Source organism: Emydura macquarii, unplaced genomic scaffold (genome assembly GCF_026122565.2).
Source record: "Emydura macquarii macquarii isolate MOO-44397 ecotype Brisbane River unplaced genomic scaffold, CSIRO-AGI_Emac_v2 contig_820, whole genome shotgun sequence".
Lineage (NCBI taxonomy): Eukaryota > Metazoa > Chordata > Testudines > Chelidae > Emydura > Emydura macquarii.
The window spans coordinates 520,460-660,747 of record NW_027130957.1 but is presented as its reverse complement, the minus strand read 5'-3'; the positions used below and the strand labels follow the sequence as shown (position 1 = coordinate 660,747).

The 140,288-nt window shown below is 58.4% G+C and overlaps 2 protein-coding genes across 2 annotated transcripts; both read right to left on the bottom strand.

The window, feature by feature from the left end:
- Positions 1-1,695: 1,695 nt before the first annotated feature.
- Positions 1,696-16,968, bottom strand: LOC137149761 (probable methyltransferase-like protein 24). The gene is made up of 5 exons (XM_067543360.1): positions 16,708-16,968; positions 8,107-8,205; positions 7,259-7,401; positions 5,038-5,269; positions 1,696-3,945 (listed from the first exon to the last, which is right to left on the bottom strand). The coding sequence occupies exons 1-5, from the start codon at positions 16,966-16,968 to the stop codon at positions 3,628-3,630; spliced, it is 1,053 nt and encodes a 350-aa protein (XP_067399461.1). The 3' UTR covers positions 1,696-3,627.
- An 11,106-nt stretch (positions 16,969-28,074) lies between these two features.
- AHDC1 (AT-hook DNA binding motif containing 1) lies at positions 28,075-135,637 on the bottom strand. The gene is made up of 6 exons (XM_067543282.1): positions 135,498-135,637; positions 48,921-49,089; positions 44,549-44,586; positions 37,551-42,635; positions 34,820-35,518; positions 28,075-28,799 (listed from the first exon to the last, which is right to left on the bottom strand). Exons 1-4 carry the CDS (start codon positions 135,631-135,633, stop codon positions 37,594-37,596), a joined length of 5,385 nt encoding a protein of 1,794 aa, XP_067399383.1. The 5' UTR covers positions 135,634-135,637; the 3' UTR covers positions 28,075-28,799; positions 34,820-35,518; positions 37,551-37,593.
- Positions 135,638-140,288: the final 4,651 nt, after the last annotated feature.

Below are 140,288 nucleotides of genomic sequence, written 5' to 3'. Positions count from 1 at the left end.
AGGCGTGAACCCACATGGCCGAGCTCAGAGCTGAGATACCTAGCAACTGTGGTTTGGTTCTGCAAATAATTATATCACGGGTGTCTTACATGCAGGCTCAAACTTGCATCAGCGTATTTATTAAGGCTCCTGGCAAGGGGCGGAGGGCAGGAGAGCCAAGTCACAGCCCTAACCTGGAACAAAACAGAAGGGATATGGATACAGTGTCAAATAACCCCAGGCAACAAGTAGGTTGGCCTTGTCCCTGAAGAATGATCACTGTGTGTATTTGGGGTGCATATGAAACACCGCAAACAACGAGGCTAAGGGTGCATGGATTGGGGGGGGTGTCATTGAGTATTCCTGCCAGCCTCACTTGTGTGGCGTGTGGGGGAGGGCTCTGCTTCTCTTTCTTGGCTAAGTTGCAAGGCATGTGGATAAGAAGCTTGCTAGTTCCCCTGTGAGCACTTTCAGACATTTCACACTGTTCAGTCTTTAAAATGGGCTAAGCCCAATGGCTGATTCTTACTGGGTACTCAGGGATATTTGTAAAGAGACAGGATCTGCTTGTGATTAAAGCACGGGCCTGGGAACCAAGACCTGGACTTTATTCCAGCATGGAGGCCCAGATCCCCACAGGTATTTAAACTCCTGACTTCCACTGAATGGAAGTTAAGAGCCTACATATCTTTGAGGATCTGGGCCCTTCAGTGAGTGGCACTATATAAATACCTCCGCTTGGTAGATTCCTAGCTCAGGCCATGAGCTCGCCATGTAACATCACCCTGGCTGTTTCTGTCTCCAGAGGATGGGTGCAATTGTACATATCTGTTTCACAGGGCGCTGCTCAGCATTTGTTATGTGCTTTGAGATCCTTGACGGAAGGTGCTAGAGAAGGGTAGAGTGTTATTGTTCCGTTATTGAATAAGCAGAAGGGGAGAGAGGTTCTGGCAACATCCCACTGCCAAACGAAAAGGAGCAGCAGGCACTCAATGTCATTCTACGCTGTGAGAGAGAGAGAGAGGGAGAGAGTGTAAAGTACCCAGGCATTTCAGATGAAATCCACGAAGACCCCTGAGTCTTAAGACCTGACCTGGACACCAGATTGTACGGAGGAGCAGGTGATTGACATAGTTAAGGTGTCAGCAAGTTTTCTCTTTAATGCTTAAGCGCTTAGCCTCGGAGTTGAGGCGCAGGAGCTGCCCTTTGTGTTTTCACTTCTCTTCCTCTCCCCTCCCCCTACAGCTTGCTGTGTTTTTTCTCCCCACAGGGACCCGAGCCCTGTGCTGGTGGAGGGCAGTTACTGGAACATGCTGGTGCAGCTGACATTTACTAATCAGCTCTAACCTTAGATCCACACACACTCTGTCTCGCTTGCTGTCTTGTCTCCATGGAGACACTGCAACCTTTGCTCACTAGTTAATGGTGTCTCGGAAAATGAAACTCCAATGCCACCCTTCCTCCCAACTCCCTCTCCTGCACCCCACAGGGAATGAGAACTTGCCCTGAGGAGGAAAACCCGTCTCTTTTCTCTAGGACAATTTGCTTCTGAAGCTGGGGAGAAAGGTGTCCCCGTTTGCGTTACTAACAAAGAGGCAAGCAGAACTTGGCCTTGTGTGTGTGATCTGGGGGCTATTGGGGCAAGTTATGATGGAGCCTCATGACAGTGGTATGGGGGGAGAGATCATCTTATTCTCTAAAGATCCACAAAGAAAACATACTCCAGGGATTTTTTATTACAGCAGTGATCAGAGTCTCTGTCCATAGAGTACAATGGATTCTGCATTGCTGGGCAGGGCAAATATTGTGCAAAAATGGCTCTCTGGTGAATTTCGTTCCCTCCTCCTTACTGCAGCTGACAGGCACAATCATCCCGCCCCTAGGGTCAGCCGGGTTTGATTATTTAACAGCTGATTTCGGGGTCAATGCCGACTAAATCAGCCGAGCATCCCGAGAGGTTATTGAAACCGAGATGCCTGGGTTTCCTGAAGTTATATTCACAGGTACCCAAAAAAATCCTCATGGATTTAATAACTACATGAGTGACCTGAGGAGTCTGCTACTGCAGCAGAAAAGCCAGAGCACAAAGCAGGAACTCTGCTGTACACGACTTCCTGGGAAAAATGCAGTGAATTCCAACCGCAGGGGGGGCTAGGAGCCTGCTCCCTTCCCAGAAGGGCCCTGCTCTCATCTATTCTGTTCTGAAGTTAACACGGGAAAGATGCCCATTACCTGCTCCCAGATAATGACTATGATTAGACAGATCTCTCCTGCCAGCCGAGATCTAAAGGGTTTTGTGCATCCCAGCAGTGTTTACAGTGGCAAAAACAAGAGCAAGAAAGTGTAAATAAAAGACTAAAGAAAACAGTGTCCACCAGGAAAGGATGCGGGCAGAACCAGCTCTAAATGACATTTCAGAGCACCATGCTATGCAAGCAGTCAGAGCCTAGAAGGGGGCAAAGCAAAATAACTGGATGCAAACTGACCCAAATCTTCACCTAAAATTTGAACCTGAGCTTTACTTCGGCAGTTCCAAAAATGTGAATTGCCTTTCCCCCGCCCCCTTGTCTTTAAAAGTCATTTACAAATCTTCACTTCCTGGTTCTGGACAGAAATAGACACGCTAAACTAGAATGAGGAAGTCGGTCCTGATGGTATTCCCAACCCAAAAGGGAGGAGCTGCTGTCTCAAGAGAGAGCCGGCTCTCGTGGGATCTCCAGCCCAGCTTTGTAGACAGCGTTTGGGTGCATCAGTTTGCACAGGGCCACTTGAGCCTTTGTGAAATCCTCTGCGTCATTCAGGACAGACGATGGCTGGAAGTCTGAAAGGAGCCAACAAGAGTTAGTTTGGGTGCCGAGGTTCAATTGAATTTGAGTGTGCATTGGGCACTGACCTACTTTAGCCTCCTTTGAAAACCCCAGCTGATCTTAATAGCATCAGGCGGACAGGCTGTGCGTCCCAGCAACAGTTGCAGATTCCCCGCATCTCGCTTACATTTAGCAAATGCTCTTGTGACTTCCTTGATGATGCGCCCAGATTAGAATGGCTCTCCCAGCAACAGAGCACTGGCAGTTCATCTCCCTTCCTTCCTATGTCTGCTGTGGCCATTTCTGGGGCTTCTGGAAGCTGGGGACCAACACAAACAGCGGCCGGAAGCACTGCTGCGCCTTCTCCCCCGAGGCACCAGCTCGGCTTCTTATTGTCTGCGCTGTCAGGACAGGACTCGGTACCACAGCACCGTCATTGCTTCATGGGAGAGGAAAGGAGAAGGACACTCAGGCTCTTGCATGTGCTCAAGGCCAGAGCAGCAGTTAGATGGTCTTGTGGTGCGAGGGCTTTGCTCAGATTGGACCTAGATCCTCAGCATCTTTGAGTCTCTGAAACTGGTTTTTAGTCCCATTTGAAGTGTCCAGCCGAATGGCCTTTGCTGTCAAGAGTCACAGGCCTTGGGATGTCTGTTAACTCTTCATGGGTTCATCTCCCTTTGGCTGCATTGTCCATCCCTGGAACGCAGCGGGAATACAAGTGCCACCTGGGGCACGCTATGACCAGGCGGGACCTAATAAGCACACCTGCTCCAAGCTCGCTCAGGAGCCAGGTTTGAAAACCCTCCCAAGCGCCCATTCACTCAACCCTGCGTGCTCCCTGTCAGTACATCCAGTAGGTGTTGACCCAGCTCAGGGTGTAGGAGCTGCTGGCGTTGAAGAGTTCTTTGTGCAGGAAGAGCTGCGGCTTCTTCAGGTCCTTAAAGCTATAGAACAGTCGAAACCCCCTGGCTTCTAACGCCTTCAGCAGGCTGTACCAGTACCGCACCACAGCTGCTTCACTCCCACCGACCCCGAAGCCGGGCCAGTGGAGGTGGATGGCAAGGATCAGCTGGTGCACGGTGGCCACGGTACCATCCACGAGGATGCTCTCCAAAATCTTCCACTCGGCGCTGGCCAAGTCCGCCTCCAACACGTCGATCTACTCCAAAGAGAAAGAACAAGCCGGCTTAGCTCCTCTCGTTAGCGCTGCCCAGGGACTGGTGCCATAAAACATTTGGACAACAGGATACGCCCGAGAGCGGTGAAAAAATGAGCCCTTCTGCTCTTAGCTGAACTCCACCAACTACCTTGTTTAAGGCTGTTTCTGAGAGCCAAGGATCTAGCAGGCCAAAAAAAAAGGGGGAGCTGTCCGCTGACATTTGGAGCTAGAGGCTTGATCCAAAGCCTTTTGAAGTCAACGGAAAAGCTCCCATTGGCTTCAGCTCAGACCCAGAGTGCAGTTATCCTCCAGCTGGGGATTGGCCGAGGCATGGATTAGACCAGAGAGGCTCAGCTTCCTTCAGCCTTAAAGGCAAGATTTACTAGTGAGCACCTCCCCTTGCAGCCGCCCAGCTGGACCCTTCACGTTCCCAATGGCAACTAGAGAACGCAGGAAGGCAAATGGGTAGCAAGAGAACACGATGGAAGTAAACTGGTTACATCCACCTGGTAACTGGTTACATCCATCTGTGCAGTGGATTTCCACTTCCTGGGACCAGGCCGTGGCATTTATTAGGAACAAAGGCCCAGATGCACTAGGTTTTTGGGCTCCTAACTTCCATTGAAATCCATGAAAATTAAAACCCTAAATACCTCTGTGGATCTGGGCCAAACGTTCCCCTGTTGGCTGGCAGCCCGACTGCGCTACAATGGAGTTTTCGAAGGAGCCAGGTTCCCAAACCCCATTAACATTCAGTGGGAGGTGGGCACCTGATTCTTCGGCACCTTTGAAAAATCCAGCTCTAAGCTCTCCAGGTCACCTTGCACATCAGTTCTGTCCTCTTGCATCTTAGCTGCCCTTCCAGTTCTGGTGTCTTCCACAGATTGGCTTGTGGTTGGATTTACACCAAGGAAGACAGGGAGTAGCCGCTTGAGATGCAGAGAGGGGACTGAATTTTATTCATCGAGCGCTTTTTGAGACCCACTGGATTAGACAATCCAATAGGGCTTCTCTGTCTATGACATCTAATGGGTGACTGGTGAGAGGGGTGTGGGGGGGAGCGGAGGGGATTATGTTATCAGATACCATTACCTTTTTGTGGCCAAAGTCCTCCATGATCTGATTTAGCCTCTTGGAAGCACTCCTCTGTCTCTGTAGGGAAGCGGTTGGGCGTCGCTCGTGCCAGTCCAGCCACAGCTGATGATGCTGCACCTGTCCTTTATCCCAGAGACCCGTTTGTTTGTGGGGGGTCAGGCCAAAGCTATGCACCTGGCATCTCATTTCACTCATCTGCTGGCTGAACTCAAAGCCCCTTTTGACCACACTACCAATGAAGAAAGGGAGAGAATCACTTTCAGGCTCTGCAAAGTTAGGCTGCCCTGCAGAATACTCGGTTGCAAGGCAAAGCATGATGGGTAATGTTATGCAAATTGATGCAAAGACACTCTGGCTGACTTTGGTCCAGTCCTGCAGCTGAGGTTCCAAGCAGGCGTGTTTTCTTTACCCTCCGTTTTGCTCTTCAGATGCAACCTGTCACTGCCCAGCCCACTGCAAACGGGTCTGCTAAAGGGACGGCAAAGCGGACATATCTGAAGAAGTAAAGGGATTAGCTGGAGAAACCAGATCTTATGGACTTTCTGCAGCTTCTGCCCTGGTCTGCACGTATCTGTGTGAAATCTTTCACAGCAGACACCCAGCAACCGTACCAGTTTAGCACACTAAGTTCTTAGCTGCACCAGTCAGTGCCCACTGCCCATCATCCCAGCACCCCCTCTGTCCAGTTATGCACCTCTCACCTGCCATGGAGTTTTGGCTACTCGGAGCCCCAGGTTTACAGCTCAATTATCAGGAAAGGTTGGCGAGCAAGAGAAAGGAAAAGCAGGTTACATCCGAGCACCCAGGCCCAACACAGAGGCTTATCGTTAAGGGAAGGAAGGGAAACCCAGGGTACCGATCATGACAGCATAACACACTGGCACTGTTCTGTGTATTGCTACTGGTGCAGAACCTCTGTTCTAGAGACGTCAGGCTCAGAGACCAACTCAAAAGGGATCCCAGCAGGGCTGGAATCTCCAAGTCAGCAGCAGTCACTGCTCAGAGCTTCCCAGGTGCAAATGGATTAAGAGCCGCTTCTTCCCCATCTGCAGCTGCAACCAGTCAGAGCTGAACAAGTAGGAGAATGAAGCCTGGTTAAAGGCAAGGAATTTCATGCAGGTCTTCAGGGCACAGTGTTGGCTACAGTAACCATGGCTGGTCATGACTCATGCTGCCAGAATGTACCCGAGAGCGGGTGGTTTTCATTGCATCAGAAGAACCAGCCTGACTCATGTGTGCGTAACAGACCGGTAGATAGGGAAGTGGATGGCTCCCCAGACTGGTGATGGGACCTGGTGATATTAACCTCTTGGTGGCCCGTCCCAGGTCACTAGCAACTGAAAAGTCACTGTCTGCAGGCTGGATGGTGGGTCCGTGTGAAAGGGGAGGCTGACCCTTTCTGGTGTGTATCATGGGAGTTGCACCTTCCTCTGATGTATCTGGTTCCGGCCACTGCTGGGTTACGTGCACCATCGCTCTGAGCTGGTCTGGCAAATCCTAGTGGGCAAGTTTCCAGCACACACAAAATCCACACCACAATCAGCCCGTCTGTTGGCTATCTGAACCAGGCCGGGTCTGACCAAGCCAACGAGACCGAATTACTCTCCCATCCTCAGAGAGGAGTCCAACCAGAGCAGGGGTGAGCCCACTGGTGGGTAACATGCAGAGGGAGAACTTGCCCGGCTGCCATTTAGGCTGTCCCTGCCCTGTGACGCCAGGGACCTTTGCTGTGTGGGGCTCATAAAACTGTTGCTTTCAACCAACATCTGGGTCTAGAAAATACACCCTGAAACTGAAGGTTTGCCCAGGAGGCCTCCGTCCCGAGGGACCCAGGACAGTGACGTAGGGTGTATACCTGCCGGAAGGCCAGTGGGGTCGCAGAGCAGAGCTGGTTGAAAAAAGCAGCCCCCAAAAGCCGAGAATCCTTTCTCAACATTTTTTACTGTTTGGTTGGGGTTTTTTTTTCAAAACTCGGATGAAATTTTTCAAAAATTGAAAAATGGTGGTTGGAAAAACAAAGACACGCTGAGTTTCGTTGGGCTGAAACTTGAATTTTCAGTGAATATTTTCATTGGAAAATTGTAATCCAAAAATTGTGGCCAGCCCAACTGTCAAGGATGCATCAGTCTCAACCCCCTTATCCATCCTTCCTCCATCACCCTCCCATCCTCTGTCCCTCCACAGCTGGGCTGCCCGGCAACAGGCGCACGGTGCTCACCTGAAGGTATAAACCAGGCACGTCTCCTGCTGCAGCTTCAGCGACACACTGGGCATGTGATCCAGGCACACGCGCCATGCCCCGCCCGTGCTGTCTGTGAAAGCCTGGAGCCCAGCCTGGCTCAGCGCTCTGGAGCAGGGCAGCTGAAAGAGAGCAAAATCAGCCCGTTAGCTGGGGAGTGCGTTGGGTTCATGGCCAGGGGTTTGGGAGGTGCTTAGCCCTTGGAAGCTCTGTTTTCTCCCATCGTCCCCATCACAACGCAGCAGCCACCCGCTCTCCCCCACCGGACCAGCTGCTTTGCTTCTGTGCCAGCTCAGGATTCTCCAGCCCAGGTCCACAAACGTTCCTTGCCCAGATGATTCCTCCTAATCCCTAATGGCCCCACAGGAATGTCTCCTTTTTTCCCTGCCCTGGGCCTCCTGCTATACTAGCAAGCTGACCCCTCCCTGCCATCACCACCCTCAGGGGATGGGACTCCACAAGGCTGCCTCGTCCCAGCCCCAGGCTCTGGGGAGGTCTATGTAGCAATAGACGCTGGGGGTTTTATTTCCCCCCTTTCCCCCACCCCGCAGATCCTGCCCTTCTGCCAACCACCGGGCCACTCCTCTCTGATAGGGGAGAGCGCTAAGCAAGCCAGGGGGGCTGGCGTGCTGATGGGCCACGTGGGATGGTTAGAGGAGAGCTGAGCAGTCCGGGGAGAGGCAGAAGAACCCCAAGTGCAGGTCACTGCCTCTCTAGAATCCATCCAGGCTCCTTCCCAGGCGGAGCGCTGATGCCCATCTGCAGGCTGTATTGCGTAACCAGGGGCTAGTGTGGGGAGGGGGAGCCGTGCCGACGGCCCGACCTACCTGCGGGGTGCTGATGTACATAAGGAACCGCTTGGCTTCGCTTCGGAGGGACCTGCTGCCATCGGCCCAGGGCTGCAGGGCCACGTCCTGCTGGGTTTTCTAAGGTCACCGAGACAAAAGGCAGAGTGAGTCAAGAGCTGGGAGCACTGGGGCATGCTGGGAAATGAACCAGCCTCGGCTCCTGAGTGTCTAAACGGATTCTGGCGAGTCGGAGGAACCTGCCAAGGGACTGAAGGATTTAATAGCCCAGAAACACAGGCCCAGCACGACACGGCCCCTGCGCCCGAGTGCTGCAGCCAGGAGCCGTCCGCTGTTGCACCGCTACGCTCCGGGCGGTGCTGTGATGAGCTGCACAACACTAGGATGGGAAACGTCTAAGGACAGCCCGGCCGCTGCAGGGAGAACGTGGAAGTGACTCACTGCCAACCCCAACGGCCCCACGCCGTGCGAAGGGGGCGCCACGCTGCAGGGGGCTGGTGAATCAGTAGGGGGCGCTCTCTCCTCTGATGCTGACAGCCCAGTGGGCCAGCACAGCGCTTTTGACGGAGGCCCTGACCGCTCCTCCCCACGCTGAGCATTTAAGGCACATGTCACAAAAGCAGGGACGTTCAGCCTGGCTGGATTCGAACGCGGGTCACTGCGCTCGGCCTGCCTAAAATTCTCCCCGCAGGTGCAGCTGGTGGGAGTATTTTAATCGTCCTAAAATACCCTTGCATAGCACTGCTGGAGCAGGGGGGCTGCTGTGTTCCACCCCAGACCTGGCTGCACTTTGCCAGAGGATGAAGGCATCTCTTTATAAGCAGGGCTGGATCCTACCATCTCCTGCACTGGTGCCCAAAGGGGCACTTAGGGGCCCAGCCCTGCTCCCATTAACTTCAGTGGCTCAGGATTGGGACTGCAGGCACTATTTTCCACTTGATGCCAGGAGCAAGCCAGGCTCACAGGAGAGCACCACGAAGTGAGCCCCGCTGACGTGGCAGCTCCCCCATCACCTCCCAAGGGGGGTGCAGTGTGCAACTCGGTGCCCAGATCCCCACCCCCACTCGAGGGGCTAGCACCTATGCTGCAATGAGCAGGAGGGAAAGAAAAATCAAGGCCACAGCACGTGACCCAGAGAGAGACGGGGTGTGGGGTTAACAGCAACACGGCCACCATGACTGACTGATCCCCGCTAGAGAAGAGAGGGCAGGGGAGTGTAATGGAAATGGAGGTGGAAGGAGGCGTTGCTGCGGCTGAGAGGTTATCCACAGAGCAGAGCGTCCCACCGCACGGGCGAGCTACTGTCGGATCTCCCTTCCCAGGGCTGCTGTGGCAAAATGATGGGGCTTTGGGGCTGACCAGCTAACTCAGGAGACGGCATTTCTAGTGCCTCTCAGTCTTTAAAAACACTACTTAATGATGTCTCACAACGTGCTCCCCCACTGTCCCCCCTCCCCCAGCAGCTGTGAGGTCTCATTATTCGAGTGGAGAAACTGAGGCACAGAGCGGGGAAGTAACTTGTCCAAGGCCACCTCGCAAGTCAGTGGCAGCTCCCAGCATAGACCCCAGTCATCCCAGCCCTCGAGCCTGTGTTTGAACTCCTAAGGAACGCTGTCTCCTGAACGAGATGCTCCCCGGAGAGTTCCCAGAACCGTGGTCCAGGAGAAGGAAACAGAATCTCTCTTACTTCCAGCGCGGGTGGAGAAGGGGCAACGCAGTGGAGACAAAGGCCCCTTTGCGCAGGGCAAGAGGCTTTCCAGAGTGCAGAGGAAAAAATCAGTGACAGCAGGAGAATGGCTCTGCCTCTGCCTTATCAATGTGATCAGCACGTTGCCTGTAAACAGCCCAGAGCCTGCTGCTGCAGCGCCAGGAATGCTCCGGACGGGCAGGTCATTAATTATGGCCAGAGCCAGCCCTAGGCACAAGCAAACTAATGGCCACCTAGGGCCCCGCGTCCAGCTCACAGCTTGCCCCAGCCAACCACCGAACGACCACCGAGGCGAGCTCCGTCCAGCTCACAGGTTGACTCAGCCTCCCTCCCCAGCGGGCCCCGCGCTGGCAGCAGGACCAGAGCACGTGTTGGAGGGGGGTCGGGGGCGAAGGGATGGAGCCGAGGTTGGGGGCCTGATGAAACAAAAAGCTGAGCCAACAGCCTCCCATCACACAGGGGCCGGCGCCCTCCCCACACACAGAGCGCATGCCTGGGTTTTCGTTGCCTGCTCCCAGGACAACAGACCCAGCCAGGAGCCTTTAAATCCAGGGTCCCTCTTGCACTAACTCCCACTGCAGAATTACAGGCCAGGGATTTGCTGGCCCCAGGCTCTCTCCCCTCCCAAAGCTGCCAGAGGCTTGGCTTCAACACCCACAAGTTCCCAAATGTTTAGGGGTGGCACCAATCTGCAGACCCTGCCCTCATCCGGCTCGGGGGCATGGAGAGGGCGTGGGGGGGGGGGGGACCAAGGGAGGTGGTGAATGGGGGAAGGGAGTGAGTCGAGAGGCATGGGAGTTTGCTGGGTTGGTGGTGAGGGCAGGGTGTGGGGGGATGGTAGGACGTTGTTGGGGACTGGTGGGGGGGGTGGAGAGATGGGGGCACAGGTGAGGGTGGCGGGGAGGTGGAGACGATGTGGGCTGCTCAGGCTTATGGGGCGGGAAAACGAGGTACTGGCAGGGGTGACAGGTGGGAGGTCGGGGTTCGGAGGATGGAGGTGATGAGGGTAGATGGTGGAGGGGGGCGGGGAGACGTGAGGGCTACTGCAGGCGGTGGTGGAGGAGAGATGGGGGCGGCTGAGAGGGGTCGGTGGAGGAGAGGTGAAGCGCACCGCTAGGGGCTGATGGCGGTAGGTCAGGGGTGGGAGGTGGAGGCACCGCTGGGGGCTGATGGCGGAGCTGGGGGGGGGTAGGAAGAAGTGGGGGCACCGCGGGGGGCTGACAGCAGCAGCTGCGATCTGGCCTGGAACCGCAGGTGCTCCAGGACCCAGCTGAAGCCTGCCGAGCCCCTTGCGCCCAACGCGGCTCACAAGCCGGGCAGGATGGAACATAGGTCCCCTATGGGGCTGTGATTCATGGGGCTAATATCTCCTCTTGATTGTCCTGGAGACAAAGGGGCTGGGCCCAGCCAACATCAGCCGCGCTTGGGATCAAAGAGCAGCAGACAGGGGGGCGAGCGCTCGGCAGGCGAGGAGGGCACCAACACGCCGGCAGGAACCTCTCCTCCCAGCCAGGAGCAAGGTGCTGGGGGCTGGACAGCGAGCGCTGCCTGCTGGAGCTGTCCCAGGCTGCCAAATGAGCGGGGAGGCGGGTGGGGGGGGGGGGACGCTAATCTCTGCTCTGATTAGGCTGAATTCCCAGCAATGGAGGTTTCTTCTTTTTTCTCCCCCCTCCGTGATAACAAATAATAATATAATCCCCTTAATCCCTCGCCCTAGGAGCCTGCATTCCACGCAGAGACAGGAAGCGCACAGCTTCTGCCACCGCTGATAACTCAGACAATCTGGGCCCATGGAAATTGAATGAATGCCTTGGGTTGCATTATACCCCCCAGCTAAAGAGCTCCGCCCTCCCCTCTCCAAGGATTCACTGAGGCCCCTCTCCCCACTCACCCGCGGCCCCTCCATCACCCACGCGTTCTTCAGGTTGGTCCCGGCCCCCTTCTGCCTCTGGCGAGGCCCTGCCAACGCTGCTTGGAATCAGAGCCAGGATGATATTTACCAGCACTCCAAATGGGCCCTGACTGCCCATTTACATGTCATTTTCGCCTACCCGCTCCCAGATGTCTCTGGCTTCTGCTGGCGAGACAGGCTACGTGGCACTAAGGCAGCAACGCGTGTGACTGAGGGACTAGAGGCTGGCGCGGCTGTACCTCCACGGGAAGCGGCAGCAACCCTCGGAGTCAGCCGTGCGGGGGTCCACCATTCAGCAGCACAAGCGGCCCCCTCGTGGCGTTGGCCAAGGCCTCTCCACCCCACACAACCTGTCGCGGAGCTGGGGAAAGAACCCGTGAGCCTTGATTCCAGAGCCCCCCTTTATGTCCCATCTGCCCCTTCCACCCCAAAACCAAAAAGAGCTGACAGCCAGTCCCCTGATCTCCTCACTAGATCACGCTGCCTTCCTAAGCCAGCCAGGCCTAGACCTCAGGAATTCTGACTCCCACCAGCCCCCTACTCTAATCTCTCAGCCGCGCTCCCTCCCAAAGCCAGGAATGGAACCCAGGTGTCCTGACTTCTTCCATCCCTCCCTCCCTATCAGTTCTGCTGTCTGGATTTTGTTTTAGAAGACAGATGTTGTACAGCACTGAGCACACACTCAGCACATAAACTCCACCCCGCCCCCATAAAGCGGTCTTCTCTTTTATTCTCTAGCTTTCCTTTTCCCTTGCTTTGCTGATCTCAGCTCCTCCAGTCTCCAAAACCGCTTTCAAAATTACTGGAGAGTGGAGACCTTTGAAAGCTGCCCCCAGCTGTGTCGGCTTTTAGTTTCCCTCCCCCACATGCTAAAAACATGACAGCGAGGGCCACATTTCCAAAGCCCCACACAAAGGATGAGCGGTGCCAAATGCAGCCTCAGAGTAACTGCAACCCGCCTCCCTCCCCTTGGCACACATGCCCATTTGCTCTTGCAAACCAGATGCCCAGCGTGCACAGGCAGGCAAAGGGCGCACATGCATTTTGCACAACACTCCTGTTACGCAGGGCTTTGTAAATTCGGCCCTGATTATTTCAAAAGGCAGCAGGCTGTGATTGCTTAATATACAGTCAAAGCCAGAGTGGGAAGGGGCTTAAATGGCTCAGGGAAACGGGAACATTTGCCTCAAAATGTAACAGGATTTTTGCTAGTTCAGTTCCAGCCAAAGGCATTAGTGGGTGAAAAATCAGTGTCCTCTTTGGCTGTATGCGAAATGAGTTTGCTAGGTCTTAGTCCAGTTTCTACCAGGGAAGCCTGTACCCCATCACACACACACAAGCCCCAATCACAGAGCTGGGAGGCCTGGCTGGCCGTCTCCAGCCCTCAGGCCAAGGGTTAAATGGGCCCTAGAAAAGCGTGCTCTCACGTGGGCAGTGTGAATAGGGAACTAGTGCTGCTGGGCAGGGAGAATGGGACAGGGGGATCTACAAGACTTCAGCAGGGATCTCTGCTCCCCTTGGGAAAAGTAGGGGAGGTCAGGCATTGCAGCTGCAGGCGGGTTCTCACTTTTGCTGGGGGAAGAGCGCTTTGCACAGCAGTAGGTTTGGAAGACCCTGATGTTGGTCCTATTTAATTTACTGAGGTGCATGCACCATTTGTGCACTGCCACTGCTTTACAGCCCCTGTCCCGGCCTCGCCTGCCAGTTCCTGAAGTCAGAAGGCTAAGGAGAGGTCACTTGCATTGCACCATCTCTCCAGAACCATCGCCCTCCCAGGCACTGGGACACTTCCTCCCCTCTGAAAACCTCACTTCAAAGCCATTCCGGCTGGAAGATTTAAAAACAAACAAAAGGAAATGCTTCCGCTAGCAGCACATACTCAGCCCACAGGAAGCGCTGCCACAGGGGGTGACACAGTCAAAGACTTCAGCTGGGGGTGCACAAGGGGAAGGATAGCTTCATGGCCAGTAACAGGGGCCAGATAGTGTCCTGACTACAAGTAGAGGTGTGGGTGTCAGGCAATTCAGAATCCATTCCCAACTCTGCTACTGATGTGCTGGATGAAGCATTTCCCTACTCCGTGCCTCAGTTTCCCCATCTATAAAACAGGAATAGGAATTCTCTGGGCTATGGTGGGAATTATTGGCAAAGGGCATTTTGAGCCGCAGCTAGAAAGCTCTGGAGAATGGCCAGATCCTGAAGTCCATGGCTAACTTTCTCTGCTGTCCACTCAGGCAACACGCCCACTGAAATCAATGGAAAGTCGCCTGCACAAGGGAAATCTTGAAACCTTTCAAGCCCCCTCTGCTATTGAACCAAGGTGTAAAATTTGGCTGATCACAGACCTGGTCTGGCGCAATAGATTCCTCTTCTCTGCAGCTTGTGATTAACATGCAAAGTGTTTGAAGTTACCGGGTATAAAGGATGCTAGGTAAGATTCCCCAAGCCATTCATTTTAATGAGAATCGAGTGGCCAAATCTCTGAGGCAGCTTTGAAAAAATCTCAGCCAGCATCTACTGGGATCACCCATGTGGTTGTGCGTAGTGTAATGAACAGGATACGGTGTTTGTGCACCACTGTCCCCTACCGGCTGAAATCAGAAACACTCAACAGTGTCATAGCCTCTGTACTGGTAACAATTAATAGAGATTCTCCTTTAGTATCACTCCTTTAGGAGCAGGAGGAGTTGAGTTCGAGCCCCACTGCTGCTGCAAAGTGCTGAGTTGTCCTCACAGAGACAGCTGCGAAGTCCTAGGGGACTGTGGATTTGGGTCTATGTCACTGGCTCCCCTGTACCTACGCTGTGCAAAGTCTCAGAAAAGCCTGTGTCCAAACATGTTGTAGCACCTAGGCACAGCAATGTGTCTTGAGACACAACAGCCTCCACTCCACATTCCTTCCCTGATGCTGAAGTCAGACCTGTAATGTAGTTTTGTGTTTAATCTCCCTCTTTGCGTTTAACAGTAATCTTCAATAAAAGCCTTCAGCCGGCATCACATCTAGCGCAGGGGCTGGGGGGCGAGGCAGTCGCTTCAGCAGCGGAAACCTATCCATCCCCGTTCTGCTGCTGCTGATCCAGTACCAGTCTGAACCCGTGGGTAGGTAGCCTGGAGCGCTCAGCCTGCACTGGTACAGACATGGCTGGTGGTTTTAGATGTCTGGATGACGCAGACAGGAACAGGCAGATGGAGAGACTGCAAAGCCAAACAAAAAACCTCCCCCAACTTTCCAATTGAAGCCACATCCCTGTTCGTCTCGCTGCTCCCACCGGGGTCCCCCCGCCACCAATGGCCGAGTGTGGGTGTATAACTGCCATGACTAGTCCTTTTAACAGGGGACCCTGTATGTAACAGGACTGGCTGCACAGGGGCTCCAGGGGACCGTGACAGATCAAGGGTGTGCGTGTATGTGCACACATGTGCGTGTGTGCTGCCTCATTCTCTGGAGCAGAGGATTGTGATAGCATGTGTCTCTCCGGTGCGTAACAGCACCGGGGCTCTCCAGAAGAGCTCTCTGACTGGATGTGGGTGGCAGAGCTGCACTGGGTGACTGTGACATTGCATGTGTGTGCATATCTGTGGACTAGTGGATGGACGGGGGGTGTGCGCCAGTACGGCTGTGTCGCTTCAACGCTGCCCTGCCTGCAGCCATCCCATGAATTTCCACCCTAATTAACCTGCTGAAACGCTTTCAGAGGCCTTCTTCCCTTATGGGCAATCGCTGGGCTTCTTTAACTTTCCTCAGCCTTCCACGCTGTAAATGGATCAGGCTGCTCACTCGAGGGTGGAGGGGACAGGATTCCTGGGAAAGCAGGGTGGGGGGAGGCAAATTCCTTCTTTGCTCCCAAGGGAATAGAAAAGTTTGAAGCATGGAAAACCTGCAGCCCCCCTTACCCCTCCCCCCCAACGCTCCCAGCACCCGGCCGGAATCCCTGCAGCTAACCTGACAAGCCTCCTTCTAAAGAAGCTCCCTGTCTTGCAATAGGAGGCAAAGCTCCTGGCCTCAGCAGAAAGAGGCGTTGCATCAAACCAGGCCGCTTCACAGACACCCCTCCAGAAGGCAACTGAAACAGCACCAAACACGTCTCTCTACCCCGGAGGTTTGCTCCCGCTTGCTTGCAATGCCAGCGAAAATTTCAGCACACGGGCAAGGCTCCACCCTGGGCCCCCGCCAACAAACCTCACCGCACCGCCCAGCACTTCTGCTGGGGAAAAGGCCCATGGAAGTCCATGGCGTGGGCAAACGCAACTGAGCATGAGGAGGGGGCTGCAGAGTCGGGCCCCCACATTCATGCAATTCAAACCCACCTCTGGAGTAAAGGAAAAAACATATTACAGAGGGGCAGGGACCCCCAGCAATCCCTTTCCCCCTTCCTGCCTTCAGTGCACAGAGGCAGGGAGATGCTGGTAAATCACCGGAGCAGGGAATCCAGCTCATTCGCCAGCAGCACAGCCCGCCAGCCAGAGGGCAGCAGTGCCCAGCCCTGGACTAACCTCCACCCCGGGGCTGGCCATTCATCGCCCGCCGACTGCTTTTGGCTGGGGGCCGGGGCACTTCCAAACATTAAAAGCAGCCACTTCCCGGGGCACCTGCCCTGCCGGTTCGGCCTGAATCTGGTTCCTCAGCAGCAGCAGCAGCAGCAAGGGAGAGAAGAGAAGGAGATTTAGTGGGGAAAGTGCGACACCCCCCAAAGGAAAATGCAAAAAAAACCCCAGCCATTCGCCCTCTGCCCTGCTCCCTCCTGGGGCTCCCGGTGGAACAATGGAGAGGGTGCGGGGGGGGGAAGAACCAGGGACAGAAGCAGAAAGGCTCCTCCGGATCCAGGGAGGAAGAGGGGAAGAGAAAGCGAAGCGAGAGAGCCGGGGAGGGAGAGGGGCAGAGGCGGAGGGGAGGGAGGGAGGCAGCTCTCAGCGCAGGGGATGGTCATTCTAGGTTGAAGGACCCGTGGAGGGGGCCCCGGTGCTGGGGGCGGAGAGGGGCCGCGGGGCTCCAGTTCCTTACGGGCGGACCGAGGTTCTCGTTCTCGTCCTGGTAGCGCTGCAGGGAGCCCGGGCTGCGCCCGCCTGGCGCCCCGGCCGTGGCTCCCCTGCCCCCCCGGCCGGGCGGCTCCGGCTCCTGGTGGCGTGGGGCGGCCCCCCGGATGGTGATGACGGTGAAGGGCCCCGGCTCGTCCCCCGCCCGGCCGCAGCGCAGCAGGATCCGCCCCAGGCTCAGCACCCCGCAGCCCAGCAGCAGCAGCCGCAGAGCCGAGCCGCCTCCCATCGCTCCCGCCGGCTCCTCCACCTGCAGCCCCGGGACCGGCCCGGCCCGGCCCTGCCCCGGAGGAGGGGCCGCACAGCCCCGGTCCCCCGCCTGCATTCCTGGGCGCGGGCTGCCAGGCCCCGCCGCGACCCTCGCTCCCTCCCCCCCTGCCCTGGGCCGCTCCGAGCCCGGGGGCCGCGGGAGGGCGGCGAGCTGCGGGACCAGGCGCTCAGCGGGGCCGCGTGACCCGGCCCGGACGGGCTCTGCCCCTGCCCACAGCCAGCCCCACCTGCCCATGTCGTGCCGGTGCCCGCTGCCCGAACCCGGCCGTGTCCACACTGCACCCGTGCCAGGGGCCCACCCCCAGCCTGCCCTCTTATCTGGGCCGTGCCATGCACCCCCACCCCTCGCCCATGCACAGCCTTACCCAGCTCCCCGCTCTCCCATCTCGGTGCTAGACTGTGCCCAGGCCAAGCCATGACGGTCCCTGCTCCTGCCATCATTTCCTAGCCCCTACCACGTATTGCCCATATCATGCCTCACCCATGATGTCCCCCTCCCCGTCTGTCCAGCCCTTACGCTGCTCCGTAGCCAGTCAATGCTGCCAAGGTGACATCTGCAGAGGACCTTGGCTCAGGGGGCTCCCGCCCCAGCAGGGACACCTGGAAGTGTTGGTTGCTTTTTTTACTGCTGCCCCCATGCCCTGTGGCGTCTAGGCTGCTGGGTGCCCCATGCCCTGGCACACACACTACTAGATCTGTGTCTGGACTCACACCCCCCTGTGGATGAGCCCCTCCCACGGACGGCGGGGCAGAGCAGCGTTGTGGAGGTTGCATTGCACACTAAACTTGAGGCCGTGCAGCAACAGGGTGGCAGTCATATGGATTTGCCAGAGACACTAGATTTCCCAGAACCAGCTCTGTGTTCCCAGCCTATGCCCTGGACAATGCATGGTCCTGCCTAGCCCCTGGCTATGCCTCCTATATCTATCTATCTATCTATCTATATATATGCCCAGCCTACACTATGCCACACATATCCTGAATAGCCCAGCCCATACTATACGATTCTCACCCGCTACAGCTCACACTGTGCCCATGTTATTGACTCTAGATAGATTTCTGATGGGTCCATCACTGTGGCAGCTGACAGCACCTGCCCCAGGCCTTCCCAAATCCTGTCCATGCTAGAGAGACTACTGCCATTTATAACACTGAGCCTACAGAGAGCAGAGCTAACCTGCTTGGTCCTGGAGAGAAACTGCAGGGTCATTTGTCCTACATGGCCCCTTGGCTCACGGAGAGGCAGTGTGGTCTAGCAAACAGACCACTGCACTGGGTGTCAAGAGATCTGGTGTCACAACTGGGACAAGGACAGTCTCACCTCATGGTCAGTGCAGGAGTCAGGCCAGATCAGCTACCAGGAGGTCAGAGTCCAAGCCAGGCCAGAGTGCAAACTGAGAATCAAGTGTCAGGAAGCAAGCCAGGATCAGATTACCAGGAGATCAGAAGTAGGAGACAAATTCAAGAGCAGAACCACATTTTGATAAACAGCATCAGGAGGTTGGGATGCCTGGAAATCAAGCCAGGGGCACAGGAAACACACAGTCCCACTCCAGAGCAACATGAATCCCACCTCCACAGACAGCAGCAGCTGCTGCAGGTGCTGGGTTTAAATAGGAGTTATGGACCAATCAGGGCCCTCATTGTTCCACCAATGAGCTCCCAGGGCTGGGAGGCTCTGTCTGAGTTCAGCTCCTGTTCTGACACCAGTGAGCAGATCCCATGATAGCAGGCTGGTGCCTGGTAGTGTTGTGGTCTCCTGTAGAGCAGAGATCTAGTCCCTGACTTCTAATGTTAGCTCTGCTGTGTGACTTTAGGCAAGTCACTTGCCCTTTCTCTGTCTTGTCTATTTATGGAGTGTAAACTTTTTGGGGCCAGGAGTGACTCTTGCCATACCTTTGTACAGCACCTAGCACAATGGGGCTCAATCTTGATTTGGGCCTCTAAGCACCACGCTAATACAAATATCAGTGATAACAGTTTGGGTCCCAGCTACCTGAGATACCACATTTCCCCACATGTGCTACCATAACAGCTGAAGCTCATTTTGCTGTCAGAATGTAGGTTTGTATGGCAAGGGGCAGACATTTTTCAAAGAAATCAGCATGGCGCCAGCTTGAATCTGGACTCACTCCTGATGCCCCCATAGCAGAGATAATATATTCTATTTTCAAACTATGTAAATGATGTTTGATAGGCACATACTGTTACAATTAATTAATTAATTAGCCAAATGTGACTATTTCAGCACCAAAAATCTAAAGTCCTTTTCAAGTAGCCTCTGCTGGCAAAACTTTGTAATCAGCTACACACTTCTAGAAGCTGTGCTGATAGGAAAGGCTGGATTACACTGATAAAAAACATAATCAAACCAATCAGCAAAGCTTTTTGTCAGTCACATGACTGGCACATGCTGTTTTGTAGATTTAACTGAGTCCTAAAAATCAAGCTGTGTTTCAAGAAAATCAGATTGATAGCTTGAAAATGTTGACCGTTTAAAGTGAGAAAAATTCTGCTGTGCATCTGTGAAGTTGGCCCTTTTAAATGCTCATAACTTTGAAGACGCTTGCTATTGTAGTTTTAAACTTGACTTACGTCTCAGATCTCAATAAGATCTACACAACAAGTGGATATTGAAGTTCTTAGCATTGGTCTCTCATGGTACCTGAGTGCAAAATTATTCACTGGCCCTTAGAAAGCATGTTTTCTCCACCACACACTAGTAATGAAAATAAATAAATAAATCTCAATTAATTTGTCTGAAATTTGCCAAAAATGAAAAAGAATAACCTTTGGGTGGAGACCAAGCCTAGGACATTTCAATACAAAAGGATGCTTTCCCTGAGAAAATTAGGATGACTAAAAAGAGAGATTTGAGTGGAAATTAGACCTTAACCTTAAATCCTGTAGAATGATATAACGAGGGCAGAAAGGGTAACCTTAAACATGGGACACCTGCACTCTCAGGTAGACAGTAAATCAAGGTGGAATCTGTGGTCTTTTTAAACAAGTTCACAATTAGATATTATTAGACACCAGAGCCAAAGTCACTGCAGCTCTGCCCCTTGTGCAGTCAATTATACCGGTGCAAGGTGAGTGTGAAAATGCCACCAGTTCAGAATGCTGTAGCATTTTGCACCCTTCTGTGCACTAGTGTGCAAGGTGCAGGGCAATGATGAATTGGGGCCTACAAGCTATGCAGCCTGATTCAAGTGTATAAATAGGGAGCAGTGGAGTGGAGTGGCCCGAGCATAGGACTGGGCGCCAGGAACGCCTGAGTTTTAATCCTGACACTGACTCACTGTGCAGCTTTGGGCAAGTTCTTTCCCTGCCCCCCCCCATGCCTCAGTTTCTGCATCAAACAGCTGTGGGGGTTATAACACTCAGCCACCGCCCAGGGGCGTGGGAGAGGGAGTGAATTGGTTTGCATTCCCATTTAGCCTGGTGCTAAGTATAAACAGTGAGCGGCCCAGCCTGTCTCTCTCCCGCTTGTCGTTTCTGACTCCCCAGGGCCCCGCCCGATGGCTGTGCCTCGTCCCCAACACCTCGAGGCCCGATGCTGTGAGGTGCTGAGTGCCCTCCACGCCCACCGTCACCCGCCAGGGCGAAAAAACTCCCTTTCAGGAGGTGTCTGGCGTCACGGCAGAGGCCGGGAGGTGCACGGCTAGCGATGGCGTCGGGGCTCCGTACGCCTCACTCCTGCCAAGCACTGCACCAACGTGTGTGTGGGGGGAGGGGGGGCAGATGCTGCCTCCTCCCTCTACGTCCTTTCTCCCATTTGTCTCTCCCTTCTGCAAGCGGCTCTGGAGTGGGGGAGGCCAGGGCGAGGTGGGGGCCCTGCTCCGGCTCCATGCGAAGGCAAAGGAAAAGCCTTGGCGCCATGTAAACACCAGCTGTGTCAAGAGTGAGCGGCTCCTTCTAGGTCAACAGACAGCTGAGTTGTTGCCAGGCAACGGCCCTGCTCTTCTTCCTCGCCAGCCTCTCTCTCGGTGGCGCACGGCTCCTCGCAGTGCCACGCGCAGGCCCGGGGCCGCTCGCCACCGCGCTGCAGGGGAGCCCGATTCCGGCGGCCGGCCTCGGGGCGCGCTCTCCGCGGAGGAGGCGGCCGGGGGCCGTGTCGGCGGCTTGTCGTAAACGTCCCCTACGTGGCCAGCCGAGCTGCGCCCCCCCTGCCAGGTGATCTCGGCGAACGGCTGGGCCGGGGGGAGTGCCCGGCGATGGGATTTCGAGGGAGCTCTGGCGCGTTTTTCCGAGACACGGTGCTGCCGCGCCGGCCTCTGGCTCGGAGGCCTCCATCCTTCCTCAGCCGAGCCCTGTGGAGACCCACTTTCAGCTCCCTTACCACGCATGCTGCGGCTGCCTAGTGCAGGATTAATACGCCGCCCTCCTCCAAACAGGGAGGGTACATGGGCATTGGTGCTACCGGGGTGGCGGGGGGAGCTTTAAACCCCTCCCACCCAAACACTTGGACATAGCTGACACCCCCAAAACTTGGCTGAAGCCATCGGACCCCTCTGGGGTGGGCTGCAGCCCACACGCATGCAGGAGCACCGTCTTTTCAGCCAGCACCTCTGAGCTCCTTGGGGGCTCCCCACTCCATCCAGGAGCCAGAGCCAAATGGCTCTTTTGGGGTGAAATTCATCCCTCTGCACACGGGCAAGCGAGACCCAGGCCGCGTGGAGCAGGACTTACACCGTAGCTAGGCTTCGCATCACTCCCTCAGCGTGGGGGTGAATTCGAAGGCCTGACGCAGCCTCCCTCAGCTCATTACAAAAACTCAGCGGTCCCTTCCCTTGTTGACGCCTTCTCCTTTCTTTCCCCTGCCTGCTCTGTGACAGTAAATTACAGCAGCGCTGCAACTCCATTCGGAGGATCCTGCTTGCATGGAAGATCCCTAACCGAAAAAACAAGGGAAAAAAAAAAGACCTCTTGCAATAAGTAAATCCGCTCCCAGGCCTTCATTCTGTACAAGCCAACGGTGGGGGTGGCTGCTCTGGAGACACCCTCCCCTGTGAGCACCTGCAAACCCTCCTTCCTTGTTAAGTGGGCCTTCAGGGGCTGTGAAACGCACACGGCCTGGTCGGAAGGTGCACCTGGCAGCGCTTGTCGCTGTGTAGCGGCCTCCCGTGGCTGGTGCCTCAGCGGCAACGCACATCCAGAGAGCTGCCCCCAGGACCAGCAGGGAAGGAGTTAGAGGCCCTCGAGCCCTGCCTGGAAGGGGCGCTCCCTTCTCTCCTCTGTGCCTGTCGGAACGGGTTTCCGCTGGCCGCAGTGCTGGCTGGAAGCCTGTACCCCCTGCTGAACCTTTCCGAACCACTGCACATCGACCGCCGGGTAGGAGCAAGGGAGGGCTCAGCCTCTCCAAGTGGCCTGGCTCTGGCCCCACTGGCCCATTAGCCTGCACCCTTTGCTCGGCCTGCCGGGGAGCAATTTGCTGATGGAGGGGGAGGGAGGACACAAATGTGATGGGCTCAGAATGCCCTGCCCCACTCAATCCTTGGGGCTGAATCCTTCCATGCTTCTGAAAAGCCGCACAGCACTTCCCCCTGGGCCCGGCCCCTCCACTCACCCTCCTTCCTTCGGGGCGGGATGAGACAGGGCTGCAAACGCCGCCCCTCCCATCAGGCCAATATAGCTCAGGGACTGACCATGGCCCTATCGGAGCCACTCAGCATCTGCCTTGGCCCTGTGAAAAGAGGAGGGGCTGGCCCTTTAACTCAGGCGCCGTCGGGGCAGGCTCCGAAGTGGCAGATTGGCAGGTGGCTCAGGGCAGGCGATGCGGGGGTGGGCGGTCGGTTTCTGGTTTGTTTCCAGGCTCTTGTGTGATTTGGCCATGAGGGTACAGGAGGGAAGGCAGGGCCTTGGGAGCCCCTTTTGCCTTCAGCTCCATGAAGAGACATGGGGGAGGGTGTCCTTTTCCTTGGGGGGAGAGAGGAAGAGCTGGCAGAAGTGGGGGGCAGAGGCAGAGGGGGAGCTGGGGAAGCCGAGGAGGCTGGTTTAACAAAGGGGGATTCTGCAGAAACACTCTCCAAAAAAGGAGAAACGGGGTTTGCATTGGAGAGTCTCAAAGCCACATATCTCCCCCCCCCCCCCCCGTCTCTCCTGTCTCTGTGTGGATGTCTCTCAAGCCTCTCATATTCACCATGGCAGATCTCAAACACCCCCCCTCCGCCCCCACATGCCCCCAGTCCATCAGTATGGATCATGTGTTCTTCTCCATGGCAACCTACTTCCTCCTTCGCCCCCCTCACTCCCCCCCGCAACAATGCAAAAAGCACTTAGCTGCAGTAGCCATGACCCTGTGGATAGCGCTAACCTCTTCCCACCCACAGGTAGCTGGCGCGCTTTGCCAAGCAATCCAGCCCGCAGGCCCCGAGGCTGGGTCCCTCCCTCCCGGCCCGTCGGTGGGACGCTGCAGGGTTTATCTTCCCATTCCTGGAACTCGCACGCCAGGCTCCCTTTATGGCACTGGCGGTTTTCCCATCCGTCTCCCTCTTAACCTGTCTGCAGCCCAGTCAATGCACCCTCCTCCCTCCCGCTGCTGGCAGGGAGACAAGCGAAGCGAACCAATCTCTCCGTCGCTATGATATGGGGGTGTGGGGAGCCCCCTTCGCCCTGCTCGCTGCCTGGCAGGCTAGGGCCTGGTGGATCCCTCCCCGACACCAAAGGACAGCAAAGGGCGCGGCGCCATGGCCGAGGGAAAGAGCTCCAGCTCCGCGTTCAGGCGCCCGCAGCCTTGAGCGAGAGGCGGGCTGGGAGGGGAGCGTGTGGTGTGCTGTTCGATCATGTTCAAGGAGCCACAGTCACATTGAGCAAGGGCAGCCTGTGCCTACTGCCTCACCCGCCACCCGCCGCTGCTCCGGGGAGGGGGGATTACTCAAATCCAGCCCCCCCGGAGCTCAATCAATAGGGGTTTTGCCATTAACAGGGGAGCTCTCAGCAGGACACACCTGGTCCTCTTCCTTTCAGGCTTCCCCTCCCAGCCACAAAAGCCTCCTTTCATAACCCTTTCTCCCCCAGCCCTTGCCTCCCACCCAGTGTATGTTCCCCTGAAAACTCCCTACATACTCTCCCTTTCCCCGCGCCCACTGGCCTGCCCCCGCCTTCCCTCATCACCTCGCTGGGGCCAGCCCTTATCTAGCCCCAAATCTGCTGCCTTACCTCTATTCCTGCACCTGATTAACATCAGCCGTGCTGCGTCAGGGAGCACGCAGCTCTTCTCAGATGCTGTGCTGAGGAGCACATTCCGGGGGCCAGAGATGCCACAGATCAGTGTGATTGGTGCTACTGGAACGAAGCCACCCCTGCTGTTTTTTGGGTAGCAGACAATTAGGACGTACAATAATAACACCACCACTTGTAACCTCCAAGCCACCTTCCAGCAGATGATCTCAAAGCACCTTGCAGTGGCTAAAGAATCCAGTGTTACACTGGGCAGAGCGGGCAAAGGGGGGATTTACTAGTCCCCAGGCTCACCGTTCCGGTTCTTCTCCATTAGCCATATCCATTTCGGTAGCATTTAACTTTTCATTCTTCCTTACATCCCTCCATTTCCAGCCCTTACGGCAGTGGAGAAAGGTTCCCAAATGGGACCCCAGGGAGGGCTGTGTGTCTGCAGCTCCAAGAGGTTTGGTTTTCCCCACTGACTCAGAAACAGAATGATAACTTGCTGTCAACGCCATTGCCTATTTCGCCGCTGATCCAACAGTTTAGTCAGTCTGAATAACACAGACGTCAGCTACAGGGAAGAGCCATTAAGCCTTGTAATGCCCTCCTTGGCCCGGCACTATATTCTCCCATCTAACTTTAAGTCCCAGGTCCTGCGGCTTCCCCCTCTTCCCCTGGGAGATTGTTCTACTGCCTCCCAGGCACCTCCCTCACTGCAAGACCCTGGTTTTTCCAGTTGACGCTTTCCTTCGCTCAATTCCACCGTTACTCCTCAATACGGTGTCGACTTAAAGCGAGGCTTCCGGAAGGAAAGTCAGCCAGGGAGAGAGGCGCAGCGTAGTCCGTAGCCTGTCTGCTACTCCTGCGGACCGTGCACCTTGCTATGATGGGTCAGGCCAGCGGCCACTCTGCTCTCATCTCCCGGCCCCAGCAGTGACCACTAAGGGCTGCTTTGGAGGAGAGTTGTCCCCTTATAGCGCCCCAGGCTGGATGTGCGAGTCTCTGCCGGGAGACACGTGCTCACTCATCACCTCCTTCCCTGTCCTGCAGCTGTCACCTCTCTCTGACAGCCCCGTCCACTGCTATTTGTCTCCCCTTCGCCCTCCTGCAAACTGCTTCTTCCCCTTCCGCACCAGGGTCAGGGCTTTAGCAGCGCTACTCCTGCCTTGCATCCACGCAAAGGCAGGGATCTGGGCCCATCTAGGCACCTGGTTGCTAGTACCGAAATGAACAAGGTACCTGTAGCCCTTTGCTGCATCAGGCCCCTCACCAGCTACGCTGGCCCGACGGAGCAGAGCTACTGGGGCTGAAAGCCAGATTGCCTGCCTTCCAGGCCCACTAGCCACGGCCATCCAGGCGGTAAGGAACAGCAGCTCAGTCTGGGCAACTCTTGCCGCTCTTCTCCACACATCTTGCATGGCCAACCTCAAGCATTCAGAAATCAGGCCCGCTCTCCCCCGCCCATCCAATCCTGCGGTTGAGTTAAAAATCATGTTTTTTTAAAAAAAACCAAATCAGACGCGGGGTTCCTGAGCTTTGCCTCCTGTCTCAGAGCATCACACCTGCAAGCTTTTCTCTGCATCGCCACGACTAGAAACTTACTTTCCCACCCAACGGAAGCCGAGATTCTCGTGTCACTCCACGACCCCAGGAGCTGGGACTTTAAGACAAAACGCCACATATCAGGAGAGCTGGCAACACAGCCCATCTGTAAACACGCTCGCTGGCAGCTGCCTCCTAACACTCATTGCTGGCCTTCCCCGCTGCAGTGCTGGGACAGTCCCGGCTGAGCCCTGACTCTCCCCATTTCTGCTTAGCCGTGGCGTGGCAGGTCCCCACCTTCCCACGGCTTTGGCTGCAGGAATCCAGCAGCCCCCGGCCGCCCCCATCGTATCCTGACATCTTTCCCTGCCTGTGCTGAGCCAGCACCAACCAACCCCCTGTTGGAACAGGGAGGATTTGAAAGTACAACACAACGGGGGCGAGGAGGGTGGGGAGGAAAGAGACAAAGCAGAAGCCATTGAGCGGATAAAGAGCAGGCCCCTTCCCCTGCCGGTGCCTTTGCAAAGCCAGGCCTGGTAACAAGCGAGGAATTCACCCCCACCACACGGCCCAGGCAACATTTAAGTCCCACAGCACGTTAAGTCCTGCTTCAGGCCTTTGGTGCGGCCACCTCTCCTACCCCACGCTCACAGCGGGGTCCGCGTCCCCTCCAGCGATTCAGCTGTCATACACGGGCAGCTTTCGCCTGGCAGAGCACAGCCCCGGAGCTCTTTGCTGAGCGCTCTGTTCACTGCCTGTTGGATTGTTTCAGAGCGCGAGGAGATTTCAGACTGGTTCCCCCCCCCAGCCCAACAGTGCACGCTTCGTGCCTCCCCGGCTCATCTAAGATTTGCTGAGCACAGGGTGGTAAAAATGCCCGTGTCCCGCCTGTACCAGGGTGGTTGCACCAGTGGCTGGAAAAAGGCTAAGACAGCTCCTAGCACACACACAGTGGCGCCCTGCAGGTTTGTCTACACTGCAGCTGGAAGGGAGCTTCCCAGCCCGGCTTGCCAGACGCACGCTAGCGGCGCTCCAGCCAGTGCGCTAAAAATCAGAGTGTGGATGTTGCGGCACTGGTGGAGGCTCGAGCTGGACACCGGAGCTCGGAGTCACCCCCCGCCCCCTCCCCCTGCACTCCATACAGCTATTAGCACAAGTCTGTCTATCCGGGCTGGGCGTGTAGACGTTACCCTGAGGCGGGCAGTGCAAAGCCCCAACCCTGACGGTGCCGCGTGCAAAACCTGGCACTGTGAATCACATTCACTTGGCTGCTGCCTGTCACTCAGGATGCTGGTTATTTCCAGCAGGCGGCTTTAAACTCCCATTAGCTCCGGATCTAGCCTCCTCAGCAACACCCCTCCCCCGCCAACACCCAAACCACCAGCTAATGCATAATCACAGTATCTCGCGCCATAGCAGCCAAGCCATTGCAGAGTTCCAGAACCCCCTTGCACACTGGGGGGGGGGGCGGGGGGGGGGACAGACTCCCTTAACCCCCCCAATCATCCTCTCCAACCCTTAACGGAAGCAAAAAAAAAGAAGCCTCGTCGCTCAATATATAGGTTTCTTTTAATATAAAAAAAGTGCCTATTAAAAATGCCTTCCTAAATACACCAAAAAAGACCAGTTGAGAGGGCAAGCGAAAGGGACTTTTGGGGTGGACGGGGGCAATGGAGTCAAGGTGGCCTTTTCAAAGAAATCATAAAGCAGGAGGAGCTCATGGTCTTTAATGAACGGATGCTCAGAGCAGGCGCGCCGCCTGAAAGTGACCAGGTTTCTGGTACATTCCATACAAGCACTGCGCGGTTTAGATCAGTAACGGACAACACAGGAGGGCGTTTTTTGTGGGTTTTTTTGTGTTTTTTTGTTGTTTTTGTTTTTTGCACAATCCACAAAGCTGTACATAGTTCCAAACCCTGGGAAAGGAAGGGGAGGCGGGATAAAGAGGGGGCAAAAATAAAAAGGTCACCCACCCACCCATACACACACGCACGCACACAAACACACACACACACACACACACACACACACCCTGAGCTCATCACAGGCGCAGCTGGGTAAGCGTGAAGGAAGGAATACTGGTGTAGCTAACAAGTGGCAAACAAGAACTCAAGACAACTCCTTCACCCAGCCCCGCAACCCCCCCCCCACCCCTGACGGTCCCCCACCAAGCAACCCTCCCTCCCCCACAAAGAGGGTGTGTGTCTTTTTAAAATCTTTTTTCTTCCTTTTTTTTTTTTGCTTTTTATACAAATTTGGATCTTTGGGTGTGTACTGCCAAAAAAAAAATCATCATCAATAATAATAAAAATAAAAATAAAGTCATAGTCATTGTCATTAAAAAAGGCAACTGAAACCCAAGGAACCCATGCTGAATTTGCACATCACAAAACCACAGCAGATGTACAGAATGCAATATACAAGACACAATTTATAATAAAACATTATATACAATAAATAGGTTATTGTTACTTTTTTTTGTCGATCGATCTGTAAATAAATTTTCTCAGTGCATACTGGTGGGTTTTTGCTTCTTTCTCCTGCATATTTGCCTCTCAACATATTTTTAATTATTTATTTTAATTTTTTTCTCCATGTGTGTGGGGTTTTTTGTTTTTGATTTTTTGTTGGGTTGGTTTTTTTTTTAAATTTTTCTTTTCTTCAAAAGTATATACAATTGCTGGTTTTGTGCAGGAAAAAAAAAAAAAGAAATCCCTCTGCTTCCAAACAGAGGTGAGACCGGGGTGGAGTGGGGGGCATCTCTGCTTCCAAAGAGAGAAGGATCGAGGAAGAAAGTTGAGGGGGAGGGGGGATTGGAGGAGAAGAGAGGCAGCTAACGCAGGGGTGGAGATCAGGAGGTTGAAAGGCGGGGCGATGTTTTTCACTCTTCTCTGGGATTGCGGTGCACGTGAATCCTTTGGGAGTAGGGAACGCTCTCTATCTCCCCACGCCCCTACCACAAAAAAAAAAAAAATTAAAAAAAAATCATCTGCCCAGAGCAGCTGGTGGATGACAGACTGTCCTGTAGTGAAATCATGGCTGGGAGGGGCAGGGCGGGGTCCTCGCATTTGTTTATATAAGCTGAAAAAGATAAACAAGAAAGGAAATTAATGTCACACACCCGCCTCCTCCCGTTCGCTCGTATGAAGCAGCCATTGGTGGTGGTGACACTCTGCATTCTCACCCCGGGGCCAGGGAGGGCTACGGCTCTGATCTGACGCCCACTGCAGTCAGTGGGGGGCTTGCCACTGGGGCAGGGCCTGGGTTTTTGTTCAAGCGCCGGGGAGGGGGGGAGGGAGGGGTGTTCATAAGTGGCAAAAGGTATTTAGGTGCCTAAGGACGCAGACCGGCGCCAGACTAACAGACGCTCAGATACTACGGCAAGAACCAGTACAGAATAACAGAAAGCGCCTAGGGGCCCAACTCCTCTGCATCTTTAGCTGTCTAAAGACCTTTGAAAATCTGGCCCCTGGCTGGGGTTCCGAGGCGCTACCTATTAGCATCTGTATTATGGTAATGCCCAGCGACCTCACTGCGCTAGGAGCTGTACGTACACTGAGGCCAGGTCCAGTTAACAGCACTCAGGCGTGTGAAAAATCCACCCTGCCCCGAGCGACATAGTTAAGCCGATCTAACCCCCCGAGCAGCACTAGAATTCTTCTGCCGGTCCAGCTACCGCCTCTCGGGGAGAAGGGTTACCCACGCAGATGGGAGAACCCCTCCTGCCACTGTAATGAGCGTCTACACTGAAGTGGCGCAGCATCGCAGCAGCAGCTGTAGCACATCAAATGCAGACGAGCCCAGAGTAAGAGACAGTCCCTGCTCCAAACCATTCATAGGCTAAATAAATCAGGCAAAGGGTGAGAGAACATACAGGTGCTAGGTGCTGGCCAGATGTTCTCTCTCTTTTACAGGGGGGGGAACTGGACACATGTGCAAGGTCCCCTAGGAAACCTGTGGCGGAGCCGGGAAGTGAAATCAGCCGCACCCTAGCCCAATGCCTGACCCGCAAGGCCCTCCTGCCTCTCTGCTGACATCACCGGGCATTGTGGCTGGACCTGGGATGGTACTGTACTCATCACCATTGCATGTATTCGCTCTGAGACTGGTTCAGCTCTCGTTTACTCTGGCGGAAGTCAGTGGAGTCACATGGGCGTCAAACCGGTGTCAGCGAGAGGGGATCAGGCCCAGTATAGCATAAATAGAGGCGTGGGAGCAGCCCAAAGCCTGAGCTAAACCCAGATTTTGATGCTGAGGTTCTGCTCGATGAGAGGCCCAGCTACCACGACACCATTTTGTCGTCGGCTGAGTGGCAGAACCATTGAACTTCGGGGTTCACGCTGCTCATGAAAAGTCTCTGTTTCCTGCTCAGAGGTGCATGCAACACTAACTTTGAGAATAATTGCACCATTACCAGCTGCAATCACACTAAGGTAAGATACAAATTCCCAGGACTCCCCGGCCTCCGCGTTCAGAGCATCAGCTGATCAGCTGGGGGTCAGGAAGGAGTTTTACCCATGGTACAGGATGGCAAAAGAGCACAAAGGGTAGATACTGCCTGCTACTGTCACAATCTATCTGCTAACAGCCACTGGCAGAGCGGGGCCTGACCAGGTCGGCCAAGGGTCTGGTTTTGGTTTGACATCCGTGAAAAGATCAAGGTTTGCCCAATTTCACAGCTCCAGATGGAACCCGGCTTGTTTCACACTGGGGGGGAGGAGGGGGGGAGCGCTGGGCAGGGTTGGGAAGTTCAGAGGCATTTTAACATCTCCATCAGCAAAACCTGTTGAAGCCCAAAGGGACCCAGGCCTGGCCCAAAGCAATGGGGAGAAGTGGAAGGTTTTCCCCGCACAGCCAGGTCATCTTCTCGGGAGCTGAGCTCCCAGCGGGGAGCCGGGCTGATCTGCAGCACCTGGTTGTGAACTGGGGCACCTATTCCGGGTGCCCTTGGGGCACACACAGGCACTTCCAGCGGGGGTGGGAGGGAATGGGTTCTGCAGCTTGGCCGCCCGGGGTGCCCAGTGTGGGAACCAGACCGGAAAGCCAGGCCAGCACTAAATCCAGTGTGCCAAACGGACACAGGAAATGCTGCAAGGGCCAGATTCCACTTCAGGTTCCGCTGGTGTAAATGCAGAGTGACGCCCCTGACGACAGCTGAATTGCTCCGGGTGGCTCCCGCGCCTTCAGAGCACCTCACAGCTTTGCTGAGCTGGACAAAGCCCAGCAAACTTCCGTTGAGCCTGGCGGGCCCAGCTGTGGAAGGCAGGAGAGAGCAGTGAGGAGGATCAAGAGGCATGAGGGCGTGGAGGGGTGCAAGGGCCTAACACTTCCGGTCAGCCTCTGGAGAAACGGAGCCACAGGCCGCCGAGGACGAACAGGAAGAGCTCAGGCCTGAGCCGAGATCAGTTGTCATAGCTACTGTGGGCAGCGGCTAAAATCACCGAGCTGCTGTGGAGGGATCCTAGGATGGCGTATACCAATGCGTGCTAGTCTTCGGGGCCTCACCTGCACCCAAAAGGTTCCTCCAGCCCCCAAGAGATGCAGTTGGTGCCTCGCCCGCCAGTCTCTAGCAGCCAGCCCCCGAGGGTTGGCCAGGCTGGCTGTCCTGGGGAGGTTTCCTCCTCTCCTCAGCCCGGTCTAAGGCGAGGGGCCACGTTCTGCTCCGCCAAAGCGACTCCGCTGAAACCAGCGGCGCTGCCCCGGGTCGACGCGCCACAGCAACCGCTGGATGGCAAAAGCCCAGGCAGCCTAGCCCGGGGCCAAAGCCTCTCTCACCGTGGCAGGCTCCACGGGGCCAGATCCTCTGCCGGCGGAAATCAGCGCCACCCCACCGGCTTCAGAGGAGCTCACCGCCGCCAAGGGAGCTGTGCTGGTCGGCGCCCATGGAGGGCGGGCGGGAATCTGAGCAGCTGAAAGACGCGCCATTAACTTTTCTGCAAAGCATCTTTCAGGGAGTCTCCAGTGTGCGGCTGGTCTGAGGGTCACTCTGCCGCCGGGCTGAGGCAGCCAGGCCTGGGCGCCACCCTCCTGAACATGCAGCCAGCTCCCGGCCCTGCAAAAACCCCCTCCACACTGCTCCTTCAGCCCTACCCCGCCCCAAGGGTCAGTCTCCCCTTCCATTTATTTTCCCTCTCCTGCAGAGGGCTGGTTTGGAACCAGGAGGCCGCGCCTGCTGTGGGGATGGGGCCTGGTGCTGGCACAGCAGGAGAGGAAGTGCCCACCACCGTGGAACACGAGATGGTGACAGTAACCCACGCCCACAGGCCCCACAGCCAGGCCCCCGAGCTCCAAACTCTCCAGCCTGCTGGTGAGTGGCACTGGACTGACCGTCCCAGAGACCGAGGGCTCCTACTTATCTACAGAGTGGGCACAGCCAGGGCAATGGCAATGCTGCTGCAGCCCTGCCCTGGAGAGGCGTGGGGGGGTCTTTCAGAGGCGCTCAGCACCTTGCAGGATCAGCCCATGGGCACGAGAGGCTGGAGGTTCGGTTGTGCTCAGCTGCAGATTTTCATACCAGCTGGGGAGGCAGCATGGGCGAGAAGATAAGGCACTGGGTTGGGAGTCAGGAGAACTTGGATTCTATTCTCTGCTCTGTCTTGGGTACATCACTTCTCCTCTCTTCCCCTTCCCTTCCCCCTTTGTCTACCCTGTCTATTTAGAATGTGAGTGCTTTGGGGCTGGGCCTGTCTCTCACTGGGGGAACGCACAGCGCCTAGCACAACGGAGGCCTTGATCTCAGCTGGGGCCTCCAGCAGTGACTATAACAACATTCGCTCAGTGCCCGGGAGGGGTATTCTCGGTGGGTGCTGGACGTTTCTGGAAATCTACCCATTGAATGAGGTGCCCACAGAGAAACTGAGCTGATCGGCACACCTGGCCCATCGCTGAGAAGGAGTTAAAACAAAAATGGAAAACGTCATCCCCCCTTCCGGTTAACGGCCTCACCTGAGCACCGAACGCGCCTCTGACACAGCAGCTCGGCTACGCTAATTCCACATCGATTGGTGGCTAACGGACAGCCCCTTCCCGACCTCAACACGCTAGGAGAAATAAGCCTGGCACGCAATTAGCAGCAAACCACCTAGGCGCTGACGGCTCAAACTGCCTCCGGACTAGGCCAGAGAACCCACAAGGCAGGGTTAGGACTCAGTGCCCAGGGAAATTCCTCCTGCGAGGTTCGGGTGGTCCCACACTCCATGGCAATGGGCAGGGAGGAGAGAACTAGCCACTATGACTACAAGAGATCTTTCTCGAGTGGTAACAGGGGTAATTTAGACCCCCTCATTTTCTATGAGTAGTCGGGATTCTGTTTTCCAATGTGCATGACTTTGTATTTATCGACACTGACACGCTGAAGTCAATGCGCAGATTCCCACTGACCGCAGTGGGCGCTGGACGGGGTGCAGACGCTGGTCACAAGAGGGTGAGTGGAGATGCAAGCCCGGATACCTGACTGGTCCTGGCAATAGGTGGTGGCCATTCAAACACGGGCTGAGCTGCAGAGCCCAGGAGGAATGGGGATGGCGCGTTACAGCCCGTCCTACTGACACCTGATTTAGGCACAAATCCAAAACCCAGCAGCCTCCTCCACTGACCAGCCCACGTGAGCTCAAGGTCTCCGGAGACAGGATCTGCCTACAGCAGCGGCCAGTGACTGATGCTTCAGGCAGGGCCATGGCCCTCCCAGCACCCAGACCCACAGTGCACCTGGTCAAGTATGGATGACAGGGGAGAATCCCTCCGATGGCCACCGAGTGATCAGTTTATGGCCCGGGTGAGATTCGCCTGCCCTCCCGTCAGCATGGACGGTCCCACTGCAGACACTGCCGTTCACCACATCATCCAGCCCCTTCCCCAATCCAGCCGGAACGGCCACCCTGCACTGCCTCTCCAGGAAGACACTTCCCCTGGCACAGACCGCCGGCCGCTCAAACTCCACCCTGGGGAAAGCATCATAGGGAGAGTGCTGTTAACCTTGCACTGCTACCCTGGGGCTGACAGAGCTGAAGGGGTCCCTGCTGGGGGACCACCAAGCTGTAACTCCCCCGTCCCCCCAATGCACTTTGGGAGGGTAAGATCTGGGGTGATGACTGCCCGCTGCACGGGGTAAAGTGGGAAGGAAAGGCCTCTTCCCCCTCTCCCGCTCGTGGAGGGTGGGGGAACCTCGCGTCCGTGCTTCTAACAGACCGGCCTCGCGCTGAGCAGGGACTGGGAACATTTCCCTCTCCCCACGGAGTCACATGCAAGCACAGACCCAGCCAGCGTGAGCCCCGCTGCGGGGGAAGGCTGCGGCAGCAGCCTCCCAGAACAGGGATGCTAAATGCAGATCTTGGCCCAGTCGGGCCATGCTGAAATCCGGGCGCCTGGAGGCATGCTCGGATCTTCCCATCTCACCAGCCCCACCGTGGTTAAGGGGGCCCTCGCCGGGCGGTGTTTGATGGGAGAGGAGAGCTAGGGGAAAGGATCCGGGCACACCCACCTCCTATCTCAGACGCCCAGGGCCAGGCCCTGCCCAGCTGCACGAGTGCAAACCAGCTCCACAAATCGAGCTCCACAATTTCCTGGGGAGCACGTAGGCTGCACAGTCCTTGCTGCGCCAGAGCCTCCCTTCCTCACCGCTCACAAGTTGCAACCAAACCCCCGGAGCCTGTCCACTTGGCTCGGCGTGCGGCAGATCGGGGCTGTGGTGCTAGGTTCAAGAGCGGACTACCTTTGCCGCATGGCTGGGTCTCTGGTGGGCCGCTGGCCTGTCCCCCAGCCCAGGAAGGACTAACAGCACGCCGGCGTCCAGGAAGGCCCTTCCTCCAGGGCACAGCTTTATCCTTCCGATACAAATCCCACAAAGTAACTCAACCAACCGGCTTCCCGATTCACGCAGGCTGCAGGGGCCTTCCCCTTCCTGCATCCACAGCTTAGCTCCCCCATCGATGGAGCCTTCCCAGCCCGCTCTGATAATGGCACAAAGCTGGCTGACCCCAGCCCCCTGGCCCTTAAAGTGTCAGTGTCAGTGCCTACCCCTAACACACACACAGCTCCTAGAAGCGGGTCTGGGGGCAGAAAAGACTAAGCGGGCAGAGGGGCGATCCTGCTCAGTTACTTACCAGACAATAGGCGTCTCCAAGATCCACTGGTGGAGTTTTAAAAATATATATAGGCCTATATGTACATATAGGGGTGTATATATATTTGGCTCTCCAAAAAAGAAAATCAAGCAACAAAAATACCCCCAAAAACAAACACACCGGGGAACAACAACAACAAAAAGAAACCCTCCAAAACAGCAAACGTGGCAGAAGAGGGGTCGTAGCCAAGTCCTCGGTCGGCATCTGTGAGTTTTTCATTCGAGTTCACAGATCTGATTTATTTTTGTAGAAAAACAAAACAAACAAACCAACAAAAAAACCCAGCCCCCCCCCCAGTCGCTGTCCCGATTTGTGTTCTGCTGCCTTCCGTCTGTCTGTCAGCTCACACACATGCAGGCGGGGGTGGGGAGGAGGTTGCTGCTGTCCGATTGTCTTTCTGCTAGAGGCTGTGGGGTGGGAGGTGGGGGGGACAAACGACAACAAGGCTTGGTCCAAAAATCACAGCCACGTTGTTCGTAGACGGAGCGAGTTTTTATTTTGAAAAAAAAAACCCAGGGGTTTTCTCTCTTCCTCTTCTCTGCTTTCTTTTTTTCCTTTTTTTTTTTTTTTGTTTTTTTGTTTTTTTGTTTTTTTTAGAAAAGCAAACAAACAGTTCTCGATCTCAGTTAAATACAGAACTTGAAAAGTGTTCCAGAAAAAGTGCTGGCTAAATTAGCTCTGAAAAAGAAAGAGACAGAATACTGGGGTGAGAAGAGGGCATTAAAAACACCGCCTATCCCCTTGGAGATCATTGACGATGGGCGTTTCGGTCCCACCTAGATGTCTCAGTGGAGATCAGACCCCATTGTGCTAGTGAGACACAGCCCCTGCTCCAAAGAGCATCCATAGTAACTCAAACAAAGGGCCTGTTTCCCGTTTACACTAAGGTCCCTTCACATGGCGCTGGAAGTGTAAAGAGGCCTTAAAGTCCATGGGAATGTAAAGTGCTCTTCCAGAGCAGCATAAAGAGGCCTTAGTATAAATGAGAACCAGGCTCACAGGATGGGAGAAATGAAATGCTATTAGCCCCATTTTACAGGTGGAGAAGGGAGGCCCAGAGCGACTGAGGCAATGAAACAAGGGGCCTGTTTTGCAAACGAGCTCAGAACTCTTTGGAAAATCGGGCTCCAAGCTACGCACTGAGCGCTGTGCATTTCGGGACATCCGGCGCCTAAATGGGAGCTGGGCTCCTTTGAAAATCTAGCCCATGGCCAGGCAGGTTGTCCGTGGCAGAGCCAGGCAAAGCCAGCTCTCCCAGGTCCCGCAAAGACAGACCCTCCCCTCTCTCTTCGGCTTTCCCCTGGCGTCAGTGGACTCAGTTACTCCTGATTTATATCTAAAGAGAGGAGGCCTACGTTAGAACAGAGTCTCCCTGTTCCAAACCATCTCGCTTCCCTGGCAGGGGAAAACCCAGCCCACACAGCTTCCTGACCTGGGGCCAACTCTTGCCTTCAGTTAGTTTATATCCATGAAGAGCAATTAATGCCAATGGGCCTTTTTCACCAAGCAGCAGCTGGGGACTGTCCATCAAGTCTATAGAACCTGGTTCCAGGCTATTTGCCAGGATGGATTACGCCTACTGGTCAATGGCCAATCGAATGACTGACTGTCCCCAGAAATACCCCTCGCCCCCTGTGCAATGCTCTGCCCTCCTGCCCCGGCAGCAGTCAGCTGGTGCCTGGAAGCGAGAGGCGGGATGATCTCAGCCTGCACAGCTATGCATTGTGAATAGGGCATGGAGCACGGCCTGGGTGCAAACAGATTTGCTGGGAAAGGGATCAAATAGCTCTGCGGTGCCATGGGAACTCTAAGCTTGGACCACTGGTTGGAGTGCTTAGGTAAAGCCTGTGTCAGGAGATGTAGCGAGCAGGTGCAGAGCGGGGCATGGCTCTCTTCTCTACCAGAGCCTGGACAGGATCATCAGAGCCTACTCGACTAAGCCTGGAGGGGCTGGACATTGAACGCACGTTGCAAACAAATCCACACGCCTCCTCGCAACCCAGGCAACGAGCAGGGCTGAACTAGAACCTAGGAGCCATCGGCTAAAATCGGCCAGCGAGGATGGCTGGCTCCGGACAGCACCTGGGCCCAAGTTTGGGGATCAGGATTTATCTCCACTGCAGCTGTAAGGGTGTCCTGATGCTTGTGCTTAGAGGGAGCCAGGATAGCCACTGGCTGGCAAATGCAGGGGGGCAGGATACCCAGATCCCAGTTACGGAAAGGTGGGACCAGCCAGTTATGTTCTGAAACCTACATGGTACCATCATGCTGGAGAGACAGTCCCTGCACGCTGCTCCTCCAGGGACGGGTCTCCTGCAGCTAGACGCACAGCGACACTAGCATCAGTGTGTCACCTCCCAGCTCGGGTAATGGGAGAGCAAGTGTGCGGGTGGGCGGGTGGCTGCGTGTGCACACGTGCGAGAGTCCCCGTGCACGTGCGTGCGCATAAATGAGAACAGGTGAGAAGCACAGGTTCCCCTCTGTGCATTCTAGCGGGACCCTGAGCCTGGCCCCTGAGCCTTTCTGGAGGGATCCACTCCCCGCCCGGGCTGAGCTCACACCCCCTTCCCATCCATTCATTGCCCCCCCTTTGTCCCGGGGGGCTTCCTGCTCCGTTCCTTTCACTGATCCTCGTCTCCTCCCGTTTTATCCTCCGCCATCAGTGCCCAGCTCAGTGGCTCCCCTCCCCCGGGCATGCCCCCGAACCTACCCTGTAACAAAACCTCGTTGTCCGGTTGGCACTTCAGATGACACTACAATGAGGTGACTGTAAAAGTGTCCTCGGCGTGTTGTTCTACCATTGGACCCAAAAACCCGCTCTTCTGGGCCGCGGCCATGACGGGGCGCCCTTGGGGCGGAAAGCTGGGATACCTGTAGTTGTCCTGCAGCTGTAGCATAGAGTCCCTCGGTACTGGGGAGATATTCAAGTCATTCATCAAGGGGCAAGCGTACGCCCCCCGGTGGTGAGGCCGGGCCATCTCGAGGGGCTCCTTCTCGCTCTTGGAGGTGTTGGCGTTGCTGGGGTTGGTCAGGTGGGGGTTGAGACAGGAGGCGTCAGCTCTCCCCATGAAGTCCGCCAGCATGCTGGCCCCGGCTTTGTTGTCGTAGGGGGGGCTCCTGGTGCTGGAGTTGGGCGAGTACCAGTAGCTGGGGTTTTTGCAGCTGGGGGAGTCGTAGTGGGGCTGAGGCATGGGGAGGTCTCGGCAGGCCATGTGGGTGGGGTGGGGTAGGCCGCTGCCCGGCATGCCGTGCTTGAGCGAGTCGCAGGCCGGCAGCTTGCGGATGTCGCTCGGCCGCAGGTCCTCCTTGAAGGCCAGGGTGGGGGAGCAATTGGGCGAGAAAGCTTTCTGCAAGCTGGCTTCGAACACAGTCTGCTGGGCCGGGGCAGCTAGCTGGTGCGGCAGGGCAGGGAAGTGTTTGCTCTCCAAGTCCGTCTGGCCCAGGCCGGGGGAGTCGCTCTGAAACCCTTGGACGAAGGTCCCGTCAGAAGGGGTGGAGGGGTTCATGGAGTAGGGCCCGGCGTAGTCACACGGCTCTCGCTCGCTGAGCCCGAAGCCCCGGGACTGGGAGGGGAGCGGGGACATGCTGCTATCGCCACTGTAATAGTCCAGCCCCAGGTCCGTGCTCTCTTGAAACAGCGCGTTGACCTGCTGGGCTTTGGTGGGGAACTTGGCCTTCCCTGTGCCCCTCTCCTTCTTGGAGGCGCAGGCCCCTCGGGAGCCCCGCGGTTGCCTGGGCCCCGTGCTCCTCTTGGAGGGATACACCGAGGACGAGGAGGAAGAGGAGGAGAAGTTCAGGTGGGTGGTGTCGAACATGTCCACCTTCTTCCGCCTTCCCCGCCCGGGCTTGGAGCTGCTGTGAAACAGGACGCTCTGGTTCCAGTTGTAACCCGGGGCCGAGGAGGACTCGTTCCAGTCCATCATGAGCTTCTCCAGGCTGGACAGGCTGGACTGGCCTTCACTGGACGAGGCCTCGCTGTTGGCCCTCCGGTACCCGGCTGGCTGGTTGAACTGGGTGCTGTCAGAGGAGGACTCTGAGAAGGTCTCCGAGACCGTCTGCTGCTTGGCCTTCTGGGGGGTGTAGTTGGAGATGTCCAGGATGACGTTGGGCTCGTTGATGTGGCACTCGAAGCCTGGGTTATAGAGCTGGCTGAAGGCCTCGGCGCTCCAGTCCAGCCCGCCGTAGCCTTGGCGGAAAGTCCACTGGGCCGCGCTGGGGAACTGTCGGCAGTTCTCGGGCGAGGGCTGGAAAGAAGCCGACCCCTTGGGGACCATGTAGCCGCCGGGGGACACGGTGCTGGCCCGGCTGTCGCACCTTAGAGGCGTGTGGGAGGAGCTGGAGAACTGGCCTGGCTCAGAGCTGTTGAAGAAGGAGGCCTTGCTGAGTGGCAAACTGGGCCCCACCGTCTGCGGGGCGTAGCCGGCACTGTGGCCGCTGCTGGGGGACGAAGGCAGGCTGTTCCCGCTGCCGTAGGCGAAGCTGCAGTCCTTGTTGCCGGGACAGTCTTGGGCAGTGGGGTACTGCTTCCCTGGCGGGAAGACGCTGGAGGGCGTCACGCTTTGCCCAGAGCTGAAGCTGCCGTACTGGGCGTAGCTGGCGGTGGCGGTGGGGTGGGCGGTGGGTGACCTGGAGACAGCCGAGGGCGGCACCAGTTTCTGGAAAGCGTCAGCCCCGCGGCACTCCGAGGCCGCCTGGGAGAGCCCGTAGCCGGCCGCCCTGCCGTGGGAGAACGACTGCCGGCTCGGCATGACCGTGTGGAAGGGCGCCTCGGTGGTGGCGGCCGGCGTGACTTTGGCACTCCTGCCTTGGTAGGAAGCCAGGCCCCGCTGGCTGGCCAGGGTGTTGGGTGGGGCCGTGTAGGTGGCCGAGGACTTCCGCGACTCGGACCGCGAGGCCGACAGGGCGAAGTCCAGCAGGTCCGAGGAGTCGTCCGAATCCAGCAGGGAGCGGAAGTAGCCGGTGAAGAGGTTGTGCCTCTCTTGGTTGACCTCGGTCTGGGAGGACGGGTTGCTTCCGGTGTAGAAGCCGGCCCGGCTGGAAGAGCTGGACTCCAGCGCCGAGGAGTGGAACGCCCTGGACTCTGCGCCTTGGTAGCTGCAGTTCCTGATGGCCTGGCTGGAGAGGTGGCCGTGGTGGGGCGCCCAGGGACTCTCCTTGTCCCCAGCCCACTCCGAGGCGCCGTCGCTGAAGCTCTGGCTGGGGTTCTGCTCTGGGAAGAGCACCCCGTTCTTGCGAGCTCGCCTCTTCCGCTTGGGCTTGCCCAGGGGGTCCGGTTCTGGCCGGCCCCTCTTGCGCGGGTGGACGGGGTTGGCGTGCATGGCCGCGGGGGCTTTCTTCTTCTTCCCGATACCCTCGAAGAAGTCGCTGAAGGAGCAGCGGGCTGAGCGGGCGGCATGGCCCCCTCCCCGGCCGCCGAAGCCGCCCGCCTTGCCCCCACGCCGGCGGAAGCCCTGCACCCTGTGCAGGAAGTGGGAGATGCTCTGGGTGTCGGGGGCCTGGTGGATGGACTCAGGCTCGCTGGGGGTCCAGCAGCGGGGTGGGGAGCAGCGCCCCGAGCATTGGTTCTGCCGGTTCAGGAAGGCCAGTTTGGCCAGCACATCCGAGTAGTCGGCCTTGCTGTCATTGGTGTCAGCGACGTAGGAGGGCTGGGGCGAGGCCAGCTTCTGCTTCCTCCTCCTCCTCTTCTTCACCTCCGGGGCGGGTTCCTTGGGCTTGCCCGGCCCCAGCATTAGGTTTTTGGGGGGCCTCCCCCTTTTGCGCTTCAGGATGATGGGCATCTCCCCCGGGGGGAAGACCACCACCACGTTGCGGCCGTTGTTCTTCATCTTCAGCAGCGGGGTAGGCTCTGTGGAGGCTTGGGCTGTCAGCTCCTTGCCCTCCAGGCTCAGGTTGCTGCTGAGGGAGGAGACCTTGTAGGTGGTTTTGTTCCGGCGGCCCAAGGAGACGGGGATCTTGGCCATCTTCACCACCATCCTGCGCACCCCACGGCACTTGCCCTTCTTGGCCTGCAGGGCGGCCTTCTGGGGGTCGTCAGCCTCTGGGGCAGGAGCCGCCAGCGGGACGGGCACGCTGCTGGGCTCCGCCGGCCCCGCTGCCACCTCTGCCGGCACGGCCAGGGGAAGGAGTCGGCTCTCGGTCGAGACCTCCGCCCTCCGTCCCCGCCCCGCCCGCCTCCGGCGACAGAGAATCTTTGGTTTGTCGGTTCTGCGCAGGGCGTATTTCCTGTGGTCGTCCCCGCCCCGCCCTGCGCCCCGTCCCGCGCAGGGGCCCCGCTTCACCACCTCCCCCAGCCGGCAGCTACTGAGGCGGGGGGGGAGCGGCTGGGATCCCAGGGGCTCAGCTGCCAGGAGCTGGGGCTGTGGCTCCAGCAACTTGGGCAGGGGCCCTAGAGACTGAGGATCCAGTAACTGGGCCTCGGGATCGAGCAGCTGGGCTTGGGAGTCTAAGAGCTGGGAGTCCAGTGATTCGGGCAGAGTGTCCAGGGCCTGGAGACCCAGCGGCTCCGACAGGGGCTCCAGGGACTGGAGCTCCAGAGACTCGGACAAAGGCTCTAGAGATTGGAGCCCCAGAGACTCGGACAAGGGCTCAAGGGACTGGAGCCCCAGCGACTCCGGCAGCGGCTCTAACGTCTGCAGCTCCAAGGGCTCCAGAGTCTGGGAATCGAGTAGCCGAGGCTGGGCCTCGAGAGCCTGAGAATCAAGTAACTGGGACTGGGAATCCAGCTCCTGGGCTGACAGCAACTGGGACTGGGAATCCAGCGACTGGGACGCCAGCAACTGGGCGGCGGGACAGGCCAAGGAGGCCAGTTCGCTCAGTATGTCGGCATCGGCCAGCTCGGAGTAATCCGTGGTGTCCGGCTCGGAGCAGCTGGCTTCGACAGCGGAGTTGCCGGGCGGCTGAGAAGCTGGGGCAGCGTTGCTCTGGCTTTCCAGCTGCTGGGGAATTTCCCTGCCCTCCTCCATCTCCTCCTCATAGGGGGCAGGGTGAGCCTGCCCGGGCGGCTCGGCTTTGGCGTTGCACTGCGCCCCCCTCTCCTCCGGGCTACGGATGAGGTTGGCCAGCGAGGCCGAGGAGAAGAAGCTGTACTGGAGATCTCGGTCCCCAGTGCTGGCCGGCGTCCGGCTCTCCTCGCCGGGGGCTGCGGGGCCGCTGAGACGCAGGCTGCCGCAGTCCAGGTGGACGCCGCTGTTCTTCAGGTCCTCGGAGAGCCGGCTGAGGTCCTTCATGATGTCGATCAGCTGCACCACCGGGTGGAGGTTGATCCTCCCATTGCCGCACTTGCTCTTCAGCAGCGAGACGATGCTGTCGATGTTGCAGCGGCCGGAGGCCAACGTGGCATTGGAGAAGGTCTTGGGGGCACGGTCGTGGGTGGCTGTCTCATCCAGGCCCCCCACCAGGATCCGGGGGTTGCTGGCACAGCCCAGAAGGTTGGCCGAGGAGAAGTCCTCTCCCTTGGTGGCACCAAGGGCGTGGAGGCTCTGGCACCTGTCGGCCGGGTCCCCATGGAGCAGCGAGCCGGACTGCTGCTCCCGGTCCAGCGCCGGGCACGAGCCCTCAGGGAAGCTCAGCACGCTGCAGGATAAGGCCTTCTCTGCTGGGCACGCTGCCGGCCTCTGCCCGGGATGCCCCGCCTGGTAGAACTTGGGCTCACGGACGTAGTCGGGTGAGCTGCGGATGGCGTTGGATGCCACCACTGGGCCCGGGGGCTTCACGCGCATCCTGAACTCCTCCTCCCCCGAGTGCCTCTTGGCGGAGCAGTTGCTGACATGGGTGTCGGGGAAGCTGATGCATGGACCTGAAACGGGCACAGAAGCAACAGTCAGGCTCTCACTGCAGGGCAGCCCTGGGCCAGCCCGCCTGGCACCCTGCGGGCTCCCAAGGAAGGGGTGAATGCCCCATGAAGCACGGTACAACGATGCCTCCTGCGGCAGTGGGGGGAGATCAGAACATACCCTGGCAGAGGGGACCTGAGCCCTCGTCACTTGGGTCCCATCTGCTGCAGAGACCACAGCTCCCTTGCTGAGCCACTGCAGCCTCTACCCGCCATGGCTGCCCAACCCACCCATCCCGCTGTGAGCAGCACAGCCCCTTCCTTGCTCACAGAAACGTAGGGCTGGAAGGGAAGGGACCCAGGACCCCTAGACTGTCCCTGCTGGTGTTTGTCCAAGCTGTTCTTAAAGCCCTCCCGTGACGGGGACTCCCCCAGCTCCCCAGGGAGCCTGCGTAACTACGCAGAGACTTGGAAAGATTTCCCTCATTGCTAAGCTAGATCTGCCTGGTGGCAAACTAAGCCGATTCCTTCTGGCCCCTCCTCGGCGGACGTGGAGAACAATCGATCCCTCCTAGAATCATAGAGGAGGGTTGGCAGGGAGCTCAGGAGGTATCTAGTCCAACCCCCTGCTCAAAGCAGGACCAACCCCAACTAAACCATCCCAGCCAGGGCTTTGTCAAGCCGCACCTTAAAGACCTCTAAGGATGGAGACTGCACCACCTCCCTAGGTAACCCATCCCAGTGCTTCACCACCCTCCTAAGGAAAAAGCTTTTCCTAATATCCAACCACAACCTCCCCCACTGCAACTTGAGACCGTTGCTCCTTGTTCTGTCATCTGCCATCACTGAGAACAGCCTAGCTCCATCCTCCCTGGAACCCCCTTCAGGTAGTTAAAGGCTGCTATCAAATCCCCCCTCATTCTTCTCTTCTGCAGACTAAACAAGCCTAGTTCCCTCAGCCTCTCCTCATAAGTCTTGTGCTCCAGCCCCCCAGTCATTTTTGCTGCCCTCCGCTGGACTCTTTCCAATTTGTCCACATCCTTTCTCTAGTGGGGGCCCAAAACTGGAGACAATACTCCAAATGCAGCCTCACCAATGCCGAATAGAGGGGAATAATCACTTCCCTCCATCTGCCGGCAATGCTCCTGCTAATGCAGCCCAATATGCCGTTAGCCTTCTTGGCAACCAGGGCACACTGCTGACTCATCTCCAGCTTCTTGTCCACTGTAACCCCCGAGTCCTTCTCCTCTTTATAACAACCGATAACCTCTCTGCAGACTGACGTCAGGTCCCCCTCTACCTTCTCTTCTCTAGACTATACAGGCCCAGTTCTTCCCACCTTCCCTCCTACGTTGTGCTTCCTGAGCCCTTGGTTTCTGGCTCCCATGTACCAACATCCCATCCATCGCCAGCCTCCCTGGACAGGGGCATGGTGCCCTTCCCCCTTCTCCTCCTGCCCTGGCTGTTCCCCTTGGAGGGCAGTGTCAATAAGCTGCTCTGGCAGGGAGTCCTGGCTTCACCCCTGAGCCCCAGAGCTTGGGCGCTTCTTCCCCCACACCTGCCCTATTTGGTGCCCTACATGCAAAGGGCAAATCTTCCCCGGCCCATCACAACGCAATGCTGTGACACCTCCAACCCTCCCCGGCCCAGAAGTCACAGCCGCAGCCTGCTAGCGAAATCCCTTCTCCCCAGTAGAGGCCTGCCAGGGCCGGGCCCTTACCCCTCTCTCTCCCTGGGTTCCCCTAACCCACTGAACTCCCTGGCCCGGCCCTGTACGGCCCACTCTGCCAGCTGCACCATGGGGGCAGGGCAACGGGAGCTGCTCATAATCATTTGCCAGGGTCGAGGTCTGTGATACCCAAACTGACCCCTCCCAGTTCCCCATGTGAGGCCCGGGCCAGGGTGAAGGGCCCCCGGACAGCGGGAATGACACTTACCCTCCGCCTTGCTGCTCCGGCTGTTACACTTGAGCTCTCTGCAAAGGGAAGAGAAGAGGCGTTGAGCCCGGAGAGCGGGGCCTTCCCTTCACCGCCCTTGAATTTAGATTCTGCTCAGAGAGACCCCAGCCCTGCGCCTGCACCTCCCACCCCCCGATTCCCCTCCCTCACCCTGGCACGGGGTTGCCTCTGATCGGCTAACGCTGCTGGCACCGGCTGTAGACGCCTTCTGCGCCCATCACCATGGTATCGGGGCCACAGTAAGGGTTCCACGGCAGGGGCCGTGCCCATGGAAACCAGCGGCAGTGGCATGCGCTTATGCCACGGCTGGATTTGGCCCAGAGCTCCAGCACCAAGGCGAGGACTGAAGGCATCTTGCTAACCCTTTCAGTCTACGCAAAAGCATTTGCTCTCAGGCTGGCCCCCAACGGGGCCGCGCCCTTCTGCTGCAATCTGGCAGGGTGAAGCCACCGCAGGAGCATGGGGTTCGGGGCGCCGTCTGCTCATTCAAAACACAGATAACGCACCTGACCTGTCCCAGGCCTCGCACGCCTGAGGATCTGCCCAGCCCTCGCACGCCTAAGCTACAGGTTGGGGGCGGGTTTGCACATCTGCATCTTAGCTGGGGATCTGCCCCGGGGTTTGCACACTTGCACCTTGAGCTGGGGATTCGCCTCGGCCTTTGCCGCCTGTCCCATGGGCTGGGATCTGCCCGGGACGTTGTGCATCTGCTCCACAGGCCAGGGGCCTCCTGCACACGTGCCAGCCTGCTCCATTGGCCCCCCGGCCCTTTCGCACGAGGTGGGGAGCGCAAAGCAGCCCACCGAGGAGCCCCGGTCCCCTTCGGCGAAAGGGCTTTGCAGACGCGCCACCGCTAGGTGTCCCCTGTGAGCTACAGATCCTCCTCCAAGTGTTTATGCATATTAACCGGTTAAGCCTGTGCTCTCCTGGATTCCTTCCCCACCGCCCCCTCCCCTTCCCCCGTCAGCAGCGCTACTCCCACATACTGCTGAAAGTTTGCAACCTGCGCTCCTTGTGGCCTGACAGAAAGCCCCTTTGTATTCCCCTTTGTGCCGAGCCGGCCATCCCTTTCCTTCCACCCAGCCGCCTGGAGAAGAAAGCACCTGGCACTAAGGTTTGGAAATGGATCAGTTACAGCCTGGTCCCCTCCTCCCGCCTGGCTCTGCAAGGAAGGAAGGAAGAGGACGAGAGAAAGAAAAGTTCTTTGTTCCCAGATTTTTCCCGAGGATGGACGGGACCGGAGCAGAGACGCCCCAGGCCCCATCTCCCCCGTGCCCCACAGGCAGCAAAGGGGCGTCTTCAGCTCTTCACGGGACATGACTTCATTCATCCTTCCAGAGCAGAGAGGGCCGGGGTCTGGCTCCAGGCGGTCAGATGGGGGGGGGGACGCAATGGGGAGGGAGGCGCTCACCCCCCACTACCGAGAGCAGATCTCCACCCCCACACACCCATCCAGCATTCCCTGGGGACGGCTGGAACCTTGCTGGGGGGTGACCCTGTCCCCGGGGCAGCCCGAGCGCTGTAGCGTAGACCTTCCTGTGTTAACCCACCTCCCGGAAAGGTGGCAGCTAGGCCGAGGGAAGAATCCTTCCCCCCCCCACCAAACTACACCTCACAGGGCATGGGGGGGGGGGGGATTCGCAGCCCCGAGCAAGGCAGCCAGGTGGAGAGGTGGGTTAAGTGCCCCGTTGAGCCATTCCTCCATCTTTGCTGCCACGTGCCGCCCGGAACAATGGCACCCGGAGAAGGGTGAGGCTCCCCGGTTCGGCCCAGCAGGGTGTGAACCCCAGCGCTGCAGCCATGTAAATCCCGGCGCGATCAGACACACGGCAAACACGCATGACCCCCTCCCTCCCTCCCGGGGCTGCAGCAGGGAGGCTGGGATGGGACCCAGCCGGGACACAGGCTGCTCCCAGACTGGGCCCAGCTGTTCTGGGCTAGTTGCTTTAAACAGGTTAAATAATGATGAGCTGCTGGCTCTTCCCCCCGGACTCCCCCCCCCCAAAGGGCAGCCGTCTCCCCTCCACTCCCATCTGCACCAAACAAACCCATTGGCAAGACAGCAGGGGAGGGGGAGGGGTTGTTCCACCCCTCCCCCCCTTGCAGGAAAATGGCACCTTGCCACAGAGGTGTAGGGTAAATTGGGGGTGGGGGAGGGGAGAGGGGGGCTCCTAGGTTTGATGGGAAGGGTCCAGGGCAGAGGGGCGGGGGGCACACAGCATCTTTCCCTAGAGGCTGGATCTCTGCCGGGGGAAGGACCTCCAAGGGACAACTTCTGCTCCCTCCTTCCAGGCCTTGTCCCCCCATCGCACCCCTTCTTCTCGCTCCCCCCCATTCCCCCATTCCCTTGCCTTGCTGCCCCCTCCCCTGCTTTCCCACGTGGTTTTCAATGGCTCGTGCCCCCTGCCCTGCTCCGAAACCCTCCCACCCCGGCCTCTCTCGCTCCTTGGAGGGCGCCGCTCATGGAAAGTTGCTGCAGGAAGTGACCTCAGCTTTTTTGGCAGGCTCGGCTGGGCACCGCCGTGTGCTGCACCAGGCTATCCAGCACCCCCGGCTTCCCCTCCGCGGGCCGGGCCGGCCCCGTCTCCACCCTGCCTGCCCCGCAGCCGCCCTGCTCCAGCTCGGAGCTTTCAGCCCCACGTGTCCCTCCTGTTCAGCGTCTGCCCCACGGCTGGGCTCGGGATCCTGGATTCTGGCGCCTGCCTTTCACACACCGGCAGGGGCCCTGGCTCCCCTTCCTCTCCCGCCCCCCCCCCCCCTTGAGAACACCCGGTGCTTACGGCTGCCGTTTCCAGGCAACGCTTGGCCAGATGTGGAGTGAGAAGGGTCAGGATCCCATGGAAAAGCACCAGCGCCAGCAGGGATCAAACACAGAGCGCGGCTGTCATTATGTGCCGGGAGGGAAGAGAGGCAGTGCGGGCCAGTGGTTGCAGCAGGGGGGGGGGGGAAATGGATACACCAGGAGGAGACCTGAGTTCTGCCCCCAGCTCGCCGTGTGACCTGGAGCCTGGCGCGTCACTGCCCCGTGCCTCAATTTCCCTTCTGCAAAACGGGGCTAATGAGACTTAGCTGCCTTACTGGGACACAACCGCCATGGTGCCGGGGACAGAGAACAGCTCAGAGGACGCAGGGAGTCCCGGCCGTTGGGCCCGTCCTCTCCCCCGCCCGGGCCCAGAGAGGGGTGCTGACAGACACGGTGCACAGACACGGGACGCTCTTGTTCCCCTGGGGCAGGCTGCCTGGGCAAGTCACCACGGCGCGGGGCGGCCATTCACGGGCTGGCTATCTGTCATTCAGCACAGAAAGCCGCTGAGGTGCCCGCCTAGGGGGACCCCCCCAAAAAACAAACTGCCCAATGACTAGAGATGGGCCAAGCCCAGAGCCGACCCTCAGTCCAGCCCAAACCAGGGGTTCTGATAAATGGAGCTGGGTTCAAACCCAGGCTGAGGAAGGTTTGCAGGCCCAACCCCCCCCCCCATCATCCCCATCAGTTCTGCCCATCCTCGGTCCCGAGGGCTAGGCTAGGGCGAAGTGCCCTGGCGCTAACCTCCTCCTCCACGCACCGCCCGCCCCTAGCCAGCTGCAGCAGGGCACAGGCAGGTGCTCCAGGGGAGGCAGCGCTGGCAGGCCCAACCCGGATTCAGCTGCTGGGGCTGGGGGGAGAGCAGAGGGGAGAAACACAAAGGCCCCATTCAAGCCTGGCACATCTCGGGCACAACCCCTCTCCAGCACGCCTGCTCAGCCGAAGGGGCAGGGGAGAGACGGGCAGCCCTTCCCGACGTGGGGGAGCACAGCCCACCAGTGTTACCGGCTCCCCCAGAACCGTCCCTCCTAAGGGGGCAGAATCAGATCCGCCCGCCCCATGGCAGATGGGTTTGGCCCCCAGGGCGCGGGGAAAAAGAAAACACGGGGCTGCCCCCCATCCCCCACAGATAACATGGGGCTGCCCCCCATCCCCCACAGATAACACGGGACTGCCCCACATCCCCCACAGATAACACGGGGCTGCCCCCATCCCCCACCGATAACACAGGGCTGCCCCCCATCCCCCACAGATAACACGGGGCTGCTCCCCATCCCCCACAGATAACACGGGGCTGCCCCCTTCCCTATAGATAACACAGGACTGTCCCCACATTTCCTATAGATAACATGGGGCTGCTCCCCCATCCTCTATAAATAACATGGGGCTGCCCCCTTGCCCTGTAGATAACAAGGGGCCTCACCCCAAATCCCCTATAGATAACACAGGGCGGCCCCCCATGTCTCCTGCAGATAAGGGGGCTGCCCCCCATCCCTACAGAACACCCGCCAGATAACAGGGGGCTGCCCCGTGCCCTGGGGCCATTACCTTGGCCGCGCGTGCTTGCAATGCAGATTCACTTTGAAGTTCCTCTCCCCGCTGTCCGCCTCGCTGGTGGGCTGGCGCAGCCCCGAGCCCTGGGCGCGCTGGAACCACTCGGCTGGCGGGCTGGCCCCGTTTTCCAGGCCGAGAGGCTGGCAGGCGAGGGAGCTCCCATCTGTTAACGAGAAGCACACAGACCCAGGCGCATGAGCAGAGGGGCCGGGGGGGGAATGCCCAGTACCGCGCTGGGGGCAACGCAGACACAGGGGAACTTGGCAGTGATGGGGGTCTGTTCCCCCGACCGGTGAAGGGGCCCAGAAACGGCCCCCCGCTCCCCACAGGAGGCAGCCATGGCGTCGGGGGCGCACGGGGGCAGCAGCTCTCGCCCATCCCCCACGAGGATCGGGGAGCTGCCTTCGCCTGCCGGCAAAGGGGCTGATGGAAGTCGCAGCACAGAGCCCAGCATGGCACTTTGCTGAATCGTGTTCGACTCTGGCATCTTAAACACAGGCTCCCACAGGGTTATTCAGCTTGTGCGCGCGCGTGTGAGAGAGAGAGAGAGAGAGAGAGAGCGGGTACAGAGAGCAGCACAGGCATTCACGCCTACCCATCTGTCTGCAACTGTCTGTTTGTCTAAGCCACTCTCCCCCCCACCCCCCCCAACGTGCAGGAGCGAACTGACCGGTGGGGCGTCAGCTCCCTCCCTCCGTCCGTCCGTCCGTGCACGGAGGAAGAGGGGATGGCACCTCCTTCGCCCCCTCCCCTTTCAGCCCCCCACCCCCAGGTCACTGCTCGCGCGGCGTTCTGGAAACAGAGAGCTTTCGATCAGCCTTGATGGAAACACGGAGATGGCACAGTCCCGGGTGGCCCCAGCCTGGCCTGCCCCAGCGGCATCAGCTGCAGGTCACGTGCTGACATTTCAAGTGTTTTTTCATGGGGAAAAGGGCTTTGCAGGGTGATCCCCGCCCCCCCCCCATTCCAATTCAGCCACGTCTCCATCTTAGTCTTCCTCGGCTTCTCTGTCTCATGTCTGTCTGTCCATCTCCCTCAGGATCTACCAGCGCCCCAGAGGAAATCAGCCAGCCAGTTAGCTGAACCCCTTTCCTAGGGTTCCCTCTGCCTCTGGGTGTGCGTGTGTTTGCGCATCTGCCTCTCTGCTGGGTTGTGGTTTTCGCTCTCTCTTTGTGTGTTGGTGCATGTGTGTGTGCATGCCTCGGTCTCTCCTGGATTGTGTTGCTTGTTCTCTATGCGATTGTGAGTCTGTGTTATTGTGCGTCTACCAGCCTCTCCTGGATTGCGTGCGCCCGTCTGCCTTTGTATGTGTCTCTCTTCCTCTCTCTCCTTATGTGTGTGTGTGTCTCTCCTCGACTGTGTGTGTCCCTCTCTCTGTCTGTCTGCCAGTGCTTCTCCCGGGTGTGCCTGCCTGTACCCCACCCATAGCCTGTGCGACTGTCCCTCTCCCCAACACCCGCAGCGTGATCCAGACTGACGGTGCCTGTTGTCTGCATTAGCGGGACAACTTCTCAACAGGCAGGGGAGGAGAATTCAAACCTGTCAGTTACTCACCCCACATCCTTTCCCCTCCCCACCCTTTGGGCTCCTGGCTGGCACAGAAATGCAGAGAGCTGCTGCTGCGCGGCCTAGGTGGTGTAGGGTTACACCGAGGGGCAACGTGGAGCAGCAACATATGCACTAGAAAGACCGGTCTAGTCTCTCGTCATGCATCTGCTAATGTGCCCAGAGCTGGGAGCTGCCGGGAGCAGAGGCAGGCAGGAAGCGCACAGACGACTTACCAGCCCCCAGGGTCCCAATCCGCCCCTCCCCCCCCTGCTGCTTTCCCTTTTAATCCAAGTGAAATGTGGAGAGGCTGAAAAGCGGAACGGAGCCGGGAGCCGGGGCAGGGATGGGGCCAGAGCCTTGTCTCACTTCATCGAGTGGCCACTTTGGGGCAGTTACTCCAGTGTTAGGCCGGGCTAAAGGAGGACAGGACGTGGCCGGGGGCCACGCAAGCTCATGCCACGCACAGCCTGCGCACACCCAGACACACCCAGAAAGCAGCACACATGGGCAGCGCATGGCTTGGGAGACAGGCAGTCACCGACACACACACACACACACACACACACAGCTCCAGCCAGCTCCTGCACAGGCTCCTCTCTGGCTGTAACAAGACCACACTTGCTCTGGGTTATTAAAGCCTCTTAAGGACAAGGCCCAGCTCTCAGCAGCTGCTGAGCAGACAGAGGGGAGGCAGGAGGCAACTCCCCCCAACGCTGGCCCCCAAAAGGCAGAGGGGCTCAAGCACATGGCTCAGTGCCAGGGATGGGGGTGGGAGAGGGGGACCGGACCATCTGAGCGGCTCAGCTGATGCTGGCGCGGGATGGGCGAATGGTGGGATGCTCACCTGGCCAAGCCAGAGGCTGCGTCCTCCTCCCTCCACCCGTCCTGGGTCCTTTCCAAATGGGGGGGCGGAGGGGCATTAGAATTCAGCCCCCTCCCCTTGGCCGAGCGAGCCAGGATATCAGAGGTGCCCTCCGCAGGGGTCGGGGCTCCCCTATGCCAGCAGGGGAGTTACTCCAGATGGGCAGCGCTGGGACCAGGCCCTGGGCTAGAAGAGGGGAACCGGAGCAGTGCAACAAGAGCAACGCACCTATCTCAGTGCCGACCCCTAATGCAGAGCCACCGACCCGGAGAAGCTGCGCCACGCCACGCCCCACTTCCACTCCGGTCCAGCCCCGTGCACACAACTCAACAGACAGGTCCTGAGCACAGACAGCGTGTCCCTGGGGCGGCGCCGCGTATGTGTGCGGGGCATTGCTCATGCAGGCGAGCGGGGGACGTGCTCCCAGCGAGCCTGGTGTGAACGCAGAGTAACTCCTCTGCATTCCAGCGGGGTTGACTCCGGATTCCACCCGCGACATGGAGAGCAGGGCCTGCTGAGAACCGGAATACGGGGGGAGGGCTCCAGGCCCCCCAGAATAGACCCGTGACTCGCTCCCCTGGATGATATAAATGGGCACTGTGCTACATAGCCCCGCCACCTGATCGCCTGCTCCTCTCTCAGATGGCCCCGGGCGCTGCCCGCCTGGCTCGGATGCCCAGAGGGAGTTGGAGGGAGGGAGGCGTCTGTGCCTATGGGGCGCTGAGCTCCCACCCTGCGATGCAGCCTGGCAGAGCCCAACCCCCCTCGGCTGGGGCGTGCTGAGCGCTCCCAGACACAGCCCAGAGAGGGGTGGGAGGGATCTGGGGGGGGTTGGAGGGGAAGGGGGCCATTAGGCGGATGCTCTCTACACAATGTTCACTTTCACCTCCTCTGCGCCGCCCCAGGCAGCTGCCACATGTTCTGCGTTAGGAGTTCTGGACTTCACCATTCCCGGGTTGTTAGCCAGGGGGATTTTTTTTTTCCCTCGCTGGTTACAAAACATGAGTAGAGACCACACAAGAGAGAGAGCGAGAGAGATGTGTGTGTGTGTGTGTGGGGGGGTGCATGGAGAAGTGGGAGGGAGGCAGAGGAAGAGACATAGAAGGAGAGAGAGAAGAGCAATGCACAGGGTGTGTGTGTGTGTGTGTGTGATTGCAGTCACCTCTGTTTTCCACCTCCTGACCCCTGGAGCCTCGGAAAGATAACAGCCCTCCAAGAGCGCTGACTTGCCTTTCAGAAATCCAATATTCTCCCCGACTACCTGGGCTCCCCCCGCCCCCCGCGCACAGGATTAATCCTGCTGCTGAAAATCTTTAATTAGTTTAACAGTTTCAGGCTTGTCGGTGGCAGGAAGCAGAGACACAGACTCCCCCAGCCCTCCCCTCTCCTCGGGACCTCCTGGGAGGCTGTCCAGCCCCCTCTGCCCCACGTCAGAGGGATGAGGGGGAAGGCAGAGGGGGCTCCTCCTGAAGCTCTAATCCCCCCGGCTGGAGAAGATGACTCCAGGAAGGACACAGCCTTTTTCAAGGTGCTTAATTCAGTCTGGTGCTGAGCTGGGGGGAGTCAGCTGGGATCAGGCCCCCTCTTGACCCGCTCTGAGCCCAGCAGGCTGACAGGGCGACCTGAGCCAAGCACGGAGGGGGAGAGCCAGGACAGGGCTCGTCCAAGCCGAGTCCTGCCCAGCACTAGCTGATGCAGGGTCAGTGCCCGCACCCCCTGCCGTGGGTCAGCCCCACACATCGGCACAAGGACGGGGTAATGGAGAAGTTTCAGCAGGCAGGGCACCCACGGCTGTGGCAGCAGCTGGCCAGCACTGCCAAGGGGAGACCTTATTAGTCTGGGGGGGGCATGTCTGTCATCAACCCAGCTGAAAGCCCAACCCCACCCAGTGCCGTGGGGCAGCCTCCCATGAGGAAGCGACGCGCTCGGCGCAGCATCGGAGGAGCCGCTGTCGGAGAGGCGCTCGAGGTGGGAATGCCCCGCAGGACGCGGATGAGCGTGGGCAGTGAGGCCCAGGGCCGGTCCGGACACCACGGCAATGGGCAGACAAGCAGCAGTCAGCCAGCAGCCGCGCAGACCGGAGTGGGAGGGACATTTGGCGGGAGCCTGCCCGGGAACGCCTCCACTGAGCGGGACGGTGCGTGGAAACAACACCACACGCTGGCCCCCTTGGGCGCCACCTCTGGACCCGAGCCTGGCTTCCCAGCGGGCCAGGAGAATTTGTCCTTGGCTCCAGAATCCTTCTCATCCCCCTAACGACTCTGGTGCCCATCCGGGCATGGGGGCAACAGGGCAGGGGAAGCTGAAATGGCTCATGTGGAGTTCTCTCAACGCCCCCCCACCCGTCACTCACAGCCATACCTCAAACCAACCCCTTCCCTCCTGGCTCTTTCTGCGCCTTGGCCAGTTGTGGGCCTTCTGTACGCCCCCCATCAGTCACTGCTCAGCCCTCTCTTCCCCCCGCCCCCAACCCACTCCAGCTAACGAATGCCCTGGGAGCCAGGCCTTGGGCTTGCAGAGGTGAGCAGAAATCATGAGGGCTCTGCCTCCCTGGCCGGTTTCTATGGGCGTACACCTCCCCAGACTCAGCTCCTCCCCTGCACTCTGCAGGGGGCAGAGGGGAGGATCGAAGGGGGCCCTTCTGGATTTAAAAGCTCCATGAGTCTGAACTCCCGAAGGCCACACCTCTGCGGCCGTGTGCAGCCTTGCCCTCTGCCCCCCACATCCTCCTGCCCCTGACAACCCGTGGCAGGGCGGGCCACATCCAAGGCGGGATCCCTGCCCCGGGAGAGGCCAGCGTTTGCCAGCTCAGACAGCCAACGCACCCATCCCGGTGCAAATATCACCAATGCTCCCCTCACCCCCCCAGCTCACAATGGCAGGTCAGTCTCCTCACCCATGTTCTGCAGCTGGGGAAACCAGGGCAGAGAGGGGAAGGGCCGGGAGCCAAGGCAAACAGTGAGTCAAGCAGCACAAGATTCCCAGGCCTGTGGCCCTCGCTCCTGGACCACGCTGAGACCTCAGCTGCGGGGAGGGGGAGGAGGATCCACAGGGAAAGGCTCAGAGCAGTGGGGGGCGGAAGAGGCCTTCAACAGAGACCCCGTGGATGGGGGCGGAGGCGAGGCGGAGGCTGGAGACGGCACAGGGAGAGAGGAACAGGCGGGTGCGTGTGCGTAGGGTCCGGGCCGGGACAGAAGCGAAGCTCAGTGGTTATCAGGCAGGTGAGAGGGAGAGGGCACAGGTGGCCCCAGGGTTTCCTTAAGAAAGTCCCAACTTTAACCGATTCCTTCCGAACCCAACAGGCTGCTTTACATCAAAAGAGAACAGAAGAACCTATCGCTACGTGATCGGACAAGCTGCGGACCCCCGAGAGGACCTATGTCCCATCAGACCCGTTTGCCCACCAGGACTCCGCAGTGGGCCAGAAGGAAGGAGTACCAGAAGTCTCCCCCCGCCCCCGGTGCACCCCCACAATTGGGGGCTGCTATTTAGTTTAATTAGAGATACGAAGTAGAGATGAAAAATGCACCGACTGGGACTGGCCAGTCCGAGCCCTGCCCTGGCCTGCAGGGCTGCGAAGAGAAACAAATCCACATTCTCGGAGCAACGGGGAAACTGAAACGCCAAAAGAAACAAATCCAGTGTTCTTCTCTCAGCGCACTCCAAAGAAATCGGTGCGGCTTCAGTCCCAGTTACAACACACGTATGCCAGGGAAGAATCTGGCCCCATGGCCGTCTCTTTCACTGAATGTCATTCTCCCTCTCCTGTTGACACAGTGACTGTACTGTGAGCGTCTGCAGCACTCTGGGGAAGGGAGGAAGGTGTACGAGTGATCGGAAGGATAGCACTGTGGTTACCGCTGTGGACTCTGACTCAGCCGGGTGGATTCAATCCCTGGCCTTCCTGCAACCTTCCTTGGGAAAACCAATGAGTCTCTCTGGGTCTTGGCTGCCCATGGCTGTACGATGGGGATAATAACCCTGCCTCTTGGCTATTTCAGTTGGAAAGTCTCAGGGCTGAGCCCGTCTCGCCCGCTGTGTCTGTGTGCAGCGCCTGGCACAACAGGCCTCTGATCTCAGCAGAGCCCTGGGTAATAGCCTGGTATCAGCCACAAGAGTGACGCTATCCAAAGAGCAAGCTGCAGGACGTTGTAAATGCAGAGTCCTTCGAAGGCAGGGGCTTTGAGAAGGAGAATGGGGAGTTTAAGCTGCAAAACAGACGCCCTACCCAGGACCGCACCCCCCTTTGCACTTCTAGTGAGACAGCTGACACAGAGCGGCGGTGAAAGCAGTGGGACACCTGGCCAGGAGGGGATGGTGCAGCCACAGACTTCATATCAGCAAAACCTTGGCTGCGAATGCAGATGGAGTTCAGAGACCCGCCTGCGCTGGATGCTGGATTCAGGAATAAGCCTCTTCCGGGATTCGCTGGTTGCCCAGCCCCGCAGGGCGCTGCGGGAGGGTTTCCAGAGGAGACGAAACGGCTGCTCTAACCCCTGGCATCGCCTGTCCATGTTACTGCACATCAGACCTGCCTCTCCGAGGCCCCCGCTCCTCCGGCATGTCACTAGCCCCCGCCGGCCTGGGCACGCTCCTCCGGCATGTCACTAGCCCCTGCCGGCCTGGGCACGCTCCTCCGGCATGTCAGTAGCCCCCGCCGGCCTGGGCACGCTCCTCCGGCATGTCACTAGCCCCCGCCGGCCTGGGCATGCTCCTCCGGCATGTCACTAGCCCCCGCCGGCCTGGGCACGCTCCTCCGGCATGTCACTAGCCCCCGCCGGCCTGGGCACGCTCCTCCGGCATGTCACTAACCCCCGCCGGCCTGGGCCCGCTCCCAAGCACTGCACTGGTGCAGAGCTGCTACAGACTCACACCCCCCAGCCTTTTCTCAAGGACCATCCCCAGCGTGTGGGTATTCGGGGCTCGGGCTACCTTGGTGTAGCAACGGCAACTCCTGGCTTCCTGCCCCGCACCCATAGACATCCGCAGGCAGGGGTCAGATCAGGAGGCAGAGACTACTGAGGAGAAATTTGTCCACTCAGCTTTGTCAGTGCCCCAGAAGCCCCCCTGCTAACCCACTCCCAGCCCCACCCCCGTCTCTGCCAACTCCCTTCAGGCCTGACCCAAATCAACCCCCTCCTGTTCCACTTCTGCCTTCCTCGATCCCTGCCGCCCCCTCAGAACAGAACTGCAGCCCCACAGCCCTCCTGTTCTCCTCTGCTCTTGAGCAGGGACAGCTGTTCAGACTGAACAGTGGTGGCGGCATGGCCAACAGCAGCATTAAAAAATCATGAATAAGCCTCCCCCCGCCCCACACACCCTACAGCACTAGATTGCCTTAAAAAAATCACGTGTGGCGGCAGACGGCGGTCTTTTCGTATTTATTTTGGATGTTTCCAAGCGAGACGCTATCTCCCCCCCCCCAAAGAAAACTGATGCTCACATAAATCCTGTGACTCCAGGAGCTGGGGCTTTAAAACCACAGGGAACGATTGCGAGACTCACGCGCAAACCATGAGAGTCGGCAACATGACAACCGATTGGCCGGGTGAAGATTTAGGACTAGGGGGAGACTGATAAAGCCATTTTTCTCGGTAAATTAATTCCAGCTGTAAAGCCAGAGGTTTGGAGGTGAAACACCAGAGGACTAGGAGGGTGTGTGTGTATTTATGCATGTGACAGGGGTGGGGGGGGAATTGTTTGACCTTAACGATAACCATCATCCTGCAGAAAAGAACAACCCTCTCCCCCCCGATGCTCCCATCTCTCTGCACGACACTCGATCCTTCCTTTTCACCACCACCGACTCTTTTTTTTTTTGTTGCATTTATAATTAGGAGACAGAACAGATGGCCGGAGTGTTTCATCTTAGGTAACGGGTCCAGCAGACTTACCTCAGCTGCTGGGTTTCCTGGAGCGATAGCCCCACTGGAGCTTTAGGTCATCTGAGTAGAGTTTTTATGGGTTCCACTGAGATCTGCCGCCTGGAGAGGAATCGGGGAGCTAGCTGGGGAAGGTTTGTCCAGCAGAGAGGGCCGCAACCCAGTTCCCCTCTAGCGGTGACAGCGAATGGAGAGAAACGGCGCATGGGAGAGACATGCCGCCCAGGACGCTCCACTGCGGGCGCCGGGAGCCTAGCAGGGGGTGCGCAATTGCTCGGCAGATGGCCCCACGATGGGCACAGCCTGGGAAACTCCCACTCTCTGGAGGTGGGTGGGAGACCTGGCACACGGAGCTGGCGACGAGCTAGCGCTCAGCAAGGGGGATAGAGGCCTCCATCTGTGGCGCATCTACAGGGGCAGGCTTGGACACAGCCACCTGGTTGGGCCCCCCGCCCCCCAGGGGTAATGCCAGAAGATGGGGACCTCTGGAGGGTGCATCAGAGGACAGCCCCCTCCTTCCCCGCGACTCTGGCACATGCCGCTTGGGATGTGGGCAGTGCACGCCCGCCCGTGCCCAAAGCCCAGCCACCCAGGGCTCCGCTCTAGACGCAAGCGACGGAGAGCGACGCTCACCAAGGGCGCTCCCAGCAGAGAGCGGCAGCACGCCAGCTGGCCTCCCCTTCCCAGAGATCTTCACAGGGCGAAGGCACCGCCCCCCTCCTTGATGCTGGGGTGGGGTGTGGGGGGGCGCTTCTGTTCCCCTCTCCAGCCACAACGCTTCCCCGCTGCAACCAGCTCGACCGACACCCTCCCCTGGAGAACGTGCTCCACTGACTTCACCAGCTCAGCGCCACCTGGCCCGGGAGGCCTGCTGTCAGCTGTGGGCCCCGCATCCGCCACGACCCTGCCACTCCCGGGCACACTGGCATCAAACAGTGGGTTTTCTCGCCTCCCCTTGCCCCGGCTCAGCGCGGCCTTCACACAGCGACCCTAAGGGAAGCACCCCGCCTCCTCCCCGGCCCATGCACCTCACAGGCACGGCTCGCACCCGTGCATTCTGGGAAACCTGCCCCAGAGCACCTAGTGCGGTTGGCAGGAACATGGGCTCTCGGGCGACTGTGCTGTGGGAAAGGATTAGGGAGCTCCTCTGAGCCGGGGGCAGCTGCACGCTTGTGTCTCCCCGTCCATGCTGGGCGGAAACCACGAGAGATGTTGCTGCTGCAGCCGGACTGACAGGCAGACAGACGGACCTCCTCCCGCGGCTGGCGGCCCGCCGGGCACACCAGCTGTCAAGGCTGGGCCCCTGATTCTGTCCAGGCATTGCAAGACAGGACCTGGAGCAGGCAGGGCCTTTGACGCTTGGCCCGCTTGGTGCCAGTCCGCCCAAGGGACTTTCTCGGTGCCCCTTGCCCAGGGCCTTTTCCCGCTGGAGCCAGTCGGTCTGGGCAGGGGCTGCCAAGAAGGTCTGCAGCTCACTGGGTACAACAAACTAGCCCGGCCCCCACATGTGGGGGGGGGGGGAGGTTCAACGGAGCAGCAGCCACTGGGGGGGGGGGGGGTGGAGGGAGGATGTTTCTATCCTTAAAGGCCAGATCCTTCCCTAGGTCACCGGCCCCTGGATCCAGGGGAGCTGGGCAGGGTCGGGCCCTTGCTATGTACGCGGCTGGGCTGGAGCGACTGGGCTTGCCTCCCCCTACAATCTCCCCCCCCCCAGCTCCTTCTCTCTTCTCCCCACCCCCTTCCCCTTCCTGGGAGAGGCTCAGGACGGGTGGGTTGGCGGAGGGGGCAGGGGAGGTGGGGCTGGGGAAAGCAGCCGACAGATGGACGGACGGCTGAAGCCGTGGCACCTTGGCCGGCTGGAACAGAGAGCTGCAGTTCAGAGACAGCTAGCAAGGAAAGGGGCTAAATTTAGCCGCCTTCCTCAGTGCCAGCTTTGTTCCCCCGCCCCGCTGAGCTGGAGAGACGGTGCTCCGCTCCCCCCACAGCTCCCGGGCCCAGCATGCCTTGCGCGGCGGTGCTGCCGGCCTCAAGAGAGGGGCCGTGCTGCCGACGCCTGCCTCTGTTCTCAGCCTCGGCTGGGGGGGGGGGGTCGCTTTCCTGTCCCCAGCGTGATTGTGTCCCGCCGTGGGCTGGTGCCCCACCTGCCCACTTCCCTACGCTCCAGGCCGGGGCCTCACGCCCGCCCCTGGCCCCCTCCGCCAGGGCAGGCCGGTGGTGGCTATCGCCCGCCCCGCAGATATCTGCAGAGGGGACAGACCACGAGTCCGAGGGCGGGCGTGTCCCTCCCCGGTGCCCGCCCCACGCCAGCTCACGGCACGTGGCGTTACCTGGCCTTTCCGTGCAGGCGGGGGGGGGCTCTTTTCCCATCACAGGCAGGCTATGGAAGCCAAGCCAGGGTGGAGGGCGGCGGCAACAATAACCTCCCCTTTGGGAGTCTGCCCGGGTGCATCTGCCTCCCCTTTCCGGCACGCGGAGGGTTAATGCCAGGCAGGCTGGATGCTGAGAGGCCAGTAACATTTGGAAGGCGCCAGCTGGAACCGTGCCCGTCCCAAGGTCTAGCGCTCCACAGGCGGTGCTCCCCCAGCGCCGGGGGGTGAGGGGCAGGGAGAATAAAGGAAGGTGGGAATATCCGCCACGGGGGAGGCAGCTCCCGCTCTGCGTCTGTCACCCGCGCCGGCGCAGAGGCAGGCGGGCAGCGCCCCGCCCGGCCTCCAGTCACCTGCCTTCCCAGCCGGGCTTTTAGCACCAAGAGCAGGACGCGGCGGGGAGGCGAGCCGGGAGGGGAGGGAAGCAGCGGGGCGGGCAGCGGAGGGCGTGAGGGACAGAGCGGGTAAGAGGCGGCGAGGGAGGCAGAGGAATTGCTAGGCCCTGTTTCTTTGGCCAGGCTCAGCGGTGCAAGCGGGGAGGGGGGGACTGCAGCCGTCCATGGCCCCCGCTACCCCTGCCACCTTCTCTCCTCCTCGCCCGCCGAATCCAAGCTGCGAGCTGGCAGAGCCCGGGCACCCAGCTGCCCTCACCTTCTGCCTCGCCAAGTGACCACCCCTGCACGCCCTCCTTGTTTCAGGCCAGCGTGAGAGCAACAAACCCGGGCCGGTTTAAGTCCCCGCGGCCTTTCTCCTGCCACTCCGGTGACTCACCAGCAAGCCGGGCCGGAGAGGAGGGCAGATAAAGCAATGTGTGTGTGTGTGTGTGTGTGGGTGGGTGGGGGGGGGGAGACAGCTCGTCCAATTTTAGAAACCAGCTAGACAAGAAGGGCCGAATTCCCCGGGCAGGATTTACGAGCGCGCTGGTGGGTTTGGGGAGGAGCGCGTTAGCGGAGCCGGAAACTCCTGGCCGAGGAGGCCGTTTCCTGGGAGACCCAGACGTTGGCGCAGGAGGCTCGGAAGGGCCGCGGGGGATTGAGAGCAGCCTGTGGGGAGGCTGCCAACAGAGGCATGTTGCTGCACAGATCCCAGCGGCTCTGTGTGTGTGTGTGTGTGTGTGTGTAGGGGGGGTGAACACCCAGGGAGAGCATAACGCCTAAGTGAGCATGCCAGTCAGGCATGTGAAGCAAACACACACAAGCCAGAGCTCCCCATCTGCCATTTCCAGAGAGAGAGAGAGAGAGACCCAGACCGGCTAGCCACGGTGCCTGTCCCCACCCTCAGCCCGGCTGGGAGAGGGCCCCGGTGAAGGGAACGGCTCCCGGGAGCTCCCATCCCGCAGGCCAACGCCCTGGGCGAGCCGCCTCGGGTCCCGCCGCTCCACCCCTCGCGCAGGCTTTGGCGCCGCCGCAGAGTGGGGGGCGAGATGCTGCTGCTGCATCGGGGCACGGGCCCTGGGGGGTGAGGGGCCGGGCAGTCGGGCCCAGCAGCTCCTGGCTTCGGCCCCAGCAGGGGGTTGCCGCTGTACCCAGTGGGAGAGGGCTGGAGGGGGGCGGTGGGCGCGCCAGTGGAGGGAAGCTGTCTGTTCCCCTGGGTGATGGGGTGGATCCCGTGGGGCCGTGCCGCCCCGGAGCACCCGGTGCCGGCCTTCACTGTCTGTGTCTCTAGCTTCCCCTGCTGGATCCTGCTCCTCTCTGGACTCCCCATCTCCCAGGCACAGCCAGGACACTGCCTTGAAGGCCACCCGCCGCTTCCCCCGAATCCCGCCAGCGAGGCCCCCGCCCCTCTCATGTCCCCTCCCCACAACACACTGCTTCGCCCCTTCCCGCTTCCTGGAATCCTTCCTGTCCCCCTCTCCCCACCTAGTGGCCCCCTCTGGGGCTGCTGCCCTGACCCGGCTTTTGGTTCTCCTGGACTGGGGGCTCCTCGTAAGTCCCACGCTGCCGGTGTTTAAGGCGCGACGCACGCGGAAGTCATAAGCAACGAGACATCACGTCACACCCCGTGTGTCTGTGGCACACACAGACCGCTGGCCCTAGCAGCTGACACAAAACATCCGCGCCCCGTTTGGGCCCTTGGCCCTTCCCGCCAGCACCGAAAGGCCCGCTTTACCTGCCCAAGCCCTGAGCAGAGGGCCTGGCTGCCCCACGGACGCATTATTCAGACACCCGCATTTGAAACCTGGGCCCCAGCCATTTCCCTAGATCCCTCCGCAGGCTCTGGTTATGGCCCCGTAGAGCTGACAACAGCATGGCGCGGTCCAGCCCCTTTCGTAGCATCCCCACGGAACGGAGCCCGTCTAACAAGGAGCCTCGGGTCTGTTCTCAGGTTCCCACTGTGCGTAAATCTCACAGCATCACCAGGAAGGGCTTTTATTTTTGTAATGATCAGAAGAGGCGCCCCTGAAATACAATTAGCCTGTCCTGTTTGCTGCCATTTAGGAAAAGTACTAACGACCACACCTTGTCCCCTAACCCCCCTCCCCGCCTCGTGCACGTGTGCACACACACACACACACACACACAGAGCGTTGCACACCTGGCACCAAGGCAGAACAGCAGGAAGGGGAGAGCACCACCACTTTGCACTTACTTCTGCACAGCCTCATGCCCAAGAACCTCAGACCTTTACACACACTGATGCCTGAGCCCTTGTGCTGCCCTGTGAGGCAGGTAAGTTTACAGGTGAGGTTCGGCGAGATTACATGACTCGCCCAGGATCCCACAGCAAGGAAGTGGCAGAGCCAGAGAAGGAACCCAGGAGCCCTGATTCCCAGCCACGCCCCCCACTCACTAGACAACATTTCCTTTCTAGAGTTGGAAATAGAACCCAGGAGTCCTGACTCCGAGCCCCCACTCTGCGCAAACCCACCAGGCCCCACGCCTCTCCCAGAGCCGGGAACAGATAACCACGGACAGTGATGGGGGAAAACACACCCTGCCCAAGAGCGGGTCACCCCCCCTCCACCCCAGCCGCACACACTGGGGAAGCCAGGCCACCATCAAGCCCACTGGGGACCAGTTAGCTCTCCCGACGTAGCGAGGCGGGCTGCGGGACTCACGGCTCGCCTGGGGAGAACTGGGGCAGCGAGCTGGGGCCCGGAGAGCCTGCCGAGTAGAAGCAGGTTCCCTTCCTCGGCACGGGGCCCGGATGGGGGAGAGCAGAAGAGGAGCTGGAGAGGGGAGGGGAATGAGAGGCGAGACGTGCTGGGACACCCTGGGAAATGCTGCACCCACACTTCGGTGCTGGGCACGGCAGACCCGGTAGTGGGGCCCTTCATCTCTCGCACACGCCTACTGCAGCCCTGGGCAGGATCTTCTCTATTTAACACCCCTCCACTGTGTCCCCATCCCGGGGCTGGAGCTCATGCTGTTCCTTACGTCACCAGAGGGGTCACTGTTGGGTGCTGCCAGGTGCTCTCCTACCACCCCACCCCAGCCATGCGTTGACTTGGAATGGAAGGCGGGCGGCACCTGGCCTGGGCTACCAGCCCGTCCCTCACCGGGGCATTCACGTCCCAGCCCTAGCACCGGAGCGGGCGAGAGAGGCCGGCTTGCCACATCTCCCAGCCCGCGCCTGCCGCAGAGGGGGAATTGTTATTCTTTTTGCCAGGGAGCTTTCCATTCAAATTGGAAAAACACAAGTTGCTGGCGGAGCCCGGGCACTGATTGTATGCAGCCTGTCACTCAGGCCTCACTTTGGAGATGCCCATAAATTGCTCCATTACCTCTTCTAATTGAGGAGAACGCAGCTGCTGAGGGGCGTTGACGGAGTGGCTTCCTTTTGAAGGATGGCTCGCTCTCGGTGGAGGACTTCCGGTGGCGCTTGAGAGCTCCACCAAGAGAAAAAGAATGCTACTACTAATAAAAGCCCAGCGACAAAAGCAGCCATGCTGCACCTGGGATGGCAAACCCGCTTCCGAAGAGCGCTGGTGGCCTCCCCCAGCTACCGTCGCCTTGGAGGAGTCCACGCCCCAGCAACGGTTCAGTTTCAGCAGTTTTCTTGGCATGAACGTGTCATTCAGATAGAAGACCAATGAATTCTGAGGCATGTAGACCAACAAATGCGGCCAGGTGGCTGGCAAACAAGTGGTCGCCAAAAGCTTTGGTGGCGCAATAAGATCGCCTGTGAGGGGCGTAAACTGAATATCCAGCCAGGCAACTGGGTGGTGCTTGAGCTGCAAGGAGGTTACCTCCCGTTGGGATTTGCCATGACGACGCTGATCTCTCGGCTGCAGAAGAGCGAAGGCTTTGCCGTTCTCTAGGGTTTTCTTCCAAGTGCCTCAATGCACTTTACACCCTTTAATATGGGTCTCCGGACTCTGATTCCACCCCCCCCCTTGCCCCGTGTGCAGCTTTGTATCAACCCCATTTCACAGATGGGGAAACTGAGGCACAGAGAAGGGCTGCATCTTTCCCCAGGTCATGCAGTGGAAGAGGCCGGACTAGAACTCAGGCGTCCTGACTCCCCATCCCCTGCTCTAGCCCTACTAGCGCACACTAAGGGGGCATACCGAGAAGGCCTTGGAAGACGCCCGGCACCAAGCTAGAGGCTAATTCATATCTCAGCTCTCTCTCTGCAGGCCCAAATCTACCCCTCGAGTTGAAGACCTGGGCCGGGGAGCAGGGAGCGGAGATAACAACCCGTTTCCAAAAGCACGAGAGCCCAGGCAACAGAAACGCCTCTGGGTGGATGGTCAAAAGGCGGCGCTTTCTGTACCCTGCCACACAGCCAGGCGCCCTGCGCATGCAGCGTGTAGGCAGCTCTTCATCAGCCGGGAGACCCACGCGGACGTGCCAGGCCGAGCCCTTGAGACGGAGCTGCTCGGAGCAGGGCTCGGGTAGGCGAAGAGAGATGGAGAAGGGGACTGAGGTCTTCTCTCCAAAGTGCAGTGGTAAAAAAGAAGTAGGGAACCTAAGCTTTCTGGCATTCCAGGCCCAAGAGTGGGCATCAAGTCCCTGCTATAGAGGATACCGACGTGGCCGGAGTCCTGCCTGCCCGGTGGCCAGGCTGGTGGAGATAGACCCGGCTGGCTGCGTGGTGCTGACCGACTGGATGTGCCTCTGGTTTTTGCAATGCTGCATCTTCAAGCTGTCTGCCTAAGAACAGAGGGCAGCCAGCCCCCCCTTCAGGGTGGGGCGAAGGAGAACACGGGGCAGGCGTCCTGGCAACTCCTGGTTCTTTTCTGATACAGGGCGGTGGAAGCCCTTGAGGCCCCAGGGGAAATGCAGCCAGCGGCAGGCAATGCCAGCTAAGTGGCACCCTCAGGACCAAGCCCGCTCCTGGCCTGCGGAGGACAGGTGCAGCTCCTCTGGATTCGATGGCTCTGGCAGCTCCCGCGTAGAGCCTGATGCACCACAGCCAGGTTCTCCAAGCACTCAGCTCAACGGGAGCGACGCCTCCCCGGGGCAACGCCCAGCGGTGGTGTATCGTAGGAGGCTGAGGTGGGAGGTCACTGCTACTGGGACAAGTCCCTTGATGAGTCTCGGGGAGACCTTCCCACCAGGAGACCCAGCCTGGGCCCAATTCAGCCCTGCCGGAAGCACGCACGAGACCACTGCAGCTGGCTTTGTTCGCCCTGGTGCAGCTGTGCCAGCTCATGCCCAGGGGGAATCTAGCCCTCTGAGTGGCATGTGACGGGGAGGGGCAAGGAGCTTAGATCTCCCTGCACGGCAACAGGGGCAGGCGCCTGCAAAACCCTGACTCGACCCACACACAGTCCAGTGGGCGAAGCAGGCTCCTGCCCCCGCCTTGTGCTGCTCAGCACCTTCTAACGCCTCTGGGCCTGATTCTGATCTCCCCAATGCCAACGTAACTCCGCTGACTTCGGTGCTTGTCCCCTGGATTTCCGCCAGGGGAAGAGAGAGGAGAACCAGGCTCCTGGGCTTCGGCTTGCAACGAGACGCCTGGTGGCAGCCCCGTGTCCGACCCTCGCGGGATAATGCAGCAAAATTGGCTGTGGTGCACAGGGTTGCACACGAGACTGGCTGGCCGGGCAGCCCAGGGCAGGATGCTGCAGGGAACCAGGGCGTTTGGGGGCAGATTTGGAGGCATTTGCTGCAGAAGGAACCTCTGGATGCCGATGAGTGAGTTTGCGCCGCGGCACGCAGCATCTAGCGTAGCCGAAGCGCATTTACTACAGCTGGTCAGGAAACAAGGCATCAAAAACATCCATTTCCCCAGTTTTACCAAAGCGCTGTCCGGATTCCCCGGCGCTCGCTGCAGCCTGGAGCCACACGCTATGCTGCTGCAACGGAGGGCGCCCTGACTCCCTGCTGCACCAGCGCTCATGCCTGGCTCAGAGGGGTTGTGGGGAGCTCTGTGCACCTGCAGAACAGTGGCCTGTAAGGTGCAATCAGTCCCGAAAGGGGCCCACACAGAGCGGCAAGATGCAGGGAGGCGGAGAACCGAGGGAGGGCAAGCAGCACTAATTGATCACGGTGAATGCAGCTCCCAGTTCCATGAGTGGCCCAGAGCACTGACGCTTGGCCACCGATCCAGCCAGTGGCACAGCCGAGAGGTCTCTCCTGCCCCCTCCGCATGAGCAAGAGGAGACGACCTTTAAAAGGGGGGGACAGGGCTCCCTGTTTTCAAAAGACGTGGTGGGCTGATGGGCTCCCCCCTCAATCTCTGGGACGCTGCGCCGGAGAAAACAGGGAACAGAAGGGTGGATGAGGTCCAGACAGGCTTAAGGCGATTGGAAGGTGCCCGCAGGAGAGAGAGGAGAAATCAGACGCCAAATCAGGCTCACAGCCCTGAAGAAAATCCGTGGAGAGCAGGTGGGGGGTGGGGGGGAGTGACAGGGAGTGAGCCGAGGAGGAGGAGGAGGGGAGAGAAGTGAAGAGAGGAATGAGCAAGAGAGGGATGAGAGGAGTGAGGGGGGAGGGTTTCGCTCACAACTGGAATGTCAGCTAGGGCAGGAGGCTGCAGATGCTTTTGGTTCAGGTTTCAGCAGGGGGCAGTTGGCCCGGAGCAGAGTGTGGGAAAGGGGCCTGATTTCTCCAGCAGCAGCGGGGCTCAGGAAAGGCCAGGGGGGGCCGGAGCCCACCAGGGGGCTGCAGCAACGGCTCCCAGGGCAGCGCGGACAAAGCCAGTACCTGAGCAGTGGGCTGGGTCCCTGCCGCACCTCCGGGCAGGTCGCTCTCCCCGGGTGTGCAACGCTGCCTCTGGGGCGCGTCTGCCAAACAGACTGGGCTGAGATTGGTGGGGGATACGCAGCATTGGGGTCCCCGGGAGGGCTGCGCCCCCAGCTGGCTGCGAGGGGGAAATGAACGTGCAACACGAGAACAAAAAATAGTGAGCTCTGCTCGGGGGGGGGGGGGCACCTGAGGGGGTCTCCTCCCTGCATACACAAGGGCCCGATCCTGCAGCCCTTCTGCCACCAAAAGCCCGCTGCAGTCAACAGGGTCGTGCACGTTAAAGCGCAAAGGGTCTGGCGCAACTCCAGGGCTGGGCAGATCGAGTGTGAGGAGAGCAGGGAAAGGGGAGCTGAGACCAACGTGGGGAGCAGAAAAGTTGCAGGCCCCAGGGCTTTGCAGCCACACAAATGGGAGAGAGGTTAGACAGGAGGCAGGGGGCTGGCAGAGGGAAGAAGGAAGCTTGTTATTACAGGGCTACAAATGGGCAGGCGGCTTTCTGATGCCAGGAGACGGCCAGCCCCAAAGAGTCTGCAGTACAGGCCGTGGGCTGCCAGCCTGGGCGCTCCAGTGGCGGGCCTGGGGCAGGCTGATAGACTCCTCGGCAGCACCTTCTGCACAAGGATCCCCCCGAGTTTTAGCAAACACTAGTGAGCCGAGCCCCAGGCCCGCTCCCTCTGACGTCAGTGGAGGCTCTGCCATTGACTCGCATGGGAAGCTCAAGCTCCGACGCCTCGCAACGCTCCAGTGAGAGGGCTTAGCCCCATTTTACAGGGGGAGAAACTGAGGCACAGGCATGGGCAGAGACTTGGCTGAGGCCACACAGCGAGTCAGGAGCAGAGCGGAGAACAGATCCCAGCAGTCACTGCACCCAGCCCCTTGTGCTAGTTGCACAGAACCACCCCGCACCGATCTGAGAAGAGACGCCAGGAGTCCTGACTCCCTGCCTCTAACCACTAGGCCCCAGAACCCAGGAGTTCTGGCTGCCAGGCCCTTGCACCCTCCCTTGGCACGGGGAAAGAGCCCACTTTGGAGGTCGCCCCAGGAGAGCAGGCACGTGACTCAGCTCCCCGACTCCGCATGGGACGGGAGCCGGATTCCATGGGAACCGGGGGTACCGGGGAGGGGCTGGCTACATGTTCCAGGGAGTTTAGAGATTGTGAATTCAGGCTCAGTAATCCTGCCATCAGTCCTACACTGGCTCCAGTTTCCACAGCAACAGCGGGTCAGAGGGCAGTGAGGGGAGCCAGCTCCTCCAGTCAGAATCCCAATTGTGAAGGCTCAGAATAAACAGCTGAAATGGCCGGGAAGAGGGAGGTGGGGGAGGCCGGAAGCTCACTGTGGCATTGTCAGCGAGATGGCACTAATTGTCTGCAGGAGCAGCCAACTCACCATTAACCCTTCCCGGGCCGCTGCACCCGGCCACAGCGACCTCCCCCACCCCAGAAACAGGGCCACGGGCCGGCCCTTGGCAGCTGGGACCTGCCCCCGGGCCAGGTGGAGAGGAGCCACCAAGGCAGACAGCGTTGTCTAGTGGTGAGAGGGGGGAACCCCAGCTCTGCCTCTGCCCCACGGTGTGACCGGAGGCAAGTCACTCCCCTCGCTGCGCCTCCTTCCCCCATGCAAAACGGGGAGACCTCTGGCAAAGCTCAGTGCATTAGTGGTGCTGGGGTGCAGGGGGTCAAAGCTGGGACTCCAAGGCGCTGAGCAGCGTCAGACGCCCCAGATGAGCTCAGACGTTGGTTCTTCCCAGCCAAAGGCACGTGACTTTCCACCCCCCCCACCCGCCGGTTCTGTTCAAGCCACAGGAAATGAGAGGGTGGAGAGGACCAGTTCTGCTAAGCAACTGCCTGCACCAATTCCTAGCCGCCTCCTAGACCAGTCTTAGGCAGGAGCATCTGGGGTTGCTGTCCTGGGCTCAGCCTTTGGGGAAAAGGTCCCGCCTGCATACGCTCCTGGCCAGCTAATCACCTCCCCACCTACCGGGCCTCAAGCCATTCACCCCCAACGGCTAAGGCCGAGTAGCTGGGTGACGCCCCTCGGAGGCTGAGCGGGAAGCAGGGTGCCATGGACACAGCTGAGATGGGGGCGTCCCCCCCCCCACTTTGCAAAGGATGGGGTCCCCCAGGCCACTCTGCAGCGGGCGGCCCCTTCTCATCACTTCTCCAGCCCAGCTGCGGCGACAGAGCTGAGATTTACTGACGGGGTGAAGTTGCCACGGGTCAGTGTAAGTCTCGGTGCTACCGCCCCCCCCCGACCGCAGGGCCCCGAGTCGCATGGCACTGTGGCAGGGGAGCCGGCGCTCCCTCCGACGGGTATTCGTTCGCCAGGGCCCCACCGTTTGATCTCGCACTTCCCTGCTCTGGCACGGTGCGCCTGGGGACAAGCACCCCGGCACGCTTTACAACCCGCTACCGTACACACAGCAGCAACAGTGCCCACAGCCGGCAACGCATCACGCGGGCGGCGCCTGTGGATCTGGTAGGGCAGGGGGCAAAGAGGAAGTGAAACGGTGCGGCTCGGGGGGGGGAGGGGGGAAGGGCGTGAGGACCGTACGGTGCAGTTCGTATGACACGGCCGGATTCTCCTCTAGCTTGCCCCTGGGTAAATCAGGGAGTCAATGGAGCTAAGACGGGTGTAAAACCTCTTCCAGTGAGACCAGAATCAGGTCCATTTCTTAGCGTGCCAAGATACTATGCTGATGAGTGCAATGCAGGTAAGCTACCTAGACAAACACTGCACCAGACTCTGATCTCAGCTACACTGGTGTAAACGCAGTGGAGTCACTCTGGATTATATAGGGGTGACTAAGAGCAGACTGTAGCTCCAGAAGACTTTTGTTGTTGTTGTTACTATGCATTCCTTAGCTGACTTCCATTCCTCGCATGGCTAGTGACTGGTAAGCGCAGCAGCTTTCACCTCCTAGGATGCTGGTTATAATCCAGGCCCGGTCGGCACTGACTAGAGATGGAAAGTGTCAATGCAAAGTGTTCCCGTAGCTGTTCCGCTAACGCCAAGGCATTGATAGCGTGGGGGGCAGCTGCGTGCGATGAGTTGGGGGGCGCACGGCTGCATCACAGACACTTTCCTTCCTTGGGAAGAAGGAGGTCATGTGGGTAAAGCCCTCATGAGACCCAGTTCCCCCAGTATGACCACAGACAAGTCATTTCCTCTCTCTGTGCCTTGGTTCCCTTTGCTAATCTTGTCTGGTTAGTCTAAGCTCTTCAGGGCAGAGACTGACTCATTATGGCTACGTCTACATTGTAATTGCTATATTCAGCAAGCTAGATTGATCAAAGCCAGCTCGCATGTGTCTACATGCGCTGCAACCACACCTCCCAACAGCTGTGTAGACAGACCTGGTGGTACTGCACCTAATGCAACAGAGCACAGATAACAATAATGAAATCCACCATAACTACCATTATCTGCCCCCCTTAACAGCAAGCGCCGACTGGACCTTGGAAAAGCTTGCACTGCTTCTGGACCTATTCCCTGAGCAAATAAAGGACTCTCGCCTCAAGAGCATCAAACCAGCACTAGATTCACACTGAGTATCATTCACCACAAAACAAACGGGAAGGATCATCAGAAGGGCACTGGGGTCCCAGAGTAAAGGTGAAAGATCTCCACAGGGAAACCTGGTCTGATGCAATGTCACGCCAGGTGGCCGTGTGACCTAGCAGATAGGGCACTGGACTAGGACACGGAAGACCTGGCTTCTATTCCTCTGCTCTGCCAGTGGCCTGCCGGGTGACCTTGGGTGAGTCACTTCCTGCCTCAGTTTCCCTTGGTTTTGTTTTCCCTGGCCTCCTTTGCAAAGCGCTTTGAGATCCACGGATGCAGAGCCCTAGCTCTACTGGAGCTGCACGTTATTATCACCCTCCCCCACCCCCAGCCCTCTGTGAAACAAACCCATCTTCACACCCTCCACCCGGGCCTGGCTGCTGGCCACGCCCCCCAGCAGGCTCCCATACCTGGTGGGCCGGGCGGGCCGAGGAGAAATGCTGACCTGTCAACAGAAGGGATTGTGTGTGTGGGAGGGAGGGAGGGAGCCGGGCTGGGGATGAGCGGCACGGGGTCAGCAGAAAGCCTTTTGCCTCCATTCACCCCGGCCGATGGCATATTAGACCTTTTGTTCCTATTCATCGCATTCCTCGCTGCCTCCCGGCTCCGGCCCAGCTCTCCGAGGCCCTAGACCACACCGCCGGGGGGCACAGAGCCAGCTGTGGCAATGTCCATCCGGCGGGGGGGCGGGGGGGACGACACACGGACACAACAGCAAGTGGAAGACCCAGGGGCAATGAGGGGCCTTTGCCCAGCTAACCTGCTTGAAAAGGCGACTTGTTTTCTGTGTGCCCGCCCCGGCTGCACTCAGTGCTCACGCCTCTCTCTCAGACACTGCCAGAGCCATATGCCTTGGGCGACTGAGCCCTCCGTGGCTCCCCTGGTGTCCGCGAGCCGATAGCCAAGCTGCCAGGTGGAAGGCTGCTTTAATTAGGCGGACGTCTCCCGAAAGAAGCAGCTGGAGAATTCGCCACAGCGCCCGCTGCTGCGGGCCGGGCGAGGTCTATGCAGGAAGATTCAATCTGTACTTGGCGGGGCCTTCCACAGCCTCCATTCTCCAGTGGCCTCTCCGCCGGCAGCAACCTGGCCCGGGGCAGGCCAGGGTGCCACAGCGTCTCCCAGGCCCCAGCTGACCCGAGCAGGCCTGATCTGGCCAGCCCGGTGCCCACACTGTGGAAGATGCCTCCCTCACTTCCTGGCTGCAAATCCCGGCTGGGAGTCAGGGTTAGGGGCTGGAGGGGGGTTTAGGGCACACACATGGGCAGAGTTCCTGAGTGCAGCGCCCCGACCCTCTAGGGAACCTGGCAACCCTCCACCTCCTTTACCAGCAGGAGAGCGCAGCAAGGTGCTCCTCATTACCAGACTGGATCAGAACCAAGGTCTGTCTCATCCAGGGGCCTGTCTCCAACGGGACCAGAACCCAGTGCTTCAGAGGAAGATGCATTAGGCCGGGGATAATCGGCCCCCAACGTTAGCTCTCATCCCAGTAGCTTTAGCCCCAGCACATGGAGGATTTCTCTCTCTTCCAAAGTGCACGTTAGTGGGACCTATTCCAGCGCTAGATATTAGGGTCATCCAGAGAAACGTCCAGGCCTTGGGAATCTTGCCAAGTTTGCGGCCTCAATGACTTCCTGTGGCAATGAGTTCCACCGTCTACTTACACCTCGCGTAAAAAAGTATTGCCTTTCCTCAGTTTTGAATTTGCCGCCTTGTCTTTTCACTGAATGCCCTGTGTCCCGGCGCTTGTTCCCCTCCCAGGCAAGGATTCCTCTCGCCCCATGGCACCGCGGGGCGGACAGAGGTACCGCTAGACCCCCCACCCCGCCTTGCCAGGGCCTCTGGTTTCATTAGCTTGAGTGTTTTAAGCTACTGTTTCCTGAATAGGGTTACAAACACCCACAGCGAGGGAGGCAGCTTCCTCCTTTCTGACTGCCCAGCTGGGCTGAACATGGGGGAGGGCGTCCTGCACTGAGCTGCTCCAGGGTCAGATCACTAGAGCCACAAAACATTTGGGTGGCAGAAGAGGAGGGAGCGGAGGAAAGACAATTAAAGGGAGGTGGTGATGGTGGTGGGGGGAAAGACATCTGTGTCCATTCCAGGCTGAGCCGGGAGCAGATCCCAGGAACCCAGCTGGTCTCGGCCTGTGCAGACCTGGGATAGGAGATCTTCAAAGAAAACCCAGCCTGCTTCACGCAGCGGCACTGGTGCTTCCAGAGGGGGGTGCTCCTCCCCCCCCCCCCCGAGTCACTCTTGACTCAGTGGCTTCACCGGTACAAGGGAATGCTGGGCCAAGGGAGGTGCTGACTCCTGGAAGAGGCCAAGGTCCTCCTGACCCCCCCCCCCCGCTTCTCCCCCAGCCTTCTCACTGACAATCCCCTGTCATGCTCCACAAGAGGTTATGGTCCCTGGGCAATTTTCCCCAAGGGATCACCTGCGTGTGTGTAGGACCCCTCATTTCCTCAGCCCTCGAGGTGAGCCCAGCCAAACTCAGGTTCCCATTCCATCCCCTCGGGGCTGGCTCTGGGAGCATGGGGAGAAGCAGGCAGCGTGTAATCGACGGGATCACCCAAGCTACCCGCCGGGATTTAGACTGGAATATGGTTGATAATAGGGTTAGGTTCCCCCCCCCCCCCCACTTTGTCTAATTCAAAATGCGACTCACCGGCGGGAACAGCTGGCAGCAGCCGCAAACCCAGGCCGCAGCCTCGCTCTACCATCAATCTCAGGATCCACCCGGGAGGCGCCCAGCACTCTGCAGCCTGGATTGCAGCTCCCACCGTTGCAGCCTCGCGCTGCACCCCGCCCCGCCCGCTCTCATCCGCTGGGTTTTAAACCCCAGACGCAGCCCGGGTGCATCTGGGCCCAAATCCCACTGAGGCCAATGAGATCGGCAGTCGCCTCAGCACAGGGCGGCGGTTGGCCCTGTACTCAGCTGTCGGCTCTTTAAGTCTCCTGCCCCTGGGTTCCTTAGGGGAGCCCGCGCCCCTGGCATGCTCTCTGTTCCCAGCGGGAGTTCAGTTCTGAGTCCAATGACTTCTAGCCCCTGGCAGCGCTCCCTGGGACCCACCACAGGTCACTGGCTGGGAGCAGCTCTCCTGGGCCCCTCACCCATCTCAGGCTTGTCATGTGGGTCTCTCCCCCAGATTGGGGGGAGGGGGGGGCGGCGGGGAGAAGGAAAGGCTAGCCGCTGCCTCAGGCAGGGCTTCCCTCGCTACTGCAGCCGGACGGCGACTGTCCCTTCACAGGCCCCTCGTGCAAGGAAGGCTCAGTCAAGAAACGGCTGACGGGAAAATCCATCCCTCACCTGCTCTGCGCTGGGCCCTGTTCTAGCTTCCCTTGCCCGGCAGGCTGCGCTCCCCAACCTTACAGATGCCACAACGCCTTTCCCTTCTCACCATCGCGCCTTTACCCATCCTAACCGGCGCGGTTCCTCTCCCCCTACCCCAGCTGCTCTGGACACGGGAGACAGGTCTCGCCCTCCCCTCCCCACCCTTGGGGCCCTATAAAGGACACTGCCTCACCCAACTGCAAATCCATCCCGAGCTGGCTGACCACGCTCAGCCCTAGGTCTCTACAGGCACGGCTGCTTTCTGTAGATCTCCTTCCCTGCCGAGCTGCAGTGGCCAGGAACAGCTTTGGTTTATGTGGGCAGCAGCATGACTAGACTGGAGTCAGGAGACCTGGGGTGGACTATTCCTGACTCTGCCCCCGGCCCGATGGGTGACCATGAGCAAGTCCCGTTCCCGCTCGGTGCCTGGTTGTTTGTCTCATCTATCAAGCTTGCAAGCACTTTGGGGCTTGGATTTGTCTCTCATCACGGGGCTGTGGAGCCCCCCCCCTCCTGCCCCGAGGCCAGGAGGTACGGCTGTACCAATGCACATAGGCACGCACTCTCTGCGGGATGTCCTGACACAGAGCTACACTGAATGAACGCTCAAGATCTGGTGTACACCCAAAGATGCTCAGACAGTGGGGGCCCACTCCCGCTCTCACTGAAGTCAGAGACACTTTGGGGCTCGATTTTCAAAAGGGTGAGAGGAATAGCGCTTCGCAGCTCCCCCTGTGACACAGGAGGCCAAGTTTTCCCAACAGCTCCGCCCTCACCACCCTCACCTCTTCTGAAAACCTTATTTTGGTGCCTACACGGGAACTCAGCTCTTTGGAATACTCTGGCCCTAGACCCAGAACTCCTGGGTTCTATTCTTAGCTCTGCCTTTGGCCAGCACCTAGCCCCTTTCTGTGCCTCAGTTTCCCCATACGTAAGTGAGGCTGACACGGCCCTAGTGCACAGGAAAGCATGCAGAGTGTTAGCGGCAATAACTGAGCAGGCAAAGGGTAAAAAGGCAAACTCCCGGTCACTGCGGCTGTCTGCAGGCTGCACTGTGACGGAGCACAACGGGGGCTGCTAGAGGGGCAAACACTGGCCCTGCAAATCTGGGGCAAGGCCAAAACAGAGCTGACAGCAGGTTTGCCCTGTTGATGAACAGCTTTTTCCCCTCACTCAGGGAGAAGATGCGCTTAGTTTTGATTGTAAAATGTTATGTAAACCTCTATGCAAATCAGGCTCAGCCCACCTCCTCCGGCTCCCACTCCTGACACACACAGTACAGGAGTGGTCTTACTCCTGAGACAGTTGGCATTATCCTACATTCATTTGTATTTAGGGACCCTGAGAAACCGGGCATCTCCTCCAACCCATCTGCTTTCTTCACTTAGCAGCTCTGTTATGGAGATGCATATGGTAACCAATTCTCAGCTGCCCTGCAACTTACTGTTCCACACATCCTGGTCCTAGCGCAGAGATCCCCAATTACCTGAGAATACAGGGCTTATGACACACAGTTGCATAGTTCTGATTTTATCCAGTAGAGGGCAGTGGTGCACACGCACGCACACGCACACTAGCCAGCTCACCTTAGAGGTTTTTGACAAGCACAGGGCAAGCGTGGAAAGACTGCACGGATACAAATCTCTGCAGAAGTAGCTTTGGAAAAAAAGTCATTGCTCCTTCTCTTCTAAAGCAACCTCTTTTCAAAGTTAAATCTCTCCGTTTCATGCTCTCTCCCCGCTACCTGATTTATCTACACCTCTTCAATACAAAGGCGCTAAAGAAAAAAACGATGAGCTGCACCCAGGATTAATCACCTGCCCAACTTCATTAGGGAGGAAAAAATAAAATAACCGAACAGCCCAGATGTGAACGGGAAAAGCCCAAGATAAACATCGGAACGGAGGAATATTCTGTTGGCAGCAAACACACGACTGATGAAACGTCAGACTTGAACCGCCCCAGAGGCCTTTGGGAAGAATTGATTCCTGGGGCGAGTGCGTTCTGATCCCAGAAAACCTCTCTTAGGGCCAAGTGCCAAACAATTTTAAATGATTACTAACTACTACTTAGGGTAGCCCCAGTCAGGATCAGGCCCCTGTTTGTGTTGGATGTACCAACGCGGCGTGAGAGCTTCCCAAGTGCTCCACCTCTGTAGTATGGCCTGGATCTCCAAGACCTCCGCCTGGTGGTCTTTCGGTTACAAGGCCACCTGTGCCCCCACGGGAGCTGCGGGGTGATAAGCTCTAGTGAAAATCCATTCGATTAGCTAGGGGCCTAAATAACTGGGAGCTGAGCTCCTTGGGCAGCCTGGCCCATGGCGCCAAGGCTCTGAAGCACGCCTGGACTTTGTCGGGAGCCCTGGGTGCTGCAAGCTGGCATTTTCAAAGGGGTTAGATGCCACAATTGATATTCAACCTGACTCCCTTTGAAGACATCAGCCGCAGTTCGAGCCCCAAGGAGCTTCCAATCCAAGGTCCTGCCCACCTGTGTTGCCAGCGTAGTTACAGCCTTCCATGTCCCCCGGAATGTTCACGCAGGCGGCTGGCCACCGATTGCTGGAATTGGGGGGGCAACCCCCCCCCACAGACAAAGGCGAAGGTCACCCATGCCCCCAGCTCCACTGCACAGCGGGGCAGCTACGGCGCACGCACGGACAGACAAACGGGCTGGGGAGAAGGCGGCGGCGGGGGACGCCCCGGGAAAAGCTGCAGGGAGCCGGCGTAGGGTTCAGCCGGCCGGTTCCCGATCCGGGGAAGAAGGGCTGGAGACGTCCTTCCTCCTTTCTGCCGCCCCCACCCCCCGCCCCCGGCCTCTCCTGCGCGCGCAGGCGCTGGTCTGCCAGAAAACAGCCTGTGCTGGCTCCTCGTGAAAAACAAACACTGCAGGGCTTTCAGGGAGCAGGCTAACCTTGACACAGATGCAGCAGTCACTAATAGCAGGCAATATGCCTGTTCTTGGGGGACTGGTGCAGTTGCTAAGATACTGGCAGCCGTGTGAATGGAAATGGGTCAGTAAACCTGTGGAGAGATAGTGTGACACTGTAACCACCGCAGCTGTTTGCGCCCATATCCAAATCCCACCCTTTCAATATTTATCACTCCCTGCCTTCGGCTCCTTCCTGTTAGCAATTTTCCAGGTTGGTTCCCGGGGTAGAGAGGACCCGGGCCCATTTAAGGGGAAGGGCAGCAAGGGCTCAGCCTGGGATAATTAGCACGATTTGGAAATCCCAGCTGGAATTGCAGAGAGAGGGAGAGAAGGCAAAAATCAAGCCCCCTCGGACTCTCCCCCGCCCCAAGCAGGATGAAACCGGTTCTTGAGGAGATTTAACAGGAAACAGGCTATAATCCCTTGGTAGGAAAAAGGGTTAAAAGGTCAATTTACTTCTGTCCCTCATTTAGGCACCGTGGTAAAATTACACACTAGCAGGAGTATTTTCAGTGGAAGGAGAACAACAAATAAAAAAATCCGTCTATCTCCAATCTCTCCCCCCTGGGCTTCCGCATCTTCCCGATCCGGACTGGGCGCTGGGGTTGAGACATTCCCTTTGGAGTGATTCGAATGGCGCTGGGGAAAAAGGCCCTGCCCACGGGGGCCCGGCCGAGCAGGGATACTGAAGGAGACGGCTGGCCCCTTCCCGCCGCACGGAGTCAGGCCATCACGCACGCTTCCGGTCTCATGCACCGGCACGAATCGGGAGCGACGCCACCGGTTGTTACGCCGGCTCAGAATCCGGTCGGGGCCTCTGCCGGGCCCACGTGCTCGCTGGGCCGGATCGCGTCGGTCAGCGCAGATCTACAGATGTCAATGGGGCTCCATCGATCCACGCCGGCAGAGGCTCTCCTGACCCCAACGCACAAACATCCCTTGAGCTCCATTGCACACCAGGGCCCTGCCAAAGGAGCTGTCTAGCTATCCAGACGGGCGTCCGCGTCCCCCCTCGCGAAGGAAGCTGGCCGTCCCCACGCCCGGGGGATCTGTCTGTCCATCTGAGAGCTTCTGCGGGTTCTGTACAGCCCACAAAACCCCTTTCCTTCATTTCAGCCCAGCGCAGGGCTTGGCTGTGGGACCGAGAACAGAGCTGGAGCTGGGAATGGGGAAGGGGAAATGCACAGCGCCTAGCACCTCTGGCCCACTCAGACCAAAGCCCACAGACGACTGGGCCCCTGCTGACCTCCCCAGCCAGATTACTGCAGCGAGGAAGCACCTCTGCCTCCACTCTGGGCCGCTCAGACCCCAGAGGCTCTCCAGGCGCTAGATGTACCTGGGGCATGTGCGCGTTACCTCCCATCATACACAGGGTACTGGCTCCCCAACGCGCCCCGCAGCGGGATGGGAACATCTGGTCTGTTGGAGGGAAACCCCCACCCCGGCAAAGCACAGGACAGAGTGCAAGGCCCCATCTTCCTCCTCCACAGCGGCTCTGCAATGCCTGCTTGGAGCGGGGATTGGTCCAGGGACAGAGGCCTGGGCTGTGTCCCAGGCAGAGCTGAGAGATCTCCAGTCACCTTACACCTGGATCAGCACCAGCGCCCCCATTTCAGAGCTGGGGAAACTGAGGCACACAGCACACACGGAATTCGCTTGCCCAAGGCGGCATGGTCTGTAGCACAGCCCAGAATCCACATCTCAGAGGCAGCCGACATGCTCTAGGGGTGCCTATTGGCCCCAGAGGGAGGAAAGCAGCTGCTTGTGTTCCTCACCGCAACAGCGACCATCCCACCATCCTGGTTGGGGCGGGACCAGTGGGCCCCAGCGGCTGCCAGCTCATCTGAGCTGACCCTGGCACATACATGCGTAGTATGAGTGCCACAGGCTTCACCCTTGATTGCCAGGGCTAAGAGCGGCCTGGGCAGGGATGTGGGGAAAGAGGATCTCTTGGCTTGTGTCTTTCGCCAGGGGACTAGGAGAGTCTGAGTCAGCCTTTCGGTTGCCCAGGGAATAGGCCCCCGGGCTGTGATTTATGGGCCCGGCATCCTGGGGGAGGAGGGAAAGGGGCAGAAGGTGCGGAACTGGCTGCAGACCGGAGGCAGAGAGCGAATACTTCTTGCTAATGGCTCTTCTGTTCCAGCCACTCAATACCGCACCCCGTGCAGGTGGTTGGAGCAGAACGGTTGATATGGAGACAGAGGGAAGCACAGACTGTCTGGGTAAGGTGACATTCGACAGATGCCAGGCTCAGACTTGCTGAATCCAGTATCCCCAGCCACCTCCCCGTGGGCTGAGCCAGGGACGAGCCTGAGGGAGCGGGCAGTTCCCCCCCAGCCATGCCTCGCGCCAGCCCCCCCCCTTTGAAGGGGCCAAGAGGGATGTGCCAGAGCCACCCTGCAGTCGGCTGGCCTTCCCCTCCGACAGACTCTTATCAGCACCGGAGCAAACCTTATCAATGATTTACGGCCCCCCGCAAGTGCCAGTCCCTGCAGCCTGAGGGAAATGGAGCCGTGCAGGTTGGGAAGAAGAGATCCAGGCCGGGGCGCTCTCTTTTGACCCCTGCTGGGAAGAACTAAGGGTTCAGAGTAGCTAATGGTCCCGGCTACCCTGGGTCTAAGGCCCTGCTTAAATTGGGCAGCAGCTAAAATGGTTTGGGTGGCCAGGGAAGATCTTGTTCCCAGACCAGGCCAGGGTCTGCCTTGGCTCCACACCGGGTCCCACTGAAGCCAGTGAGCGTGTTGCCGTCGACTGAGCAGGGCTGGGACGTCCCCAGGTTAGGGCAGGGTCTGATGCCTGGCCCACGCCCCACCCGCACTGGGCTAGAGGCTGATCGAGCTGGGCCCTGGCTGAATGAACGCACGAAATCCCCGGCTGCATGGCTGGGAGTAGGCCAGTGTGTTACAATCCCCAGCTACAGAGCCCAGCACGTGAGCTCCATCCTGGAGAGGTGTGCTTTGATCTGCAGCAGGCCCTGGTCGATGCCTGACTGTCCCAATGACTGAAGCAAGAGCTTCCCCGACCTCCACCGCTTCCTTCCTTCCTCTGGAATAAACTACACCTGGGCCCACAGCTGCTCCTGTCCACCCCACCCGGAGCCAGAGAGGACAAACTCCTGGGTGCGCTGGCCAGGGGGCCTGTGGGCTGTCCAGCTAACAGTCCAAGCGCCCGCAGGCTGTCCCGAACGCCGTGCATGGACCAGCAGGAGCCGACGTGCCAGGACACACGGCAAAGGAGGAACTCCCGGCAGCGGTGAAATGGTTTGGTTTTAGCTCATCACCCCCCTCTCGCCGGCAGGCAGACCATCGGCTCCCACCGCTCACCAGCAGACAGACCGATCCGTACGTCGGCTCTGGTGGCAGTGAACGCACCGAGACCCAGGCGTGCCGCGAGCTTGGAGGATCGCTCCCGCGTGGCGGGGGAAACGCTTCTCAAAGCTAGGGAGCTGGCCCCAAACCTGCTTAGTGCAGGCGTAAGATGGCAGCCCCCGGGGCATTTGCCCACTGCAGCACTGGGAGGCAGGTGGATTCCCAAGGGGGTATCTCGGTCCCTGGGCGGGGAAGGAGCAGGAGCGCTGCAGATGCTGTGCATTCAGCCCAGACAGTGACCCGAAGGATGGGCCTGGGTGGAGGGCCGGGACAGCCCTCCTTGGACCTGGGACTGGCAGCTGGGCTGCAGGCATGCGAAAGTTGGTGGGGCCAGGATGGATCCGAATGGGGAGGAATCCACACGCTGCCTGGGCCCCGGGGCCAGAACATGCTCAGCGTTCTGCAAGAGAGGCAGAGAAATGGGGGGCTCAGAAAACAAGCCTGGTGCACTCTGCGCAGGAGATCCCCTGCTGTGGCAGGGAGGACTCGGGGGGCATCAGTAGAGCAAGGCAAGGGCCCAGGCCTGGGATAGCAGGCAGGGCCATGGGCCAGGAACGAAATGCATTAGCAGAGCTGAGAGGGGAGCGCAGCAGACAGATGTGCACCCTCCAGCCCCCCTGGCATAGCACACACCAGCTCCCCTTCCCTCGGGGCTACCCCGGCTCCTCCTGTCACGCAGAGACCCACCCCCAGCCCGAATTTCCTTCCAAGGGTTTCAAGCTTATTAGCGAAAAACCTGTCCGGTTTTTCCTCTCTCTCTCTGCTTTTGCTTCCCTCCTTTTCTTTCCCGTCTCTCCCACTGAGCAGCAGGCGAGGGCCAGCAATTAAAGGTAAAAAACGAAGCCCCTCTCGGTGTGGAGGCTGCTGGCGTCCGAGGCTGCTGCATCTCGCACTGAGATCAAAGGGCCGGCTCACGGATCAGCGAGCCGGGGCAGGAGAGATTCCCGTCACGCAAAGATCCCGGAGACAACTTCCTTATCTCGGCGGAGAGGGAGATGGTCCCTGTGCCCCCTTGGGCACCAGGGATGGGACGGAAGCCAGGGTCACGCGGTCCCTCTGCTAGCGAGCACGCACGACGTCCTGGTGCCCCACATACAGACACAGAAAGAGGCGCTGCTTGATCCCAAGCGCTCACAATCTGGTTCTAAGAAAAACTGGGGGGGGAGGAGGAGCAATAAAGAAGGAGCAAGCCTGCTGGGGCCTTCCGCCCCCCAGACAGCCACGTCACCTCTGACGGCCTCCCCTGCCCCTCTGCCGTCACTATGGCCCCTTCTCTCCCTTCAGGCACCTTTGGATTCTTGCACAGGGAAACAATGGACAAACCAACCCACGTCAACTCCTGTCCGGCCCATTTGCCGTGGGATGTTTTTGCCCCCTCAGGGCTTTGTGTGGGAAGCAGCCAGCCCAGATGCCAGGCCAAACGTCTTTTGGAGGGAGGGGGAGAGATGGGGGAGAGGATCTGTTTTGTGGGAGGAGGGCACAGTCTGAAGTCTCAGGCATGGACTGGGCCAAGACTGCCAGATTCTGTCCTGGACTCTGCCTCGCCGCGTGACTTTGGGTAAATCACGGACTGGGTGAAAACAACACTCGGGGGGGGGGGAAGGTGGGTGTGCACGTGCGTGTAACCAGTTAGTGCTCGCAAAGCGGTTGAGGATCCTCGGGTGACGGGGGCCGGAGCAATAGGCAAGCGGGGTTGGGATCTGTGTCTGAACGAGCCCGGGGTGCAGGTTCTTCTCTAGAACCTGCACGGAGGAGCAGCTCTGTCACCAACACAGGGTAGGCCCCTCCCCGGCAGCCCCTCACGCTCCCATCCCCTGCGAGACGGGGAGACAGGCCAGGAATGCACCTGGCTAAGGAGACAACCGGGAGGCCCGGGAAGCTGCTGCCGAGCCGGATGCTCTTTGACTTAAGTTTGCTGTGCACGTTCGCGGCCTGCTACGTAAGATCAGCTGCTTCCCAGCACCCCAATTCCCTCACACGGAGCCAGGAGCCACGTCAGGTGGGCACCTAAGGGCAGGGTGGCGGTTCATGCTGGGCACTGGGCACAAGGGGATGCTGTGAGCTGGAATAAATCGCGCCGTTTTCCGTGCACTGGTATTACACCAGCCCGTGGACTACAAACCCAGGGCAAGCGTTCTGCATTAACGGGCTGTGACCTGGCAGTAATTCACAAGCTGGTGCCTGGGTCTTCCCCCCATCTTTTCCACCTTGTGAATTAATGATGCTCGGAGGGGGGGGGAACCTCCCCAACCACACAGATCCCCCCTGGACGAGCCCTGCCACCAGCTCCATGTTTGGGACATCCCACTCTCTCGTGCGTGCGTTCGGAGGGAACCCATTCCCGTGGAAATGAGGCGTCAAGCTCTCGGTCCCCAGGCAGAGGAGGGCAGGGATGGAGAGAGATTCTGCTCCCTTTCCCTCTAACTCCTTTGCCGCGCTTTGTTCCCCAGTCCAGATCCAAACTCCACTGCCAGATTTTCCCTGTGACCTTCAAGCTACCTGGCTCCCAGCATTGCAAGATGCCCCCTTCTGATGTCTTCCCTCCCCCTTCCTTGCCCCCCACGCCCGAGGGAGCCAGAGTGAGCATCTGCAGCAAAGCACTAAATCCAAGGGGGAGAAGCTAGCTGTACGGGCCGGGGAGGGGGAGGGAGGCCTGCACCTGGATGCATTAGCTGCTCCAAACTCCAGAACAGGCTCGTTTTTCACAAAGCCTGTCCCAGGACATTAACATGGGGGGCTGCAGGATTCTCCCAGCACAGCTGCTTTTGCAGAGCTCACTGCAGGCCCTGCAAATTCAGCACACCCAGGGAGGCTGCAGCAATCAGCCCTGGGGGGCTGTGACGTCACTGCACTAACCTGTCTCCCTACAGGGCAGGTCCTGACATGAGGCAGGCTCATTGCTTTTAACCCTTATCCAGCCCTTTTGGGGCAGGGACTATCTTTTCGTCGTGCAGCGCCAAGCACAACCGGGCGCTGATCTGCCACTGGGCCTTTGGGTGAAACTGCCCTGACGTCGTCATCTGCCTGCCTCCCCCCAGCCTCGCAAACTGCTTTGCGGATCTACAGAGCCGCGGAGGAAAATCCGCAAAGGTGAACGATTCCCTTTCACCAGACACGCAGGTGCAGCCCTTAACTACAGGCTGCCCCTCAACAGGGCGCGGGACGGAACTGCTCTGCCAGCGAGGTCTAGGGCCGGGAGCCACAACGCAGGAGCTGCAGAGGAGACAGCTCTTGCGTCAAGATCGTGTGAAGGGGCAAACAGGAAGCAAATGGTGGATGAGTCAAGGGAGCAGACGGGGAAGCGGAGGGGCGGTTGTGCGGACCAAGTCCAGCAAGTATTTTGCAAATAGGGTGGGCGCTCTAGGGGCCGATTTTTGCAAAAACAAAAACGCAAGCCAACGCCGCCACAAGCTTTTCCCAAGCCACAGTCCCACCGGGAAACAGGCACCCGAGCCCCTGCTCTCCACCATGTCCCAATGCCAAGGAATCAGAGACGCCGCCCAGCAGCTCGGTGCCAGGCCGGGTCTGCGACGAAGGAACGCACAGTCGAAGGGGAGGGGACAGGGCCGGACAGAAGGGAGCTAAGGAAGCACAATCCAGCGTCTCTGCTGTAGATCGCGCTGGTAGAGTTGAAGGCAGCCTCCCAGCCCACGGCATGCCTTTTAAAAAAGGCAAACAAACAAACGGCTGGAAAAAAAAAAAAAAAACGATCCAGCCTCCCCTCAGCCCAGCCCTGCTCGGATCCAACACCTTCCTCCCCGGCTCCCGCTGGCTCCTGACAACTCCCCCTCCCCGCCGAGGCCGCAGCAGCTCTGTGTCATTCGCAGGCCTTTTCTTAACGCTTATTTCAAGTTCTCTCCTCTCCCCCTTCGGCCGCCCTGTTCTGTTCTCTCTCTCTCGTGCGCATTCTGGTATTTGGTGTGTTCTCCAGCTGCAGGAAATTCCTGATGCTCTCCATCATGCAGGCGCTGCTCACAGACCCTCGCCTTGCCAAGTCTCCCCTAAAGGACAGACATGTGTTGGGCATTCAGCACACACAACGTCATGGCTCTTTCCCCCCACCACCACCTTCCCGCTTCCTGACATGGGTTTGAATTCTCTCTCTCTCTCGCTTTTCTTTTTTTTTTTTTTTTTTAAACTTAAGTTCCAAATCCAAAGGGCCCTTTACCCAGAGAGCGCAGGAGGCGGCTGCCTGCATGCGGCAGAGGCTGACGAAACCCAGCCATGTACATTTCCCTGCCTGCCTTTCCCTCCGTCTCTCTCTGCAAGATCGCTCCTGATCTTATTTTAATTCATCTCAGACGGTGTTGGAGTGTTATTTTAAGAGAGAGGATATGCACAGACATTGTGTTTTCTGCTTTTTTCCTGGCCCCAAGCCAGTCTCTCTGGGCTGTCAGCTACCCACTGTGTTGCAGTCACGTGTGGGAAGAGGCAGTCAGAGCCAGCTTCAGAACTCCTGGTAGCAGCTTGAGAATCAAGTGTGCACTTTCTTCCCTCTGTATGTGTCTGTATTATTAATAGCGGCTCTCTCTGTGAGTTATCCATAATGTATCTTAATACCTGTCCGTCTGTAAATGATGTATAACCGTGTGCGCACACAATGCCGGGGTTAGCCGGTCGCTGCGCACAAATCCCAGAATCTCAGCACACGGCACGGGGAGGGGGAGAGAAACACTGCACAACACTTAGCTTCAAAGCTCCGCCCAGACCATGGCTCCTGACCAAGGAGGCTCACAGCACACCTGCCCGGGAGGTAGTGACCATCGTATGGATGGCGAAGCAGAGGCTAACGGGCTGCTTTTCAGAGGGGCCGAGCACCCAGCAGCTCCATTCAACTTCAGTGGCCGTTCAGATGCTCTGGAAAGTCAGGTCATCAGCAACGTGGCCGATACTACACAGGGCACGGGGGGCAGCGCCAGCGTTAGCCCTCAAGACGCTCCTGGGCCATTCTGCAGTAATGCCACCCCCTCGGAGCTTCTGGCAATCTTCAACGGCACACCCTAGAGATGCCGGGCGTGGGTACATCACACGCCATGTGTATGAAGACCCAACGCCACAAGCACTTTTGCTAGAGCAAGGCAGGGATTTTCACACGCACAGCCCAAGGAGTCTGTTCAGCTCCAGCCTGCAGGCACACGCACTTGGGAAAACACGGGCCTTCCTGTAGCTTAGCCCAAAACATGGGAGCGCTGGTCCAAGCCCGTTGTGGCTTTGCAGCAAATACAGCTGTCTCAGGAGCTTTTGCAAAACCAAAGGAGTGGCCTGGCTCCATCGCTGCCGAAGTATTTCTACAGCTCCCATTTCAGTAGCTTCTGAGCGCCTCGTCACACATACAAAACGGTAAGACGCCCAGTCCGATAGTGCAACTTTGACTCTGTCACCCGAGACTCGCAAAGCACTCCAGCGAAGGAGGGCAAGTGTCATTATTCCTGTTTTCCAGATGGGAAAGCTGTGTCACAGAAGAGGCTGGGACCTGCTCCAGGTCACCCAGGCAGCAGGGGGGGGAGAGTCAAGCCTAGAACCCAGAACTCGATGACAACGCCGCCCCTCCATCAGCCTGCCCCTAACCGAGTGCCAGTGAATTCAAGGTTGTGGGAGCCAATTGTTCCAGTACGGCGGCTAGCAAGCTACGCCTAGGGTCTCTGTATATGTTTGTACCCACTCCTAGGACGGCAGGACAGCGAGGACAGATGGACGCAGGCGCCACAGAGCAGCACAACCCCGCTGTGACCGTGCATGTTCGGCTCTTGCCTCCAGTGCAAGGCTTCTGCTGCTCTGCTGTACGGCTGCACACACCCCTCCCCCAGCCGAGTCGGCAGATCGGGAAAGAGACCCCGAGGAATAGCCTGAAACCCTCTGCAAAACATTCATCCGGCCATGGGAAGGGGAGCAGGGCGCTCCGGGCCAGCTCGAGCGCTGCTAAGACGCAAAGCGCCCTCCCTGCACAGAGCTCTGGGTAAGACACTCCCCCATTCCCGCAGCCTCTGCATGGGCCGCTGAACTCTAGCCCTCCCTCCGTGGATTTAGCCCGGTGGCCACAATCAAAACACTGGCTCTGGATACTCCTGAGGCTTGAGCAGTTGGGAAATCAATCTCAACTTCCTGGTTGGCCCATGTGAGCCAAACCCAAGATCCGGACACTCCTGAACACTGGGGAAGTTCTGATCCGTACCCCTGTTCTGAACAGGAAACTTTGCAACTCGGGCTTCTGCCCACTACCAAGAATTAGCCCCTCTCCCAAGACCAGCTGGAGTGCAGCCATACAGGGCAGTACACGGCACAGAGCGGCTATATCAGGGGATGGAAGAGTAGAATCTGCATGTAACAAACACACACACACACACATCTCCCCCCTTTGAGTGTAAACTCTTTGGGGCAGGGACCGTCTTTTTGTTCTGTGTTAGCACAATGCCTAGCACAACAGAGGCCTCGTCATGACTGGGGGTGGGTGTCCTAGGCACCATTGTAACACAAATAATCAACAAGATCTTCTCTGCTTATCACACTAATCACAATTGTTTCACTTGTTTTAACCACCTGTTGTATCTTGTTATATGGAAATTGGTAAGCAGGGACAGGGCTGTACAGCGCCTAACACAATCGGGTCCTGAGAGCAGATTGAGACTTTGACACTACCATCTATAGACACTCACCTACAGAGCACGCACTAACGCACAGTTACGTACACAGTTAAGTCTGGGTGCAATACATTAACAATTATATTTATAAATAAATATGTATATATTTTAGGAATTTTATTTTGAAGCCCTGTTCCCCACTTCCTTGGCCCAGATGCTCAGGCCCCCGTACAGACAATTACCATCATAAAGAGGAGGATTAAACCATCATAAACCACATCATAAAAAGAGCCCAAAAGACTAAAAAGCCAAACAAAGTGGCATCATTTCTCAGCTGAAGACAGAGCGGCTGCCGTGAAAGGAGGAGCCCAACTGGCTGACACAGATCCCGACTGCGGTGATCTCCAGCCGTCCCGTGGTATGTGAGCGAATGAAATTGCTAACAGTGCAGGCTGGAACGTGTTCTCTCATTAGCCCTCAGCCCAGCCACTGCCTGTCCCAAGATGGGTCCAAATCCATAGCTGGTTTTGGAACCTAACACTTGCATCCCCCAGCAGGAAGGCCAGCAGCTGAAATCTCCCAAGGCGAGGCCTTGGCCCCAGCTGCCGGCTGCTTTTCTGACTGTGTTTCCAGAAACAGGGGTTGAAGCAACAAAAATGAGGCCCAGTTTTGGCCTGGAATGCAAGCGCCGGGCTCTGGCCGATTCGGTGGGAGCAGCCACTGTGGTCCCACAGAGCACGCCTTCCTATATTCTCCTCCATCTGAAGTCAGTGTCCTTGGGGAAACGGGAGCTGGAATCCAGCGAGCGAAATTAATAGGAGCTCGAGGCTTTGCATTTCTGGATTCTGGTTCCCGTTTCTGCTCCTGGCTGTTGTTTCCATGGAAACTGGCATTGGACCTGGGAAAATAAGGTTAGGGTTTTCAAAGGGAGGCTCTCTTCTAACTCCCTCTTTCCTGATTTTCAGCGCTCTGACCCCCCTTCTCCACAGAGGGAGACAGCGGGGAAAATCCACCAGAGCAAGGACACGATCTCCCTTGCAGATTTCAGCTGCCTGCTGAGAGGTGGCAGGGACGCTTCTCAGAAGCGGATACTAACTTCAGTGTTACAAACTGGGGGAAAACCACATTTTACGTTCGGATGATAACGCGTTGCATGGTGAGGTCGCCTTTCACCTGGGGACTCTGCAGCCAGTCATTCATCTGGGAATTTACACTGGCAGTCCTAACCCTCCCAGTACCTTGGGGGCAGGTAACCATTATCACTCCTGTTTTACAGATGGAGGCACAGAGAGGGGGCAGTGACGAAGGCTACACTGCAAACCAGTGGCAGAGCTAGGAACAGAATCCAGGGGTCCCAATTCCTAGTCCCCCCTGCTCTAACCACTAGGCACGCAATCAGTTATATTGCCAGCAAAAGAACCCAAGAGTCCCAGTTCTCATTTCTCCTGCTCTAACTGCTACCCGTACGCGCCCACAACTTTAAAACGTGTGTGTGTGTGTGTGATATACTTCTAATATCCTACAGCGACAACACAAGTAGCGAAATAACTATTTGTTAAGTTCTTAAAGGCAATCGTGATCAGGTCCCCATCGCGCTGAACACTCTTCACACGTACAGCGAAAGACAGTACCTGCCTCCAGCGAACTAGGATACCTGACAGTTCAAGTGAAAGCAACGGGCATTTGGGAGTCAAGACTCCTTGGTTCTATTCCCAGGTCTTACACTGAGCCCGTGTGTGACCTTAGAAAAGCCACCGTCCTGCTCTCTGCCTCAGTTTCCCCATTTGTGAAGCAGGAGTCAGGCCCTTGCATCACTGACCGGACAGCTGTGAAGATTAACGAATGGATGGTTTTTAAAAGCACCTTGAGACCCTCACAAGAAAAAGTGCTACGGAAGTTCTTTTATCATCACTGTGCACGAACAAACACGCAGGGCTGTCACCTGGCGACATACAGCTGCCAAATCCCACCCAGCATGATGGCAACAGCCGCTCCTCCAATCAGAGGCATTTGACTAGGAAAATATTTTATTTTAGGCCTCTGGGGTCCTTTATGGCCTATGTCCAGATAAGGCATTCTAAAACAAAAGCCTCCACCTAGCCCTTTTCCTAATCTCTGACACCCCCAGCCTTTGAACTCCCAGTCGCCAGCTGATCTGCCAGCACTAGACTGCTCCATTTCTGACGCTGTGCACTGAAGATACCATTTTCCCTACAATAAATAATAATGATGCCCGGCTCTCATACAGTGCTTTTCACCAGTGCTTGACAAAGGAGAAACCAGTAGCATTACCGCCATCTCACAGATGGGGAAACTGAGGCACAGAGAGGGGAAGTGACTTGCTTAAGTTCACCCAGCAGGGCGGTTGCAGAGCTGGGAAGAGACCCCAGGTCTCCAGAGTCTCAGCCCGCTGCAGTTTATTTAAAAACTGCAATAAAAATTTTTAAAAAACCCAAAAAACCCCTATTTTACAGAAGTCAGATGATGTCAAAGGGCAGAGTTAGACCCAACTGCCACATTTCTCAAGTGTTTACAGCCACTCAGCATTTGGATTCGTCTCTCACAAGCTGGGCCATATGAGCTGCCCATAACTTGGGTTACTGCACGGGGAACCCACGACCCTGGGGCATTCAAACCAAGCGAAGTCAATGGGCCAGAGTCTCGGCTGGTGGAAACCATGACCTCTGTGGAACAAGAGCAATTTACACCTGGCTGAATTTCACCTCCACTCTAGAGAGTGGGAGCACGTCTGAGCACAGCTGCACCCTGGGCTCTGTTCGCAGCTAAAATGCTTGCCAACGGGGTGAAAAAAAATGATCCGATCAGCAGTAGGTGGAGACCAGGACCACGGAATGGAAAGTTGCAATTCACAAGGCTGCGTCTATGCCAGCGCCTCTCAGGATTCTGCACCGAGGCGGCGCCACCAGTGGGAGGAGTGCACTACCGAGAGTGGTTCCAAGTGCCTGGGCCCTGTCTACACCACTGCTACCTCCTGTGAGCCAGTTTCTCTTAGACACGGTCCTAGCGAGCGGAGTCGGGGAGCAGAAAGTGCTGTCTTCTGGGGCGGGGTCACAAGCAAGGGTCTATCTCCCTCACCCCACTGGAGCCGGGGAAGCGTGTTCTCCAGCCAGGCTCTGATTTCATCTCTGCTGCAGGATCCCCTCCCTGCCCAGTCCACCTCCCCACCAAACCCAGCTCGGAGCCGCACTGGGCGTGGATGCCGTAGCAGACCTCCCCTCCTTCAGACTGCAGGGAGCGCATCTGTGGCGAGCAGCTTTCCAGAAGGGCTGCAGGGGGCACCATTTTGCATTCCGGGTGCAGACCGGGCTTCGCTACCCTCGCAATCCCACCCCACAACAAGCCGCATTTCAGCTGCCCATGAAACCGATCCAGGCTGGGACCATCCGAGGGCCCCAAGGCAGGGGAAAGTCAGTGCGAGTTGGGTGCCTATTCCCCTAGGCTGCTTTGAAAATCCCAACTCTAGTTAAAACACAAATCCTAACGCAACTGTCCTCCTCTTATGATCACTCAGAACCTTAAAGAGAGCAACCATGCCATAGGGCAGAGGGCACCGTATTCTGGGCTCCTATAAAAACATGATCTTGTTGAAAAAATACATTGCAATAGGACCATAGGGCTCGCCAGACTGAATCAAACCCACGGTTCATCTAGCCCCCGTGTCTTGGCTCTGACAGTGGTCAGTGCAAGCTGCTTCACAGAGAAAGCCTTCTGACTCCATAGATCACAAGGCAGGAGAAACATGAATGAGTTTATACACATTTCTCCGCATTCTGACAGGATCATATAGCACTCCAACTTCCCTCTTGTGGTTACTCCAGTTAAAAAAGCAAACAGGAGGCTTGGGTGCATTAATAAAGAGACAGGAAATAATGCAAGACAGATTAGATTGGGCAGAAGGTCGGCTGTGGCAGCCTGATAGTTGGGAAACTTGTTTGGGGAGGGGAAAAGTGGGGAGGGATAGTAGTTTACAAGGTCTATACAGCTGACAAGCTGTCTAGATTGGTTTGCCTGGCCTGACTATTTATACTGTTGGTTTGTCATGCCAGCGACTGTCTTTCCGATGTTTTTGTACAGCCCCTGGCACAATGGGGTCCCGCTCCCTGGTTTCCGTTCCTAGATGCTGCCAGAATACAGCCCTCATGTCAGTTAGGGCTCGCACCCAGTGGGCGGAATTCCATTCTCGGAATCACATGTGCAATTACTCAGAGATAAATGGGGGTAGCTTGAATGCGCAGGTTCGGTTGCCTCAACTTAAGGGTGCTGGGGAGACAGAAGAAAGGTTTGCAAGCCAATGAAAATGCTCAAGAGGTCTGGATGGGAAAGGCCAAGGGGGGAGAGCTACAAAAACTAGACATTTTAGATGAGGAGGCTTAGTTCACGGATCTGAGACTGGGAAGGGCAGATCAAATGCTCTTTGCCTTTTGGCGCCATAGTTAAAGAATGAGGGGGCCACTCAAAGATCGAGTCAGGTAAAGACAATGCTTCTTCGGGCATTGTTCCTATGGGAACTGCAGCCGCTGGAGGTTTCGGGGTAATGTGCTGTGGCTGGATTTTAAAAAGGGGCTGGATAGTTTTACTAGCGCGATCTGTTATATACATGCTAAGGACGGTCCAGTTCCATGCTTCCGGGTATGAGCTGGGCACTGGAGGGGTCAGGAAGAAGTTGCTCCTACTTCACCATCTACAGAGATGCACAACTGCTCAGGGGCTGATTTGCCTTCCTCTAAAGCATCAAGTGCAGACTGCTGTTGGATGCTGGATATGGGACTAGACTGGCCACTTGTCTGACCTGGTCTGGCAAACCCTAGGCTCCTATGGGATTAGATTAGACAGACACGCACCAAATAGGTGTATTTCCAATTATTTGGATTGCAGACATGTCTAGAGGCCCCAGACAGGACCAGGGCACCACTGTGCTAGGTGCTATACAGATGGAGCAAGAGACACTGCCCCGAAGAGTTCACAGTCTAAATAGAAAAGACAGACAAATGGCTCACCGTTACCAGTCTATAAAGACACTCCACTGCCTGTGAGGAATGAATAAAGTCATATTTCACAGCCCTGATGTCAATACCACGTAATATAATTTTGCAGCTGACTGGAGAACTATAAGGAAATTGCGGAAGGCGAATCGTATTCCAATTGACTGCATTCCCGCCACGGCGCTGATGATGCGAACCCCGTTAAGAGCCGCTCCAGGGCTGCCCTGAACTCAGACCGGCACGAAGGGGGCTCGGAAAAGCTCCCATGTACCACAGCAGTCCTTGGAGGGGCAGGACGTCACACGGAGGCCAGCCCCGATTGGGTGTCTTGCTAAGACTCCCAGGGATCCATTCACTGTATAAACCACAGTGCAGGAAACGGGCACGATGCAAGAATCGCTGGGGGGACTTCTACAGCCTGTGTTGTGTAGGAGACCAGACCCGGGGATTGCAAGAGCCCCTTCTGGCCTCAACGTCTATGAAGGCTGCAGTACGAATATGCAGCTTTCAGCCCTTCTCTGACCAGAGCCCAACCCACGTGGACGTCACTCTCCCGGGCACCAGAGTCTGCCAGATTCCTTCAAGTGATAGAAGAGTCAGGCCTGATCCCACAGTCCTCATGGGACTAACCCCGTGGGACTTCAGGACCAGGAACCTAGTTTTTATGTAACAGGATTGCCCTGGCCTCTGTCTGTCTGTGCTTAGCTCGTGTCTGGGTCTACACAGATGGCTCCCGGACAACCCTATACAGACGTGCGGGCAGCGTCCTAGCAGCCCTCGATTATATTAACGGTGACATGTTCTGCTGTCTAGCCTGCCTCCATTTTCAACGCTGGCTGCTGTTTTCGGGAGCCCCTGAGACACCACGGGCCTGGTTTCTGGGAGTGTAGAGCACCGTGGGTCTGGCCCCTCTGAGAACCAGGCCCAAGGTGTCTCAGGCTGGACCTGCAAAAACAGAGGCATCCCCCCAAAGCCATGCCCACCATCGATCCCATGGGCTTCTCTCTCAATGGGCTGAGCATTTCTTCCACAGCTCCCTGCGTGGCGAGCATGAGCTGCCCGGGAACGGAACAGACCTGAGGAGAGGACAGGGAGCTGCTCTTCTTATTAATATCTTCTAATATTTGGGAGACCTTTGGCAATTGAGCAAGGGACTCCTGGCTTTGCCTACAACAAGGTCTAGTCCCTGGGTTGCTGCTTCTTTGCCCACAGAGCTCCGGCATCCCTGCCGCTTTTGGTCCTAGGATGTGGAGGACTCAGTCTCGAATGGGGTGTCCCATTCCCTGATTATAATCACCCCTGATTATAACTGGATGAGAGCCGCACGGAGTCCTAGGTTTGAATCTTGATCCCAGCTGAATGATGACCCCTTTCTCTCCAGGGGTGAAAGGCCTGTGCTTTTAATCCACCATCAACCCCCACCGGGGCGCCCCCCCCCCCATGCACGGCCCAGCTCACTCTTAAAGGGAATTTGCATGAAAACAGGAGCGTTGTGCTTTTTTAAGGTATCCTTCAACTCCGGCTGCTCACTGCCCACCAGACACTCTAACCCTGTTTGTGTAGCGGGACCAGCTGCTCCAGCGGAGGGACAGGCCCTGTTATAAATAATGCAGAGGCCGTTTCCCCAGCCCCTCCCTTCTAAACGCTTTCCCAAATCCTGCGCCTTGCAATGGAGCTAAAGGCCACAAGCACAGTTATTTGTCCACCAGTTCCCCCTGTCAGGAGCTTCCCAGCACGGGCAGGCAACAGAGCTGGGAGCTGTGGCCATGAACCGGGCTTTGCCGTTCTGCCACAGAACAGGCCGGAGGAGCAGGCAAGGAGCATTTAGGCTCCATCTCTACCCCTGGTTGGAATGACCTCGGCTCGCAACGCCAGGCGTCCACGCCCAGGCCTGTCACAAGTGCTGGTTGCAATGCCGAGGACAAGCTCTTTATCTCAGCTCCGGCTGAGTGGATGGCTTGTAAAACGGATTTCTCCCCAGTGTGGCGAGGGGGGAAACACACCAACAACCAACCAACCAGGCACTCAGTTCAGCTGAGCCTCCGAACTCTATCCCACAATGCACTGCCCCACATCTGGAAGTTACCCAAAAGCCTCTGCTCCCAGCAACCATGCTGGGTGCCACAGGCCTCCCAGAATGCACTGGCACAGCCCGGTTCTGTGCACAGCGTGCGAAGGAGCGAAAACGTTTCTGTCAGAAGCTGGGTTGGATGCACTGAGCCGATACAAGGACAAGCAGGAACCAGCCACTCCACGCCGGTGGCATCTTCGAAGCAGCTTGCTTGCTTGGTGTAGTTGCACCCTGTGAAACGAAGATCCCATTTGCATGGCAATATTCTGGATAGAGAAAGATGAGGCAAAGAGTAATGCACTGCAGATTACTGGAACCGGGCAGAACGGAGGGCGGGGGCAGGCCTCTCTTCACAGGGGGGTTATAGAAACCTTCCCTCAGGTTTGAGTCACAGGAATTCACATGCGTTTTCACACTCACTATGAATTTCTCTTTGAGCGAAGCTGAAATTCAAGCTCCAAAACACGAAGCAAAACCCAAAAGAAATCTCCCTGTTTCAGGCGCTTTGGACACCGCCCAGGCTCACGCAGCAGGTTTGTTTGCAGAACAGGTCTGCAGACGCAGAAGTTTTCATTTTCATTGACGTTTTCCTGCAAACGGCTTCTGTTTTGGGTTGCCAGGGCTGAAAATGTTGCGGGGGTTTGACTGAAATTTTTCAGTGGCGAGAAACCGAAAAGTTGTAGTTTCTTGGTGAAGCCCCCACCCCCACCACCACTTTCTCAAAAAGGAACATTTTCCCACAGAAGTTTCTATTTTGTCAAAATAGAATTTTTTAATCAAAACTTTTTTTTTCCTAACGAATAATTTGACCAGCCCTATTCCTTGAGCCCCTGCCAAACTTCTGACGTGGATCATTAAACCAAGCAACCTTGGTGGGGCCTTGAAATGAGCATGTAGCATAGTGTTACCAAACAGGTCACTTGTGGCAGTATGGTCAAGTGGGCAGAGCAGGCGATGGGGAGCCAGGACTCCTGGGTTTTGTTTCAGACTCTATCCCTGCTTCACTCTGGGAGCTTTGGCAAATCATCTCTGCTATGATAATTAGCTCTTCTTTGGCACTTGTCACCAACCGATCTCAAAGCGCTTTACAAAGGAGTCTATCATTAGCCCCATTTTACAGATGGGGAAACAGGCGCAAACATGGAAGATAACTTACCCCAGGTCACCCAGCCAGCAGGCCACTGACACAGCTGGGGAACACAACCCAGGTATCCTGAGTCCCAGTCTAGTTCTCTAGCCATTAGTCCACACTGTCTGCCTAAGTAAGGACACAGTAACCACCTTAAAAATCTTCAGATGAAAAGTACTACACACATGCACAGTATACGGCACTCAGATAGCGTCAGTGTCGTCCCCTTTTTCCATGAGGCATCTCTTACCATGTTGGCCAGGGCCTTGTAAAATGGAGCCTTGATCCTAGTTTGTGGCCCTTGGCCAGGATCAGAATACAAATAATTGGTAATAAATCAGCAGGTCCTTCATGGCCACATTTTCTCCAGTAATCTGCAAGTGCACTGGATCTGTGCGCATTTGCAAGGGGGAGGGCAGCTGTTCATGGGCTAGTGGAGGGGATTTACACATGCAAAAGGGATGCACTGAAAACACCACAGGCATAACTGGGGCTGCCTGTAAGAACTGTTCCAGCCCAGACTTGCCCGGAGCAAAGCCCAGTCTGCAGGATCCCCTCCCTGCAGCACCCTTAGGCTCTGGCCCATTTAGATTGCTAGTTCCGGATTGCTCACCTCCTGTCTCCATGCACTATGCTGTGGAACTCAGGGACGCAGAGAGATGCAGGGGGCTTGATGAACTAGCTGGGTTTCTTTTGCCATTGAATGTATTGAATTATTTAAGCGCTTTTCAAACATTAATGAATGAATCCTCAGCCCCTCTCCCCAACAGGACACAGCTCGGTATTACCTCTCTTTTACAGATAGGGAAACCGAGGCATAGAATGATAAAGGGCCTGATTTTCAAAGGTGCTGAGTACAGTCAGCTCCAGGCAAAATCCCTGGGGACTGCTCAGCACCTCTGAAAAATCAGACACTACAAAGCGACTTGTCCAACAGCCCCGAGCAAGTCTGCAGCAGAGCCCTCTGGTCCCCTGCCTCCTAGCCCTGCTCTAACCATGAGGCACTGCTCCCACCCCTGCTAAGGCATACATACAGCCCTCCTCTCCGCACTGGGGAGACGCCTTTCTGCTCCCACACAGTCAGAACGAGTGGGAGGGGAGAAGCTGGGTCGTTCTGGATTCCATGACTAGAGGCCAGCCGAGGCAGGGGCAGGCAGTCAATGGCAGCCTTGGCTCAGGCTTGCTCTCTGCAGAGGCTGGCTGGGAACTCAGCGCTCAGGACAGGCGGTGCCTCTCAAGCCCTGCGGTTTGAGCTGATCTGGACTCACTTTAGGCACAGACGCGGTTCTGCTCCCTCCCTGCCCCACCACCAGCCCAGCCTGCTTTGCTGTTAAGCAGACGGTTGGGCTGGAGGGTGAAATGTAACAGGCAGGCATGCGTTTCTCTCCCCCACCACACCCCTGGGTCCCTGTTGTTGTCTCTCTCTCTTGCTCCCAGAGGCTGAATAAGGCCTCTGCTTTCCTTGCCAGCATCAGAGCTCTCTCTGCGTTGACTAGATCTCCACCCCCCCACCCCCGTCCCCAATGCACTTCCCCTTATCTAGCCCAGCCTTCCAGCCAAGAGCACAAGGCAGGCAGAGGAGGGCGGAGGGGGGGCGGGGGACTCTCCGAAAGTCCTGGTGCCATTAACCCTTCCCTGCTCAGCACATTCCTGCCAGCTCTTAGCAGTCGCCTCCTCAAAGCCTCCCACATCCGACACCCTGGATCAGGGAAGTCAAGGCCCCGGCGTGCACCGCACGTTGGCAGACGGTGACTGGCCCAGCCTCGCTGTGCGTCAATTCCATTCTAAAGACATTGACGTTTCCTCTTTACCCCCCAGCCCAAGCAAGTTCAACTCCTCCATTCTTTGGACTGCTTTGCATGGGAAAGATCTCCGTATGGAGCCCACCCTCCAATGCTTCACCGTGCAGCAGGGCAGGGCTCCAGGGACCCCGCTGATCCAGGGCCCAGCTTCCCCTGAGTAACTCCAAGGTGTTGTAAGGGTCTCTATGGTTCAGCTAGCTCTATGCAAACCCTTGGAGACCCTCACCACTCCCTTCCATCTCCACGTAATCAGGACACCGCTGGACCCAGCCCAGAAATTTGGCTGGATCGAACACAGCTGTTGCAACATTTACTCCACTAGCTAGGGCCCACGGCACGGGGTTACTTTGAGTCTAAGTCAGACTGCAAGCGCCTTGAGAAACGGAACGGGCCGGTTTGTTTGTCCACGCAGAGCCCCACCTAGCCACACTGCAGGAGAGACATGTGGTCGGTTATTACAAGTGCCAGGGATGTGCGGGGCACTGCCAGACAGGCCAGAGACCAGGGCCCCAATTTGGAGGAATTCTGAGCTGGGCTGAGGGTTTGCCTGGCCGCTCACATAATTTAGGATAGCCCCAGAGCCCGCTTTAATTTATGGCCTCTTCAGGCCACCCCCAGCACCCCCAGCGTGCTCCAGGCACCCCCCCCCCCCAATCCAGCAGTGGCTATGAAGGGGGGCAGCGTATCTGACCTACCCCACCTTATCTCTTGGCTCGGGGGGAATTCCCAGCAAGGGGACCCATCTGCTTTCCAGCCCTCCTACAGCACAGGGGAGGTGGAAAGGGGGCTCGAACGCAGCTCGGAATCGGGGCAAAGGAGCCGCAGAGTCCCTGCAGATCCCACTGACCTGTCCAGAGGAGACCCCAGATCAGCCACAGCACACACCCGGGAGGGGTGCGTCTGGGAACATAGCCCGGTTTGTTGTGCGCCCTGATAGCCCCCGACAACCAGAATTAATTCATTGTGTCCATCCGCTCTGAACGCAAGAGACAGCTGAGCTCAGGCCCGACACTGGGAGCGGAGGGGCGAGCTGGCCAGGAGGGAGGCCCCGGGGGGTGGCGTGGAACTGGCCCGGCGAGCAGGGAGAGCCGGGCAGGGGAATCCTGGGCAGCCGGTTTCTAACGTCCTCAGGGGGCCACCCCAACAGGCAGAGCCACTGCCCAAATTCAGTCCCGGGGCCCACCAGCCTGTGCGAACGTGTGGGGCGTTAGGGCCCGGCCCACTACAGGGGTCACTCTCCCGACGAGCCGCTTACAGCCCGGGGCACAGACTAGACCCTGCGGATCCCAGATGAGCTGAGGCCCTACCTGTGTGCCCCCCGTCATCACCTGCCGCTCTGCTCCGAGCCCCACCTTATCCCCTGCCCCACCAGGGTAGACCAGTCTCCGCCCTGCTCCTTGCTTTGATGGCGGTTTGTTCCTCATCTTCTCCCCCCATCCCTCTCCTAACCCTGCACTCTCCCCTTCTCATGCACTTCTCCGTCTCCCTGGCCCAGCCGCCGCGGCAGCCACCTTCCCCTGGGCCTGGGAGGAGACAGCTGGGGGAGGCTGGAATCTGCTGCAGGGAGCGGGCCGGGGCTCTACACGGGGGAGAGAGGGGCCTGGAGCCCCAGAAGGAAGGGGAGGAAGATGGGGGACCCAGCGCCCCAGGAAGGGCTGGTCCTGTGCGGGGGAGGAAGTGGGTCTGGGGTTGAGAAGGAGCCACTCCTACAGCTGCTGAGGGGCAGGGGGAGCCCACGGCCAGAGAGGGCGCTGTCATCAATAGCCCCACGCAGAGGTGCCCGGGGCTGGGCCCAGCCTGGCTGAGCCTGCACTGCCCGGATGGGCCCCTGGGCTTTGTCCTGGACCCGTTCCCCTCACAGCAGCTACCTGTGCGGGTCAGGACCTCCCAGGCCAGGCTCTCAGACCATCCCGCCTCCCCTAGCCCGTTCCCGCCTGGGGCCCTCGGGCTCCACAGCAATACACACAACGCCCAGTCTGCCGGCCTGCCATCCCCCAGTCCCACTGAAGGGGGGATGGGCTCTCTTGCCAGGCCGAGGGCTCCTAAACCCCTTTGACTCTGAGGCCACGTCTGCAGGCGCCCTGCGAAGGAGGGGATCAGGGGCCCTCAGGCCGTTGTGCTGGAGCCTGAGCCTGCCTCCTCTTCCTACTTTCTGGGGGGAGCCAAGAAGCCCCTGGGGGGAGGAGATGGGGAGGATGGAGACGCATGCGGGGTTGGTAGGCCTTTCCCACCAGCCGCCTGGCCAGCTGGGGCAGGGGGACTGTGCATTGCACAAGGCAGCAGGTGCAATGAGGGTGATGCTATTATTAGTGACGTGACGGTTGTGGCTAGAAGTCCCAGGGAGGGGGTTGTGCTAGGCGCTGTACAAACACACAGAGAGACAATCCCTGCCCTGATGAGCTTACAGGGACAAAGGAGGCGGAGGTGGGATGGAATTTTGACGTGTCTGGCCAGGGATCACCCAGCAGGCCACTGGCAGAGCCACGAACAGAACCCAGGTCTCCTGACTGCCAGGCCAGTGCTCTACCCCTTGGACCACACTGCCCATCAGTGACACTACAAACTGCCAGGGGCTTCTCCCTGGGCAATGGAGCAGGGACCTGGAGCATTGTTGCCTACTCCTGCTGATGGGCCACGGTGGCCTGGGGAGCCAGACCCCCGGCCCAGATGGACACAGAGGGGACGTTCCAGTTAATCTCTCTCAACACATTTCTCCAGTCGAGAGTCAAATCTTCAAGGACATTCTAGGGGAGACACACCTAGCGGGACAGGGGGCCGGGAGTCCCTCCGGCGCCCTGGTCCCCGCGATGGCCTTGGCCCTCTCTTGGCATCCTTCCCACCTGGGTTCAGCCGCCACAGACGGCTGCGGGAGGAGATTTATCCGATGTTAATTAATTAAAATAAACAGCAAATTAACTACAGCAAAATTAAAATAGCTCCGGAAATTAATTTTCAATAAAATCCACCTGGAAAGGCTGGATATTTAAAGAATTAATGGAGCCCTCCAAGATTGTAAAGAACCGGCAGCTCCTGGAATCCACAAACCCTTTCCATCGCCCCTGCTCCCCAGCACTGTGCATCCCAGAGAAATCAACACAGCAACTCCCTCCCCCTGACCCCAGCACGAGGGCTCGCATTGCGCCTTCTCCCCTCCCTTCGCACCACCATTGCCCCACACAGCTTCTCCATCCCAGACCCCCTTCTTCCTACCCTGCCCCACACAGTCCCTCCGGACACACACGTGATGCACCATCGCCTCCTGCCCCAACCGCCCCTCGGAGGCTCCCCTCCCTAGCACCAAACCCCCGCCTCCTCCTCGGAGGTGCTGCTCAACCTCGGAGACACAGAGAGCTGGCGGCACAAGTGCAAAGTGGAGAGAGGACTCCTGGAGGGAAAAATAAAACAAAATAAAATAACCCTCCTAGTGGAGATTCTGCAAAGCTGCACAGAGCCACTGAAATAACAAAGGGAAACTGAAAGGAGAAAGCACCCCCAGCGAGTGGGATGGCTTGGGAACCCCGGGAGTCTGGTTTTAAAGGCTTGATCGAGAGCCCTTTAAACTTGATGGCGTTTAAAGCCGAATGTTGCACTGAGCAGCCTTTCCTCCCCGTTGGGTGAATGGGTGTCACACGCCGGAAGGGCCAACAGGGTACGAAGAGCCTGACATTGGTGCGAATCCGAGCGGGCGCCGGGCTCCAGACACTGGCAGCAGTTTGAAGGATCAAGACCTATGCGTGCACCTATGCGTGCACCTTCCTCCTGCCCCTCCCAAATCACTCCCCTCTACCAAAATAAACCCCATCCGCCGCATCCAAGGAAACAGCCAAATAGGTGGGGAGCCAGCTGCCCCCCGTGTTTAACCTCCATAGCAAGGGTAGATGAAATGAACGTGTACATAGGCTGAATATCAGGGCAAAGCGTCTTCGCAGTGGGATCGATTGATTACCCTGGGGAAGAGCCTCCCAAGGGGGTGGGCAGGAGACCCCCCTGGCCTGGGTCGTTAGAACAAGATTGGACCAAGCGCTTAATGCAGCTCCAGCTCTGGAGGAAGGGGCTACGTGGCACAGAAACGTTCTCTCCCCCTCCCTACACACACACACACCTCCAACTCTGGAGATTATGTGATCACCCAAAAACTGCGGGGACAGGAAATCTCCAGTGACCCAGCTGCCTTCGGAGCGCTGAGTCAGCGGGCCTTGCACGCACACAACCCTGTGTCAGTGCCACCTGCAGGAAAGAGGCTGGTTTGCATATTCCCGCCCACAGTAGTATTTTTAAGGGTTTCCTCTTCTTCGTCACACACACGCAGGCAAATCAGAAAATTAAAGAACTCCACAGGGAACGGAGAGAAAGTCAAAGAACTGCAGGTGAAGGACAGGAAATGCCAGACCCTTTGAGCCTGCCCACGATGATCCCTTACAACCCGGACATCCAGCCACGACCAGGTGCCAGTGAGTTTATTCATGACAAAATTTTACTGTTCTGGTGCCTTTCCCCTGACGATCTCAAAGAGCTTTATGAACATTAGGTACATCGGGTCCCTCTGACTTGCACAAAGGCACTACCAACAACATACACAAATGCAATATACACACGCAATGCCACCTTCTGGGAAGGGTGGTACAGATGGGGAAACTGAGGCACAGAGGTCTGAAGTGACTTGCCCAATGAGTCAGTGAGAGTCAAGAAGAAAACCCAGGAGGGCTGATTCCCAGGCCCTTGTTCTAACCTTCAGGACTTGTCCTCATCAGGATAAAGGTGTGTCCTTAGCGCCAGTTTGCTAACGCACAACGAACGAGGTAAAATCCTAGTTGAAAACGACCCCTGCTTCGCCTTCCCATGTGCTCGCAGGTCGGGGCAAACCCTAGAGCACCGCAGCCTTTCCCTTGACCTGCTCACATGTGACACTAACCTACAAACTGCCTTGTCTTCACGAGAATGTACCTTGCATGGTAAGAAAATACCTTCTTCCGCATCACCCTCTGGCCACGCTCCCTCCCACGGCTGGGCGAACATGCAGGAATCCTGACCCTCAGTCGCCTGTCGCGCCAGCCCCATTCCCTGCCTGGACCCAGGAGTCCTGTCCCATGCACCTTGGCCACGTTTCCTCCTGATTTAGATCACACCCAGGTGTGAGATTAGCAAGCCTGCCCCAGGAGAGGGCAGGGATTCTGCAGCGCTCCTGCCCGAGGCCTGATTCTGCCTGGCACTCGGGCCACGGATGGCTTTATCCTCCCCCCTCCCCAAATACACACCTCCCCGCTAGATGTCAGGAGGGTCTTGGATCCCGGCCAAGGCAGCTCCCGGCAGCTTTCCCCTTCATTTGACAGCAGCCCTGCCAGCGTGTGTGTGTGCGTGCGGGGCGAGGGGCGTATTTTTATTTTGCAGGAAGGAGACAAAGGGAGGCCGTGAGCCCGCAGACGGGAAGAGCACCTTTTTAAGCCAGCGCCCTTGGCTTGCTCCAGGCCTCCCCCACCTTGAGGCCTGCTCTGCAACTCCAGCCGCGGCTGCTCGGGCTCTGGCAGGGCTCCGCACACAGATGGCTGCTTCTGCTGCGTGACCTAAATCTCCTCCTGATCCAGTGGTACTGCAATGTCTTACCCGTGCAACTCAAGGCGAGGGGAGGAGGTGGCTGTGAACAGAAGGAAGGGGGGGGCAGCAGGAAATACTAGGCTGCCTCCCCCCCCGCGCGGAGGAGAGACATCTCCTCCTTCACCTCAGAGCCGGGCTTCTTACAGAAAGCTCCTGGTTTCAGGCCTGTGTGCTGGGCCCAGTCTGGAAACTGGGTAACCACAGGCCCGGCCCAGTCGCCCCGATAAACCACTTCCCCCAGCGTGGGGCCTGGCGGAGGAAGTTCCAACGGCTCTAAAGTTTCATCTGACTCAGCCACCGGCTGCCTCGGCCAAGAGAGCCCCTTGGCTCTGCCGATGGGACGGGGGGGCCTGGGATGGGCGGAGGCGGGGGGTTTCACGCGACTCCCCCCAGCCACGGCTGCTGTCTGCAAAAACACGCCACTCCACCCACAGCGCCAGAGCGGCCCAAACCGGCTCCCGGCTGCAGCCGAACACGCTCCTGGAAGCCTCTCCGCGCCGCGCGGCGTGACTCACTCCCACCCCGCGCTGCCCAGAACAAGCTCCGACACGGCTAGGAATGGAGCCGGCGGAGATGTGGGGGGCGGGCAGGCGGGGAAGGGGAGGGACAGGGAGACACAGAGAGAGAGAGACAGAAGGAGGGAGGGAAGAGGCAGAAATAACAGCCTCTGAAACGCTGCCTGCTCGAGGCTAATTGGTTCCGGCACAGCCTGGCTCGTTGGCGACGTTTCCCCTAATCCTTCAGCCTTCCAAATCCCAGCCCCACAGGCCAGGGCATTTCTCTGCCCGGCTCAGAACGGCCCAGCTGAGCCCGGCGGTCCGGTCCGGTCCAGTCAGGGGCCGGCCTTTGCTTGGTCCTTTCCAGGACTTGCAGGCAGCGGGCACCATCCCCACAGCCAGATGCTGCCAGAGCAGGTGCTGGGATCGCCGGGAGTCCCTGCCCCCCTCCCTCCAGTGCCTCCCGCCGGGAGCCCCCCCGCTTCTGCCCTGCTCCCTCCTCCGGCGCCTCCTGCTGGGAGGGGCTGGGCGAGGGCAGGAGACCGCCGCTAACACGCCTGCATGTCCCCACAGCCGCTGCTCCCGCTGCACCCTCCCGTGCAGAGTCCAAGCGGCCTCCGCCCTGCTGAGCACGTCAGGGGAGCCGCAAAGCAAAAGGAGCAAGTTTGTCCAAGTAATCCCTGCATAATCCTGATCAGGATGTGGCCAGTTCACGGGGGGCCACGGGCGCTCCAAGGTCCGGGTCACACACGCCGCGCTCCTCAGCCCCAGTCCAGACACAGACACAGCCGGCAAGCCTGCTTGGGCCATTAAACCCAGGGGGGAAGGGGGCAAGCGGGGGGCAGGGAGATGGCAGTGATTCCCTGGCACCCAGAGAGTCCGAGAAGCTGGGGGGCCCCGGAAGCAGATTGGTGGCCAGCGACATCCTTCCGCAGGGTGCAGGTTCCCTGCAGAGCTGCTCACCCTGGCCTGACCCAACGCACACCGGGCCACCTGTACCTGGCACAGGCCGAGGAGACGCAGCGGGGAGGGGTTCAGCCTAGGCTCTCCCCACCAAGGCACCAGGGTGTCCATGGGTATCCCTGCCCTGTCTGGAGCAGGCCCCTCTCTCCCCTCTCCGCGAGCTGGGGCTCCCCGGCCCCCAGGGCGGCACCCCCAGAAGTTACACCGTTGATGCAAGCAGGCCCCCAGCGCCGCCAGCTCCAGGACCCTGGCCAAGCGTCGGCAGCTTTGTTCCAGGTGCCCGTTCCCCTTTTTTCATTAGGCTAATGGGATGCGGATGCATTATTCCATTCCACACGCTGCTAATGAGCCACTCAGGCCTGTGCATCTGCATTAATGTGCAAAGCGCTGGAGGGGGGGAGTGGAGGGGCTGCATCTGGCCAAACCTGACCTTCCCCGCCGCAGCCAGGCTCCCTGGGAGAGCTCAGCCCCCGAGACCCCCTCCTCCCCGCCCCACTCCCCCCCTCCCCTTCTCCCTTCAGCACTGAATCATGTTGCGCTGTTGTGGCTCCGCACAGACCCTTAATCTTCCCAGGGAGAATTCCACAGCGCATTCCAGTACACATTAACCAGGCCGCTGCTGGGCAAGCCCAGGAACAATGCGCCTGCTACTGCAGGGCAGCTCTGCCTGCTCCGAACGGGGGCAGAGGGGGAAAGCAGAGACCGGGCAGGTTTCCTCCTCCTTTCCAAAACAGGCCTCACCCCCCAAGCCAATTTCCTCCTGCGACTGTCTTACGTGAAACCGCAGATCCCCATTCGCGCCCCCTTCACCTCACTCCACCGCCGACGGCCAGGCAGGGGTACCCCCTCTACCCCTCACTCCGCTACGGTGAGTGTGACCTCCCTGGTCCAGGTTAGGATGACATACCTCTCAGGCCCCCTGCAATGATCTGTGTAATGCCCAGACAATACTGCGTCCCAGTCTGCCATGGCCCCCGTAACTGGAGCACCCTGCTTCCCAGACCTCGCCCCTCACTGGTGCCCGCCCCAGGAATTGCTCCAAGAAGTGAAAATGCACACACTTGCATGGTGGGGGGCTCCAAAGGCAACCTCCCCCCGCAGGCAAAGGGAACCGCAGCTGCCCCCCTGGGGATGGGAGCCACCGTGCTTTGGTGCTTGAAATACCTGCCCATCCCCTCGTGGGCGCTCAGGGCCACGCAGACAAGGAAGCAGACAAACACTCATCCCAGCTCCAGCATGTATCGTTTACAGGAATTCACATGCAACATTCGCAATCCTCCACCCCAAGGGGAGTCTGGGGCAGGGGGGGCAGCAGCAAGATGCACGAGGACACGGTGTCGGGCAGCACCCCCACCCTGGCACCGGGGTCTGTCCCCCCCCATCGAGGCCTCCAGTGGTTTGTTACAGCTCCCGACTGCCTCAGTCCCTGGAGAGGTCTGGAAGGCGAGTGACCCAAGAACTGGAATGTAAAAGCCTCCAGCAAACACAGCCAGCTGCCTGCACCCATATCAGCGCAGGGAGGGGCGGCAGAGGAAAGGAGGACGCCAGCTGCACTGGGAAGGTCAACTGCAACCACCCAGCCCGTCTATTCTCCCCTCGCTCATTACTGCCTGCCTGTCTCTCTCTCTCTCTCTCTTTCCTGGCTGTTAATATGCAGGCAGCTGAGCCGTGCCGGGCCGAGCCGAGCCCTCCCCAGCACTGCAGCGATGTGGGGCGCGCACAGCCCTGGCAGATGCCTGGCCCCCCGACAACCGGCTGCCATTAGCCAGGTACTGGAAAGTCATGCTCCGCCATTCCAGCCTTGAAGGGATCGCTCCAGCCGGCCAGGCAGCTGTGCTAAGTCAGCACCTCCTGCACCCCCCCCCCCCCCCCCGTTTCCCTGCACGTGGCCGACTGGCCAATCCGCGCAGGGCAGCCTGGGACCCACTCTCCTAGCCACGGCGACACAGCCAGGGTGCCAGGGGCTGCATGCAGGAGGATGAGATGAAGGAAGCCCGCCGCCCCCCGTGCCCCCCGTCCGCCAGCTCGGACGGAGAATCCCAGGCCACCAGGGCTTCCCTCCCCGGGGCAAAGCCACCGCACCACCCCACCCTGCCAAGCCACTGGGGGGGGGATCTGCCGGAGACCAGCGAGGAGGGCTGCTTACGGCCTATTTTGAGGATTTCAGCAGCGCACGAGCGCCCTGGCGGCCAGCGGCACAGATGAGGGGAAACAGCTCTCAGGGGAACCTGAAGTTTAGCTTAGGGGAGTTTCCCCACTTTTTTTTTTTTTTTTTTTGTTTGTTTCTTTTTTAAAACCACCACACCCTGCCGGGAGCTGAGTGTGCTCAACTCCGCGTCCTCCCAGGGCAGGCCCCTATTGGTGGCACGCTCGGAGACGCCCAGACGACAGCTGCTCTAGACACCAGCCCAGCGGCTTCCTGGAGAGAGAGTAGTGGTTCACCATTCCCCGTCCTCCCCCCGCAAATGAACCTGATCCAGCTCCGTCCAGTCCCAAGGCTTGACCCAGGTCCCCCTCTGCACCCTGCCCCGAGCAGAGACGGTGATGGGCTAGAGAGGAGAGGGGGCCAGCCCAGGGAAGCCATCAGGAAAGTAGGATGCTGCAAGGGCTCCACGCAAAGGCAGTGGCACTGGTTTCTGCTGCACGAGGGGGCTGCACCGCTGAAGGATGTCTGCATCCGGGCCCCGCTGGGAGGGGAGGGATCGTGCACTGCTCGGCCCCACCTGCAGCAGGCGTGCAAACACCTCCGTGTTTCTGCGTGCGTGTGTGTGTGTGTGTCTGGGTTTGTCACAGACTGGTGAGCAAGTTAATCTCAGACTCCCTGACACGTGGAATAAAATCACGATCCCGTAATGGAATTCATTCGTCTTCCTGTCCAGAGAGAGAGCGGCCCCAGCACCGCATGCCAGGACTGAGGAGAATAAACCATCAGGCCAGGGACTTAGCGTGATGGGACAGGACAATGCAGGAGCTGGAGCTCACAGGGACTGGGGGGGGGGGGTGTGTGGGGTGTGTGTGTGTGTGTGTGTGTGTGTGTGCTCTGGGCCCCAACCTCTCCCTCTCCATTCTCACCGGTCCGGAGCCAGGGAACAAGAGGGCCGGCAAGCGAGCGAGCGGACCTGAACAAGGGGGTTGTGTTAATTTGCTGCCTGTTAATGAGGGAGATCTGAAGAGTGCCACTGGCAGGACTTCAAAGCCCAGCGAAGGCCAGGGAACTAACGAACTCTTCTAGGGCAGCCCGCAGAACAGAGCTGGGCTCCCATTTCAGGGGCCGGGCAGCGTTAACGGGGGAACATCGGCCCCAGACATTTGACCCAAACATGCTGATCCCAGAACCAACTGGAGCCCTGCCTCACCTCCGCACACAAACCCACCTTTCAGGCTGGTGCGTCTCCCACGCCCACCCCTGGCCACACAGGAGCACCAGAGCAGGGAGGCACCGCGCTCAGTGTTCAGCCTCCGACGGTGGTCGATAGAAGCTATCGCAGAGGAAGGTGCAAGGCGCCCTGCAGCGGCCATCCTGTGATCCCCCAGCCTTTCCCAAGAGCAGGTACCAGGGGCGACTCACCCCCTCCAGCAAGAGGTCCCAACCCAAGGAACCAAGTGACACGCAGCACTGAAGCCGCTCGACTTTCTCCCGCGATCACGCCTCCCCCATGTTCATTTGGAAAGGGAACATTTAAGATGAGCAAGAGCTTGGTCCCCGGCGTAACAGTATTTCCGGCAGTGCCCACTGCTTGCCAGGGGCCTTCCAGACACCCCGAGGGGTGCCCCAGGCCCAGGACTGTCGAGTCTCAGAACCAACACACGGACGGCCGGGGAAGGGGAACCACAGGCAATTTCTACACCTGCCACCAAGCAGTACGGCCAAAGTGGGACTTTAGCAGGGACCTGAATGTGGCCAGGATGGGGGCCTCACAGCTGAGTGCAGGGACGTGCCATGGGGGCCGCGTGGAAGAAGGCATGACGGCAACACAGGGAGCCGACACACAGGAAGACAAGGGTCGGAGTGTCGCGGGTGAGGGTGGGACGCCCAGCTTGACCTGGGAGCGCCAGAGATTTGAGGCTTCTCTCCTGTTTTTCCGGCCCCTTACCTGTCTGACTGGCCAAGGGGGGCGGCAGGCCAGACCCCTTCACTGGGCTTCGCCTGCTTTGGAAAGGGCGAGTCACACCCAGCCCTGCCCCAAAGCCGCCCTCCTCCAAGAGTCACCGAATTCTGCCCCTACTTCCTGGGCAGCCTCAGCAAGACCAGCGCAGGCACCCGGTGCAGGAACCCGCACAGACCTGGCGGCTCAGCTCTATCCCTAGGTAGCAGGTGTGGGGCAGGGGCCCCATTGCGCAAGGCGCTGCACAGACACATAGCAAGGGACGGTCCCTGCCCCAATGAGCCCACAATCTAAACAGACAGAGTGGCGGGGAAACATAGGCACACGGGTTAGGCAGCAGAGGTGAGAGCAGAACGCCATCTCCAGTGGCCCACTCCAGGAGCCCCAACACTTCCTCACACCCCACCTCCCGCCAGCAGTAGGGCCTGCTTTCAGCCAGCTCCCGAAGAACCCCCCGACGTGCCGATTCCCCCTGAATTCCACGCAGAGAAGAAACCAAGCCCGTGAGGCGCTGGGGAACCGGCAGCGCCCAGGCAGCAGCACACGCTTAGAAAGGGCTGCCATTTGCCGGCCCCGCTTTGTCACGCCGATAGGCAGAAGTTTGCTTTAACACGCTCTACGGTGCGACATAAATAGCCTGGATATTCCGGCGCAGCCACTGTCGTTTTGCTCCCCGCTAGGCAGCAGAGCCAGAAACGCCCATCCACAGGACTGGATTGAAGGGACCCTTGAGGGCTTAAAAAAAGCAGGAGATTGATTTTATTGCAACCATCAAGCCATCGGGCGTGTCAGGCTAATCACGGTTCAGATCGTGGGGGAGCCCTGCTCCAGGCGCTGTGCATTAGGGGACACGAGGGTAGGTCCTGAACGCGGCAAAGGTAGAACGTTCCCCCCGGGTCAGAGCGGACCGATGGGTGGCTCAGCTCTAGGGTGGTGACACTAGAACACGGAGCCTTGCACCGCTAGGTGGCCAGTTCACATCCGGCCCGGGCAGGTAGGCCTTGCAAATCACTCCCCAATTGATAGCGCCGCAGAACAAACAGGGCCTGACTCAGGCCCGTTCCTCCTGGTCAGAGGCTCGCAGCAGGAGAACCAGCATGGTGGCAGGCTCAGTGGAGGCCCCCAGGACTCGATGGGCCATGGAGACTGAACTCCAGGGGGAAAGGCTCGGAGACATCTCCAGCAGGGATGGCTGCAGAAGAACAGAACTCCCCCCCGGCCCATCGCCAAAGCTGGGTGCTCTGGAGAGATCTGTAGCTGCTCTGCGGAGCACCCCAGCCTCCAGGGCCATGTCCACCCTACCCTAAATCCACTTCAGTGCCCTTTAAAGGGAACATGCTGCCGTTTCCATGCTCCGGGCTCCATTTTCACCGGTCTGGAGCGGAGAACAGGGCAAAGCTGATCTCCAGGGCTGTGAAAGGGAATCGTTTCCAGAGACCGGCCTGCGCCAGCCCCAGTGGCTCAGGCGCTTCCAAGGAACTTGCGCTTATCGCTCAGCTGTGACAACCTGGCCAGCCAGATCCGAGCTGAGCCACAGTCGCTGACTGTGTCACCTTCCCAGGCAGGAAGCAATAAATGGTGGCTTTAATTCACAGGCGCAGCCTGGGGAAAGCAGGACAGGCCCAAGAGGTGGTCCGGGGAGGAGCGAGGTCTGCTTCTACCCTGAGTATACAAAGCCCCTTTCATAGGGGTTGAATTTAGATTCACTCAGCACACGGATTACTCCAGAGACAGACCTGACTGCGTTACAGTCCTGGGAGGTGGTGCGTCTTGTGCTCAGAACAGGGGGCTGGCAGCCAGGACTCCTGGGTTCTCTTCCTGGCCTTGGGAGGAAAGCAGGGAGGCAGAAGTGGTTAGCGCGGAGGGCTGGCAGTCCGACGCCTGGCTTCTCTTCCTGGCCCTGCCAGACTCCCTGTGTAACCTTGAGCAAGTCACTTTCCCCTCTTCGTGCCTCAGCTTCCCCTCCTGTGAAGCGGGGACGGCCACAGGGAGCCCATCTCAGAGAGGCCGTGGAGGGACCTGACTCAGGGATGTTTGTGACGCACTTTGAGATCCCCGCTGGAAGGGGCTGGATAGGCACGCGTTACACAGCGCTGGGGAGGACAGGGCAAGTGTTTAGAGCAGTGGGCTGGCAGACAGGACTCCTAGGATCTATTCCCAGCCCAGGGAGGGAGTGTTGTCTAATGGTCAGAGCAGGGGACAGGGAGTCAAGGAAAGAAAGTTTTGTGGCCCTGCCCCAGCCCAGAGAGCCCCGCGCCTCTGCTGAACATTCCCTGCGTTTTCCCTCCCGTTGGCTTTTAATTATATTAATAAAAAAAGTCGCTTGCATGAAAACAGGAGCTTTGTTGCTTAGGAGCTCATCTGCTCCCGCTGCTTATTCCCCACTTTAAACCATAATCCTCGGCTGGGGACTCCACAATTAGCCGCTGCGGAGATGGTCGCGGTGTCAGAGTGGATTAGGGCTTCAGCGGGGGAATAGGCAGGCGGAGGAGATGAGCTACTAAGCAACCACCCTCCTGTTTTCACATGAAGAAGAACTTGGGGACAACCCCCTTTCTCCCTGTTATTGGTCATACACCCTGATTAGGACCCCACTGTGCTAGGTGCTGTACAAACACAGTCCCTGTTCCAAAGGGCATAGAAGCCATAAACCCCCTGCTCCTCAACCAGGATACCAGAGAATCAAAACACCACTTCTTAGAAGTTCCCCCACGAGGCGTCAGTGCTCTAACACCCCGGCCTGACAGCCACCAACCGGGCCTGGGTGGGCCTAGGTTGATGGGCTGTGCAGAGCAGATCTCTCACACGTATCCTGAACATGGGCCCTGCGTGACAGCATCCAGGTCCGCTCAGAGCGCAGCAGCAAGCTGGGGCGCGAGGAAGAGACGGGTTGGGAGGATGAGGAGCAGAGAGAAGGGTAAGGCAGCAGGGGAGGCAAGGGACAGAGGGGGAAATATTCGAGGACAATATATTTTTGGAGATCCCCCCCACAAGCTCCCCCGCCCCCAGCTGCATGGGAGGAGGGCTGTGCTGTTACAGTCTGTTCACTAAGGGGATAATCAAGGACACTCGCCCTGCACGTGGACTGCAGGAAAAGCAGGTTTGGTGGGAGATGAAGCCTATTGGGGTGGGGGGAGGCGAACCTCTGATTTACGAGGCTAAATCCTCTGGCCCAGCCCCCAACCGGCCCGTAGCCGCTTCCCAGAGAGCTGCCCGCATTCCCTGCCACACCTGGGGCCATTCCATCTGCAGCCAAGCCTGAGCTGCCTGCAGCAGCAGCAGCAGCAAGATCTGCACCCTGGCCTTCCTCCCTCTTGCATCCATCAGCTGTCACATCAGGGGGATAACTCCAGCAGGTTATCCTCCCCTCAGTGCTCCCGGCTCTACGGATGTGCAGGGAGCTCTGCCAGGGCTTTAAAGACAGCCCAGCCAGGGGAAAATTAACCCCATACACTGTGTGTGCAAGGTGGGGAGAGCAAGTATCCCCTCACTGCCCGGGCGAGGGGTCTGGAAGCCCAATACACCAGCGTGACATGGCTGGGACCATCTCCGCCCGCTGCCGGCCTCCACTGCTCCAGGATGCTGGCGCGAGGAGAGACACCCCCCCCTTGCCCCTATGCGGCAGGTGGCAAAACACCACAGCAATTCGCACTCGAGGCCGCCCTGCCCACACCATGAGGCGCTGGCCCCGATCCCGGTCCTGACCCCAATTCACAGTGTCACCGCGGACGTGTCACCTCCCCTCTCCGGCCATAATGTGGAGAGGCCAGTCCCTGCATGACAGGGGCCACAGGACTGGAGTACCCTTTCCTGCCGCCCTGAGCCGAGGGGTGTCTTGCCATCAGCTCGAGTGGGACAGGACAGAGGCCAGGTCTGGGGCACGTGGGCTCACTCGGCGGGGCGCTGCTGTGCAAACGCAGAGTAGCGGCGCCTAGGTGACTCCAGGCACGTCACCTTACACACCCGTGGTGGAGCCGGGGATCGAACCCTGGTGTCCTGACTACCACTTGAGCAAACATCTCTGGCCACGAGAGGCCCAGAGCAGGGGATCTGCTCTGCCGCTGTCCTTCAGCCCCCACTCACAACCGCTTGGCTGCCAGAGCTCTCGGCTCAGCACCTCCTCCATAGCCCTCTTTCTGGGCACGGAGGGCCTGTTACCGGTTCTGACCGCCACCACCGAACCACGGACCACGCCCTCTCCAGCACCGTGAGCTTGCTGCAGGGATGACGAGGGTCCGGTACGCCCCCGGCCCTGGATTGCCCTTGGCTCAGACTGGAACCCCCTGGAGGCAAAAGCCGAGAAGCAACGGGGCCAGTCAGTGCCAGCGGCAGGATCCCACCCCTCTCCCTGGGACCACGGCCCTGCAAGCCAGGGGGAGGCCGGGATGCAAGCAGGGAGTCAGAGGCAGAGCCGCAGGTGGCAGAGAAGAGGCCCAGCTGATTGCTGCTGGCAGCAGCCTGCCGCTGGGCTGGGCTGGGCTGGCCTGCCTCCTCACTGGCGAGGAAGATGAAGGAGCTGGGAGTGGGAGGCCGCGGGGGGAAGGAAGGGGGAGAGACCATCCAGCAGGGAATGAAATTAGGGTGGAATGAGGCACGGCTTGGTTTCAGCTCCCCCCCCCCACTTGGCCCTTTTTCCAGTGCAGGGAGGGGGGCTGACTGGCACCCCCTCCTCTAGCGAAGGGCTGGCTTCCCTGGGGAAGGGGTGGGGGGGATACAGGCCACACGAGAGGCTGATTCCAAAACTCGCCCCCCCCCCCCCCAGGGCTTGACACAAAGCAATAGGCTAGATGCCCAAGCCAAGAGCAGGGACACCCGCCCCCCCAGGCTAGGGAGGGTCCCAGCTGTGCAGTGCCGGCCTGTGCCAACCCGGCAGCCATTCCACGCTCAGCCGCGGCTGACGGATCCTGCTCTATCACCGGACGCCAGGGTCCCTCTCCCCCCCCACACACTCTGCAGAAGGTGCCCTGTGGTTTCTGGCTACCAGAGATGAGCAGGGGAGCCCGGCACCAGAGCCCAGCTGCAACCTTGACCTCACCATCTGCCCCGGCCGGAAAGACAACGGTGCTGCCGAGCGAGTGGCGCCGACGCGCTGCGGGGAGACGGCGCGGGCTTGATTGAATGGGAGGATATTGCCATCCGGGGACAGGGATAAAGCACGAGCGCCGAATGCATAACCCAAAGCCCATTAACCGAGCCACGGCCCCTTCTTCCAGCTCCCCACCCCTGCCGGAGGTGAAGTGCTCCCCGTCCTCAGCTCCCAGCCCCTCCACACCCACCCCACCCTCTCCCCCCCAGACCAGGGAGCGGCTGATAAAATAAACCCCAAATCCAGACAGGCTGACGGGGCCAGGGCCGAGTTCCCCCTTAGGACTCCTGTCCCGCCCCCCACTGCCGGCTGGCGGGAGCTAAGTGCTTCCCCAACCCTCACCCCACTCTGCCAAAGCCCCCCAACTTTCCACAGACCATCCCCGGGGCAGCAGCGCTATCTGCCCACCCCGAAGTGCCCCCTGAGAGGGCTGGACCGTCCCTCACAACACCTGGAAGATGTTTGGCGGGGGGGCGGGGATCCCAGCTACTCCCCCCCCCCCCATCCTCGGAGGCCCACAGACTGCCCCGCTGTAAAGCAAGTCCCTGGCCGAGGTCTCCGTCTAGCAGCCGGTGGGCTCTGACTCAGATTACAAACCAGCGCGGCTGGCAGCAGGGCCAGCAAGAGGCCTAGGCCCGGCATAGCGAGGGGCGCCGCCGGCTAACAACGAGGTGCCTGGGCACAAGGGCGCAGAGAACGCTGGCGCGGCAACTTCCCCCCGGCCCCCTCTCGGTCCCCGCTTTCCACGAGCGCCCAGTTCTCACCCCCACTGCGCGAGCTGGACCGCGGCAGCTTGGCAGAGCCCGCTGCCCTTTGGTTGCCTGCACCTGCTGCCTCGGCTGCCAGCCGGCCGGTGCCACCCCTGCCCTCCCTCGGGGAGGCCCCTAGACGCAGGCGCCAGGGTCACGCACGTGTGAGCTGAACGACGGGCTCGAGGGCAGGCGACACCAGCACCGGGGGGGGCAGGGACAGGAGAGCCTGGCTACGGGCCCGGTGCGAATGGCAGATCGGGCAAAGAGGACGAAAGCACAAGGGACCAATCTCCCTCCACACTCTACAGCGGGGCCCTGTTTAGATCCGGGCTCGGGGGTGTCCTAACACGGAGACCATGCAAGAGGCGGCAGAAGCCGTCTCAGCCACAACTGCTTTGCACTGGGAATGAAATATCCTTCCGCTCACGCCAGCGCTACAACGCCGGATGGCCCCTGACAGGAGTGAGACAGCTGGAGGGGGAGATGGAGGAGAAAGGAAGCCTGCGGGTGGGGGAAAGGATATTAGCAACTATCCCCTTAACCCTAAGCCAGTCCCACCGGACTCTAGGCAGGAAGCCGGTCTCACGTGGACCTGAGCGCCATGGCCAGGTTTTACGTCTAGGGCGCAGACAGAGCTGAGTCTGGGGGACTAAGGGGGGCAGCGAGCGAGCCCGTTCCACGCGCATCCTGGTGTCTCTCCCCCCCCAACACCGAGCACTGCTCTAGCATTCAGCTGCCTGCACCAAACACTAACGAAGCCATTACCCCACCGCCCCCCACAGGAAGGGGTCACTCATTCCCTAGTTGTAGATGGGGAAACCGAGGCACAGAGCTTTCGGCCAAATTTTTTCAGAGGTCGCCCCTAATTTTGTGAGCCCAAGTTTTCAGACATTCAACCTGAGATGCCCAGGGCCAACTCTGCTTTGCCGAAGGACCAAGCACCTGCAGCTCCCGTTGGTCCCAGCTGGAGCTGTGGGCGCTGAGCATCCTGTGGGTCCGTCTACATGGTCACCAGACACCCACGGCTGGCCTGGGCCAGCTGACTGGGGCCCGTGGGGTTCGGGCCATGGGCCTGTTTAACTGTAGTGTAGATGCTCAGGCTGGAGCCTGGGCTCCGGGGCCCTGCGAGGTGGGAGGGAGGATCCCAGCGCTCGAGCTGCAGCGTGACCCGGAACGTCTACACTGCAATTAAACAGCCCCTTAGCCTGAGTCAGCTGGCACGGGCCCACCCGGATGTCTGACCGCGGGCAGACACACCCCATGAAACCCAGGGCCAGGGATCCCTCGCCTTGGGTGCCCAAAATCAGACGCCGCTTTCCAAACTTTCGGCTGGCGGGACGTATCCAAGCCCCCCATCCGCAGTCCTGCGCTCTAGCCACGAGGCAGCCCTCTTAGAGGGCAGCGGCTGGAGCAGCAAAGGCTTCGCAGGACAAGGCACGACCCAAGGGAGACTAAGGAGAGATGCAGTGGGAGATGGGCAGCGGGGCTGGGCCAGCCCAGTGAGCCTGGATTGGAGCACAATGAGACCACTTAACCCCGGCTATTATCCAAGAGCTTTACTAACATCAACTGCCCCTCGGTGGGGTGGCCAAGTAGTAACGCACCCCCAGAAAGGAAGGCTGGTCTGGTGGTGAGGGTGCTAGCCCGGGACTTGGGTAACCCGGTTTCAATTCCCAATGCTGCCGTGGGCTCCCGGTGGGCACGTCTCCCTGTGCCTCAGTTTCTCAGCTGCAAAAATGGGGGTAAAAACACTTGGGGAAACCGAGGCACAGAGGAGGGCCGTAACTTGCGCAAGGACACATGACGAGTCCGTGGCAGAGCGGGCATTAGCACTCAGCTCCTTTCCCCGTGTTCAAGCCCGAAAGCCAGGGTGCGTGCATCTGCACGGCCAGGGCACGCCAGACCCAGCGCAACGGCTGCAGGGCAGGCTCCAGTCGGGCTGACAATTTGGCCCAGGGGAGGGAGGGCAAAGCAGAGGCGGATTTATTTTGCAGTGATGCAGGCACAAGGAAAGAGGCTCCTGAGTCTAATCAGGTGCGTGTGCAGCGCCGACGAGAGAGAGGAAATCAGCAGACTGCAGGCGAGAGCTGCTGGCAGGGAGTCTCCGCTCAATCTTCCTGCAGGTTTCAGGCTGTTAGACAACTGGGCCAGAAGGCCTGCAAGTGCAATCAGCATTTAACCACTAGGACCATAGCAAACTCCCAGGATGACAGCACTCACAGCAGCAGGCGGAAGGGGGAGGGCGGAGGGCACTGCCACAGAGTCAGATGCCAAGGAGGCCGAGGCGCAGAACGGAACGGCGACGCGAGGAGGGGGTGGGGTGCAGCGACACGAAGGGCAGCGGCCGCCCATGCACCCAGCACCTGCAATCCTGAAGCGCCGCTGCTCGGGGGGCGGCTGTGCAACACGCCCCTCCGGCGCCACGGCAGGTGTGCAACGCACAGCTCCACCGCTGGAGCACTACTGCACGAAGGCAGCGGTGCAATCAAAGCGCAGCTCTGCTGCACAAATGCTCAGCAGGTAGTCAAGAAAAGGACCTGAAAGCCTCCACGCTGAAAAGAAGAAATAACTGTCAGGACAAAAAAAAAAAAACAAACAAATTCCAGGGGGACCTTTGAGACCCAGGGCCAGGGAGGAGACGTCTGTCCCCAGCTTACCAGTGCCCTTTCATTAACCCCTTCCTGTCAAACCCAGCCACAGCTGGGCTGCTCCCACCTCCCCCTGAAAGACCGTTCTGCAATTTCAGGCCCAGCCCTGCGATTCCTGCTTTCAAATCAAGCCTCTTCCCTCACTCCGACTCCGGAGGAGCGAGCAGGGCAGAGCAGAGCTGCTCGTTAACGGCTGCTCATTAACAGCCCTCTGGGATGAGCGAGGTACCCAGGGCACCCGCACCTCCGACTCTAATGAGCTCCATTACTGTCCTGAAGCCCCGAGACACAAATGAGGGGGCAGAGGGGCCTTCGCCGTGACTGCGGCTGGAGTACCACGCGCCAATCACCGCCACTTCCACCCACCTCGCAGCCAGCCTGGCTGGGGGACAGACACAGCGAATCCGCGGGTGCTGGGCCCTGCCTCTGACTGAGGGGAGGGGAGGGGTGCGCGGGCTCTGCCGGGGTCACCATACCCCACAAAGCGAGAGAGAAGCGGCCAGGAAAGGGAGGGACTCTGGCCGCTGACTCATCCCGGCAACGGCAGGGTGGCGGGGCGGCTCCTGCCGAGAAACGCCCTCGTCTCACCACAAATGCAGGCACGTCTCGGCCCCGCGCCACCACCCACAGCACCCCATGGCCCCTGCCCACCGCCAGCTGGCTCAGAGCCAGCGGGGCACAGGGACGAAGGGCGGCTCAGCCTCCCACCCGGCGCAGGGACGTAGCAGGGGACACGGGGCGGGCTGGGGAGGGAAACACCCCAGGGGAGCAAGAGCCCTGAGATCGGGGAGGGGGGCTGATCTCAGCCGCTGGGCACATGGGATCAGGCCTAAAAGGGATGAGGAGCTGCTGCAGCCCGTGCCCCAAGCCGCTCTCCCACCCCCCGCAGGGGGGTCTGCCCCACAGCAGCTCCTGCAAGGGCAGCGCTCACCCTTCCCAGCCCCTCCTGCAGTGCCCCAGGAGAAGGGCAGGGGCTGGGGCCACTCACCCACCCCCAGAAAATACAGGTCTGCTCAAGGCTACGTCTGGACTTGCTGGAGCCCAGGCGGGAGGGGAGATCCCTGGCTGAAGGACAGAGTCAGAGCCCAGGCCAGTTTTGGGGTTTAGGCCCAAAGCGGGCATCAGGGAGCCATATTCTAATCACACTCTGCCGCCGACTCCCTGTCCAACCTCGGCCAAGTCATTTAAACGCTCCGTGCCTCAGTTTCCCCGTCTGTAGAGTGGGGACACTTCGCTACATGCCCGGGGAGCTGGGAGGCTCAGCTCCTTAACTTCCGTGGAGCGCGCTGACACCCAGAGACGTACGACAGGGTTAATATCCAGGCAGGGCTCAGACGATGCGTATTAGCTTGAACGGCTTCCCCTCCAGCCTGCCCGGCTGCTGCCCAGTCCCTGCAAAAGCACCTCACATTCGCGTGTTGCCCACGGAGCCACCTGGCTCCCATCAAACAAGGCCAACACAACAGCCCCTGCAGGCAGCCAGGAGCTGGGCGGGGGGGAAAAAAAAATCCCCGCCCTCTCAGGCGAGACCCATGCAACTTCCTCTCCACCTACAATCCCCGCCCCTGGGGCTAGAACCTGGTTCTTTCCGCTCCCTCCCCAGGTAAGAGCGAGGTGCGCAGCGCTCTCCGGGAACTCCCAGCTCCCCAGCCGCATCCGAGGGCTGGATCATCTCCCACTCACGGGCACGGGCCCCTCAGCTGCTGGGCTTTCTGTTAGCTGGGAGGCAACCTGCCTCAGCACCAGCCGGGGTGGGGGGAGCCCCTTGCCCTGTCCCTGGAACCACCTGCCCACTGGGCTAGGGTCTTTTGATTCACCCTACAGCAGACAGGCACGCTAGAGTAACGGAGCGGAACGAGATTTCTGGGCACCGAAGGGTTTCCGCGTGTTTTCACCTCCCTTTCGTAGGCAAAGAAACTGAGTCACAGAGAGGGGGAGGGACATGGCCCAGGGTCACCCGGCCAGGCAGCAGCAGAAGCTGGAATAGAACCCAGGAGTCCTGGCTTCCAGTCCCGTGCTGTAAACTTTCCCCCAGAGCTGGGAACAGCAGCCAGGAGCCACAACTCCAATTCCCGCCCTTCCACCACACCCCCAGCCAGAGTCTGGAAAAGATCCCAGGAATCCTGAATCCCAGGGACGCCTGCTCTAACCAGTGGACCTCATTCCCAGGCAGAGCCTGGGAGGAACCCAGGAGTCCTGACTCCCAGCCTCTTGCTCACTCCTCCCTCTGCAAGAGGAAATTAAATTTTAAAATTCCTCCTCCCCGCCCGCTCGAGTTTTCTAGCCAGTTGCTAGTTCCTCACTGGGAACCTGGCTTTCCTGTGGGCTGCGTCAGAAGCTGCTGGCGCTAGGAGGGGAGATGGGGGTAGGGAAGACAAGCAGAGCCACGGACGTTCTGCATGGCACAGATGTGGGGCCACCCCGCCCCTGATCCCTGCAGGGTCCAAGCAGCAAACCACCCCCCCGAGAGCTACACTGAGTGCGTGCCACCCACTGCCCACTCCACCCCCCTCCCCGCCGCCTCTGCCACCCCCTGCTGAGCAGCCCCAACCTCCGACCCCGACCCAGGCGGGGCTCTTGTTAATGTTTACTCAGGTTAGTTTAGCAGCCACCGGTTGCTATGGTAACCTTTCAAACCATGCTCCCTCACGGGCGAGGACGCCACAAGGCGCGGGCACGCCGGCCCCCCTGGCGTGTGGGTGTCACCTCGGAGACTCCCCGGGGTGCCCCCAGAACAGTCTGAGCGGCCGTCTCCTCGCGGCTCGGAAAACGCACGCCTCGTTTCCCCACGGCAGGGAGTGGGGTCTAGTGGCGAGAGCACAGGGCTGGGCCCCCGGACTCCTGGGTTCTACACCCAGCTCTGAGAGAGGACTGGGGGCTAGGAGCCAAGATGCCTGGATTCCATTCTCGACGGTGGAGCTGTGTGCTAGTTGTCAGGGCGTACAACTGGCTCCTACCTCCATCTCTGCCCAAGTCCCTGTCCCTCAGTTCCACGGCTCAGAAGGGGGCCTCTCCTCACCCCAGGGTGGCCGTGAGGCTAGGAAGGGTCCGTGACTCACCCAGCGGGCCTCGAAACTCCAAAGCACAAGGAAGCTGCTCCCCTGAGGCCTCGCTCCTTCCACAACTCCCCTGGACGCTGGCGCAGAGGGTCCCAGCCGGCTGAGCAGAGGGCAGGTGAATGCACCGGCCCGGCTAAGCCCTGCTACCTTCAGCGACCACAAGGTTAAAGTTGGCCAGCCTCTCTCCTCCTCCGACCCGACTGTCTGCGCAGCTCGCTGCCAACATGCCTCTGTGCTGCATTATTTATAAAACACAGGAGCAGAGGGCTAGGCAACAGCTGCAGAGCACTCGGCAGCACCATGACCCCGCCGGGCACAGCCCCAGTTCCAGGGGGCTGCACGTGGGGGGGATGGGAGGGGTTGAATTTTCCTGCTGGTCTGCAGAAGTCTTGCCCTTTCTCCCACCACGCCGGCGTCGAAGGGTGAACCTGAGCAGCTGGGCGGACCGCATGCTCTGCCCACCCAGGAGGGGCTCCACCTCCGGGGGCGGGGAAGTAACCCTCCCTCCCCCCCCCGCTTCGCAGACTGGTGCCTCCCCAAGCCCCGTGACCCCGGGTCCCGTCATCGTTTATCGGTGGCTCTTCCCGGTCACGTGACGTGGGTCACGGAGGTCCAGACGTGGGGGGCGTCCAAGGCTCCCCCTTCTCCCCCACATACCACGCGGAGGAAATGGCCTTCCCTTGGCGGCACAGGCACCCTCGCCTGCAAGCCATCCGGGGCAGGGCCAGGGGGACGGATAGGGAAGATATCAGGGAGCTCCTTCCTTGGTGGGGACAGACAGACACACGTGCAAAGCCAGGCTAACTCTGCCCGTGCCATGACAGCAGAATCCAGCTCCCTGCGCCCAAGCCTGCTGGAGCAACCAGGGGCTGCGTGCTCTCGCCGGCAGGTCTTCCTTAAGCCCTGGCAGAATTTCATCGGCCTCCTCTCCCCTCCCAGCCTCACCTTCATGCCTGGGGGAGGCCGGGTGAGAGCTTTAATTTTGTATTATTAATTTCACATCCACATCAGGGGCTGCCTTTTATTTCAGAGCTCCCCCCGCTCTCCCCTTGTTCTCCTGAAGATCTGTACTGGCTGAAGTAGGGCCCGGCTGCGCTAGGATTAATTCTGCATGACTGCCCTTCTCCGCAGGGGTGTCTAAGACCCTCCGGCCTGCAGCAATCTTTAAAATTCCTCCAGCCCAACTTAATTCCTTCTTCCTGCAGTGCGGGCACATCTGCTGCAGTTGAACGCGGAGAGACTGGAGCGCCCAGGAACACAGACAGACCGAGGTGGGGGGAGAACAGGCTGGGCCTCAGGCTGAACTCACTGGCACTGAGCTTGCGGCCCCCCGCACCCCTACAGGGGACAGCAAAAAAGGGCAGAGCAGCCCCTCACCCCTCTGCCTCCCCTCCCTACGACAGGGGGAGTGAGCTGGCTGCAGAACTCCCTATGGCTCCCATTCCCCCATTCAAGAGTTCCCATCGTCCATCAGTGCAGCCTTACCACGCACGGTGCTCCCATGGCGCTTCGCAGAGAGGGAGGCTGGGTCTGGGGGAGTCAGGCGCAGAGCTGGGAATTTGGCAAGCGGGGTTCAATGCCCTTCTCTGCCCTAGTCTGTCAGCGGGAGCTGAGGCAAGTCACTTCACCCCTCTGTGCCATGGTTCCCCACCTGGAAGAGGGGGATAACACACCCTGTGCAGAGGGGCTGCCAGAGCTCATCCTTTCGCACTCTATAGTGATCAAGGGAACTACACAAGTGGGAGGGACTTGCTGTTTTCCACTGTATTCCTCATCGAGTGTGTGCGGGTGTGTGTGGAGAGAAATGCAGCACTATGCACACACAAGAGACAGTATCATCATCTCCCACAAATGATCAAAAAAATCTCAAATCAAGCACCCCCAAATCATAAGATTGGCTTAAAAGACCCAAAATGTGTATTTTAAAAATCTCATTATTTTTATTTGCTTTCTGGTATTTAAGCCTTTAGGGTTTGTGTTTTCCAGCTTCTCTGCAACCGTAAGGGACGAGAAACTCTCTTTTCTTCTTTTTTAAACGGTAGCCCAGATTCTCATGTAATCCCATGACTCTGGGACGTGGGGCTTTAAGGAAAAACAGAAAACATCACGAGAGTTGGGCGCCTCTGAGGGCCAGAGAACTTCTCGAAGCACACAAGCTGCACGCATGCACCTACACCTGCAGCACCACTCAGCAGACACATACCACGACCTCCTATGTGGCGCTGGATTTTCAGGCACGTCGGCTGAGCAGGTTGCTCAAAGCGTCGGAGGAAAATGGGGCAGGAGTGGCTCCAACAGGCAGTCCACATGAGGGTAAAATAAAGTTACCATTGCAAAGCCGGTCCCATTGCATTGGATTCAGGCTCCCCTGCTCTGTGAGATGGAGGACACTTAGGGTTTTGCTCAGCTCCCTTATCAAAAAATACACACAAGATTTTCAAAAGTGACTAGATTCTGGGTGCCCAACAGGACATCTTAAAGAGGCCTGATTTTCAGAAAGCACCGAGCAACCCCACCTCTGAGAATCAGGCACCTAGTCGGTGTTCCAAGTTGGGCTCTCAAAATCACTAGCCACTTGCAAATCTTGCCCTACCGTTTTTAATCGTCTTTCCCCATCACATGTGTAATATACAACAGATCCCGCTGGAATGACGACTTCGGACACTAGCACAGGTTCTGCTCAGTGTAAATCCAGAGCAGCTGCTCTGGACACACTCGATTTACACTGGTGTGAACGAGTGTAGGATTTGGTCCCCCAAGAACAGCCTGGTGATGACTTCATGCATGCATGGTCTATGCCCCACGAGTGCAGCCTAACGAACACACCCCAGGGCACAGAACAGGTCTCTTACAACTCACCGTTCTTGCTGTCTCATGACCCCACATGCCTGACTCCAGGAGCTCCCCTCTGCCCTGCCAGGCACCTGGAGCTGACACGCCTCTGCCAAGCCTTTCAATAGCCACCCATCAGAGATGAGCATTTACATGATCTTCACTTTTAAAGTTACAAAACCCCGGCTCCAGCCGTGCCAAGCGCTGGCTGTTCACAGCTGTGGGAGCCGAGGGCGCCGGCCAACCATGCAAGATCAGGCGACAAGAAACTTTCACGAACGCGAAATATGCGAAACAAAGCAAGGGAGTCTGCCCGCTGCCCTGGGAACAGGCAACGCTCCCCTGAGACATCCCCACCTCCCGTTGCCCTTCGCTGGCTTCAACCCCCTTCGCCCCCTCTCCAAAACTCACTTCTCTTCCTGCTGTAATCAGCTGTTCTTTTCATTGGATCTTTCATCTAGCTTAGATTGGAAGCTCCCTGGACCGAGAGTCCCGGCTCTTCCCTTGACCTGCCAGGAACTGTGGTGCCATGTAAGCAATAATAGCATGGTGCTACTAGTAGGATGGATGGGCTAGTGGTTAGGGCACTAACCCAGGACTCGAGAGATCTGGATTCAAGTCCTTACACCATCACGGACTTCCCGTGACGGGCAAGTCAACTAGTCTCAAACCTAAGCTCTTCGGGGAAGGCACAGTCATTTACCAGATGTTTGTACAGCACCTAACGCCCTGGGTCCCAACCTGCCCGGCCTGGAGACATTACCACAATTAAAGCATCTAATAAGCAACACCCTGACTGGATGGCTGCCTTGAGCATTTAAATGGTGGCACTGCTTAAAGCTGATTAGAACCAGGGTTTGTCTGAAACAGAACGCAGCTGTGTGTGTGTGTCTCTCTCTCTCTCTTTCTCGCACACAATCCCCCCACCCCGCTGGCATTCCCACAATGCACTGGAGCAAAGGAAAGAAGAGAACATTTCCTCGCACTTTGAAGGCTCCGAATCACAGGAGATGAGAATTTTAGCCCTGGGGCAAAAGCTAACCTGCGGGGGGAGGGGGAAAGAGGCGCCCCCTTGCTGCCCGCTCCTGAAAGCCACCCTTCCCATTGCAAGGAGAAATGCCCTCAGGAAACCCCAGCGTGGGGCACGAAGGGGCCCTTCCCCCTGCAACCTGCCCCCTTTGCCTAGGAGACGCAAGGAAGGAGTGGAAGTAAGCCCATCCCAGCTGCCTGCAGAGCTGTGGATACATGCATTTAAATCACTTATATCTTTACTTTCTCCTGCGCTGGCTGTGAGATGGGCTTTTTTTGCATTCATAATTAGGGGGTGGAACAGATGGCGAAGGGTTCGTTTAAAGTAATGCATCCATTAAAATAACCTTCGCTGTCGGGGACTGCGCTCTGACAGGGGCTTGCTTCACCGGAGGCGGATGGGGAGGGGGAGCCTTGTTCTGCTGGAAGGAATCGGACTTCGGGAAGCAAGCCTGGCGTTGGAGAATTGCCTCTGAGATCCTGCTCTGATCAGCACCCCAGAGCCAAATTCAGACCTGCAACTCCACGGAGGTCAATAACTCAGGCCTGTTTCTGGCCTCCTAGACATACCTAGAGAGTGAGAAGGTTCAGATGTGCCTCTCTGAATACCAGTCAGGGCACGGACCAAGGCATGGCATGGTCTGGCGGCCTTCACACAGCACTAGGAGCCAGGTAATCCTGGCTTCTAATCTAGGCTCTGACACAGACCCTTCCAGCATGGCTTTGCTCAAATCACTTCCCCTCTCCAGGCCTCAGTTTCCCCATCTCTAGAATAGGGATAATGGTACTGGCCCACCTGGCAATGTGGCAGTTGTGACGCTTACGCGAAGTGCAGTGAGCTCCCCAGATGAACGGTGCTGGGCAAGTGAAGGGGATTAATCGGGACCCCAGAATTTAGAATCTGGTGGCTTCTCCCACCCCACCCATCCACCAGGGTGAGTGATTTTTAAGCCTTCTCCAAGGGATTCCTGTACTGCAGGGAGCACCTTTGGGGCGCTTGGCATTTTGCTGAGGTGCAGGGATAGAAGCTCTCAGCCGCACTGGAAGGAATCCGGATTTGCTGATCCGCCCCCCACCCGAGGGCAGTGAGAGCATAATCTGGCCCACTATTTCTGCCCGAAAGGCGCTTACAATCAAGTTGTTGCCTCTCAGCTTCCTCTCAGAGCGGTCCCCAGGGAAAGATTGCAGCGGGGCAGTCACCAGAGCCCTGTGACAGCCCGGGGAACTCCCCAGAGCAGGGGCAGAAATAGCCTTCAGCGTCGCACGCCCCCTGGAGAAGGCCTGGAGGGTGGGGGAGTGGAAGGGCGCCTGCTTATAAACCCCGGCTGGGTCCCTCACGGAGCTAGACCTACCAGGACCAGCCCGGATGAGCTACTCCAGGGTGGGGGAAGAGGCCCACGGGCAGCTGCGGGCATCTGCAGCCCCTTCCTCTCCTCCCCAGCGCTCCCAGCACCCCGCTCCCGCCCCAGGCTCTGGTTCTCCCAGTGGAAAGCCGAGGTGGGACTGAGGAACAGTCATTAGCCATTCCAGGCCAGCGGCAGGAGCAGCCTGCCTCTCCTGTTTCAGCCCTGGCTCCCAGGAGAACTGGGGGAGGCTTTGTTCAGGAATCGGAGAGCGGGCCAGAGAGCGCTCTTGTGTTTCACTCCCATGGAATGCCGGGGACAGGAGGCGCGGGGGGTGGGGGGGGTGTCAGGAACCCCTGCAGGGTTTGGGGCTGGGCTGGAGGGTGCTTTTCAGCCTGGGGGAGGAGGAGGGCACGTGAGCTGAGATGGGGGAGAGGGATGCGAAAGCAAAGGTTCGCCTGTGTGTGGTGAGAAGCGGCAGGCCTGTGCTGGGGGGAGGGGGGGGGGGCGCCGTGCGTACATTGCGGGTGCATGGGTATGTGATGGGGGAGACTGTGTCTCTTGGCTCGGGGGAGCGTAAACGTGCGTTGGTGTCAGCGATGGGATGCTAGTGTGCACGCTTGTAGGCATGTACTGGAGGCCTTAGTGCATGCCTCCGGGGGCTGGGGGGCGCCAGGGGCTGCAGACAGAGCGCTGGGTGTCTAAGAGACGCCCGTTGATTTGCCGGGTTCTCAGCAGGGAGCAGAGATCCCCCTCTAGCTAAGAGGCACGCGGCTTTCCAGAGGGGCGGCCGCTTGGTATTCCAGAACAGAGCCACTGCGTGAGTGTTCGTTGGGCCCTGCCTGGTGGAGAGCAAAGACCTCCACCGCCCCTCTCCCGAATGTGGGGACAGCAAGGGGGAGGCGGAGAGTGCAGAGCATTTACTAGCTGGCTGCCCTCCTGCCCATGGGCCTGGGAGAGGTCATGGGGGCGGGTGGGGAAGGACAGAGACAAAATTCCAGCCCGGTCCATGTTCAAATAGTTGGTGTGTGCTCGCTAGGTGCTTTTGCTGCCGCAGGGGCATCCCTGCGTTTGAAGCATCTGTGAGAAGCAGGAGTGGGAAGGGGAGGAGAGGAAATGGGGGGCAGGGGGGAGGGAAGGGGGAGAGGGCCAGGCCTGAGAACATGCTTTGTAGATTGTTTTCATCTCCTTGCAAACGACTGACAGGGACAGTGCCTGGGCTGAGGGCCCCCCCAGGGGGGGCAGGGAGGTGCCTCCACCCAGGTTCCTTTTGCTTGTGGTCAACAGGAGGTGGGGGGGGGGGGAGGATGACAGGAAAGCAGGAGGCTGCAGGCTGAGGATTACAGCTCCTGGAGCTCGGGCTCAGGAATTCACCTTTGATCAGCCAGGCGTGCGCTGGCCAGGCCTTCGAGTGCACCCTGCTCCCGTCCCGCATCATGTCCTACCCCCTCCTCCGTTCTCCCCCCACCCCCAGCCCCAGCCGGGTCTGGACCCCGCACACACACCCGCCAGGCAGCCAACCCTCTCCATCTCTCTCCTCACCCGGTGCCCTTCTCCGCACCCTCTCCCCAGCACCTCAGAGCCGTCCCGGGCACGTCACCAGCCAACGTGGGCAGCTGGACCGGGCCTTGGCCTCACTAGCACGTCACTGAGGTGCGGGGGCCACCCCCCACCCCTTCACAGAGAGCTTGGCCCCGCCATTCTGCCCCTTCTGGCACAGCACCCACTAGGCCCCACGCCAGCTCCAGCGGTTCTCCCCGTTCTGCACCCGGCCTGGCGCCCTGGGGACCTGCAGACACCTGCCCGCCCCGCGAGGGTCTTGCACCGTCTCACCCAGGACGCTCAGCATCCCCCTTTGTTCAGGGGTCAGGGCAGGCCTCTCTTGCCCCCTGCCCTCCACACGGGGGCTTGCCCCCAGGCGAGTGTGCATGGGGGGGCAGGGGGGACATGGGTGCTTTCTGGCTGCCACCCTGCATCTCTTCCCCACCAGCTCCCCTGGGCACGGCCAGCCAATCCTCATCCTCGCCAGTCTCCGTCTGCTTCCCTTGTTTGCACACCTGGAGGCCCCGCACACATGGGGGGGGGGTCCCACCTCCTCCTGGGAAAGTCCCACAGCGCCTGGGAGCATTCGAGAAAGTGGACCAGCAGGGGGAGGCGCCGGAGACTCAAGAAGAGGGAGACGTCCCCAAACATAGCGGCGCAGCGAGTCCGGGAGATGGCAAATGGGGGCGGGGGTGGGGAGCATTCCCTGAGCCTAGCTGGGAGGGAGCACGCTCCGGGGAGAGACGGCCACAACATCCCGTTAACACCCTGCGGCAGCTAGCGGAAAGGGAGGGTGCTGGGGACAGACTGGACACCCAGGAGAACATGCTGCGTGAGTGCCGGCTGCTGGGGAAGCTGGCACAGGGGAGGGCTGCAGAGAAACCAGCTAAGACCTGGTTACAGGGAAGACATGAGTCCCAGACGCCGACCTTGGGGGCTGGAGGATCCTTTGGGGGAAAGCCTATGCCAGGCGAGAGCAGGCCAGGGTTACAGAAGCGTAGGGACTGGGAGGGACCTTGAGAGGTCGTCTAGTCCAGTCCCCGTCACTCAAGGCAGGACTAAGTATTATCGAGACCACCCGACAGCCAGGTTACAGCGCGTGCCCAATGTCCCTCCACCAGCCGCAGAACCAGGAGCCGCCCTTGCCGTGGAGAAACCCCCGGGATCTCCCCTCCTGCCTCAGCAAGCAGGTGTGGAACTCCAGCAGCCAGAGATGGAAAAGACCGACTGGTAGCAACACTTCTTAGTGCAAGGAAGGGCGGCCCAGTGGTTAGGGTGTGAGCCTGGGACTGGGAACTCCCTGCTCTGCCACAGACCCCACAAGTCACTTGATCATGCGTGCCTCAGTTCCCCCTCTGCACAGTGGAGTAAGTGTGGCCGGACCTGCCACCGGTGTGTGAGGAGAAATACTCTGAAGGTGTGCAGGGACCATAGTAAGAGGGGCAACGAAAGTACCCAAGAAACAGTGCCCCTACTCTGGCCAAAACAAACTCACTGCCAGCGACACGCTGACTCTCTCAGCGCTTTGTCTGGTTCCAAGGGTTCCAGACCCTGAGGCTCCCACCCCTTTCCCGGGCAGCTGTGCTACGCTCCCAGAGCTCACACAGCCAGGAAGCTGCCTCCCTGGACATCTACATTTTCCTTCAGCCTCCCTTCCTCTCTTAGTCCCATGCAAAACTAATCCCCCTGCGTCCCTGGCATGCGTCACCATCTCCCCCTGCCCCATTGGCTCCATCCTGTAGCCAGCCTATGCTTATTTAGCCCTTCTCATCTTCCTGCCTCGCCGGCCCCTGAGCGTTTTTGCTGCTCTTCTTTTGACACCCTCCAAATCCGTCAGGATCTCCCTCGGATACGAGACGTCCAGAACCGAGCGCGAGCGTCCCGGGGCAGGGGTGCTGGGACAATCCAAGTATCTATTGATTTACTGCCAGTCATAAAGATGCCAGGAGCTGCAGGAAGTGTTATAAACGTGCCAACGGACTGCTGGATTGGTAGGCAAGAGAAGGGCTCCCGAAGGGAAACCCCTCCAAAGCACAGCACAAAAGAAAGCCCTCCCCCAGACCACAGTCAGCCTCCCAGTTCTCCACTGGTCCTTCCAACAGGCCCAATCCAGTCCAGTCCCCCCATCACACAAAGCACTGGGTGGAGGTGGACACTAGTTTCTCCTGTTCCAGGCCCCCGCCCCCAGTACACAGACCGAAGGTTGCATTGGCTTTCTCTGCAGTCACCCGGCATTGCAACTATGCCAACCCCACCCTGTCTAATCTGCCATCCACAGCAACATTTAGGTTCCCCCTGGCCATCGCTACTTCCCAGACTCCTCCCCTACCATCCAATATCTGGTCTGCATCGTTTCCCACGGGTTTACACTAGCCACACTGGAAAACAAGGAGCAAAATAATCAAACAGTAATAACATTTAGGGAAAGATTTTTCCCCTCTGCAATTTCTGGTCGAAATTTCTTTTTGGCAGAAAACTGCCAGCCAGCTTGGAACCCAAATCTTCGGTTGTTATTTTCTGGTCTCTCCAGAGCCTTTGGGGTTATTTTCCCGGTCCTTCTTGGCAAGCCCGCCTCCTCCCTGTTTAGCATCTTCTGGCCCATCCAGACTGGTTCTAAGGTAGCTCCTATTAGACGCCTCCCACTAGCCCAGATGCTGACATTTATGGTTCCTGCTGGACCACAATCCTTCAGCCACATTTCAGTCCCTACCGGTTCTCATTCCAGGCCACGATAATTTAACTTTACAAGTCAGACTCTGTGAGACCCTATCAAAGACGCGACTAAACTCAGGTGTGTTACAGTTCATCCACCAGGCTCCCTTAAGCTTGCCTCTTAGCAGTCCGTCCCAAACAAAGCCATCACATGTTATTCTTGGTAAATTCCTGGGAGCCAGATCTCCGGCTGGTGTCAATCAGCGGCTTCCAGCAGAGCAATCTGGATTTACAGCACTTGAAGATTTGATCTTTATTGCTCCCAGGTTCCAATAAGCTGATATTTAGGCCCTGATTTTGCCTAGACTTACACATACGCTGAGCATGGGTAGCACCACTGAAGTCAACGCGAAGTTAAGCACGTGCGTAAGTCTTTGGAGGGTTGGAGCCTTTGACTTTTTTCTCTGAAGCGTGCCCCTCTATTTTATGGGGGAGGGTAGACGTTCCTGGCATTCGCTGGCCAGGGTCACCGTGTCCTCCTTTTGGAAGGCCGCTACCACATTCAGTTTTCCCCAGTCTCCCTATATCTTGCCATCTGAGGGTGCATCAGCGTTCCTCACTTCTACACACGCATGTACATTGCCCGCCCCGCTCGTGTCTGCCAGACATCCATGTGTCTTGCCCCATTTCTTCACCCCAGGAGTGTGCCTGGGGAGTCTCCCTTGTTCCCCAAAAACGAGGGTCTTTTTTTCCTGCCTTTGCACATGTGCCCACTTCCCATCCAGGCCTCTCCCAACCCACCTTCTCCTCCGAGCTGGGGATCCCCAACAAACCCCCCCCACCTCTGTGCACATGCCTCTGATGGAGCCATCCCCCACCATCCCCACTGCCCCAGCCGCTTCTGCTCCCGTCCAGGACTTGCCACGTATGTGAAAAATCTGAGTCTCCCTTGCACATGACGAAGCCTTCTGCTCCCTGGTCAGCATGCACGGCTGCATCCGTTTTGGGACCTCTCTCCTGCCCTCCCCGGAGGGCCCAGCTGCTGCTGCCACTTCTCACTAACATCTCTGCACCACGTGGCCAGGCTCAGCCTGGCCTGCAGGTCACACACTAGCACCTCACGCTCCTGCCCACCTGGGCTCGCAGCCCCAGCTACCACCGAGAGGACCCAGAACAGCTCCGCCCTAACAGACTCTCCCTGGCCTCAGTACCGGGCAGACGTCTCCCCCTCTCCATTACCATTCACCCCTCACCTTTGTCCCTCACACCTGGTCTTGTCTTACCCCTCTCCCACCCTGAGCAGCAGAGAGACACTGACCAGCCAAGCGGAGGCTGCAGACCCATGGGCTGAATCCATCCACGAGCAGTCACTTACTTTAACCACTAGATCCCACTGCCACAGCTGGGAACAGAACCACTGCAATCCGGGTTTTTTTTTTGGGGGGGGGGGGAGGTGTCAGGGTCCCCCAGGCTGCTATTCCCCCACCCCTCCCTTGGATTGAAGCAACTCTTCTCCCTAGTCGCATGCTCCCCGAAGGGGGGGGCGGGAAGGGAGACGACACACCACATTCACGCATGCCACGTGTCTCTCTCCGGCTCGGCCCTGCCGGCGCGCATGCATCCTGCAAGCCCTAACAGATGCTCCCCTGGGGCAGCCCCTCCTGCCCAGGCAAGTAACTAGCCCCAAAGGGCAGCCCATTATTTGGAAGCCTGCTCCACCCAACAGCCCCCCGATAACCTGCTTCCCCTGGGCCAGGGGGCTCGGTTATTTAATTAGATCCCGGGTGGTCTCTCCATGCCCTGGGAACCTCCTTGGTCCACCGCGCCCCATGAGCCCAAGGCAGTCTCCCCACGCCAGGGAAACGTCAGCCTGAAACGCAAGGCTCGGCACTGGGCAAGGCGCAGCCCCAGGGAGCAGGGAGGAAATTTCTCCCTCCAACTTTTTACTCCCGTTGATGTCCCTGCTCTAGTCCCGGCAGGACTCTTGCACTCTCACTCCTGGCTCATGCTGGATTTTGCTTCTAGCCATTGCACCCAGGACGCACGGGGGACACCCGGTTCCGCCATGGGGAACGGCACGTTGACTGACGGCCCCGCAGAGGAGACCCTCGCTCAGGTTTTTCCCCATACTCCGCCCCAGTAGCCAACCCACAGAGAGAAACAGGGACTCAACCCCTCCCTCCCTCCCTCTCCCCGCAATGCATCTTTGTGCTTCCCTGATACCTAGCCCAGCTCAGCCAGCCCACAGAGCAAGCTCCCAGCCCAAACGGAGAGGACTGCCAAGCTGCAGGGTGGAAATGGGAAGTTTTCCCTCACATGCAGTGCCCCATGTTCTCCCACACACACTTCATCACATTGCAAGCACATGCTACCCTCTGCACGGCAAGCAAGTCTGGACCCTGAACGCAGCACCAACTCCAGGCTGCTTCTCTTTACAACACCAAATTATCCCGAGAGAGTGTCAGACCTCTTTCATCCCAGACTCCATAACACACCCCCTTAGAAACTCTCAGCAGGCACCTCAGAGATCACATTTGGTTCCCTGTATGTTTTTTTTTTAAATTACAGCATTGAAGCTACGTTTTACTGTGGAAACAAAATATTTACCCGTGTGCCCCGTGCAAAGGTAAAAAGGTGGGCAATACAATGCACCCGTGCGTGTGCACGCAAGGGAGCAAAAATATGCGACAACGGCTAGTGCAACGCACCAGTATCAGCATGCAGGAGAGAGGCGGCGCACTCATGCTATGCACCAAGACAAGTGTGCAAGACAGCAAAGGTGTCATGCGGGTCCGTGCAATGCACAAGTAAGTGCAATACACAGGGACGCACACCCATTATTTCACAGTGAGTCATATACTCAAGTGCACAAAGCCTAGAAGCCATAGGGCACAGTACAATACAGTCACACACACACACACACACACACACACACACACACACACACACACACACACACACACACACCCCGTCATGGCAGGCAGGGCATTGCCCCAGGTGTGCACAGATGCCCCAGCGAGCAATGCAGCCACACATCTATGGGAGAGAGCCAACGTGTCCTGCGGAGCTGTGCAACGCACCAGAACAGGTGTGCAACAGAGAGGTGGAGTCACAAGAGGCACCGCAACACACTCTTGTGCAACAGACAATACCTCACAGTGGAGCAAAGGGGCAACGAATTGCACCAGCGAGTACGAGGGGGAAGGGCCACGTCCCAGCAGGCCGCAGCGTGACACTTAATTCTCCCTAGCATGGAAGATAACATACAAGTTCCAAAGCAAAAGGCTTTACCTGCCTGCCCCAAACACACCAGAAAACAGGGCTTCCGAGCACCCACTGCGCATCACCTGACATAGAGGTGGAGGGGAAAGGCAGAGCCAACAGGTGAAAATGTATTCTCATTCCCTAGACATCCCAGGGCTGGAAACACAAGAGCCTCTGCAGCTGGCTTTTATTCCACATGGCTATAAAGTATCTGAATACACTGTATGCTCCCCAGGACCCTTCCCTGAGTGTGGCCAGCACATGGCTGACTCCACACACGCTGTTCCATGGGTTTGCTAAACCACTCAGCTCCGAGTCGGCCCTCGCTCACAGCAGGCGCAGAGTCAGGAATAACGCCAAGCCAATGGTGGCACGCCAGAGAAGACAAGGAGAACCCACCGTCCATTCCAGAGCCCCGATGGATCTAGCGTGACGAAGAGGGATACATTGACCACAAGCACTCAGACACAGGGGGGGCAAACGATTTTCAAAAGCGACTTGGGATTTTGGGTACCTAACCTGATCCACTTTAAAGGGGCCTGAGATTCAGAGGGCAGATGCTCAGCGCTTACTGAAAGTCCAGACCCTTTTAAGGGAGGGTCTCAAGGTGGTCACCCAAAAAAATCACCAACCACTTTTGTAAGGCTCACGGCCAAAAGGGCAGAACATACCAGACCGAACATGATGGTGCACAGCGGGCAAGGGAGCAGATCTCCAACACAAAGTACCCGCCACACCTCCAACCAGACAGAGCCATGGGCTGGCGTCCAGAGCCTCTTCTCCGTGGGGTGCTGTGTTCTCCTTCCAGGCAAAAAACCCCTCCATCCGCCCACCCGTTCTCATTACAAGCCCAGAAGTAGGAAATGGCCCTCCCCACTGTGGCCCTGTTTACTGAGAGCTGGTTTCCAGCACTCGGGAGAATAGCAGGAGCATTTCAAGGCCCTGTTTCCACTTGGCTGACACACGCTATTTATAGAAGCCTACAATTCTCCCCAGAGCTTTCCTCGGGATCTCAGCAGAAATAGACTGCCCCGGGTCCCTCCTGCCTCTTCTAAGGAGGCCAGGGCGGGCACTCTGTCCAGCCAGCCCCTTCAGGCCTCCTATAACCTCCCATCTCCTGTCCTTTACCAGCCTCCAGCTCCCAAAGCTGCATCACATCCTTGCCCACCCCGTCCCCACCACGGTGCCAATACTTCCCCTTCAACCTCCCCCACCCATTCCAGGCAACGGGGCCAGTCCTGCTCTGAGCTGGTGCCAACTGGGAGCAGCTCCATTGAAAGCAACGGCGCTGGCCTATTCTGCATGTGCGTTAGTCTACAAGAGGAGGGAAACGGGGCGCCTGCTCAGTGCAAAAGCAGCATGAGTGAGGGCAGTCAGGTCCAACGGGCTAAAATCACGCCCCACGTAACTGCACGGGAGGCAACGGACTGCAGCCGAGTTGCACCAGGCATGGTTTGGCCTAGGCAAAGGCAGAGAAGAGCAGCGTTTGCCCCCCCCCGCCCCCCCCAGATTCCACAAACCAACAAGAAAGGCACTGTAGAGAGAGTCGCCAGGCCCCGATTCAGCAAAGCTCTTAAGCACACGCCGAAGACGGCGCCTTGAATTCAACAGGACTTCAGCCCACACTCAAGTGCTTTGCTGAATCGGTGCCTAAGACCCCAGGGCTTAGCGTCTGCTCTCTGTCACACTGATGTCAATCTGGAGTCACTCCATTGATCGCTGGGTTTATACCAGCAAAACTGAGCTCAGAATACGGCTTTTGATCTCCCCTCTCAAAGCAACATGCCAAGTTCTCTATGCACAGGCCACCTGGTCTAGCCGGGGGAGGAACCAGCCCCCCCTTTCCCCCGTCGAGTGTTCACAGCCTCCTCAGCCTGGCTGCTAGGGTAGTTTGCTTTTCTGGATGTATGAGAATCTCAGTGTTTTTCAACTCAGCACCCAGGGGGCTAGTTCTGGTCTCCTGCTAGTGCCGCTCAGGGGAGTTACTCCAGCACCCCGGGGCTGGATCGGAGCTAAGAATTCCAGTGTGTTATTTGCAAGCAGGGGCCGCAGCGCCTTGGCACCAAAGGGATTTAAAAAAAAAAAAAAAAACCAAAACCCTACCAAAAATAAAACAGACTCTTATAAAAATGTACCCCCCCCCAAGAACTAGCTCTGTAGAATTTAAGGCAGCAGGATTTCCAATGCACCCAACTTTGCGCCACGTTCCCCCCCGGCCAGCCCAGCCAACCACTTTCAAAATGCTTGCAACCCAAGGCCGTTTTGGACCATCAAGAAAACTCCCCCGCACCAACAAAAGGGGTCTCTCTCCGCTGTCCCTTCTTCCACCTGCAACCCCCACCCCTCTGGAGCTGGCCGGGGGGGGAAAGCACAGCGAGGAAGGGCTGGTTCGATAGAACAGAGACCCAGACACACACCAGAGAAAAAGAAATATCACCACCAATTTTGTTGACATCCTTCATTATAACTGCTGCCTGCCTTCTAGTGGACAGAAGCCAGCCTGACAGCTGTCACTCAGCAATTCCACATGCAGGGGGGGAAGGCAGGCAGTGAAACCTTTGAAATCATATCCCTCCAGAAGGAAATGCATAGATTCTCGGCTTATTTATTTATTTAAAGAAGCAGGCGACTTTGTTCCACAGGTAACGCTGGCTCTAGTAACCTCCCCCCCACCGCACACGCCAAACTCTGCTAGCCAGGCAATGCCTCCCTCCCTCAGCCTTCACCTCCCCCCCCCCCCCACTCCGCCCCCACTCCCCCCTGCCTTCATATCCCCTTGGCAAAACATTTGCTCCTTGAATTGCAATTAAAACTCCAGCAATATGGGAACAACTCTCTCAGAGGATGCAACTTCGCCCTGCCAAAAGGGGGGGGGAAGACGATCCAGAGCCAGGAGGCGTCTGTCCCTGACACCCCAGGCTTTTGCCTGGAACCAAACCCACATGCTGAAATAAAGGACTGTTGGCTTGATCTTCCATTCCAACCCCCCTCCCCACCACCACCACCACCACCACCACCCCCCACCCTTCCCTTTCAAAGCAGCTCCCCACCCCTGCCACTTAGTAAACATATCCTCTTACTCTCGGGCTTCTCAAACGCACACAGTCCCTGCCTGCATCGCCCCCATCTGCATGTGCAAGGCAAGATTAGCGTTTACACCTAAAGCGATTTTCGGTGGGGATTTTTTTGTTGTTGTTGTTGTTGGTTGAAGGGGGGTGGGGGGAAGAGGACTAGAAAGACAGACCGAGAGATGGAGAGGTGGCTGCTTCGCAGCAGCTTGCAAAGGCAGTAACTGGAGAGGTGTGGGCTTCGGGGAGGGCGGACAGGAAACAAGAGAAATACAACCCAGTTCGCCTCCAGTGCTGCCAAGCCCGCTGCACGGGGAGACAAAGGCGGTTTCATGTGGACTGCACGGTGCCCTTTAACCCCCCGCCCCACACAGTTCGCTGCCCCGCCACTCTGCAGTAAGTTGCCAGGTTAGCTCATTACAGGGCGGGGGGGGTGCGGAATGGGGCCGGGGGGGGGGGGAAGAGGAGGAGATCCACTGCAAAAACCGAGCCGCCCCGAGGAGCGGGTCCGGCGTGCGGCCCCCCGGGGGCCGAGGGGGGGGGGGGCCGGCGAGGGGAAACGTGGGTACTCACCAGCCGGCTGCGGGGCGTCCAGCCCTTCCGCCGCTGCCCTTCGGGGGAGGTTTTTCTCTTCCAGCGGGGCTGAGTCTTTGCCGCCAGGGAGATTCATGGAGCCCTCCGCGCCGCCGGCCACCTTCAATGACAGCATTTTCATCGCCTCTGCTCACATTATCCTCGGGCAACTCGGCTGGACATGACCCCCCCCCCGCTCGCTCACCCCCCCCTTTCCTCTCTCTCTCTCTCACTCTCTTTCTCCCCCCCCCGCTTTTTCTTTCTGCCCTGCAAACACACAAAAGAAAAGCCAGGAGCAGAGGGCGGCGGGGATCTGCAAGCCGGGGAGAAATCTCGCTCCAGCCCAGCTCCCTCCACCCTCCGCCGCTGCGCTCAGGGCTGGGTGGGAAAAGGAAATGAAGACACAAACCAGAGCCCTGGCTTTTTTTTTGCTGCTGAGGCTGCTTGTTATTTTCCTCCCCCCCTTCTTCCTCCTCCTCCTCCTCCTCCTCCCCCCCTTTCTCTCTCTCTCTCTCTCTCGCCTTCTGCTGCTCTCTGCCTGGCGGGGGCTGCTGCCGGGCTCGGCGGGCCGGGGGCGGGCTGGCGGCTCCCTCTGCCTCTCCCTAGCTCCGGGGGCTGCGGCTACCGCCTGCCTCCTGCCTCCGAGCTCTGCTTACCTTCGCCTGTCAGCAGCCGGAGCAGCCGCCGGAACCCCAGGGAGCGCTCCGGCGGGGCATGCCGGGGATTGTAGTCTCTGCAAAGCCCGAGCGGCGGCGGGGGGGGGAGGCCGAGCCCGGAGTTTGCAGCGGGGGGCCGGCGTGGCTAGTTACGCAACGCACCAAGGGGCCGCCCGTGCAGCCGGGAGCCCGGGGAGCTAGCCCCGCGGCGCGCGCCGCCCAGCCCAGCCCAGCCCAGCCCCGGGGCGCGTGGGCGCTGAGCGGCTCCGGCTCCGCACCGCAGTGCGCGCACGTGGAGCCCCGCGGAGGCCCCGGGCGTTGTTTTCATTCATGCCCACCAGGGAGCCACGCCCCGTGCTCGCCCCCCCACCCCCCCACTTCGGCAAAGTTTGGGGCTGAACTCCGCACCCCCAACCAGGCTCCCCGGCCAGCGGGACGCATCCTGCCGGGGACCGGCCGGCGGATGGGGGCTGATGTGTGATTGCTGGATGGGTCACCGCTGCCCTCTGCCGGGTGCCGTCGGAACTGCTCCGCCGTGTGTGTGTCATAGGCTCTCTACTGCGAGTGAGGATTCTCCGGCCGCGTCAGAGGCAGCCGCTGGAGGTTTGGGCTGCCACCCTGCCTGCTGTTGCAGTGATATTCTGGGGCGACACCGAGAGAACTGTAACGTCCCCGGGAACGAGGGGCTGATTTGCAAATGCACACAGGATGGGGAAAATCCACTTCGTTTCAGCACTGCCCAAACTTCACCTTTGCTAGTTGGTCAGTGTGGACTAACCCATCGGCACCAGGGTCTTCTAGGTCATAGAACCGGGCTCAGGACAGGGGCTGGCAAAGGACAGACAGGGACTGCCTCGCACTGCATCAAGTTTACAGGACTCAGCACTAGGATCAGGGTAGCTGGGGGTGGAGGGTCTGGGGGTTCCCGCTGCCTGGGTGGGGTGGCTGTGTACTTTCCAGATGAGATTTTCAAAGCCATTCCAGAGGCCCTAGACACCCAGGTCCCATTGTGAAGGGAGCATCCAAATCCCGTAGAGTGGCTTTGGAACCATCAGCCTAAATATTCAAGGCACTTCCACGTGACTTATTGAGTGGGTGAATTCATGTCTGGAGTCCACTTGGGCTGGTGTTGCCATGGTATTTGTTATATTTATTAAAGCCCCTGCCCCTGGAGTCATGTGAGTACAAGAGAACCTCAGCTTTCATTAAAAAGAAGTACGTTTTTAACCCTTCTTGTGGCAAAAAGATTGAAAACGTGACCCCAATGTCCCTAAAGACTCACAGACCAGAAGGCAAATGAAAAGAGCCCCGGATGAATTCTCTTTAAAGAGTCACCTGATTTTAAAGCCAATCTCATAGCGCTTGGGGCCCTGACTCACGATTTTTGAATGCTTGAAGTTGGCAGTACAGGCTTGTGTACAAAGTGAAGCTGGATGGACTTCCTCATCTACCCGATCAACACACACACACACACACACACGCACGAGTGAAAATTGCCTGCGCAAAACCCAAAGCTGCACCTGACGTGCTAGGAAACAGCATGAACGTTTCTCACGTTCTATTTTGTTCACATAAAATGTGGTGGTGGATTAACAGCCACGGGAACTGCATTATCGTCATTTGTATCATGGTGACACCTAGAAGTCTCAGCCAAGATTGGCAGCTCATCGTGCTAGGTGCTGTACGGACACATAGTAAGAGACAGCCCTTGCCTCTGAGAGATGACAATAAAAACAGGAGGGGAAACAGAAGCATAGAGTGAGGAAATTATTTGCCCTAGGTCGCACAGCAGATCAGTGGCAGAGTTGGGAATAGACTCCAGTGTCTTGTCTACTGAACCATGCTGCACCTCCTCATTTAAATAATGGTTTGCGGTTCTCTAGGGCCTTCTCACCGAGGATCTCAAAGCACTTGATCAATGTTAATTTCGTAGAGGTTCACAGATACGATATAATTAAAATGTATAATCTGACTGATGTTTGTTATGACATTTTATTTTCCTGGGTGATGAGTGAAGGTTTAACTCCAGGGGCTTGTGAATATCACTGGACTTTTAATAACACATGAGTCATCAATGAAATAACACCTTGGTGTGGACGAAATAGAAAACGTACAGCCGGGATACATCACCCACACATATACCCCTCCGGTGCTTATTGTATATTCAATTATAATTAATATTCGGGTATCAACAAACACATAGGACCAAGTCCTGCTCACCACACTCACACCATTGATTTCAGAGACTTCAGCGGGTCTGCCTGGGACTGATAGGTAAGCAGATGACGCAGAGCGCACCATGGTATTAGAATTTATAGATGCAAACAGGATGGGTGCATTCCACCTGGATCATTGATAGAATCTGCACATGCACGGGAGCCGAGTTGTTTGAGTGAGCACGCGTAGAGGCTGGTTTTATCATTTAGCCCTTGAGGTCAGCCTCGAATGTTTTTGCTATTTTTAGTAACTGATCAAAATCCATAAAGATCCACATGGTTTGATCGCTCTGATTTTGCTTGGTATTAATATTGCGTCTATTGGTGCACATAGGCACACACACTATAGTGGAGTTGTGTGCAGAGCACACATCTGAGGCAGAGAAAAGGAGCAGGTGCACCCCCCAACCACCCCTGGGAGGGAGGAAGACAGTACAGAAAACATTACATTACAAGCAGAATGGGTTTAAATTTAAGAGATTTATTAGTTTAATCCAAAGCATTAAAAGGTCACGTATTAATCAAAGCGATGCTTAAAACTGTCAAAGTCCTTTGTCGGGTTTGACGTGCATCTCTATAGTTAGCGTAAAATATATATATCAACCTGGCCCAAAGCCCCTACCAGGGCTGGGAATTCAAAGGAGCTGGGCAGGGCATGCCGCATCGTGGGAGCTGGCCTCGCTCCGGTTTGAAACTAGTAGCAAAACTCCCCTTGACTTTGACGGGCCCTCACCTTTCCTCCCCTGCTTTCTGCCGACATATACGTCCTGTGTAATGGTCATGACCACACGGCCACATACATGTACGTCACATGGGATGCTGACAGCTGCTAGCAAGCAGAGACTGGGTCACCGCTTTATAACCAGACCCAGAGTCCTACTTCTAGAGGCCCTGTTCTGCTTTGCCACCTGCATGGGTCTCTGATCCAGAAGCAATTAATCCTCGCTGAATATTTATACTGGTCTATATGTGCGCCTAACGAATTGTGACTAACAATGTACAGGCTCTGAGCCATTCCTAAGGCTGTAACTCAATACAAGGGGCCTGAGAATCTGTCGAAACCACTTGAGCTTATTCTATCCCCAAGCCCCTGGATTGAATTTCACTGTGTAATGGCTTTCAGCCCATGCATCAGCCTTATACCTAGAGACACTCATGCAGTTAAAGCAAGAGATCCGGCTTAGAGCACACACTAACTCCGAGTCAGGACTCCTGGGGTCTATTCCCAACTCTGCCACCGACTTGCTGCGTGACCTCGGGCAAGTCACATCACCTCTTGGTGTCGCAGGTTCCCCAGGCAAAGCGGGGATACAAGCGTTAGCCCGCCAGACCCAGGTTAATTCATTAATGTGCGTAAAGGCCGCTGAGCTCATCGGGCAAAAGGTGCTAGAGAAGAACAGAGCCGCTCTCCTACAACCACATCTAATGCAGCATGTGCTGGAGGCTTTCAGCTCCCTGCTGTTAAATGACAGTGAAAAGGTCTGAGCTGCATCAAACTCCCACTCAGGCGACAGTCCTGGGTGGATGCCTGTCCCGATAATCCACTTTGGCTTTTGAGCCAACCCTCCCACTTACACCAAATGACTGCATCATCCAAGGGCACTCACACAGCCTGCGGCCCTCAGTCCACTCCACCCCTGGAGCCTCCTCCAGTCCCATCAGACAGAGGCTGAAGTCATGCATCTTGGAGGCAGAGCCAAACGTCTCCAGGGTGTGGTCGTTTGGGTTTGGGGTCCTGGTTTGCCTTGCTCTAGAGAGGAGGGTGAGCTGCAGACTGTGGAGCGATGGCCAGAGCCAGGCCCTGGTTCAGATATGTTTAGATGCACCCGGCAGGCGGTGCCCGGCTGGGACCATTCCCTGCGAGGCAGAAATCCGGCCAGACGCTTGTGTCTGCACCGTCAAACTCGCAGCTCCCCGGG

What these genes read in the sequence shown, in the direction of transcription:
- LOC137149761 (XM_067543360.1), bottom strand. Translation starts at nt 16,968, where the DNA reads ATGGGAGGCGGCTCGGCTCTGCGGCTGCTGCTGCTGGGCTGCGGGGTG. An exon ending in ACGAGAACCTCGGTCCGCCC is followed by an intron (nt 8,206 to 16,707) that starts GTAAGGAACTGG and finishes CGGTGACCTTAG; the next exon opens with AAAACCCAGCAGGACGTGGC. An exon ending in AGGACTTTGGCCACAAAAAG is followed by an intron (nt 3,946 to 5,037) that starts GTAATGGTATCT and finishes TCTTTGGAGTAG; the next exon opens with ATCGACGTGTTGGAGGCGGA.
- AHDC1 (XM_067543282.1), bottom strand. Translation starts at nt 135,633, where the DNA reads ATGCTGTCATTGAAGGTGGCCGGCGGCGCGGAGGGCTCCATGAATCTC. An exon ending in GGACGCCCCGCAGCCGGCTG is followed by an intron (nt 49,090 to 135,497) that starts GTGAGTACCCAC and finishes TCTCGTTAACAG; the next exon opens with ATGGGAGCTCCCTCGCCTGC. An exon ending in TGCAAGCACGCGCGGCCAAG is followed by an intron (nt 44,587 to 48,920) that starts GTAATGGCCCCA and finishes TTCCCTTTGCAG; the next exon opens with AGAGCTCAAGTGTAACAGCC.